The sequence below is a fragment of the Triturus cristatus genome, chromosome 5_2 (genome assembly GCF_964204655.1).
Source record: "Triturus cristatus chromosome 5_2, aTriCri1.1, whole genome shotgun sequence".
NCBI classification, from domain to species: domain Eukaryota; kingdom Metazoa; phylum Chordata; class Amphibia; order Caudata; family Salamandridae; genus Triturus; species Triturus cristatus.
In genome coordinates this window covers 536,068,583-536,212,761 of record NC_140588.1, presented here as the reverse complement: position 1 = coordinate 536,212,761, position 144,179 = coordinate 536,068,583, and the positions used below count along the sequence as shown (strand labels likewise).

Below are 144,179 nucleotides of genomic sequence, written 5' to 3'. Positions count from 1 at the left end.
AAGGTTACAAGCTTACAGCATGCCACTGAGGAGGTAATGAGCCACTCCTGTGCTTTAAATTTACAACTAGCACTTTGGTAGTTGCAGATGTGGCCCAATTGGAATACACTACTAGATTACTAAGGTGTTTACAGGGAAATCAAAGGAAAAGAACACTAGTGCTTACTTGGTGGTGAAACTGAGTCACCTTTTAAAATTCATGACTCAGAGTGGAAGCTTAAAGGAGTGGGGTCACTCTGAAGGTCGATTTCTGAAAAAACATTATGTCCTATCTCTCTAAGTTTATACTTCTTCTCCTGTTGTACCTATCTTTCAAACTCCTCAGCCGTTCCGATCTCCCTGCCTTCCCTTTTGCTCTTACTCAATATGCCCTTCTATCTCCCTACCCAACCTCTACGGTTCATCGACATCCTACTCAACATATTTACAACCATACTTTGTTAAAAAATTTGTTTTCGTTTTCTGAGAATACAAATATACAGAACAAGCATGCTGATTGGCAAACCAAGAGAAGAAGAAAAGACAGTATTTGGGGGCAAGTGATTTATGTCTGCACAGCGCTCCTGCAGCACATAATCCAGAACTAGCAATAAAGGTTAATAGTCTTGCCAGAACTCTCATCTACTAAAAATCAAACTTCCATTTCACTTTCACTAAATTATAAATCTCAAACTTGTTTCAACTTGCTTACTTTTAATTGCATGTTTAGCTTTGTAGCTAGATCTGCTTTGGGCTTCAGTCTTAGTTTAATGTTTTGCTAGTATAATTTAGCTAAACGTTTTTTAATAGAAATCAATGATTGCTGTACTCTTAACTCCGTTACGCAAGGCATAATTAGGTTGGTGCTGAAAACCCCGTTACTGTTTGTTCCCTCATCGCTGTGACAGATTTGTTGCCAGTAAGTGCTTGGAGGGGCCATCTGCAAGATCTGTCAGCCTTAGGATGGTAACCCAAACATTCTGCCTTCTCCCCTCCTGTCTTACTGAGTTTTTGCTGGCCCTAGGACTCTGTTCATTTTACCACTGCTAACCTGTGCTAAAGTGCTTGTGCTCACTCCCTAGAACGTGGTGAAATTGACTTACACCTGATTGGCATATTTAATTTACTTGTAAGTCCCTAGTACAGTGGTATGCCAAATACCCAGAGCTGGTAAATTAAATGCTACTATTATGTTTGCAGCACTTATTGAGACACTCACTTAAGTAGTCCCCTTAAACCTAAGTAGCCGCCTTAAACAAGTCTCAGGCCTGCCCTTGCAGCCAATACGCAGTTTTAGACTGATAATTCGACTTGGCAAAATAAACCCCTTCCCAGGCCAAAAACTCCCTGTTTATTACATATAATTCACACCTAGGAAAAGAACAAAATTACCCATATGGCATGGTGCATTGTATTTAAAAGGTTGGACATGTACTTTCTCAGTTCTCACATGTCCTAGTAGTGAAAAACTCACACATTTGTTTCCCCCTGCTATGAGGCCTACCTCTCCCATAGGACAACATTGGGTTACCTTATTACATTTAATAAGTTTCAACTTTTGTTTGGGAGCAGGTGGAAATATAATGTTTTGTGTCTCATGAATTGTAACTTAAAATCCTCTTCAATGGCAAAGTCAGATTTTAGTCACAATTTGGAAAATGCCACTTTTGTGAAAGTTGTCATCCACTTCAAAGCTGGCATCAGTTATAAAATAGGATCTTCAGACCGACTCTTCAGTTCACTTCTGCATCTGTGAAATGGCTCTCAGAGGACTGCCTGTGGCCAACTATGTGCTTCAGAGGACAGCCCTGCTGCACCAAGAGGACTGCCCTGCTGCCAGTGAACTGTTTTCCTGCTTGTGCCCAAGACTCACAGAGTGACTCCATGGGCTTGTTGGCTGGCCTCCTGATCATAGCCTCAGGGACACAAAAAGCTCTAATTATCCTAAATCCACACCTGGACTTAGCCTGAGTGAGTCCTGACCCTCCAACAAGTGCTCCTCCAGACTGGACCCTTGTAAGTAGTGCTAAAGGTGCTGCAATAGCCCACAAATAACATTTGGGACCCAAGGTGTATCGCCGTTTAGCCTGACTTCGTGGTAGCTCTGACTCCATTCGCTTCTCCGCAGCAGTAAATCCTGTTCAACTTCTCCTCGCATAAAGGTTATCCAGCCTCTTTAGCCCTCATAGGCTACAGCCTGCAGGTTCGTCCGGCTGGAGATTTTCGTCTTTCATAAAAGAGACTAAGACCGAGTGTAGAAATCTTCACTGCAACTTCATCCAGCGGCTTCACAACGAGGACCTTTCTGCTTTGACACTGGTGAACTTTACCTTATCAGCTATTTTTCTTCACAAATTCTTCTAAGTCCAAAGGTAATCAGAGACCGGGCTCAATCCACTTTGTGTATCTGAACCGCGCTCCATCGCAGTCGGACTTAACTTTCAATTTTGCCCCGTTCTTTTACAATTAGATGTCTGTGTTTGGCGCTTTGATCTTTTAGGTGCTATTTTTCACTTTAAACTTAACAAATCAGAACTCCTGGTTTACTGATTGGATTTTTTTCAAATAATTGCTGTCAAATATTTTACTAAATTTGCTCTGTTTTTTTAAATTAGTGTGGGATTTTCTTGTGTTGTGTTTTCAATTTATTGATGTTTAAGTGCTGCATAAAAACTTTACACTTTGGCTCTAAGTAAAGCCTGATGACATTGTGCCAAACTACCAGAGGGTTAAGCACAGGTTAATTTAGTACTAGAAATATGGGGTTGTTAATTTACACAGGAATAACGGCGCCTGCCAAAGTAGCGTAGTATAAACATACAAAATGTAATTCTCACGGTAAAAAAGGTGAGGGAAAAACCCCTAAAAACCTCAAAGATGGGTCCCGAGGGTCCATCAAGTAAATAATGACAAGTCCTATGCACACGCTTCCGTATAGAATGAAAGTTCATCAAACGTAGGTAAGTAAAGGCAGGCAAGTATTGCCTCTTAACGTCTTTTCTTAAAATTGAGAAAGACTGTGACTCAATATCACACAGTTAAGTAACGTCTATGTTGCAACCATTGTGAAGAGTATGCACAAGAGTGTGTAGTCATAAGTGGGGTGTAAAACGTGTACTAAGAGTGAAGGCAAGAGTGCATCCCGTATGTCAGTAAGTTCATAATATTAAGAGTTTGTGATATTTCAGTGCTAATCCATGAAATGTGCAAGGATTCAAATATAATAGGAAACGTCTGAACAACACACAATGGCACGGAGCAAGGCCTACATGTAACATTTTAGATAAGGAATTCAACACCTAAAATGTTAATATAGAGGAGGAGCCTAGCGCGCAACCAAGATGGCCGCGTAGGTGCGAGGCTCCCGAGGACCTCCGCGACCTCCTGCATAAATCCTGACTATATCCTGTCCTAGACGAGGGGACTGTGTTCGTGAGACCGAGCTGAGGTGCCACCCGTTTTCCGTTTCCAAATCGGACCTCGGACACCGGCGGGAGCATCGATTGAGGTTTGCGGCCTTCTCCACGCCGGCCCCCCGGATTGGAGTTGTGGGGCGATCCGGAGACAAAGTGAACAACAGCGGCGGGCGAGGCTGGGCGATTCGCGTACCCCGCACTTTCACTTTCGCTTTCGCGCCCTCCTTGCTGCCAAGCGAGGTAGGGTCGCGAGGCGGCGTGCGGTGGTGTGACTTCATCGGGGTGCCCTGCCGGCCCGCCAGCTGTGATCCGCCCTTCGGAGCTGTGGTCGCCCTCCCCCGGAGCCCGTGAACCGGTCTGTCAGCCCCTTTCAAGGAGATTGGCACGATTTGGGGACTGGAGCCATGTCCACGAAACAAGATGGCGACCGGGCAAAGGTGAAATCGACCCGCCGTGGCGCAGCCCCTCAGTCTAACAGCATGGACCGCTACACCCTCCAGAAGGGATCTCCAGAGGTGCCGCGTAGGTCCCCTGTTGGCCCGACTGATGCCCCTGCTTTGCCCGCGGATCTGACCCTCCGGGACGTCATGGGCGCCATCGCCGAGATGAAGGCCTCAGTGGACCAGCGCTTTGACACTCTGGCGCAAAAGATTGACTCGGTCCTCGTGGATGTGGGCCTGGTGAGGGCCGATCTGTCCAAGACGAATGACCGGGTCGACTCTTTGGCCCACACCACCTCGGGCCTCACAACGGACGTGGCGGCCCTCCAAAAGGAGGTGCGCCGACTGGGCCAGGCGAGCGCCCTGATGGATCGTCGACTGGAAGATTCCGAGGGTCGGGCCCGGAGGAACAATGTTCGCATTGTCGGGGTGCCGGAGGGACGTGAGGAGGAGGCGGCGGATCTGTTTGTGGAGGACCTGATCCTCACCCGTCTCCAGCCCCGGGGGCTGAGTAAACTCTTCGCAGTGGAACGTGCCCACAGGGTCCCCGGAGGGAGACCTAAGATCGGAGCCCCTCCGAGGCCTCTCATTGCCCGGATCTTCAACTTTCGGGACAGAGACGCTATCCTGCAGACTTCTAGGCAACAAGGACCGGTCAGACTCGACAATATGGACGTAAACTTCTATCCTGATTTTACTCCGGCGGTCCAGAAGCAGAGACTGAGTTTTCTCGGAGTCAAACGTCGCCTACGGGACCTGAACCTCAAGTATGCGATGCTTTTTCCAGCGAAGTTGAGGGTAGAGGTGGATGGCCGCACGCACTTTTTTGATCGTCCCGAGGCGGCCGGGGACTGGTTGGACACTTTGCCCGGGGATCGGGGCCGGGGGGGTGGGGGGGGCGCGGTTGGTGGGGAGGGCTTGCCGGATCAGGACTGAGGGACTAATAGTAGGCCTTGCTCTGGACAACATTATTGTCATCATTGACTGATTGTGTAAGTTCCCCTCCCGTGGAGGTCGTACGGGGTCTCTTGGGGGCTTTCCCTCCTCCTCTGGGGGACTAGTTAGTGTTTTCATCTATGGGGCGACAGGCACACTGCACTTTGGGGGGGCTGTTCGGGCTCATGCAGGGGTGCAGGGAGGGGGGAGTTCTGTTGGGACGGGTGGGTTGGGGTGGGGTGTTGTTCGTTTTTACCGCAAGGCAAACCCTTTACTGTATTGGTGTTTTTGAGGTGCTCTCGGGGGGACGAGTGATGGCTTCTGTATGTGATGGGGGGTAGGGACTTGACTTTGTTGTCTTGGAACGTTAATGGACTGGGGGATAGGATTAAGCGAGGTGTGGTCCTGCAGTATCTGAAACGAATTTCGCCAGATGTGGTCTTTCTGCAGGAGACACACCTTATTTGTAATTCCTTCTTTGCCATGAATCGGCGTGGCTATCGTTTGGTGGCCCACTCGGGCTTCACGTCTGGCTCGCGGGGGGTGGGCATCATGGTTAAGAACTCGCTCCCGCTGGAAATAGATGAGGTGCGCCATGATGAGAGGGGACGCTACACTGCCTTGGTGGGGAGAATGGAGGGCAAAGTGGTTGTCTTTGTTTCAGTGTATGTCCCACCGGGGCTACAGTCTACCACTTTTGCGGACCTGGGGCGCCTCCTCCTTGACCTTCCGGGGGGGCTTCTGGTGGTTGGGGGGGATTTCAATGCGGTGGTTTCTGGGACTATGGATCGTCACCCCCCTAGGGACCTCCCCCGGGCGCAGGCGTGGCTGTCCGGCCTTTTAGATACATTGGGATTGGTGGACTGCTGGCGCTTAAAACATCCCACGCAGCTGCAATACACCTTCCATTCGGGTGCCCATGGTAGCCTCTCGCGGCTTGATCATATCCTTGTCCCTGCGGCCTATGCTGGGAGGGTGGGAGAGGTGCGCCATCTGGCGCGGGGTATTTCAGATCACTCCCCGCTCCTGTTGCACTTTGGTGTCCTCCCGAGGGGGGAGGGCAGGGTAGCTCCAATCAATGCCTGGTATCTGCGCGACCCCACTATTCGCGCTGACCTGATTAAATCCTTGCAGCGGTATTTCGAGGAGAATGTGGGGTCTGTCCCTTCGGCTATCTCCCTTTGGGAGGCCTTCAAGACAGTTATTAGGGGGGAGGCCCTCTCCTTCATATCCCATGCCCGGAGGCGCGAGCAGGAGGAGGTGACCCGAGTGGAGGCCGAAATTACTGAACTAGAGGGTGATTTGGGGAGTGGGGTGACGGATGCTGCACTGCATGTTCTACACCTTAAGCAAGCGGCCTATAGGGCCCTCGTCACGGAGGCAGCCAGGGGCCTCAGTAGAGAGCAACAGGGGCGACTGTATGATGTGGGTGATAAGGCTGGTAAATTGATTGCGTGGTTGGATAAAAAGGAGAGAGCGAGTCGTGTGGTTCCGCTGATTGAGAGGATGGATGGTGTACGTGTCACCGAGCCAGAAGACATTGTCTCTTGCTTCGCGGATTATTTCCGCGAGGTGTATTCCCCGGTCTCTCCCTGCTCGGAGGCGGATTCTCATGCCCTGCTTCGAGATATCGCGCTGCCCTCCCTTTCGGTGGAGGACAGGGAGTCGTTGGATGCTGCTCCTACCTCGGACGAAATTGCCCTCGCTATACGCTCGGTTGCATCTGGCAAGGCCATGGCCCCGAACGGCATCCCTATCGAGTTGTATAAGCTGCGACCGGACGTACTGGCACCCCACCTCCGCGCGATGTTCCTTGCGGCCCACTCGCGGGGCTCCCTCCCGCCGGACCAACGTCTGGCTACAATTGTGGTGATCCACAAGGAGGGGAAACCCCGAGACCGGGTTACCTCCTATCGGCCTATCTCGCTCTTGAATGCGGAGCCCAAAATCCTTGCCAAGGTGCTTGCCAACCGGCTGGTCAATAAAGACCAGTCTGGCTTTATCCCCCATCGCAACACGGCCCTCAATCTGCGGCGCTTGCACGGGGTGCTCGCGCGTGTTCCGTTTGTGCGGGAGCCGGCCATCTTGGCGTCCTTAGACGCCACCATGGCGTTTGACACGCTCGAATGGCCATACATTTGGGCGATGCTGGCGAAATTTGGATTTGGACCGGGATTCATCAGCTGGGTCAAATTGTTGTACTCGGGCCCGTTAGCGCAGGTGGTAGTGAATGGGCGAGTCTCGGCCCCGTTCGCGCTGGGACGGGGCACGCGACAGGGTTGCCCCTTGTCGCCGCTCCTGTTTGCATTGGCCTTGGAACCCCTGGCGGAGTGGCTGCGGTGGCACCCTTCCATCCGTGGTCTCCGTTGGACCCCCGAGTATGAGGACCGCGTGTCCCTCTACGCTGACAATATCCTTTTGTACCTAGCCTCCCCGCGCAAATCACTGATTGTCCTGGTTGATGTCCTGCGCTCCTTTGGCCGTAACTCAGGCCTTGTCATCAACTGGGCTAAATCATGTGTCTATGTGCTTTCCGGGGAGGCTCCCGTCCTCCCGCGGGGATGTCCGATCCAGATTGCCTCGCAGGGGTTTCGGTACCTGGGTGTCTATATCACGCTGGACCCGGCGGCCCGCTACGAGCGAAACTTGCTTCCCCCCCTCCAGCGTTTGAAGGAGGACGTCGCGCGCTGGCGGCACCTGCCGCTTTCGCCGCTCGGCCGGGCGGCATTGTTTAAGATGATGTCGTTGCCGCGCTTCCTGTACGCTCTCCAGAACACTATGGACCTAGTCCCGGCGCGCTACTTCCGTGAGGTGGAGAGTCTACAGCGCCGCCTGTTCTGGGACGGGAGGCCGCGTATAGCCCTGGCGAAGTTGACGCTCCCGTGGTATGACGGGGGGATTGCCCTCCCGGACATTAAGCGGTATTACTGGGCCTCCCAGCTAGCTGCAATTAATCACGGCCTCTATGGGCCCGCCTTGAACCCGGCATTTGAAATGGACAAGATGCTCCTGCCCGGTGGCGACTACAATCGAGCACTCTACTCTGGCGCGCCGGATCCCCGCTTGACGGGGCCCACGCGTGTCATGGTGCGGGTGTGGCACGCGGCCAATGCAGCTATGGGGTGGAAGGACCGTTTGACCCGGGCGTCGCCGTTGTATGCGCCTCAGCGGTTGGGCTCCCTGTGGACCTCGAAGGGCTTCGAGAAGTGGGACACGATTGGCATCAGTAAAGTGGGGGACCTCTGGACGAGAGGGGGATTTAAAACATTCGAGACGCTGCAGACGGAGTTTCAGCTGCAGGGCAGTGAATACTTTCGGTACTTGCAGGTCCGTCATGCGCTGGGCTCCATCTTCCCAGACGCCGCCTCCATCCCGGAGTCTTCCCCCCTGGAGGATAGAGTGCTGGATGGCCACGTTCCGGATAGCACGATCTCCCTCATTTACAAAAAATTGATTAATGACCGCTCGGGCCTGCTGACCGGCCTCCGTGAGGCTTGGGTTGCCGACGGGCTGGAGTTGGACGACGAAGACTGGATTTCCGCGGTGGCCTCTCCGAAGGAGGTGGCCATACCGGCTCGCCTTCGCTTCGTCCAGCTTAAGATACTCCACCGGGTTTACATGACGGGGCCAAGGCTTCTGCGTATGGGTTATGCTGAGGATGGGTTGTGTAAGCGTGGGTGTGGTGCTTTGGCGACTTTTTTGCATATTTTGTGGGAATGCCCGAAGGTGGAGCGATTCTGGCGTGGTGTGCATGAGGTCCTGCGTCTGGTTACGCATGTCGCACTGTTGCCTGAAGCGAGGAGATGCTTGCTGAATGTGTGGGAACCAACTGATTACTCGGTTCCGCAGACGCGATGGGTGACTCTGGGATATATGATAGCTAAGCGTGACATCGCTCAACTGTGGGGATCCCAGCGGCCCCCGGCGGTGTCGGCCTGGAAAGAACATATGGATTGGTGCATGTTCCGAGAAAAGGTGGTGTATGTGGCGAGGGGCAAGCCTGGGGCGTGGGTGAAAATATGGGGCCCCTGGAACGCCTACCGCGGGGGTATTTGCGAGCCACCACTGCTGCCTGCTGCCTCACCGGCTCCGTCCCCCTAGTTGACCCTCTCCCCCAGCCCCGGGCACAGAGTTCCCCCAGTCCTGGACTTGTTTCCCTTCCCCCTCTTCAGATTCCTGTGGATGGTCGGGGTCCCTCATTCGAGGAGCACGTGTGGTTACCTTCGATTGCGGGTTGCCTTGCGGGTGTGTTTTTCTATGTTGTTGCGTGTGTATAAAATGAAACCGTATTGTGGGCTTAGAGTCATGTGGCCCACGTCGTTGATGTCTCCTGATTTGCTTCTCTGCAATGCCAAGTGCCCTTTTGTAAGTTTGTCAGGTGCTCCTGTCACTCTAGCGGCCGGCCGGAAGGTTGTAGGCCCATACTTGTATATACTTGAGATTGCAATAAACGGTTTAAAAAAAAAAAAAAAAAATGTTAATATAAATGTATCATAGTAAATAAAGAGCTAAAGTGATATCCACAGAAAAGACTTCCAATGTATTCAAATTATACACTAATAGCTGAATTTCACCTTACTACCGGTTATAATTCCGACCAGCTGGTCATTAATCATTCCAGTAAAAGCCAAGAGTGCAGTCTCAAGAAAATTACATGTATCTGATTCCTACCTGAAGCGAGTACGCTGTCAAATTCACACACTGCCGGAAACGCGTTCTGAACCAGAGGCAGTCAGATATGCGACCCGGAAGTGTTTAAATATGTAAAAGGTATGTAACCATTAGAATGTAAACCTAAACACCAAATGAAAGAATATACTCATCCATGGTCTCCAGAGCTACATGCCGTGTTCGCGTGTAGTGAAAGAAAGATTTATAAAGTTATATCGTAGTGCGTTGAAGGTGAATCTGCACCGTACCAGTTTCCGTGCTAAGGAATCTGTCGATCTTGTTTGTGATATGTGAAATCAACATATGGTAATGTGCCACAACATCTAATCCATGCACATAGTCACTTCAATACTAAAGCCGTGAGTGATACACGGCTCAAGGTACAGTCTACACAAAGAGTGTTGAGTCTGTCATATTAGAAACATGACCATGGGGTAAATTGTGAAAATAAACTGCTTATGTAATTACATCACATATCGTCAATATAAACTGTACTATTCGGATCACTGTCAAAGTATAAGTCTATGTTCAAGGTGGCTGTACTTAACGCCAAGTCATTCATTAAATTAAAAATTGATAATAAGTGAGCTAAAGGTTAACACATGCATGATCAGACAATGCAAGACAATCAATACATTTAAGTAGAAACAAGGCATAAATCAGTGCATAGAACATCAAACATATATAGGATGCATCCCCTCAATGGTGATTGATTATTGTTAAAATCCCAAGTTTGAACATTTGTAGAACTCTGATATTTAAGCTCATACAGTTACTATGGTCCTAGTACAAAGTGGCTTACGGTAAGAATCACACAGGTGTAATACAGATGTAACAGAAGAAACCCATCTGGGATTGGATGGGCACAAGTTACCTTAATGTTGGATCTCATCATTTGTCCGTCACCTAGAAAGTATTGCATCTCATGGTCGCTGTTCAGACCGTGCTCTACCGTTCTCAGGCGCATGATCCAAGTCACCAGTCGAAATTCTCTATTCCCACCTCTGGGGCTAGGTTCAATTGTGTCGATCCCGTGGAAAGTGAAACGTTTATGTGGATCCTGAGAGGGACAATCAACTGCGTGCAATGCCATTGAGTACCTAGGGTCCTGCTGTTTGAGAGCCCTTGCATGTTCCCCAATTCTCTCTCTAAGGGTTCTTATGGTGCTACCCTCATACTGAAGTTTGCAATCTCATTCCAAGACATAAACAACAAATTTTGTTGTAATTGATGTTGGATCTGATAACATAGCTTCTATTGTTCGGGCCAGTAAACCCTTTTTATTATCAATGGCCCATCTGCACATACCACAGGAGCCACATTTATGAAAACCAGCTGAGTATTGGGTGAGCCAAGTCATATTACCCTGCGCACGTGGACACCTGGGGCTAAGTCTGATCCTCATGGTTCTTCCCCTCATATAAGTGATTTGCGGTCGCCTGGTGATGTGATCATCCAGGGATCTGTCCGCTCTCAGTATCTTCCAGTGTCTATTCAAACTCCTGACTAGGACGCCACTTAGATCTTTTTTTTTAAAATTTGTTTATTGAATCGAACAGTATATAGACATACACATATATGCAGTGTGAATAAGTATATCAACAAGAGAAAAGAAATGTACCAACCCCAAACCCATCCCCCCCAACAGTGTGGACTGCAGTACATTGTACATTGATGGCACAGTGGTGAGCAAATAGAAACATGAGTAGATGGTCAGCAAACACTTATAACAGATTTTGCAGCATGAGGAGTAACTTCCCATTGAATGGTAGGATTACAGTATAAATCATTCATGTCAAGTTCGGCTGGGTGCATAGATACGCCGTGAGAGGCGCCCGGAAATCTTTGGGGCGTGAGATTTCAGGTAGCTCCTCAGCATATGTCTCCAATGTGTCTCTAGAATAAAGCAAATATCGAATCCAGTTTCTAACAGTGGGTGTAGTTTTCACCCCCCAACAAAGTGCTTTTTATATAAATACAATGGTTCTGTCGGGAATTTCTAATTTCTTTTAGAAAGTTCAAAAAATATTCATAACCGCTGTGCCAACGAGCAACTGGGACGTCCTCCCTCACCATAATAATGAGCCTTCATTCGACGAGAGCAGGGGCGTAACACAGGTCCTCGAAGCCCCTGCGTTGTGGGGGGTGGGCTCCACTCTCCAGGGGCCCCCTCAGCGGAGCCAGCAAGCACTACAGGTATTTGGTCATTAAAAGGCTACACGCACCAGCACCTCGCCGTGGCCTCTTCATTTTGGTGCACGGCACGCAGATGTCTCCGCATCCGCGGCTGCACGGAGTTCAGGTTGGGCCTGGTCTGGTGACCATTGTCAGGTGCATCGCGATTCATAAAATTTTAACTTGGGCGTGACTGGTGAGCTGGCGAGGCATCATAGAGGCCATAGATGACTGAGAGAGAGCGTGCGGCCGCAGGCCATAATTTAAATATTTCTAGCCCCCGGCTAGCCTTGCAGACAGTCTTGCCCTGTCTTCTGTTGCAGAACAGGTGAGTCTGTCCGTCCACATCCGAGGAGCAAGCAGTCCATGTCAGAGGGTGTGGTGGGAATGGGATGCATCGTGGGACGGACGGGAGGCCGGGATTAAAAGTAAAAGCTACACCAATACCTATTCATTCCTTTTACACACCGGAAGATTAAGTGGTTTGACCCGACTCACAGGATACTAGGCTATGAAAATCTCTGTTTACATTTTTTTGTGTGTGTGCGTGTAACATTACCTCCAATGGATAGGAGGATTTCACAGCTTTATATAGCACAGACTAGGCCCGTCGGTATCAGAGCGCTTTAAATAGCACTGGCCGCGTTATACAAGGACCCATTAGTCCCGGGGAGATTACGTGATTTGCCCCGATTCAATGGGTACTGAGCCGGCGCCATGGATCAAGTCTGGTTCCCCCACTCCCAAAGGCAGCTCTGACATTAGCCCCATCCTCTCCCACTGTCCAAACAACCCCTTTCTTTCTTTTTACTGACGGGTGGTTTGCCGGAAGACAAAAGAGGTGTCTTGCTACTGCACTGTGCCACTGATTGCTGCTAGCCTGCGGCCAGGCAGCCTTCCCCGCACTCCCGCCATGTTCCTAATAATCAGCCTGACCCGCATCATCAGCTCAGTTGTAGAGTTTTCCTCTGGCTGATAGATATTAGAATAGAAAAGCAACACTGTCCCAATAATATTAATTTAAACCTGTTTGCAGTACAGGAGTTTCCGAGTCATTAAGGCTCTGGCGCTGCTTATACGTCAGAGCGACTCAAGTTTGACAATTTTTAAATCAATAACTGCATGGATCTATAGCAACAAGCAGTATTCTTTTGTGGCAAATATTTGGAACAAACAGCCAAGGTGAGCTTCAACAGTCGTTCTTATCCCTGGATGTGGCGCGTTCTCAGTTTGTTGTAAAATGGTTGGTATGACAAGCCTCCATACATTGACTTCAGTTACACGCAACCAATCTGTGACGGATCTGGTGCCTGAAGTACCAAGTGCTTTTTTTCCTCTGGAGAAATCCAACTCCAAAGGATGCAGAATTTATCTGGTGCGATAAACCGTGCCTAGGCTGAATATTTGGGGAATAACATCCGGAGATCTGCATATCACGATAAAGAAGTGCTTTTTTTACATGTTAAATTGTGGGTGTTTTGAACAGCTGAAATTTAACTGTGAAGACTTTATTGCACTCGGTATGTGATATTTAGCAGAACTGGAATGACAACATCCTACGCAAATAGGTTTGCGCAGGATATTGGAAAACTGCGGCCGCTCATAATATGAGCCTTGGTGAATGGAAATTACAGTGTATCAAAATACACTGCAAGTTACAAATATTATAGTGATTTGCATACATTGTGTCTTGTGAATTGAAAGGAAATGATGGTGACAAAGTGAGGTCCCCCCATACCTTTCAACAGGAGAGAAGTGGAATTGACAGGTTATCGACCACTTCTCAGTCACGGAGTAAGGAATCAGAGTGGAAGCTTCCTTGGAGGACAGCTGTCTCTGTACTATTGGCAGCTGTGGGCATCTGGGTGAGTAGAGCGAGGCCCCAAAGACGGCATCATGCTCCCACAAATATCAAAATGCGACACTCATTGTGGATATTGCGACTTCTGCCTCTTTAACGCATAGGGTTGAAATTCCACCAGATTGTGAGAGAGTGTTCAGGGACAGAGGTCTGCTGTCATTTGCACTGTCTCTGTACTTGTAGCGCATAGCAAACCTTTGCAGAAGGAATACTGCCTCATGAATATTATAACCATGTCTCCTGTTCTTGTCCTTACAAAGAAGGCCATGCTGTCTTCCTGAAGGACCTATTAAGAACCCCGTCTTTGTTCACACAACCTTTTTTCATTTACTTTCATCTTCAATCCACTTGCCTGCGCTCATTTGAGCACCCCTTGAACCCCATAACAGGAGTGCGGGCCTTCATTTTATTTGTTTGTTCTTGGACGGATCTCGCAGTAGTAGGAACGGCTTGGTGCTCAGGAGTGGGCAACAAGTCGTTCATAGGTAAAACATTGCTAGGAGGCTTTGGGCCATCTCTTTCCCTGGGCTCATTAATGTGCTTCCTTCCAGGTGCCTATTCTAATGTTTCGTCTGGTGTAGCTGTCAACTTCATATGGCCTATATCTGTATACTTTAGGGGTTGTCTTGCTCTTAACTTTGCTACTCTTTGGCCTGCCTGTGGTAGTAAGTTCCCTAAGGTTGGTGCACAGCTATTTTATGTTTCGTTCATTTTTGTTGTGTGAGTACGCGTGTCCTTTTTCTATGCTCCAGAGGGCCAGGGTGGTTTCCAATTTGCTGCTGGTGTCTTGTATGGCTCATGGAGTGGTTCTGACCTCTGTTTAGCTGGCATCTGGGATTAATCTTTGGATCTGTCACACTTCTATGACATCGGTTAACCCTAGATGGCTTGTCAGTTTTCTTGATGTATGATGTTGCTGCCTGGCAAATGCGAGATTGTTTTCCTCATTCTACCCAGTGGTTGCTAATGGTGTTCCTGTTGATGTCCACAACACGGATTAGTTGGCATAATGGCAGTAATGTCCAACTTACTGGGGTAATACTTATTAAGCCTGTTCCCCTCTTCATTGTTCCATTCCTGGCTTCCCATCCTATCTACAGGGCAGGTAGGCAATTAGTTGGGATGTTCCATTGAATATCTCCTTAGATGTTCCAAAATGAGAGTGGAGACTCGCCCAGTGATTGGAAGGCTGGAGGAGCGAAGAGGAGAAGTAAACCAGAAAAAAGACTTCTCTTTATCTTTCCCTGGGTCTTCAATAGGTCTGTCAAGGAGTTAGCATTCCTCTTTTCGTACGAAAGAGAACAAGGAAGAGGAGACAAGGTATAATGAGGATTACCCCAAGTAATCCAGACATAAAACATGATTCCTGCATATCATTGTCCAAAGTATATTTGTGCCACACTTGATTGATTCACCTCGCCCATAGCAAAGAGTTGGCCAGGTGAGTATTAAACCGTTCCCCTAAGTTTGATAACATGAGCAAAGGGTGAAAAGTGTCCCCTCAAACAAGTCTATGGGGAGCCTGATGGTTAGTGGGAGTCATTAAGGATTATAGGGGTAGAGGCATTCTCCTCTATTACACTTGATTGAGGTTCCTATTGGACCTCGGGCACTGGACTTACCCAAACTACAACGGTAGCAGAAGTGACATCATATGCCCTTTGGTTATCAAGTGACATCACAGCACGTGCATTTATATTATCTTTGACCCTGATGATATCACATGAAGTGATGTAAATTGGGTGTTGGGTGGAATTGCTGTTGGTTAGGTTGCTGCAAGTATAAAAGGATGAGAATATAATGCATATGAGGTTTACACAAAACCCAGCTTCTGCTTAACCTAAGCAGTAGTTTCTCAGAGTGCTGAAACCACATATAAGTGCTTTTCCTCCAAACACTAGAAAAATGGAGCATTTGTGTGAAATCTTAAGTGCTTCACTCTTCTTTACTGTCTTCAAAGGGGCTCCCAAATTTGTCCTCGCACCGCTTCCACCTGGATTCCCCAGAAAGAGCTGATGCAACCTCAGCAAGCCACGCTCCAGGAGTTTGCCACTTTAATGCCACCTCCCACTCCTTACTCCTGATGCCCCGGCACCGACCTACTATGGAGTTAATCATCTCAAGGGTGGAAACTTGAAGTGGGATGAATCCATTTCTCCTCAAACAAAAAACTTCAGTTACTGATGTCTAACTAGGGGGCACATGAGAACGTTTTTCTATTTTTGTGCTGTAGTCAAAATAGAATAAGCTTACTATGGACTAATTATTGTTGCTATGTCAGTGCAAAATGAATTTGTTCTGTTTTTTACCTGGTGTAAAAGTGTATGTCTTATGTTCCGAAGTTGTAGGCATGTTGTTTTTCTTTTGTGATAGCCCCATAACTGAAATAAGAGGCATTTCTGGCATCTTCACAGTGGTGTAAGATAAGCTCACACAGCCCCCTTGGTGCAGGCTGGGCCCTCAAGCTCCAGGGGGCCTCCTCTGCAAAAGTTGTAGGTGGTGGCCCGGGGAGGGGGCCCCCTCTGTGTACTTTGCAGGGGGGCCCCCTCAACTTTAGTTACGCCACTGGACGAAAGCGGTGCTGCAACTCCTGGTCAACAGTGTCATTATGATCCGATACCTGGTCTCTAATCTTGGCTAACAAATGCAGGAAATTCACCGGATAGTCACGTTCAAGTGTAGATATGTCAGATGCCAATCTATTGATCCTGCACCGGATATCCTTCAAAACTCCAGATTGCGCTCCAATACAGGCACCCCTTACCGTCACTTTAAAAGCTTCCCAAAGCAAACCAGCGCTATCAACGGACCCCTCATTTTCAAGGAAAAAATGACGAATATCCTCACCAATAGTCTGCTTGAACGCCGGGTCTGCAAGTTCAGTGGGCTGCAATCTCCATGTAAAGGGTGGCCTCTCGCATAATGGTAACCCGCAAATCCAGAACCACTGGAGAGTGGTCCGATAGTGTGCGAGGCGCGTGACTAACACAGACGGTCCAGGCCTCAACCGCCTCAGAGACAAGCCAGTAATCAAGACGGGACTAGGTCCCATGAACCGAGGAGACAAATGTGCTTTCTCGGTTTCTTGGATACTGAAGTCCCCAAACATCTAGCAATGGGCCCGCATCCAGGATCCCAAGAAGAGTCTCCGCAGCTTGCTTGCTTCTGCCTGTAGTGCTACCCATTCTATCCAGAGATACATCCAAACACACATTGAAGTCTCCCCCCCAGATGATTTCCGCCGATGGGAATCCCAATATGCGACGCCACACATCAGAGAAATATGAAGGGTCATCTATATTGGGTAATTCGTTTATTTATCCATCCGGCACTCTTATTAACGTTTTCTGGTAATTTCGTCTTATTTATGGTGTGCTGCTCCCTCTTTTAGTGTTTTGTCTAGGAACACTATTTATGAAACATGAAATCAGGGGAAAGTGACGTCTCTCACTTCCAAGTAGCAGGTGCGCACAATTATCCTTAGACCCGTTAAGGTCTAGTCATATTTAATCTGTTTTATAAAGAAATCCATTTAATCCATTGTGTTTATGTTCATTTCATTTATTATTCTTATTCTTCAAATTGTCACGTTTACTCATTTCTTTAGTAAAGCAACTAAATCTTTTTACATATTCACATGTTCACACTACCCAATGCATTTCGGGTCAATGAAAAAGACCCTTCTTCAGGGGTCTGTAACAGAAAAATAAAGGAAATATAATGAGCAATTCAGTCGTCTAATCATACTCTTTCAGTATTTGACTCTATATAATATACAAAAATTGTCAATGTATCTCGTTTATAATAAGGTTTTCATTATTCTGTCAGTTGGCGAAGTCTAAAAATCTTTACAACTCTATACCTTGAAAATCCAGTGCCTGTATTACCCCTGTCAATGTTTAAATAAAACACCTGAAAAGATAATCCTAATGAAATAAAGTTCGTGCTAACTACAATTCATTAACATTCAAATTGCAAAAAATATATCTGAAAAATGAAGACTAAAAGCTAACATATCTAAAAGATGAAGGCTGAAAGCTAGCGTAACTATTCTTTGCAAGTCTGCCGGTTACTTACTTCCATGTGCAACACGAAGTTCCCAACTCTCCTTCAATGCGAGTTCAGTTTACAAAACAGCCCTAGTGTGTGATATTTATACATGACTTAATTGGTTGAAAGCATGATGACACATCGTGCCTACAGCCAATCATATGTAGTGGTTACCAGAACCTATCAGATTCTCTTATTCGTGTAGGTGAAGCTCCCGCCTAATTTCAACCTATCAAGAATCACTTGTCAATTACACAAATGTTGTTGTAACTCGGTAGAGGCGCGCTCATTGGTCGCTCCTTTACGAAGTCAAAAACAAATTATACCTATAGTAATGGTGATTCTACATAAAGAATAAATAAATAAATGTTGTGGAAAACGAACCATTATTATAAAAATTAGAATTTAAACATTCTTCAACAGATAATAATAAATTCGAACTACTGATATCTATAGTAAATGACCAGTTTTGTCAAACATCTTCAAAGGTGTTCTCTATGCAGGATGGCAAACAATATATCATTACAGGTTTTACAAAAAACACGATAGTTCAATTCTGTCATTAATTCCTTCCGGTTGCATGCTCGCCATTTTTCTGATCCAAAAATATTCTGCTCTTAATCTCTGTTTGTGAGTGTCCATCGATGAGTTTGGTTTGATCACTTCTAATATGGTGAATTGTAATTGCGCAATGTTGTGTCCAGCCTCTATCCAATGCATAGCCAATGTGGACTTGCGGTTTTTATTTCTTATATTGCTTTTATGTTCTGTGATCCTGATTTTTATTTTTCGTTCCGTCTGCCCCACGTATAATTTACCACAGGGGCATTTTATTCCATAAATCACTCCTTTTGTGTCACACGTGCTTGAATGTAAGAGTGGAATCATTTGTCCAGTCATCGGATGTCTGAATTGTTGACCAGTTATCACATTATTGCAATGTGTACAGTTCTCGCATCTTTTCATGCCTTTGTGAATCGTCTTAACATCTTGATTTAATTGTTTCTTGATTAATTCTTTTAGATTTTTTGATCTCTTATATGCAAAAGTGATTTGATTGGCTACTATGGGTTGTAAGTCAGGTTCTTCAGTGATGAGTGACCAGTGTTTTCTCATGATGGTGGTGATCTGTTTTGATTGAGCTGAATATTTAAGTACACATACTGTAAGTTTTTTCTCCAATCTTTCTTTTTGATGAAGTAGCAATTCTCTGTCCATGGACTGAACTTTGTTTTTGGTGTGTTGTAATATACTTTCAGGATATCCTCGTTTTAAGTATTTCATGATCTGATTGTCGATGGTGGAGGATAAGTCATTCGGATCTGATGTTATTCTTTTAAATCGAATGAATTGGGATAGTGGTAGGTGTGTCTTTAATGAGTAGTGATGAAAGCTGTTGAAATGTAAACTACTGTTCCTGTCAGTTTCCTTTATGTGAACATTGGTTGTTATTTTGCCGTCTCTAATTGTTATCTTCACATCCAAAAATGCCAATTCATTGGAGTCAATTTGATAAGTGAACTTGATTCTGTCATGTACCTGGTTTAGTGTGTGAATGTTTTCAATAAGTTGATCTTTGGTGCCTTTCCAGATTACAAAGATGTCATCTATGTAACGTTTGAATATCATGATGCCATCCTTCCATTGTGAATTATTCAGTATGTGATCATGTTCAAATTTTGCCATGAAGGTATTAGCGTAGGACGGTGCCCCCGCAAAACCCATGGAAGTTCCGCTACATTGCTCATAGAAACCATTCTCCCATTCTAGATAGCTGTGGAATAACGCAAAATGTAATAGTTCCATCAAAAAGATTTTATCTGTTCCTATGATGTCATTTTCCAGTAATCTCCATTCCATTGCTTCTAAACCCTCATGATGGGGGATAGAGGTGTAAAGTGATGTCACATCAATAGAACATAACCATATTTGCTCATCTTTTGGGATTGTTATTTCATTTAGAAGGTTTAAGAAAGCAGTGGTGTCTTTGATATAGGTGCTCCAATTTTGAACCAATGGTTGTATGAACCAGTCTAAGTATTGACCTAGTGGTTCTGAGATTGATCCACAGGCTGACACAATGGGTCTAAAAGGTGGTATGGTGGCATGTTTATGGATTTTCGGGAGCATATAAAATTGAGGCCTCCGTGGATATTTGATGTTTAAAAAATGAAAAGTCTTTTCGGTTATCCACTTCAACTCTAGTGCTTTTTCCAAAATTGATTTTAATGTTTCTGCGAAGATATCAGTGGGATCCTGTTCAATTTTTCGGTACGTGTTGATGTCTTGTAGATGTGTACGTACACTTTCCATGTAAAAATCAGTGTTCATCACTACTATAGCTCCACCTTTGTCTGCTTTCTGTATTGTGATGTTTGTCATCTCTTTTAAAGATCTCAGAGTGTTCCAATCTTTTTTGGAGAAGTTGCTTTTGTTTCCACTCGAATAGTTAATTTTTTTCATTTCAGTGGTAATTACTCTTTCAAACGCATCAATGGTCTTATGTGATGTAGGTGCACAAAATGTACTCTTGACTTTAAATTCTTTCATCTCGCTTTCAGGCTTATCAATCGATTGAAAATTTGAAAAGAAATTCTTTAATCGCAGATTGCGTAAGAATTTAAAGATTGCAATTTCTGTTTCTTGGGCGTTTGATCTGTAGTGAGGTACGTAAGTGAAACCTTTATTTAGCAGTTTGGTTTGAGCATCTGTTAATTGAATTCCTGAGATATTTATGACAAGGTTGTCTTCTTTTTGGTCGACCGGAGTGCTCTTTCTGTCTCTGTTTCTTTTGTTTTTTCCCATCGGAGCACCATCAAAAATGAATCTTGAAGAAATAGCGCAAATCACAAAAAACAAGGCAGAGACATTGGCTTATAGCACAGAGGAAGCTGAACAGATTTATGGATTAATAAAGGAAACAAGAGCATTCAGCCCACAGTTGAACACCATCAGTCAATTACTGAAACAATTGGAATATGTCAGTAAACGAGAGATCAACCAGCGTTTACATGCTACAACCCTAATTCATTACCATAAAAATCAACGTATCCCCAGAGGTCTAAGAATCGCTCTAAAACCTATGCTATGCAGGAGCAACAAAACTTTCCTCAATAAATGGTATCAAATACTTAACAAATGCAGTCTAGATCTGATTTTACTGATCGTGGAGGAATTGTCAAAAGAGTTAAAGACTTTGGAAGAAGAATTGGAAACAATCAAACGCGAATTAAACACTCATGAAGATTTGACAAAAACACTGGAAGACATCAATACAAAACTTGAGAAATATGCTAAAGAAATAGAAGAAAGGAAAATCAAAAAATATAAAAGAGACACTATAGATTATAAGTTGGAAGAAGTCTATAGTTGGGCAGAGGTTTATCATCAGAGAAATTGGAAGAGACCACAAACAGAAATGAGCTCATCACAAGAGAGTGTTATTTCAGAATCCGAAATTGCACAAAGCAGGAAACCTTTAGGAAGCAATTTACAAACAACTCGTAGAGATCAACAAAATAAGGTGACTTTTTTAGAGACCAGCCCGGCCGCCAACAATGCTCCTTCAGGCTCAACAACAACGGGAGAACCCCAAAAACAAGGAGGGGAAAAAGAAAAAACAAAAGAAACAGAGACAGAAAGAGCACTCCGGTCGACCAAAAAGAAGACAACCTTGTCATAAATATCTCAGGAATTCAATTAACAGATGCTCAAACCAAACTGCTAAATAAAGGTTTCACTTACGTACCTCACTACAGATCAAACGCCCAAGAAACAGAAATTGCAATCTTTAAATTCTTACGCAATCTGCGATTAAAGAATTTCTTTTCAAATTTTCAATCGATTGATAAGCCTGAAAGCGAGATGAAAGAATTTAAAGTCAAGAGTACATTTTGTGCACCTACATCACATAAGACCATTGATGCGTTTGAAAGAGTAATTACCACTGAAATGAAAAAAATTAACTATTCGAGTGGAAACAAAAGCAACTTCTCCAAAAAAGATTGGAACACTCTGAGATCTTTAAAAGAGATGACAAACATCACAATACAGAAAGCAGACAAAGGTGGAGCTATAGTAGTGATGAACACTGATTTTTACATGGAAAGTGTACGTACACATCTACAAGACATCAACACGTACCGAAAAATTGAACAGGATCCCACTGATATCTTCGCAGAAACATTAAAATCAATTTTGGAAAAAGCACTAGAGTTGAAGTGGATAACCGAAAAGACTTTTCATTTTTTAAACATCAAATATCCACGGAGGCCTCAATTTTATATGCTCCCGAAAATCCATAAACATGCCACCATACCACCTTTTAGACCCATTGTGTCAGCCTGTGGATCAATCTCAGAACCACTAGGTCAATACTTAGACTGGTTCATACAACCATTGGTTCAAAATTGGAGCACCTATATCAAAGACACCACTGCTTTCTTAAACCTTCTAAATGAAATAACAATCCCAAAAGATGAGCAAATATGGTTATGTTCTATTGATGTGACATCACTTTACACCTCTATCCCCCATCATGAGGGTTTAGAAGCAATGGAATGGAGATTACTGGAAAATGACATCATAGGAACAGATAAAATCTTTTTGATGGAACTATTACATTTTGCGTTATTCCACAGCTATCTAGAATGGGAGAATGGTTTCTATGAGCAATGTAGCGGAACTTCCATGGGTTTTGCGGGGGCACCGTCCTACGCTAATACCTTCATGGCAAAATTTGAACATGATCACATACTGAATAATTCACAATGGAAGGATGGCATCATGATATTCAAACGTTACATAGATGACATCTTTGTAATCTGGAAAGGCACCAAAGATCAACTTATTGAAAACATTCACACACTAAACCAGGTACATGACAGAATCAAGTTCACTTATCAAATTGACTCCAATGAATTGGCATTTTTGGATGTGAAGATAACAATTAGAGACGGCAAAATAACAACCAATGTTCACATAAAGGAAACTGACAGGAACAGTAGTTTACATTTCAACAGCTTTCATCACTACTCATTAAAGACACACCTACCACTATCCCAATTCATTCGATTTAAAAGAATAACATCAGATCCGAATGACTTATCCTCCACCATCGACAATCAGATCATGAAATACTTAAAACGAGGATATCCTGAAAGTATATTACAACACACCAAAAACAAAGTTCAGTCCATGGACAGAGAATTGCTACTTCATCAAAAAGAAAGATTGGAGAAAAAACTTACAGTATGTGTACTTAAATATTCAGCTCAATCAAAACAGATCACCACCATCATGAGAAAACACTGGTCACTCATCACTGAAGAACCTGACTTACAACCCATAGTAGCCAATCAAATCACTTTTGCATATAAGAGATCAAAAAATCTAAAAGAATTAATCAAGAAACAATTAAATCAAGATGTTAAGACGATTCACAAAGGCATGAAAAGATGCGAGAACTGTACACATTGCAATAATGTGATAACTGGTCAACAATTCAGACATCCGATGACTGGACAAATGATTCCACTCTTACATTCAAGCACGTGTGACACAAAAGGAGTGATTTATGGAATAAAATGCCCCTGTGGTAAATTATACGTGGGGCAGACGGAACGAAAAATAAAAATCAGGATCACAGAACATAAAAGCAATATAAGAAATAAAAACCGCAAGTCCACATTGGCTATGCATTGGATAGAGGCTGGACACAACATTGCGCAATTACAATTCACCATATTAGAAGTGATCAAACCAAACTCATCGATGGACACTCACAAACAGAGATTAAGAGCAGAATATTTTTGGATCAGAAAAATGGCGAGCATGCAACCGGAAGGAATTAATGACAGAATTGAACTATCGTGTTTTTTGTAAAACCTGTAATGATATATTGTTTGCCATCCTGCATAGAGAACACCTTTGAAGATGTTTGACAAAACTGGTCATTTACTATAGATATCAGTAGTTCGAATTTATTATTATCTGTTGAAGAATGTTTAAATTCTAATTTTTATAATAATGGTTCGTTTTCCACAACATTTATTTATTTATTCTTTATGTAGAATCACCATTACTATAGGTATAATTTGTTTTTGACTTCGTAAAGGAGCGACCAATGAGCGCGCCTCTACCGAGTTACAACAACATTTGTGTAATTGACAAGTGATTCTTGATAGGTTGAAATTAGGCGGGAGCTTCACCTACACGAATAAGAGAATCTGATAGGTTCTGGTAACCACTACATATGATTGGCTGTAGGCACGATGTGTCATCATGCTTTCAACCAATTAAGTCATGTATAAATATCACACACTAGGGCTGTTTTGTAAACTGAACTCGCATTGAAGGAGAGTTGGGAACTTCGTGTTGCACATGGAAGTAAGTAACCGGCAGACTTGCAAAGAATAGTTACGCTAGCTTTCAGCCTTCATCTTTTAGATATGTTAGCTTTTAGTCTTCATTTTTCAGATATATTTTTTGCAATTTGAATGTTAATGAATTGTAGTTAGCACGAACTTTATTTCATTAGGATTATCTTTTCAGGTGTTTTATTTAAACATTGACAGGGGTAATACAGGCACTGGATTTTCAAGGTATAGAGTTGTAAAGATTTTTAGACTTCGCCAACTGACAGAATAATGAAAACCTTATTATAAACGAGATACATTGACAATTTTTGTATATTATATAGAGTCAAATACTGAAAGAGTATGATTAGACGACTGAATTGCTCATTATATTTCCTTTATTTTTCTGTTACAGACCCCTGAAGAAGGGTCTTTTTCATTGACCCGAAATGCATTGGGTAGTGTGAACATGTGAATATGTAAAAAGATTTAGTTGCTTTACTAAAGAAATGAGTAAACGTGACAATTTGAAGAATAAGAATAATAAATGAAATGAACATAAACACAATGGATTAAATGGATTTCTTTATAAAACAGATTAAATATGACTAGACCTTAACGGGTCTAAGGATAATTGTGCGCACCTGCTACTTGGAAGTGAGAGACGTCACTTTCCCCTGATTTCATGTTTCATCTATATTGGGCCCATAAACATTGACCAGTAAAACATGTTTACCCCCCAGCTGACCATATAAAATCACCACACATCCCTGGTCATCTGCATCAGACTTGAGCAGGGTAAAGGCTACTCCTTTTTTTATCAAGGTCATCACTCCCCGCGAATAGGTCGATTATGAGGACTCAAGTTTCACAGCAGCCCACCTCGTACCTACGTGTTGCGCCGAGGACTTAGTTAAATGCGTCTCCTGAAGGAGGGCTACATTCGCTCCCAACCTGTCGAGCTGAGCAAAAACTGAGCAAATTTTTTTGTTTTGGGTGAGTTGAGACCACGCACTTTCCAAGTGACAAACTTCATCACACCACTCAGACCATGCATTGACCAGGCAATATAGATTCAATCATAGTGCCACCAATGAACATATGCACAAAAGCATGAATGAGTACTACATTAGTCCACCTAATCCACCCCATCAAACCCAACCCCCACCCACTTCAGCGTCCCCAACAGTGCGAAAGCCATCCCCATGTTTAAACACCCCTTCCCAATAAGAACAGATGCCATAACTACTCATTCGGGGTACACCCATGTGGGGGGTCGCAGAGTGCAACTAGCCTCTCAGTTAGCGAGAGGTGGCCGAGCAGGACCTACATCTCACCCAGAGAACATAACTGCATCGTAACAGTCTGTGACGAACCAATGGTAGAAGAACTAACAGAAATGGAATAAATCGTGAAATAAATCCGTCTGAATACCATATCCGCTACAGTGCATACCGGACCAATCAGCAGTGCTTAACATAAAAATAATGAACATCGTAAGTTACAGTTCCATGGTTCAATCATTGTCATCTAGGGATGCGTGCGCCGCCCTCCGCCCGCGTTTCATCCGCGTCACATGGTCCATCGCAGCTTTGGGATTGGAAAAAATGTTGCAGTCACCATCCTGCCCTACCCGCAAACGTGCAGGATACAACATGGCATAGGGTACATTTTCTGACTGTAGAAGTTTCTTAACAGCGCTAAACTCCCTCCTAGCAGATTGTACTGCAGCAGTAAAGTCTGGAAAGAATGACAAGGTATTGCCCTGATACTCAATGGTCCCTTTGTCTCTAGCAAGCCGTGAAATAATGTCACGATCCCTATAGTTTAAAACTCTAACTATGACAGGACGAGGAGTAGCTCCAGGAGGCGGTCGTGCTGGGAGCGAGCGATGTGCACGCTCGACAACAAACAGATGGGATAGATGCTTAGTTCCAAAAATTTCCTTAATGAGGGTCTCCATGTATTGCTCCATTCTCCCCACATTGGTGGATTCCTGCAGCCCCGTCAGGCAGATGTTATTGCGCCGGGACCGCTCCTCTAAATCCTATTTTTTAGCTTGGATAAGGGACAGTACCTTCTCCAGGTTAAGCGTTTTGCCAGCAACTTCACCTACCCCATCCTCTGTAGCTGAAACTCGCTGTTTCACCACCCCCACGTGAACATTTTGTTTTTCAAGTTACGCAGAGAGGTGATCTAGGCGATGATTCACGGCCTCCATGGTGCCCTGTGTAGCTTGAAGGCTGCGCTGCATCGCCAGCATGGTGACTTCAGTGTAGGAGGATTATCACCTAGGGCATCCGCCTCCGAGTCCAAGGCAGCTTTTTGCGTGGATTTGGATGTCTTCCTCGCCTCAAACGTGAGGTGGGATTGCGATTTGTCAGTCCTCCCCATGCTGACTATATTTACCATGCAGCGTCACGTAAAGCCGAAGTGCAGTACAGTGTATGGATGTCACAGGGAGTCTTTCGATAGGTCGGTATTACTATAACTAGAAGACCCTACGCCTGCACTGATAAGAACAAGCGTATAAGCAAAAGCTCGAGACAGCAGGATCAGAGGGCACCCCTACTCCTAGATCCGGACCTCAGCACAGGCAGCAAGTCTCAACAGGTGCGTGAGTTAAATGAAAGGTGATGCCCAACTCCAGCAGAAGGAAGCAAGATAGGATGCCAGCACACACTATATCAGATCACCAGCGGGAGAAAGATGCCACACTCACAACGCCTCTGAGCCTCATGCAGTGGAAACAGCGCCTCTGTGCGTCCAGACGATCTGTGCAACCACAACAGGCCGCAAATCACACCGACTCCACCGCTAAATGGTCCCACTGTGCATAATCACTAATCCCCCAGGCCTCGTCGGCCCACCGACACCAGAAGCAGCACACAGGGCCCAGCACCGACACCGGGCCCAGCACCGACACCGGGCCCACCCGCCTTCGCAGTCACGGGCCCCGCCAGGCGCCGCACCCCACTCATCACCACCAGCCGTGCGGAGCCTACGGACCGTACTTGGAGACAGGAGGGACCTCAGGATACCAGGGAGTCATCAGCAGCGCCTACTCCCGTATAGCCATACACCGGATCACAGCCTCCTGACAAAAGGGGACAGTCCAGCCGATATCCCCGCAGGCCAAATCTCACCGCTTCCCAGGCTGCGGAAACCAGACACGGCAGCGGACTCCAGCCACTGCAACGGCACTCAGATGAGGGGAAACGCTGCGGGCGCCATTTTGCAGACACGTGACGGGCAGCGTATTTCACCCCGTTCCGGACTTCAACAGCAGCAAAGGTCTTCACAGCGGCACTCGGCACCGCAGAACGGTCGCACCTCGCCCCCAGTGCGGTTTTGGAAGACGAGCGTGGAGTTTCTGGGGCAGATATTAGTCGGATTTGAGCCCGGCCCGGCCGGGCAGAGCAACGCTAGGGTTCGGCCATTTTGTCGTGCACCCTCTAGCACCCCCTCTTAGATCATTAAAATCCGTAATAAGTCTCAACGGTTGCTTCTGTTCTATTGTATGTTCCCTGTTCTCAGTGTGTCTTCTCGTCTTATTTTTTTTATTCTGTTTTCCGCTTAAACAAGATCAAGCGATGTATATCCCCTATTCTTAAATCTGGATTTCATTTCTGACAGACAGACCTCAAAATCCTCCTCACTGCTACGATTTCTTCTGGCCCTCGTGAATACCCCATACGGGATAGCTGGTGTGGAGGATGTGCACTGGTGGCATGTAGGATTGCGTTGCATGCAGTGTCTTTACGAAAAAGCGACAGTGTAGTGAATTGTATTTGATGTATAACTCAACATCTAAAAATTTGATGTTAACATCACTGACTTGTTGTGTGAATTTGATCACATAGGTGTTAGTGTTAAGATAAGCACAGAACTATTCTAATTTGTCCCGGGTGCCAAACCAGAGTAATAGGCAGTCATCAATATACCAACCTCAAAATATAATGGAGTCATTGAATTGGCTACCTTTCCGGCCCCAAATCCACTCTTCCTCTAGGCTGCCCAAAGGTTCGCAAAAGATGGTGAACACTTCGAGCCCATAGCAAAACCCAATCTCTGCCTGTACCATTGTTTTTTCAAAAATGAAAACATTATTGTCAAGAATTAGTTCCATCATAGTTATGAGCATATTAGTATGCTGCCACCGGGTTGCTGATCTTTTGTGTAGATGACGTTGTACTGCTCTTAATCAAAAATCTGGTTTGAAACTCATGTATAAGGACACTACATCCAATGTAGCAAGTATCATGCCTTTTTCCCAGTTCAGGTCTGTTAGAATACTCAAAATATGCTTGGTATTCCTGATGTAAGAAGGGAGATTCTGGACAAGAGGTCCAAGAAAAAGATCCACATACTCAGGAAGTCTTTCAGTGGTTCCCCTATCTCCGAGACTATTAGTCTACCTGGGGGAAAAGGTAAATGTTTATGGACTTTGGGCAGAGTGTAAAGACACGTGAAAATCTGTGTCATGATCGCTTGATTGTAGTCTATTCTATTCATGATAACAACATTGCCCCTTTGTCTGCCTCTCTGATTATGATTTCATTGTCTGTGGTTAGTATTTTTAGGGTTGTACGTTCTCCTTTTACAAGATTGTCATGGTGCCTAGTTTTTTTATTGTCTCTCCTGTCGTTAAATGTGTCCAGGTCATCCAAGACGGTTTTGTAAAAAGTGTCAATGGAGTTACCGTCCAGAAGAATGGGCGTCCATTTGGATTTGTTCTTCAAACCACTGGTTATTATGTGATCTGTACTCACATTCAGTTATTCTAAGAGTCTCTCCATATGCTGTGGTGTCTGTTCAGTGTCTGTGAGGGATAAAAGCAAATGTGTATCATCCACATCTTGTATACTCAATACATCTGATAAAAAAACTGTTGGGATGTTTGTATTGCTTTTATTGGGAACGGGGTTATTCCTGAAGGATTATTTCAACTTAAGGCCTCTCACAAATTAAAAAATATCAATTTTACAACCACACATGTCAGCCTCTTCCTTGGGGTTGTAGCTTCAACCTTTCTCCAAAAGGGAGATCATGTCATTAGTGAGAGAAAAAGATTGATTACCTCCACACCCCTTTCTGCACTGTTTACATGTTTCTCTTGTTTCCCGATCTCAGTTTCTTCTTGCAGTCCTCTTTGCCCTGCTCTTTTGCCTCTACGGGTCTTGTGTCCTGATCTCCCCGACTGGGTAGTCATCTGTTGCCTTTCAGAATCCTCTGCACCTCCCTTAACGACCAGCCGGGTCGGAATTATAACCCGCAGTAAGGTGAGATTCAGCTATTAGTGTATGATTTGAATACATTGGATGTCTTTTCTGCAGATATCACTTTAGCTTTTTATTTACTATGATACTTTTATATTAAAATTTTAGGTGTTGAATTCCTTATCCAAAACGTTGCAGGTAGGCCGTGCCATTGTGTGTTGTTCAGACGTGTCTTATTATTTTTTAATCCTTGCACATTTCACGGATTAGCACTAAATTATCACAAACTCTTATTATTATGAATTTATTGACATACGGGATGCACTCTTGCCTTCACTCTTAGTACACATTTTACACCTCACTTATGAATACACACTCTTGTGTATCCTCTTCACAATGGTTGCAACATAGAAGTTACCTTACTGTGTGATATTGAGTCACAGTCTTTCTCAATTTTAATGGTGTATGTTTTAGGGTTCCCACTAAAAGGTGATTACTTTTCACCTTTTATCAATTTGTCCAAATGTTTTCAGACTAAGAGGTGTTAATGTCACACCTCTGGTCAATGTGGGATTTGTGTTTACCATTCCTGCTCGTGTGAAGGTATTACATTAATAATGATATGAGCCCCGTTTTGTGTAATTTCCAGCCCTGAAGACGTCAAGGGTTAATTCCCTAACGACAAAACACGTGTTGGCTGGACTTTGTGTTGTTTTCTTGAATAAAGCGGTACAAAAGGGGGTGGTGATGGACGGTGCGTCAGAACCAATCAAACACTCACACCCAGTCAACAGATCTGGGTTTGATCCATCACCGTTCTTTAGCCCACTCTGCCACCCCAGTTCAGACATGGCCATATGCAAATCAGTCTGACCCTGTGCCTCATGGGAACAGTCCAGCCCTAACTGCCAAGCCATGCCTTCCCTGGACCGGAAACAAGCTTCCTAGGACCGGTTTCTGGCATTTCAGCCGTCTTCAGCCAGGCTTGCTTGAATCCAGTGGCAAACTGAGCAAGGGACTCACGTCTGAGCATACCCTGCCAACTTATGGCAAACAAAGCGGTACAAAAGGGGGTGGTGATGGACGGTGCGTCAGAACCAATCAAACACTCACACCCAGTCAACAGATCTGGGTTTGATCCATCACCGTTCTTTAGCCCACTCTGCCACCCCAGTTCAGACATGGCCATATGCAAATCAGTCTGACCCTGTGCCTCATGGGAACAGTCCAGCCCTAACTGCCAAGCCATGCCTTCCCTGGACCGGAAACAAGCTTCCTAGGACCGGTTTCTGGCATTTCAGCCGTCTTCAGCCAGGCTTGCTTGAATCCAGTGGCAAAGTGAGCAAGGGACTCACGTCTGAGCATACCCTGCCAACTTATGGCAAACAAAGCGGTACAAAAGGGGGTGGTGATGGACGGTGCGTCAGAACCAATCAAACACTCACACCCAGTCAACAGATCTGGGTTTGATCCATCACTGTTCTTTAGCCCACTCTGCCACCCCAGTTCAGACATGGCCATATGCAAATCAGTCTGACCCTGTGCCTCATGGGAACAGTCCAGCCCTAACTGCCAAGGCATGCCTTCCCTGGACCGGAAACAAGCTTCCTAGGACCGGTTTCTGGCCTCAAGCTATCCTGGCTGAAGAGGGGTGAAACCCCGAAACCGGTCCTAGGATGCTTGTTACCAGTCCAGGGAGGACCTGGCTTGGCAGTTCGGGCTGGACTGTTCCCATGAGGCACAGGGTCAAGACTGATTTGCATATGGCTGGGTTCAAACTGGAATGGCATGGTGAGCAAAAAAACGATGGATTTAGGCCCAGATCTCTGTACTGGGGTGAATGTATGACATTGTTCTGCATTCTGTCCATCAATTGTTGTTTTTGCATTTGTCACCCCGAGTGGGACGGGTATGCTCAGACGTGAGTCCCGTGCTCTCCATGCCACTGGAATCAAGCTATCCTGGCTGAAGAGAGGTGAAACCCCGAAACCGGTCCTAGGATGCTTGTTTCCAGTCCAGGGAGGACCTGGCTTGGCAGTTCGGGCTGGACTGTTCCCATGAGGCACAGGGTCAAGACTGATTTGCATATGGCTGGGTTCAAATGGCATGGTGAGCAAAAAAACGATGGATTTAGGCCCAGATCTCTGTACTGGGGTGAATGTATGACATTGTTCTGCATTCTGTCCATCAATTGTTATTTTTGCATTTGTCACCCCGAGTGGGACGGGTATGCTCAGACGTGAGTCCCGTGCTCTCCATGCCACTGGAATCAAGCTATCCTGGCTGAAGAGGGGTGAAACCCCGAAACCGGTCCTAGGATGCTTGTTTCCAGTCCAGGGAGGACCTGGCTTGGCAGTTTGGGCTGGACTGTTCCCATGAGGCACAGGGTCAAGACTGATTTGCATATGGCTGGGTTCAAACTAGAATGGCATGGTGAGCAAAAAAACGATGGATTTAGGCCCAGATCTCTGTACTGGGGTGAATGTATGACATTGTTCTGCATTCTGTCCATCAATTGTTGTTTTTGCATTTGTCACCCCGAGTGGGACGGGTATGCTCAGACGTGAGTTCCGTGCTCTCCATGCCACTGGAATCAAGCTATCCTGGCTGAAGAGGGGTGAAACCCCGAAACCAGTCCTAGGATGCTTGTTTCCAGTCCAGGGAGGACCTGGCTTGGCAGTTCGGGCTGGACTGTTCCCATGAGGCACAGGGTCAAGACTGATTTGCATATGGCTGGGTTCAAACTGGAATGGCATGGTGAGCAAAAAAACGATGGATTTAGGCCCAGATCTCTGTACTGGGGTGAATGTATGACATTGTTCTGCATTCTGTCCATCAATTGTTGTTTTTGCATTTGTCACCCCGAGTTGGACGGGTATGCTCAGACGTGAGTCCCGTGCTCTCCATGCCACTGGAATCAAGCTATCCTGGCTGAAGAGGGGTAAAACCCCGAAACCGGTCCTAGGATGCTTGTTTCCAGTCCAGGGAGGACCTGGCTTGGCAGTTCGGGCTGGACTGTTCCCATGAGGCACAGGGTCAAGACTGATTTGCATATGGCTGGGTTCAAACTGGAATGGCATGGTGAGCAAAAAAACTATGGATTTAGGCCCAGATCTCTGTACTGGGGTGAATGTATGACATTGTTCTGCATTCTGTCCATCAATTGTTGTTTTTGCATTTGTCACCCCGAGTGGGACGGGTATGCTCAGACGTGAGTCCCGTGCTCTCCATGCCACTGGAATCAAGCTATCCTGGCTGAAGAGGGGTGAAACCCCGAAACCGGTCCTAGGATGCTTGTTTCCAGTCTAGGGAGGACCTGGCTTGGCAGTTCGGGCTGGACTGTTCCCATGAGGCACAGGGTCAAGACTGATTTGCATATGGCTGGGTTCAAACTGGAATGGCATGGTGAGCAAAAAAATGATGGATTTAGGCCCAGATCTCTGTACTGGGGTGAATGTATGACATTGTTCTGCATTCTGTCCATCAATTGTTGTTTTTTCATTTGTCACCCCGAGTGAGACGGGTATGCTCAGACGTGAGTCCCGTGCTCTCCATGCCACTGGAATCAAGCTATCCTGGCTGAAGAGGGGTGAAACCCCGAAACCGGTCCTAGGATGCTTGTTTCCAGTCCAGGGAGGACCTGGCTTGGCAGTTCGGGCTGGACTGTTCCCATGAGGCACAGGGTCAAGACTGATTTGCATATGGCTGGGTTCAAACTGGAATGGCATGGTGAGCAAAAAAACGATGGATTTAGGCCCAGATCTCTGTACTGGGGTGAATGTATGACATTGTTCTGCATTCTGTCCATCAATTGTTGTTTTTGCCGTTTTCTTGAATAAAGACAAAGAAAAGACGATAAGAGACATTACTTGCCTCCCTCTACTCACCTACGTTTGATGAACTTTCATTCTATACGGAAGCGTGGGCATAGGACTTGACATTACAGGTTAATTTAGTGACTTTTGTGGTTCACCCTGACAAGGATTGTGTCTGTTGATTGAGTAAGGTTTCGCCCCATCAACCAACAACCCAATTTCTCACACCAACTATTGATGGTAATGCGCTATATCCAGCAGGGAGTTGATGTTATTGTGAAAAGTAAGTTTCACTGTCCTAATACAGTTAGAAGCAAGCATACTAAATATTGAATTGAGCTTTGTAAAATTATATCATAGATTATGAATTAAGGATGTATTAATTGTTCTTAATAAAACTATTATTTCTTTTGTTGTTCTTGCCACTCACAGACCATCTGAAATGCCTGTGCTACTTAATTTTCCATCACTAGTGATTCTGCTAGTTGACATATTTTATCCACACATACAGAAGGGAGCAGCTGTAACTTTGTTTTCGCCTTTATCTTTATCAAATGAAATGTGGTTTAATCAACTTGACAAATGCTTCTAGGGGCTTTAAGTGATGTAGTAATTTGTTTGAATGGTAAAATCTTGTTATTCTTGTTTATCTGCCCCAGCATGTGGATTTCACATGCTGGACACCATTTGTAGTTTATACCATCTAATGATGCAGAATAAATTGATTATACTTAATTTAGCAATATCTAACAACATGGATTTTATTGGGTTTAGATACTGTTACACACAACATGTCTTGCTATATGATAACATGGACATGATTTGTGTGTTGCATGATAGAGGTTTAGTGCCTCAAAAACAGGTCTGTTCATTACTATGGTAAGCCTTGCAGCTTTATGCAGATTTACAAATTACATGTGCTCAATTGTCACATTTAGGTGTAGCCAAGTGATCGATTTAGCTGTCTCAACAGCCTCATGGATTCAGAAAACAATATATCTAAAATATACATACATGTATACATACAGAGAGAAGTTTTGGGTCCAACTTCTTTATCTATTGGGCTGTTTAACTGGCATTCATAGTGTGCTCCAGTCCACATCAGCCTACTGCATAGGGCTGTTACTCAACTCACTTCAGCTGTTGGATGTCTTTGCAGTGTGAGTGATGACATTTTGCCTGTTTACATGAGTCCCTTTCTGGCTGCCTTACTACCTGTTCTCCATGCAGCAGATCTAAGGGCACACTCGAATTGTTGCTTACCGCACAAGTCACCATCAAGGGTGAATAGATACACCCCTCAATGATTGTTGTCAAGTACTTGGTATGGGGGATTTTGGCACTTCTAGGTAGAAGGCCTTCATACATTGTTAATGCTTGTTTGCAATGAATCTTTGTTAAGTAAATACATATGTGTAGGCCCTCCTACAGCCATAGGAGCTGTGAATTGTGGCAGGCAAGAGGCATATCTCCAGCTCTATCATTACAGTATACAAATCTTGCATCCAGTCTTGGTGTTTGGGAAGAGGGCTTCGTCCCATGCCTATGGCTACCCTCCTCTTAGCCAACAGAGTTTTCACCATGTATTTGCTGATGTTCTTTTACGTAAAACAAAGGCACTATCAGTGGAATTTGTTGAATCAGCTACCCCGTCGTAAGAGATAGTGCTAAACACCATAAACAGGTTGTTGGCTACACCTCAGCAGTGCCAGTCTAAGTTTAAACATCCTGTTTTTTTCCAGTGTTAGATCACTGGCTTGTTAAATCATGGCTCTGCCACTTTTACTCTATGCTCCTAGGTGAGTTGTAGAACCTAATGCAGAAATTTGTAGTGAAGGAGCCTGTTGTTGTATGATACTTCTTTATGCAGTAAAATACCCATTGCTCATCAGTAATCCCCACACTCAGTTCATCGTTCAATTTACCTCTACTAGCTACTGCACCACATCATCTCATTATGTATGGAAAAGTAAAAGTTGAGACAATAGGTGCTGCCTATTGTGGGTGATGATCATACAATCACGAGTATCAAAAGTAAGTATCAAAGCATCAAATGTAGAAGGTTCATCAGAGAACATTGTGAGCATAGCCTGAATAATGGCCCACAATCAGGAATGGAGAAAGGTATCTAATTGTGCCCTCTGTGTGTTCTCTGGTATTGTATGTAGTATTGGGCTGGAATGCCATCTTCTAGAGTCCTAGGGTGATATTGCAGCAGACTGGGTTTTGCTTTGGTTTCTAGAGTGAAAGTAATTGTTGCGCTATCCTAGCATGGCATTGCTAGCAAGTACAGCATTAATCCTCTTGCTACTCACCTTGTGTTGTCCACTGTGACAAATCTGTATAGGGTGCCTTTTACTCAGGTGTGTCAACATCATGGTGTGGAGGTGTGAATATATAATGTCCTGTTCAATTGCTAATTGTGCCAAGAAAGATGAAGAGGGGAACCAGTATTAAGCATAGTGTGCTTGTGCTAATATGTAGTATAACTCAAAGTTAGGTGCGCCCTCCCCCCACTTTTAACGGCACTGTATCCCACTTGAGACATAGCTGTTTACCTGAGGGATTTCATGAGGGATTTCAGGGTGGCAACATTTTAATTAGATGTTTCATCATAGTTGTTGTGCCCAAATGGTATTTAGACCATTACTACACTTTAGCAAGTCATATATATTGCTAGCAACATATTCCACCATTGACATTCAACATTAGTGCACTTCTTGAAATGCAGCAATATTCAGGAGTTCTGGGGTCCTCTTCTTCCAGCTGAGGTGATACGAATCTTGTTTGGAAAGCCGTCTTTCACCCGTAACCTTCTCAGAGCACACAGGATGATATGTGCCCCGCAGATCCAGTTTTGCCGGATCTAAAAATTTGGAAATTAGAGGCAGAGGATACCTGTTCTTAACTGTGATTTGATTCAGTGTCCAGTAACCGACGCATGATCTAAGCTTCCCCCTCTTTAGGGAACAAAAAATAACAGGTAGGAGGCTGGGTATTCAAGAAGGTCGATTAAACTTTATTTCTACCCTTTTATCAAGATACTGTGTTAGATGCCCGTTTTCTTTTTCTGTAAGCATGTAACTCTGACTACACAGAATTTGAGCCCCAGGTTCTCAATCTATTCTACAATTAAATAATCTATTCATTGGTAAAGTACTGTCCTTGATTTCGTCAAAAATGTCAATATAAATTTGATGAAGTTCAGGAATTGAGGTTCCACCCCTTCCAGTTATACATAGGATGCGGAAGAGTTTTTTAGGATTTCCTAAAATGACCTTGAACTGGGGTCCATTAATTAACTCAAGTTAGATCACTTCCATGTGAAATTCCTGAATTGTCCGTTTTTACAAATCACTGGACCAAAAGACAATTCGCTACCATCAATGGTGTGCAGACTTTCCATTTTTTATTTTTAACATTTGGTATTCTCAAGGTTTTGGCAAAGATGACATCAAGAAAATTCCCTATAGCCACAGAATCTAATGCCTCTCCACAGGTAATCTTTGATTCACAACCCAAGACAAAAATACTGTTAGATTAAGATGTTTGCAGAAAGAAAAAAGGCATTGATTTGTGAGATAAATGGCATTTTTTAGTTTTGCAAAGGAGTCAAACACAAGAGATACAAACAAAAAATACCCTGTTACATCCTTTTTTGTATACATTTCATTTTCAAGTGGGATAATAATAAATAAGAAAAGGAAAAAGGATAATGAGAGAGATCAATAAATAATAGACAGTGAAAGTAAATAGAGGAATAATGAATGAATGGCCTTCCATCTGACTCGGTCACGTCAGCATAAACCCTCCTCTAAGACATAGAACTACGTATGTGTATATCTGTATATGGGGTGCCGCTCGCAGGCTTTGGTCTTTGCCGCTGGTGTTTGTTCACTGATTGCGAGGTTGCGGAGCAGCAGGACCTTCGTCGCACCGTCGTGTGCTACAGACTTTGGGGTTTCTCTAATCAGGACTGCGAGGCCCAGGGAGCATAGCGTGGTCATCATCCTCTCCACCTGGCGTCCTCTTCCTGACCCCTCCCCCCAATTATTTAAGATACTCCAACACCCGCGTGAGCGGGACGCGAGCGGGGCGCAGGCCGGGGCGAAGACCGGGCAAAGAGCGGGCCGTTTGAGGCCGTTCGAGTACGGGCGTGGTAGGGCCAGGGCCAATCCCTCTGGTCTGGCATCGCTCGGCAGTGACTGAACTGAGGTTTGTAGCCCAGATTATGACTGCCAGAGAAACCCGAAGGAAATCCGCGCTGGCCGCTGGTACGGCCACCGGCACTTGGACATGTACTTCGCTAAGGCAGGTTCTTTGCTGATCGATGAAATAACCACCTTAGAGAGGCTCATCTCACAGGAAATTGATTGGGTCAGGAGATCGTCTCTGGGACCCCTCGCACAGGTCACCTCCCCAGTACAAGTGCCAGAATGTATTGCAACTGATGTGGGGGGGAACCTGGCATCTCTGAGTCTATTACTTCGATCACATCCATCGCAGACTGTGATATTCCTGCCCCTGTAGAGCTCAGCATACTACCCTTCCCACCATCCAGGATCCCCCCTGCCCAAGCTACCTTTAAAGCAAGTACCACCGCTAAGGTCCCCACCTTGGATAGAAACCATCCATCTACACAGTCAAGGCAGGGGGAACGGGAGGGAGCAATTCCCAAAAGAAAAAGAAGTGCGCAAACTACGGGCGGGCGCATACCAAATCCGCCGATTCCATCTTGTACTGCAAATTCTGGGCCTCATGGGATGAAATCGCCTCCTATTAAAAAGGGAGTGCCCTCCGGAATTTCATTGAGGGCAAGCACAAGCTCCGCAATTGTAGGCGACTCCTGTGTGATGTTAACTGGCCTAGAATAGACGTTTATCAACAGGAGGCTTTGGGAGTTAGGCAATTCCAACAGTACAACTAGGATAACTTCCGTATTCGACGGGAGGATAGCAGCCCTGCATCCCAGGTCGGTAGCCACCCATATTGCAAGGCAACCTGAGGGGCGCCCTCTTCCCCCCCAGGTTGCATGTGTTGAGAATGTTGCAAAGCCCGTATAGGTAATATCTTCCCTTGCCCAGGTCTCTTGGAGCAGACATATATCTTTGTCTTCAATAAAGGAACTCCAGGTCGGGTTATTCAATTTATTAGCTAAGCCCGCGACATTCCAGGATAGGATCTTGAGGGGGGTAGAGTTACCTGGCGCGGATTGTGGGATTGGGTGCGGAACCGCACCAAAGTTCGTCCCCGGCCATGGGTTAGAAGCAGACTTGTTTTCTTGGGCAACCCGCTCCATGGCCATGTTGGGTAGGGGACTGATAATCCCTAGGCATCCTTCTTCGTTAGCTTGAGTGTACTCAAGATAATCATTCTCCTTAGGAATATCTGAGTGTTTATTAGATATTTTGATCTTATTTTGATTCAGGTCACTACCTCCCCCCAGCACTCTCGGTCAATTCACCATATCTAGAGTACTAAACCTATTGTGGGTGGGGAGATAATCAAATCGAGGAAAACCTATAGAGGGGTGCTCCCTTCTTTCCCCTAGGCCCCTTCTACCCCCTCTCCTGCCTACTAATTCCCATCCTTCCTCATCCTGTTCAATGGTTATGGACGGGTAGATGAATGAGAGGGGAAGGGATTGGATAGAGGACCCCAGGGCATTGTAAGGCCAGCTGCATATATGGGAGACTGTGCGGGGGTCCCTGAAATTAATCAGTACACAGTCTCCATGGATAGTTTTTCTGGTATTTCCTAGCCACGGAACCCTCCTCACCATGAGGACCTCACTATAGATGCCCGCGGGGAGAGGTCTATTTGTGGAGAGCCAGTGGATAACCTTATTTTTTGGTTCCGCACCCAATCCCACAATCCGCGCCAGGTAACTCTACCCCCCTCAAGATCCTATCCTGGAATGTCGCGGGCTTAGCTAATAAATTGAATAACCCGACCTGGAGTTCCTTTATTGAAGACAAAGATATATGTCTGCTCCAAGAGACCTGGGCAAGGGAAGATATTACCTATACGGGCTTTGCAACATTCTCAACACATGCAACCTGGGGGGGAAGAGGGCGCCCCTCAGGTTGCCTTGCAATATGGGTGGCTACCGACCTGGGATGCAGGGCTGCTATCCTCCCGTCGAATACGGAAGTTATCCTAGTTGTACTGTTGGAATTGCCTAACTCCCAAAGCCTCCTGTTGATAAACGTCTATTCTAGGCCAGTTAACATCACACAGGAGTCGCCTACAATTGCGGAGCTTGTGCTTGCCCTCAATGAAATTCCGGAGGGCACTCCCTTTTTAATAGGAGGCGATTTCAACTGCCACTATGAGCCCCTCTCAGGTACTTTGGAAGGGCTGGCTTCGGAGGAGGACCTCTTGTGGTCTATACCGCCCTCGCAGGCTCCGGCCCCAAGAACATGGTCCCCTCTGGCCCTACAAATCACCTCCCTAACCTTGAAATATGGCCTTCGGGCCTGCAATGGAAGGTTTAAATCCGACATCCCCTCTAGATGCACCTTCAATAGAGTGGGCAGAGAATCACGACTTGATTATGTCCTGGTTCCCCTAACCTCATGGTCGCATATTAGAGACTTTTGGGTAACAGTTAGGGATGATAGTGATCATAATGCCCTTGAACTAGTTTATGACCATCCTGGGTCTGAGGCCAGGGGGAAACAAAGGGTGTCTCCTGAGGAGAGCCTGGTCCTTGAGAACAATAGGCGTAGAGTGAAGTGGAAGCAAATAGTTTCCCACCCCGGGAAGATACCTAAGCTATATGTACACATGCAACTGGGGCAGATACACGATGACCTTGTCAAATCGCTCTCCGAATGTTTAACCAACAAACCAAATAGGTTTAATGGAAAAACCATCGGCCCCCTCTGGTATAACAGTGCCTGCCGTAAGGCAAAAACCGATCTTATGATTTCAATCAAAGAAGGAAAGGGCAACGTGGAAATTAGGGCAAGGAGATCAGCTTATAAGTCTTAGATTTCTAATGCTAAAAGAGAATGGGAGCACGAAAAATGGGTAAAACTTACTACTTCCCTGGCCAGCGGGGACTCGTGCAAATTTTGGCGCTGTGTCAATACAGGTTCGGAGGAGCTGGCCTCCGCCATTCAACCTAATATTTCAGCTAAGGTATGGCAAGATCACTTCCAGTCCCTTTACAAATCACCGGAGGATGACAGGGTAAGCTCCACCCAACCGTCTTGTCCCATTGGGAACGGGGAGTTGTTCACAATAAAGGAGGTACGAGCAGCTGTCGCTGGGCTGGCATCTGGAAAGGCACCAGGCTTGGATGGTATGCCAGGCGTCTTATTTAAGCAAGAACCGGATGTTTGGGCGCCCTACCTTATGATTCTCTTTAATGCCATCCTGGGAGGCATGGCTATGCCGGGTACTTGGCTGGGCGCAGAGATTGTCCCAATTTTTTAAAAGGGTTCCCCTCTGCTCCCAGCCAACTACAGACCTATTAGCCTTATTGACGTGCCACAGAAGATCTTTGGCAGACTCATGTTAAATCGCCTTCAGGATTGGATTGAAGAGAGTGCGATTATGAGCCCATATCAAGCAGGGTTCCGAAGAGGTATTTCCACTATCGACCAAATCTTCAGTTTGAATCTTTTACATTGGAAGACTGTGTTGATTGAGGGCGGCAGCTTATACACAGTTTTCGTGGATTTGCGTGCCGCCTTCGACCTAGTGCCCAGGGACAAATTATGGGCTGTTTTGTTGGACCTCAAGGTTCCCGCTGACATCCTATCAGTCTTGAAGAGATTACACCAGCGAAACTTTGCCAGGGTAAGATGTGGAAGAGGAGGCACTCTCTCGGACACCTTCCCCGTTGACAGGGGGGTTAGACAGGGCTGTGTCCTTGCATCGACCCTTTTCTGCCTCTTTGTCAACGGGGTTATAAACCATCTTAACGAGGTGAGCAATACTGACGCCCCCAAGCTGGATGGCAGCAGGGTCCCCGCTATTATGTTCGCAGACGATACCCTGCTGCTTTCCAAATCCCCCATGGGCTTACAACGGGTCCTGGACAGGTTCACGTGTTTTTGTGTGGACCGCGGATTGGAGATTAATGCCGCAAAAACCAAGTATATTATCTTCAACCCGCCCTCCACAACGCGTGCGTCCCCCTCTATAGGGTCCTCCAGACTAGAGCGGGTTTACACGTTTGAATATCTGGGGGTAGTAATTAACCAGTCCATGACGTGGGATTCGCATAAAACTAAGGCAAACATGAAGTTGACTCAGCTGGTGGGTGGCATTGCCAGGATGACCAAAGGATTGACTTATAAGCCATTCGGCCCCCGCCTACAAATTTATAAAATCCAGGCTAGAGGGGCAGTGACCTATGGAGCTGAAATATGGGGGCATACGCCTGGGCAGAAGCTGCAGGTAACGGAGAACAACTTCCTCAGGCAATTGGCAGCTTTACCAACTAGTACCCCACTTTTGCCACTTAGATTGGATCTGGGCCTAAGACCGATTGCAGAGGAGCTGGGTCTTAAACCCTAAACTTTCTGGAGCAAAATATGGTCTTCGCCGGATCTTTCCAAATACAGAGCTGAGTTGCTAGAGATTCTGCGTCTTTCCAAAAATATACAAATCCCATGGCTAAGATATATCAAGCATACTTGCGAGTCATTGGGTAGACCAGAATTGTGGTACGACCCAGCGTCTGCATGTCCCAGGGTCTCACGAAAATTCATCTCGAAGGCTTATTATGAGTATAATTTACTTGCTGCTATCACGAGTCCACGGGAGGGGTCTCAAACTGGTCATTTCCTGGGTTTTAAAGACTCATACCATCTCGAGCTTATATTTGACGACATGGGCCCACCACTAACAAGGAAGCTATATATGCAATGGCGTTACAGCACTCTCCCCCTTAGGGCGCACACGGTTCTTTGGGCACATTTACATCACACAGCCCAATGTCCCGCTTGGGCACATTCGCGTGAGACGGATTTGCATGTTTATTTTTTTGCCCAGCCTACCAAAGAGTAAGGAATTATTGGCTTCGCCCTCTCCTCAGAAATTTGGGTTTTAGACAGCATGCCCCAGCTTTCAGAATACTGAAAACAGATCTTTCTGCCCCAACTGTATTTGCTGTTGCAAAATTTTTAACATCAATGTGGATTACCCGTATGCATTGTCTTAAGTCATTTCAATTGAATGAATCATCGTGACGATTTTAGTCTAATAGTGTCTCGTCTATCATCAATTGAATTATGCTTGTATATTTTATTGTGTACTATTCTTATTGTACTTATTTTGTATTCTTTTATGGTCCTAGTGACCGAAATAAAGACAAATGATATGATATGAATACATCAAACCTGATTCATACCGTGCCAGATAGCATTGAATTTCTGTAGTGCCTTAAGACCTCTAACCTTAGCCAAAGCTTTATCTCGTTCAAAAATTTCAATAAAGATACTCCACCACTCCATTACATTACAAGGCTTTGGAGAAATCCATGCCTGGACTATAGCCAGTCTAGCAGTAACTATCACTATAGCTATTAATGTCCCCTTCGCTCAATTAGAATTATCGCTGTAACCCATCATTATCGCTGTGCTGGTGAGGGCCACATCTAATCCAAGCCGGTTTCTTAAAACAGACATGACCTCCCGCCAAAAGGCCACTAACATAGGGCACATAGCAAACATATGGGCAATATTAACACCATATTCCCCACATGTAGGACCGTTCGTCCTGTTACTTAAATACTGGGTCGTTGTTTGTCCCCTCTAATAACCTTGTCAGGTGTATAGTATAACATACATATAGTTTTAAATTGTTGAAGTCCTAAATAAATGGACCATATTGCGTCTTTTACTGTAGAGAGTGCAGCCTCTAAGGTGGTAACAGATATTTCCTCAGCAAGAGTTACACTCCATTTTCCAGCTAAAAGACAAAGAGGATCTAATCTTTCCTGACTAAATAGTCAATACACAGCGCAGATTAGTTTTCCTTGAAAAGGTTCATGAAAAAAGCCAATAGTTGATGGGGTTCCACCGCCTTGAGCCCTTGTTTTCTCACAAAATAATCCCTAAATTGAAAATAATTATAATAATACTGGTGTGGTATAAAAAAAGAACCTTTCAAATCTTGGAAAGTACGGAAGCTATCACCATCATAGAGATCCACTAGTTTATCTCCCCCAAGGCTAGCCCACTGTTTAGCGATACTATCCTGAAATATGTCTGGAAAGGACGGATTATCCCACAGCGGAAGCTTGGTAAAGTAAGTCGGTAGAGAATACGTAGTAGCTATTTCTCTCCAGACGGTAGCTAAGCCCCTCAGAGTCTTAAAGCGTACCCTCTTAAAGTAGTTAGGATCATGTATTCGGTAAAAAAAACTACAACTATCCTGGTTTAACAAACGTTTATGGCTAAAATCTTGGTCTTTATTAGAAAGAAGGCGACAAAATCTACTCGTAAGAGAGGCCCAATAGTACGATTTAAAATCAGGAAGTTCAAGGCCGCCTTGGTTAAATGGACATTTTAAAAACTTAATGGCCCGACGTGCACACCTGTAACCCCAGATGAAGCTGCCTGTTATCTCGTCTAGTTTCTTAAAAATCAGATTTGGCAGTTTCAAAGGAATGGACCTAAATAAATAAAGAAACTTAGGAAGAATTGTCATTTTAACAATATTGCATTGTCCAACAGCACTAATAGGAAGCTTGTGCCAGTTCTTGAGTTTCTTGGCAGTCTCGATCAACAGCGCGTCATAATTTAATTTAATGATATTTTGGATCTGAGGAGTAATACAAACGCCGAGATATGTGGCTTCTGAACAATGTCCCATTATAGGTATATCTGGTTTATAATTCAGTAAGATCTGAGTCTTATCAATATTCAATTTGTATCCAGAAAAGGTACCAAATCTATTAGCCTTTTGAGTAATTAATTCTAAAGACCGGGCTGGATCTATCAAACAAATTGCGATATCATCCGCATAGGTGTTAAGTTTTAGTTTGTTAGGTCTATGAGATAATGGACGAATGCCTTGATTCATCACATGTACTCGAATAAAAGGTTCAAGATATAGAGCAAACAAAATGGGAAACAGAGGGTACCCCTGTCGTGTACACCTGTTTATCCGAAATGCCCTAGATTGTAGACCTGCATACCTTAGTTTAGCCTGGGGTGAGCGATAAAGCGCCTTTACCCATATCAAAAAGTGATCAGAAACTCCCATTGCAGAAAGAGTGGGCCAAACATAGTCCCATTCCACTCGATGGAACGCTTTCTCCGCGTCCAAAAGTATCATGCTAATTTAACATTAATTTGTTCAGCCAGATCGAATGCCATGCTAGCAGTATTAATTTGGGTTGATATATCTCTTCCCTTAATAAAGCCATGCTGTTGCCCTTAAACCAATTTCCCCATTAATGGAGGTGGATGATTAGCCAAAATCTTTGCAAACAATTTGGCATCAGCATTGATATGTGAAATCGGATGGTACAATCCACAAACTGCTGGTGGCTTATTCATCTTAAAAAAAAAAAAACATAGGCCTCCCCAACGCTATTACGTTCCCGCTCACATCCAAGAGAGGCAAACAGATAGCGCTGGCACTGGGTGCAGCAGTCCAAAATCTTATGGTGCACTGGGGTACCATGACAGTTCCTACACACTTAGGCTGGCTTCATAAACTATGGTCCATTCTAGGGATGGAGAAGATTTCTGTTTCTTTGACCAACCCCGGGGCTTCCTTTCACGATTTTTGGGCACCCTTCCTCACGCTATTGACATCCGAAATTACGGAGCTCACCTGTCCCAAATATCTTAGACTTTTAAGACTGCATCCGTCACTTAGCAAGCTCTGGGAGATTGGCCGCTGGACTGAGGTGCTTTTCTTTTCTTTATTTTACCGGGGTGGTTTTCTTTTGATGAGGAGGAGGTGGGTCAAGGGGGTCTGTTGCTCTTTCCTTTATTCGTTCATGCCTGACACACATGACAGCGATATACCGGGTTGTAACCCGCTGATTGTTGAGCACACTGGCTTGTGTGTTCTTTCCTTGTGTAAAATCAATAAAAGAAATTTAAACGAAAAAAAAAACATATTTGTATTATCTCAAGAGGGTAGTACCACACCTAATTCCCCTATTTCATGACTCACTTTGACAAAGAATGGGGTTAGGATATTTTTTTAAACTTTGTAGAATTCAATCGGAATCTGGTGTTCACCTGCAGCCTTGCCCAAGGGGAGAGAAGCCAGAGCCAGCCAGATATCCTCAGCCGATAGCTCTCGTTCCAATTGGGCGACATCCTGAGCTGTTAGCAATGATATTTGAGCTTTGCCTATGTATCGAGAAACCTCCTCTAGTTCTACTGGGTTTGAAGGAGCATAAAGATCTTCATAAAAGAGTACCAATTGCTCCAAGATCACCCGAGCTCCGGTGTTTAAAACATTATCTGCTCCTTTAATCTCAGTAATCTTACTTTTAGACCTTTTATCAGCAATTTTATAGGCTAGTACTCTGCCCACTTGTTCACTGTATTCATATTGTTCAGAGCAAAATTTATTAAAAACAGCTGCCGCTCTTTCCTTGATAATCCCTAATGCCTCCTCCTTCGCTTCTATTAGTTTAAAACAAATTGATAATTGATCCTCATCCTGTCCTCTAACAGATTGTGCATGAGAAAGCTCTTGACTAGTTAAAGTCATAAGAGCCGCTTTGACAAAAGCCTCCTTAGTTTTATTTTTAGACAGTATAAATTGTTGAGTAATGCCTCTAATGAATGCCTTCATGGAATCCCATATCATATGAGGAAATGCAGTGCCAATTTTAAAATCCAGGAATTCAGCCAAGAGTTTCCCCATGTGCAAAGTATACTCATCATCAGATAACAAATAACGTGGAAAAGAAAAAGGCCGTCCTGTCTTGACAGCAGGTGTCGGCTGAATTATTAAGAAAATTGGATTGTGGTCTGAGGTGATCCTAGGACAAACCTCCATCTTAGCTGTGCTCAGGAATGTATTACTAAACCATGCCATATTCAGCCTGTATATTGCCTATGTGGACAAGAATAAAATGTAAACCCCGGGGAATCTGGATACAAAACTCGCCAGGCATCTTGTATATCAATCAACCGTGCGAGTTCCAAAATTGAGGTCCGTACTTTCGACATCCTTAAAGAAGGGCGCCAAGATGTTGATTCTAGGGTTTGATTCATAACGCAGTTGAAGTCTCCCATGACTATTAAAGTTCCCTGGAATTTGAGTAGAGTTAACATGAGCGTGTTAAAGACCAATGGGTTGTCTGTGTTAGGTCCATAAATCAAAACTAAGACATATTTAATACCATGGACCACCAGTTGAGTAATAGCCCATCTTCCCCTGACATCAACCATTACCCGATCAGTTTTAGAATCCAAGAATTTACTAGCTAGTATAGCCACACCCCTTATTGAAACCGTTTGAGATGAGCAGGCGACAGTGTTATAGCCAAGTTGATTAAGCAATATCCGATCCTTGTACGCTATGTGAGTTTCAGTTACCAAGACCAAATGAGGGCGATACATCTTTAACTCTTCGCGTACAAGTTGGCGTTTACGAGTAGCATCCAGCCCAGATACATTCCAACATAGAAATTTAATCACTGCCATAATATGACAACAAATACCTCATTTAGAACAAATTTTCCTAAAGCGTGTCCAAAAACCACTCCCCCAAGTAAAAGAAATATTATGTTTAGCTCCCTTGCTTTTACCCTGCAGCAAACTAACCCCACCCCCCACCTCTCACCCAACCCGTGTCTCAAGAAAGGAATCATGCCCTTATTACTGTCTAAAAGACAGCATTTAAGGAAGTTCAGATGCTGAGTGCCCCCAATTAGGGAAAACAATAATTTTTCAAAGGCATGTAGGAAAAAGAGAAGCAAAATAAAATAAGCAATCTCCAGTTAGCAAAACCGGAGGAAAACAAAAAGTACACAAAAGCTTTCAGATTATTTCTCAGGCTCCTTTCGCCAAGAGTTCAAAACTTCCTGAGCCTCCTGCTCCGTAAATGCTAGCTTAGTACAGCCATCTTTTATTATTTTTAAGTGCCCATGCTCCTGTAGATACACCTGCGCACCAGCAGCCTTCAGGGGCTCAATAAGTTGCCGAAGTTTCCAGCGCGGATCCATAGTGTCCTTACAGAAGTCAGATCTAACAAACATTGAAAAAGAGTCCATGTGTATTGGGGCAGTAGACCTGGCTTTAATGGAAACCGCTTGCCGTAATAAAAAATTACTTAGATAGATTAAAATAGGTCTAGGAAAGCGGCCAGGGGGTTTATTAGTAATCAATGGTAGTCTATGAGCCCGTTGGATTTGGCTGTCCCAGTCCCAGTCAGCCAGATCTGGAAAAGATTTCTGAAATAGATTAACCATGTATGTTCGGCAGTCCACTCCTTCCGATCCTTTTTGTACCCCAAACACTCGCACATTTTTGCGTCGTTGTCGATTTTCCCGATCTTTGACCTTCAGCTGCATAGATCTTATTTGAGTTTCATGTATGTCTGTACGTTTGAGTGTTCTGCTCATATGGTCTTCAGTATCAGCTACCCTCTGCTGGAGCTCAATAATATCAGAAGTAATAGAAGCTATCTGGTTTTTAACTTTTGAGGGAGTAAGCCTAATAGCAGAGGTATCAGCTCTAGCCTGATCATAGTAATCCTGAGCTTCTGCTCTCTGCGCTGTAGTACCTGGAGTATTTCTAGCAGCGATATTTGTTCAGATGGCTGACTAGAAACTGGCTGCACATCCGTTTGATCCCCTTGTATTGCCATAGTAGCCAGTGAGGGTGTTAAAAAAGGGGGCATCAAAGATCGTCTCTGACTGCTAATATCCCTAATATCGGCACTGATACAGTTGTTGCCTTGCCCCTATCTACTGCCGAAGGATCTAAAAGAGCCTGAGTAGTTTGAGAGAACGAATCAGAGCCTGAGCCAGAGAGACGCAAAATTATTCTCTTCACTTCGCCCTTCTTTGTAGCCCACTTTCGAAGCGGGCTGCTGGTTGCTACAGTTTTAGCTGAGTTAATAGAGATATCACATTGTTTATGGAGAGCCTTCTTTTTGTACTGTTTCTGACCCCTTTATTATGTTTGTTCGTCGGGGTTCCCTCCTCGCTATGCTTTATAATGCGCTCTTCACAGCTGACTGTTATCCATTCATTGCTGGCAGTGTCTATGTCATGAAAGCCTTCTTTGATCCCAGAGTTGATTTCTAGCATATCGGCTACCCCAGCAAGTATGGGGCTGATACTATGTCCAAGATTTTGCGGAACAGCTGTCTTTTTATCCATACCAATTTTAGCAGCACCGGAGTCCTCACCCTCGGTGTTTCTACATATTTCTAAGGGTCCTCACAGTTACCGTCAGCAGAGAAAGATGCTGTCACTAGCTGATTCTGTGAAGGCTGTGGAGGCTGTGACAGCTGACTAACGTAAGAGACCTCAGAGTTTGAGATGAAAAGATGTGGGGCAGGCACAGTCAGATTCTCCCTTGAGGCTACTATATCACCTATTGCTGCTATTTCTTCCGGAGAAATAGATACACTTGTGCCCTTCTGTGTCTTTTCTCCCCCATGTGGCAGCACTGCCTCAATGAGTGCACTAACCATATCAGTTTCTGGTGGAAAGGTAGTTGTCCCCCCGGGTTGATTACAGTGGAGGCTTTCCCAGATTGTAACACTTTTAAGATAGGGCGACCTGCCCATGAGGCAGAATGCTTTGAGCCAGTTTTTTCTCCTCTCTCAGTCTCTACTCCCACGATGGCGGTTTCCGCAGCTCCTGCACTAGCCAATACTGCGGCGGCACAGGCACCAGCGTGCCCTCCCTTTGAGAGGTTCACTTTCGGTGGCCCCATTGTCTGTAGCTTGCTATAGTAGGCCAGGCCAACGAGCAAGTCGCAGTACACCTGAGCAAGAAGCCGGCAAGAACGCCCGGGATATCCAGCGGCAAACAACAATACCCGGAGTAGAACACGATCAGCCAGCAGATCCACAATATCCCTCGAGTATAGAAGCGGCTTCCCCATGTTCCTGCCCCACATCCCAAATCTCGTTCTGTCATATGATGTCCTGCGATGTCCTGTAGCACGCAGCCAGCCAAGTTGGCCAAAATTCACCAAAGTCCACCAGCCCGCTGATCAGCCGAATCAGTTGGCTTCTTCCTTGGATAGCGGGAGAAGATCAGGAGCGGAGCGAGGCAAGGGAACTGGATGCAGGTAGAAAAAAGTGTCTCTTTCTTTAGGTTTTGGCAGTTTTAACAGCTACAGGCTTCTTCTTTAGTTACTCGTGTTTTCCGCTTATTGAAGCATTTTCGCTATCGCCATTACCATCGCCTACATGCCTAGAACCGATAATTATCCCAGGGGCAGCTCTGCAACGACCTCATAGCGGCGGCGTCAATCTGCCATCTTCCTTTCCAGATTATTAATCCTTAAACAAACTTTGACTAGTTTTTATAAAGTTTTCAAAATAATCTATGTCGGGCTTGATTTTTTCTTATTTGTTTAAATTCTCTTCTGAGAAGTTTGTTAAACTAATACCAAAAACAACTCTTACTTTCTTTCTTCGAACCTGTGTTGTCCATGTCTCCCAAAGGTAAGTGTGTGCAGGCATGCAGAGGGCCGGCGAGGACACAAGCCTCCGGCTGATGACAAACCTGCTTCAGGGTGAGATGGGAATTAGGGCCTGTGGGGTCAAAGGTCAAGGCCCGCTTCAGTGCATCTCAGGAGTGGTGCAAGTCCACCACAGGCACAGTTTTATGCAGCAGCACAATCTACTTGGACACCATTTGGTGATGCAGCACCATAGTCTGCATGGGCAGAGTTAGTTGATGCTGCAGTATAGTCCAAATACAGTTTGCCATGGGCATAGTTCGTCGATGCGGTGGTTCCTAACTGGAACTGCTCGTCTGGAGAAACAGCTGTCACTATCCTTTGAGCACACAGATTGATCTCCTAAGCCTTCCTGCTCGGACATACCCGCATGCCACCAGAAACTAAACTGCTTCTGGCTCTGCCTAAACTGTCACACATCCTGCAGGGTTGGCAGGATCCTTTCCTCTCTCAGTAGTCAAGTTGGCTTATAGCCATTTAAGTTGAGAGGAACAATTTTGTCTTCCAGGCAAGACTCCAGGTGATGTCCCCTGAAGTCTGGAAGTTGAATGCCAGTCAGACACCAGTTTTGGTTACACAACAGTCCTCTGAGTACAGGAATTGGAACAAGTCTGTCAGTGACTCCAACTTTTATACATTGAAAACAGACAGGGGATGTTGATTTTCTTTCTGCACTTTCCAAACTAGTTTGAGGTGGTTCTTCTTTCAAGTGTTCTCTCTGAGCTCGTTACACAGCCTTTGTGTAGAGTAATGCTGTCCACAGCAGGCTAGTCTCCAGTCTGCAGTACCCTCAACAGAGCCACAAAGGTGGTGTGAGCTCTCTGCACCTATCTATCAACAGCCACAGTGATCAGGAAAGAGACAAAAGACAGACTTTATATAAATAAGCCTTCCTACCCTGAACAACAGTGACAGTAATCGCACCCCTCACCTTCACCAAACAGCAATGCTATAGGAAGACTAATGAGCAGCCTCTCTCCACAAATAAACCTAACCAAATTTCTAAAGGACCCTTGTCTTCTCTTTCAACACTTTAATGTCTGGGTCTCCTTCCTCCAGCCTCAGGAAGGCCACCAAAACACTTCCACCGTGTTAAAGAAAATATCACCTCCATTTTGTGCACAGTAATAGAGTAGGGCCTTCAACATGGACTCCCCATTCCTCCATTACTCTGGTTAATTAATTCAGCTCAGTGCATGTAGCACACAAGACACATGCCACATACACACACTTAACATACACAAGGGAAGTTAATACTTGGATCTGGGTTAGCACATCGAGGAGTAATTTTACACAAACGGGCAAGTGACACACATAAAAAGATTGCGTTACAACTACTAATTCACAAATCATGGTATGCTGCCACCACCACTTTACATGCTAGACCACTGACAAGAATGGCAGTCCAATGTTCGCTAACTGAGAGCATGCTGGGCGCGTTCCTCCAGGTCAAAGGAAAGGTCCATGACCTCACTTATGTTAAAGACAGACCTAGGCCTTCGCTCACATTATAAATTAGCATAAGACTAGAAACAAAATCAAAAACCAGGATTCTAGATATTCGCAGTCGGGCACTTAGGGCAGAGGAACACGACTATACACCATGCAGAGAACATTCCCGTTCCCAACATGCTAATTACCGCCTGGGGCCATTTTGGGTAATTACTGCCTAGGACCATGGATGGCCATTAATGGTTGGGTGTTTTAAGTGTTCTTACTGACTGATGAAGGTGATTCACATGACTGCCTAAGGGCCATAGATGTTAATTACTGCCTTGGGTCATAGATGCTTATTGCTGCCGTAGTCAATTAATGAGCATTAATCCCTGAAGCCTTTCATGTGTATAAATGTTTGGGGATGTTTCATAACTGCTGGGCCATTGCAATTAATTTCTATCTGGGGAATATTCATGTGTATTACTGCCAGGCTGCTGAGGTTGATTCTACTGGTGGCCCTTCATGTGATATTTGATTATTGCTTGAGGCCAGTGATGAGCCATATTCAGAGGATGGGAGAGCTATTAGAAAAACCTGCCTGACCATTGATCAAGGCTTAAGGGTTATTTTATCTGAAAGGTGTAGATTTGAGGCCCAACAACCCTTCCCAGCCCATCACAAAAGTAATTTTAATGGAGTATGTACCATATCATACACTGATTGTCTTTAACAGCGCCCCATACCACCACTCTCTTTTTCCGACCACTGTATTTCCCACCACAACCCGCCACCATAGTTTTTCCACCTTTGTTTACTAAAATTTGCTGGAATATCAGTCAAATAGCATTGCAGTTTACTGAGAAGAGCTACTTATACTTAAATGATAGTTTAGGCAATTTTGGTAGGGAATATTATGTAATACCAAACCTTTAAGGACTGGAAATACACCAGTTAAGGTGGTAACCTTGCTGCAGTAATGCCTCTCTCACTTATCTACCTAGGTCTCATTACATCAGCACTCCATTTAGCAGCTCTATTAGACAATGACAAGCAGTGCTTCGATCACAGGTCTGTAACCGGGATTGCCCTGAAATGTCTCTCCAAGATGTATCTTTTGTTGTACATAAGTTTTCCTAAAAGGGTTCCCCTAATTTCCTAGCCGATAGGCTTTTCAATATTGGGAGGAAAACACTGGTGACCACGTAGAATGGAGGTAATGCAGCTTGGAACTACTACCTTCCATAAACATTCACCCTCACTTTTTCTACCTCCTTGGAACTCTGGCTGACTGCTTCACACCTTAGTTTCAAATAATAATCAGGACATTTTCTAAGTTGTATCTACTGCTATGTCATACATTTATGTTAAAAAGTCCCTTAACCTTTTTATAATTAGAAGTAGAATTCTGATATACCTAAATAGACATCTCTGCTTGATACTGCGCAGGCTTTGTTAATTCTGTTTCTATTGCGTATTTTTTCGGCTGTGACACACTGTAAGCATTAAGAATTATCACACAGGTCTGGGATATAACACATATCCTAGTGTTCATTTCATGCATGCTAGGTGAGAGGAATGCTTGAAAAATGTGTGGGTACCCTGCTATTTAGATTTAATTTTGTTATGTTTGTGGAAAAACTTTTAAAACTGGTGGCCCTGTTAAATAAAAAAAACTAAACCTGAACACTAAGCCATGGGGTTGAAGGGTGCATGGGATAGCCCTGTCGAACAAAACCTCTTAATAGTGGAAATAGAGAAATGGCTGAATGGGCTCCACAAGATAAGGTTACGAAACTGAGGCATGAGCGGGTGAGGGAACATAGCCTGGAGAAACAAAGGGCTGAAGAACATAAGGGTGGTGCACTGAATGGGGTCATTGGATAGGAGATTTCAGGAGGTTTAACTAGCAGGTGTTAAAATCCACAAAGACCAAAACAGAAGCAAGGGGTAACCAAGGACAGCCTAGGGTTCTAAGTTGAGCCCAGGTGATTGTGGGGTTCAGTATGAGCAGGAAAGTGGAAGCCAAGAAGGCTAGCTATGTTAGATGCTGCTGGCAAACTACGAGGAGCAGTTTGACCCTAAATTAGATTAGGTCTCTTAAGTAGCAGATTTTGGAGAACCGATTGATACATCAAACCTGGGCCTCAAATGAGATTTACTGATCTACCTAGTTTTTACTCAGTAGTGAAGGTGTGTCCACATTTGTGGGTGTGTTTGCAAGCAAGAGAGAGACGCACTAAGAGAAACTGAGGGCAATATGTACAAATACATTTTTATGGCCACAAATGGCCCAATTCCAAGAGTCAATCCATTTCTGACCGCAGAAATGCTTTTTTATATGTACAAAGCATCAAATTGAGATGTGGTAACATGTTACCGAATCGCAATTTGTGTTTAGTGATTCAGTAGTTGGAAGGGGCGTTCCTTCCAAACATAGAATCGCTGTGGAATGTATGTATATCTTGTAACAAAAAATACGGTTGCAAAACATTTATATTTTACAAACACCTTAAAGGAGGTGGTAACCATTCGCAAATGGGAAGGCCCCTTCCCCTTTGTGAATGTCGAAACAAATATTTTTTAAGAAGACATAAGCAAAAAACTTCGAGCACTCCAAAATAAATCAACATTGAGTTCTGTAGTACGTTTTCACCCACAGCCTTTATTTCTCTCAGAGCGTCCTTCAATTCTATGCCAACAAATGTTTTGACTTTGCTGCTAATTTTACAGAAGACTTCATCAAGGCTACAGTGATAAACATACATGCCTTAGAAGTCATCCCATGACATTAAGTGGCCAGAGAACCGTCACCCGGGTCACACTGACCCACTCACCACATGTACAAGAGGTTATATTGTGAACTATCAAGAAAGATAGTTCTTGCTATATGTTATATTTATAGTAGGTCAAACCAGTCAAGTATCCCAGAGGACAGAAGATAAGTATACCATAGAAGGGTCAAGGTTGAAAATGAGGTGATCCATATAGATCCCCACCATTGAACAAATGACTCTCTCTATAACTGCTCATCTAGTCAGGTATAAATCAAGGCTTCATCAGTTATTCCAAGGTCTCCAAATATCTAGCTCTTCAGTCGTAGAATATATATCATACTCTTTCTTACTGCCAGGGAACTAGTCAATCAACATCATACATATCTACCTCAGCTCACCTTCAGCGCTTCCAAGATGTGTAGGCACAAGGTTGCTCCTCTAAAATCAATTGTCCAGTCCCTGTAAGCATAACGTTGTGAGTCCCTCTTTCCTTTCCTTCTCTGGTAGTATAAATAAGTAATATCAATGTAAGTGGTTATTCCCCAGCATGTGTTTGAGTGTGCATCCTCTCACAATGCACTTCCCAAGTGTGCAACATGCATTCACGAGTTATTAGTGCCTAATATTTTCTGCTGTGACAACTTCTCCAAATTGTGGCAATACGTATTTGAGCAGGATAATTAACTTTTCACATATGCAGCATCGATTCAGTGTTTTAAAATATTGTAATTCACGTACATGTCATTGTCAGCGTAATAACAGAACAGAGTGCATTATTAGTGCCCAAGTATAAACAAGCCTTCTATGCGTAGCATGTATCAGTATGTGCTGCTGTGATTCAGTGTTTTAAATTCTTGTAATTCATCTGCATGTCATCATCAGCGTAATTACAGGTCAAAGTGTATAGATAGTGCCAAAGTGTAAACAAACCATGTATGTGTCGTAAATGTCAACAATAAAAGTGCACAATTATGAACAAACTGTATATACATATGCGGTAGCCGTAACGCGGTGCGTGCAACATTAGTATATCTGTATTCGCATCGCATACTTCATCAATCTATATGCCAAAGTTTAAATATGCTGTATATGCTTGCATCTGGATCTGCATAAATCTGGGTAATGCGGTACGTGTCACATATAGAATTAAAACAAAACAATGCAGTCCCGTACCTGGGAAGAGTACTCCTGATGTGCCCTTGCATCGTGGAGTATCACAGGGTTCTGACTGGCGTGTAGTGCGGCCACAATGTCGGTGCTCTTATTTATACCAGTATCCAAGTACTACACAGCTGTGTTTAGAGGATGGACTTGCAAGTGAGCATAATCACTATGGTCGCCATATTGAAATGGGGATCTGACCCATTATAATGATAATAATCACCTAATCTGTTATTCAATGAGTTTTTGCAGCTGGATGAATATCATGCTGGCGCACTGCAGCCACCATGTTTGTAATCTGCTGCTAGCTATCCATAAGTGGGAACTAATTACTGTCAAAGTCACACTCACGCTCCACGTGTTCCCATATTTTCTTATTGTGTAAAATACATTTCTAGTCATCATTTTGCCACTAATGAAACATCACAATTTAACCAGTAGACTACAGATTAGTCAACTACACAGGTCCGCGGTCATCATTTTGGCATCATATTATCTCAACAAACCCCTTGAGACCTTGTATCCTATTAAGCATTCATCATTATTGTCAAGATTGCCACATTAGTCCTTGATGGTGGTAGCACTCAAATTCCACTACCAAGACTGCAATCTTGTAACAAAAGGGGTAAGCTACCAAATTGGAAGTGATTTATCATACCTGAATATGTTTTCACCTACCTATTTGCCACATTGCAACAGTCTCGCTATTGTGAATGTACCACAAAAGTTGATCTCATGTTTTACAGTTATATTTCTGCATACCTCTAGTCAAATAAAATATCTTTCTCTAGTGTAGTGAGAGGTTAGATGTAAAGTATATGTAAGATGTAGAATATATTTATAAAGACTTGCATAGGACATGGAAGGAATATAAGTACAGGTCAACTCAGATTCCTTAATCATATGTAGCATTACACAAATTATTTTGGGTGCACAATGTAGTTGTATGTTGCCAACCATATTACCACATACTGTTATAAATTTGACATGTACACGAAAGAGGATAATTCAATACTACAGTGTATTGGGAAATATGGTGGATTGTTACAGATTAAAGTTGTCATTTCCCCAGAAAGTAATGGAGTTCATGATCAATGTTGAGACCCGCCTTCAATGCTTTAAATCTCATTATCCATAGTGCTTCCTGTTTTCTGAGTCGTAATTCCCAGTTGCCAGCCCTTCTATCTTGGTGTACTATCTCTATGCCATGGAACTGAAAGTTCCAATGATGATCTTGCTGTTCACATGTCAAGGTATATAGTGCAAATGGATATTTTGGATCCCCCTGTTTTACTGACCTAAAATGTTCCACTATCCTCTCTCTTGCTAGTCGCATTGTGCTGCCCACATAAATCTTTTTGCATTTGCATATCAGAACATATACCACAAATCGTGATTTATGTTTAATATTGTCCTTAATGCAATATCTGGGGCTGCTGTAGCAAAATGAAGTGACATCTTTGGTAATACTGCACATTGTGCGGTGTCCACATTTATAGAATCCATTTGTGTCGGACCGACCAAGATGCTTTCTGTTTTGAGCTTGAATAACTAGGGCTAATGTGGTTTCTGATTGTCCTTCCCTGATATTGGGGCTATCTGTTGAGACGATACGTATTTGAGCAGGAAATTTAACTTATTACACGTTCAGCACGATGCAGTGTTTTAAAATATTGTAATTCCTCGACATGTCAGCGTAATGACAGGACAGAGTGCGATATTAGTGCTAAAATATAAACAAGCCTTTTATGCGTCGCATATATCCATACGTGCAGCAGTGCCCAAGTATAGACAAACCGTATATACATATGTGGTAGCCATAATGTGGTGTGTGCGACATTAGTATATCCGCATTTGCATTCCATCTGGATCGGCATATATCTGAAAGGCGGTACGTGTCACATAAAAAAAGAAAATTGAACAATTCGGCCCTATACCTGGGGAGAGTACTCCCAATGGGTGCATCCCTCATGGAGTATCACGGGGTTCTGGCTGGCGTGCAACACAGCTGCCATCTTGGTGCTCATATTTAGACCAATATCCAAGTACTTCATGGCTGTGTTTAGAGGACGGACTTGCAAGTGAACATAATCACTGTGGTCACCATATTGAAATGGGGCTCTGGCCCATTATAATTGTAATAATCACCTAATATGTTATTCAGTGAGTTTGTGCAGCTGGACGAATATCATGCGGCAACACTGTGGCTGCCATTTTTGCAATCTGCTTTAGCTATCAATAAGTGGGAACTAATTACTGCCAAAGTCATGCTCGCGCTCCATGTATCCCCACATGTCCTTCTTGTGTGAAATACATTTCTTGCCACCAATGAAACATCACATTTATCCAGTAGACCAGGGGTACTCACAAACTTTCTCTCGGGGGCCAAATTTACAGTGTGGTTTGTGGCTGAGGGCCGCACCGGTGGAGGCGGGGTCAGAGGGGGAGGGGCGGGGCTAAAGCAAAAATAAATTGTGACCATGAGGTTGAACACAGGTCCCTGCAGCAGACGCCTTCGTCCACTGAGCCACCAGACCCGGCATACACACATCTCTCTCCCTCTCCCCCTTCCTACCCTCTCCCTTCCCCTCCCCTCTCACTTCCCCTCCATCCCCCTCTCCCTACCTCTCTCCACCTCCCTCTCCCTCCCTCTCCCTCTCTCCCCTTCCCTCTCCCTCCCTCCCCCTCCCTCTCTCCCCCGTCTCTCTCCCTGTCTCTCTCCCTGTCTCCCTCCCTCCGTCGCCCTCCCTCCATCGCCCTCCTCCCTCTGTCTCCCTCCTCCCTCTGTCTCCCTCCTCCCTCTCTGTCTCCCTCCTCCCCCTCTGTTGCCCTCCCTCTGTCGCCCTCCCTCTGTCGCCCTCCTTCTGTCGCCCTCCCTCTGTCGCCTCCTCCCTCTGTCTCCCTCCCTGTCTGTCTCCCTCCCTCTCCCTCCATCTCCCTCCGTCTCCCTCTATCTCCCTCCCTCCATCTTCCTCCCTCCCTCCCTCTCCCTCCCTTCCTCCATCTCCCTCCCTCTCCCTCCCTCCCTCCCTCCCTCCCTCCATCTGTCTCCCTCCATCTGTCTCCCTCCATCTACCTCCCTTTGTCTCTCTCCCTCTGTCTCCCTCTCCCTCCATCTCCCTCCCTCCGTCTCTCTCCCTTCGTCTCTCTCCCTCCCTCTTCCTCTCTCTCCTTCCGTCTCTCTCTGTCTCCCTCCCTCTGTCTCCCTCCATCTCCCTCTCCCTCCCTCCGTCTCCCTCCATCTCCCTCCCAAAGAAAGAAGGGGTCTGGGAGTTATTAGACCTCAGTTTATAATAAATGTGAGATAACGTGTGCCTTGGTGCTTTCACTGTATCCGGGCAGACTTGAAATGGTGTCTGCATAAAGCAGACGATGTGAACGTGAAATCGAGCGCAGTTAACAGCGGTGTGTTCCAGGGTGACCAAGGGCGGTACACTTTTAACATCCTGGGCTCCTCGCCCAGTTGACCGGGGGCGAGCGGTCCGTGTGACTACAATTGAATTGATGGACACGGAGACAAAGGCTGACCGAAGCGCGGGCTTCGGCTCCAACGTAGATCATCCAACCGGAGGGTTCCCTTTTCTCCACAGCTCATTGGAGAGTCAGCCTGCAGCCTCCGGTTGAGTAGCCAATCGTTGCACACTGCGGGCTATTTTCGAACGTAGGGCGGGAGCTTCAGCCAACCAGAGCAGCCCTCCGTCTTCGAGTGCATAATAGGGCTCTTGCCTGCCTGAATTCCATTCTTCCTCGCTCGTACACAGGTACGATGTCTGAAAGGTCCGCGGGCCGCCAAGGAAGGCTTGCCGGGCCGCTGGCGGTCCGCGGGCCGTACTATGAGTAACCCTGCAGTAGACTATGGATTAGTCAACTACACAGATCCGCAGTGCCATTTCAGCAGTATATTTTCTCAACAAACCCCTCGTTTCCTTGTCTCCTCTTAAGTAGTCATCATTATTGCCAGGGAGCCCAATATTTCCCACAGACCACTGCCTGTTCTTAAAAAATGAAACTTAAACATTTCATTTCTGTTTTTGAAATGCATCCTATTTTTCTTTAAGGTAAATTCCTGCCTTTCAAAAAACAAAAAAAAAGATTGCTGTATAAAAAGCAATCACAGACTTGGTGGTCTGCTGATTCCAGCAGGCCACCATCCCTTTGATGGTTCCTAATTCCTAATGGGTCGCAAACTGCAACCTGCCTCATTATTATTCATGAGGCAGGTCGATATGTGATCCACTAGGAATTCCTACCTACAAGATGTATGTTTTCTTACATTAGAAATTGCAGTTTCGTAATTGTGGTTTAGTAAGAATCGCAATTGAGAAACCACTGTCTCTAAATTCCATTCATATGGCCCAGGCCCTTAATATGCTGCTCTGTACATGATTTACGTACCAAATGTAAGTACAAAGTTGAAGACATATGAACTCTGAATTTGTTCTTCTATAACGTTCTTACGTTGGTGCTTATGCATTTATGAAAGTAATTTCCGATTGTTATTTCAGTCGCTTTGTGTCATCCATGTCTGAAGTAGGAAATGGAATTAAGTCAATAGCTTACTTGGTTTAGACAGTCTAAATTCTTAGAATAGAGAACAGATACTTTTCAGCCACAAAGACTAGGAAGTCATTGCAAAATAGAGGAAATTCACACTTGCAAAACAAAAAGCTACAAGGTGCATATGAGAATATTAAGCACTTAAAACAACACTTAACCTTACTTCCTGTCATTGTCTTGGATCTGAAAATTGCATTGGTAGCATACCGGTTGCATCAGTAAATGTAAAATAATCATCAGAATCAAGTTGTTTTTGTGGATGTTTACCTTGATGCAACACAATCTAAACCAATTTCAGTACAAATCATGAGTATTTAGAGGCTTCAAATATAGCCAGTGGAATAATTTAAATTAAGGAAGACCACTCAGTTGTGGTCTTGTGCATTTGCAAACAATGGTGCTGCTGCAGGAAACAATTGGGGCCATATCAAGCTTTAAACAAGTAAACTGGGCTCTTACAATGGATTTCCACTTATTAACTACCCATATTTACACCGGTGGCCCAATTAAATCTGAACTAAGAAGAAATACGACTACCTGACTTTATTCAATGTTCATGCTTGCTTCACCTTTTCCCTAAGTCAGTGTTTTCCAAACTTTTCATGTTGGTGACATACTTTTTAGACATGCATAATTTCACGACACAGTAATTCAGTTTTACTAGCAAACTGGAGGCTAAACTGATGTATGAGGACGCAACATATCTCCCGAAAACCTTTCATTGATATTTGTAAAAATATATGATTTGTAAGATGAGAACACTTTGGTGTCTTTGGTATCCCAGACAACTCTGTTTGGTCTTTAATCTAAAGTTCTGACATCTTAGTTAGTGCCAGCTCTTCTCCTATCAGGTGCCCTTTTTTTCTCGGCATACAGCGCCAAGATACTCCTTGGAGTGAACGTTGCGCTATATAAAAGCTTTTTCATTCATTCATTCATTCACATACATTTGAAAAACATGTTGTCCTTTATGATTAACAATATGTAAATATGTGCAAGAATTAAAAAATGTGAATAAAACCAACAACACTTACTATTTTAATGAGATGTATGAGGTTGACAGGATGAGTACAGCTGGTCAATATTTGGCGGAATATTAGACAAAGACACTCGCATTTCATCATCAAGCATTTTCAAGATTCCACGTTTCAGTGTCTTTAAGTTTGTCATCGTTGAAAGGGACACTTCACAAATGTATGTAGTTGAAAACTGCAGGAGAAATTTTAACGCTTTTTGACCTATGTTTGGATGCATTTTTGAAACATGAATCTAAAAGCTGTCTAAGTCATCCTCTTCATGCATCATTAACAGACTTCAATCATTTTTTATTTCTGCTAATTATTCTTCAATAAGTGAAAAGTTTCCAGTTGCAGTTGAAAGAAATGGATTTCTGATCCAATATAGTCTTGGATTTCAACATTTGGGAACTAATGATGAACTTTCTCTCCAAGCAATGTTAAATGTCAACAATCAGCGGACTGATATCGCATTTCAGCTCACATTCAGCAGTTTTGGAAAGCATTTCTAAATTGCCTTCTTTCACTTTCCTTTTGAAAATTGCAATTTTTTGGTCTCTCATAGAACAAATTTTATCTACCGCTGTTTAGATATTTTCTCCTATCAGGTGCCCTTTTTTTCTCGGCATACAGCGCCAAGATACTCCTTGGAGTGAACGTTGCGCTATATAAAAGCTTTTTCATTCATTCATTTATTCACATACATTTGAAAAACATGTTGTCCTTTATGATTAACAATATGTAAATATGTGCAAGAATTAAAAAATGTGGATAAAACCAACAACACTTACTATTTTAATGAGATGTATGAGGTTGACAGGATGAGTACAGCTGGTCAATATTTGGCGGAATATTAGACAAAGACACTCGCATTTCATCATCAAGCATTTTCAAGATTCCACGTTTCAGTGTCTTTAAGTTTGTCATCGTTGAAAGGGACACTTCACAAATGTATGTAGTTGAAAACTGCAGGAGAAATTTTAACGCTTTTTGACCTATGTTTGGATGCATTTTTGAAACATGAATCCAAAAGCTGTCTAAGTCATCCTCTTCATGCATCATTAACAGACTTCAATCATTTTTTATTTCTGCTAATTATTCTTCAATAAGTGAAAAGTTTCCAGTTGCAGTTGAAAGAAATGGATTTCTGATCCAATTATAGTCTTGGATTTCAACATTTGGGAACTAATGATGAACTTTCTCTCCAAGCAATGTTAAATGTCAACAATCAGCGGACTGATATCACATTTCAGCTCACATTCAGCAGTTTTGGAAAGCATTTCTAAATTGCCTTCTTTCACTTTCCTTTTGAAAATTGCAATTTTTTTGTCTCTCATAGAACAAATTTTATCTACCGCTGTTTAGATATTTTCTCCTATCAGGTGCCCTTTTTTTCTCGGCATTCAACGCCAAGATACTCCTTGGAGTGAACGTTGCGCTATATAAAAGCTTTTTCATTCATTCATTTATTCACATACATTTGAAAAACATGTTGTCCTTTATGATTAACAATATGTAAATATGTGCAAGAATTAAAAAATGTGAATAAAACCAACAACACTTACTATTTTAATGAGATGTATGAGGTTGGCATTTGGCTCACTGCTTCCCCCGCCACCTTCTTCCACAGGGGCAGGCACCAACTCAACGGCATGCTCCTTATGCGGGACCCGCGAAAAAATTGCCGGCACGAGTGCAGATACACTGCGCATCCCCGTCTGCTTCGCGACTGAGCCTCTGAGTAAAGCTGAGTTGGAATCAGCCCCCGGAGATGGCGGAGCCGATGTCAGTGAACCCCTTCAAGTACCAGGAGTGGTGGTACTTTTGGAGCTCAATTTGCTCGATGCCTTGGTTCCCGCCAAAGCCGTGGCATTCCTTGTTTTGACCGGGTTCCCCGCAGGCAATGTAGAGCACTTCACCCGTTGAGCTCGCGAAGCAGCCTTCGACGCCATCATCGGCCAAATAGATGCGCACCACGGCTGGCTACCAACGAGAAGCCGAAGAGGTAAGCCTCCGTGGTCTCTCCAGCCTCTCAATGAAAAGACTCTCCAACGCATTCGTAGTGCAGGGATTCACATATGTCTTAGGCCCTAACGCTGCATCATCGGGGGAGAGAAGAAAGTCGACTCACTCGGCCGACTTGTCGGACGCCATCTTGCATACGGGTGTTAAGTTTATTCAAATATTTCAGCAAGATATGCCAATTTTGTGAACCAAAGTTTGTTTTCAATTAGATCGCAGAATTCGTGTTGCTGATTTTCCTCAAAAAGTTCAAGCATCATTTTCCGCAATTCGTATACAAGACAAAGCATGTGACCTCTTGAGAGCCGACAAACCTCTGTGTGCAGTAGAAGCTCTTTAAACCTTGACCCCATATGTTCACAAATATGAGAAAATAATCTTGATTTAAGAGGTCTGCTTTTAATGTAATTGACCATTTGAACCACTTTGTCCATAACTTTTCTTAATTCATTTCCAATGGTTTGCGCGACTATTATTATTATTATTATTATTATTTATTTTTGTAGAGCGCATAGTCACCCTGAGGTATCCCAGCGCTAACGAGAACCCTAACTCTCCAGTTCGGTGGGCCAGGGGCAAAACAGAGGTGAGGAGAAGGGGGGGGGAGGGGACAAAGACTCAGTGTAGGGGAAGGCATGAGTTATTTGGGAAAAAGATGAGTTTTTAGTTGCTTCCTGAAGCGAAGGTATTGTGGTTCGAGTCGCAAGTCGCGGGGGAGCGAATTCCAAAGACGTGCGGTTTGAACTGAGAAGCGTCTTCCTCCGGCTCGGGCTTTCTTGAATCTGGGGGAAGTAATGAAATTTTCTGTGTCAGACCGGAGGGATCTTGTGGCTTTATAGGGAGTGATGAGTTTACTAAGGACAGGGGGGCCTTGTTTTTGCAGAAGTTTGTGGGCTAGGCATAGAGCCTTGAATTTGACTCGCTCCCTTATGGGAAGCCAATGGAGGTTTTTTAGAGCAGGTTTAGCGGAAGTTCTGGCAGGGGTATTTGTGATAATCCGGGCTGCGGTATTCTGGATTCTCTGAAGCTTGTTGAGAGTCGCTTCAGGAGCGCCCAGATAAATCACGTTGCTGTAGTCAAGCCTTGATAGTATAAGGCCTTGAATTAGCAATTTTTGTGAGTTGAAGGGTAAGAGGGGCAGGACTTTTCTCAGGGATTTTAAGAGGCCGAAACAAGTCCCAGCTACTTTCTTAGCCTGAACTGTGAATGAGAGGTCAGTGTCGATCCAGACCCCCAGACTCTTAACCTCTTCTTTTGGGTCGGGGGGAGGGCCCAGGCAAGCGGGCCAGATGTTAGGGGAGAGTGAGAGGCCTTTCGGGCCGAGGAGCAGGACTTCGGTTTTTGTCCCATTTAATTTTAGAGCTGACTTATTCATCCAGCAATGGACCTGCGTAAGTCAGTTGAATAGGTCTGCTGATTGTTGTCTGGGGTGAGACAGAGATACTACTAATTGTGTGTCGTCAGCATAGCTGACGACGCTCACTCCGAATGGGGTGATGACCTCCTCCAATGTGGACATATAGATATTAAATAATGTGGGGCTCAGGGAGGAGCCCTGAGGCACACCACATTGGAGGGGCATTTCGGAGGAGCGGGCGTTCTTCTCCCAGATCTGGTAGGTCCGTTGAGCTAGGAAGGATGAAAGCCAGGATAAGGCCGAGCCTTCCACGCCAACTCTTTTAAGTCTTTTAATAAGGAGATGGTGGTTGACTACTGCTTTGCGATGTAAAAAGCAATGAGTAATTATAATATTTTCATTTTCTTCGCTAAAGCTATAAAACCTTGTGTTGAGCCAACCATTGTGGGTTCGCCATCCATGCATGTTCCTTCAAAATTTAACCATTGCAAATTATTTTCCTTCATGAAGCAATCTAAAGTTTTAAATATATCCTTACCTCTAGTTCTCAGTGGAAGTTCTAAGCAACACAAGAATTGCTCAATAATTCTGTTAGCATGAATGAAACGTATGTATAAAAACCAATAATTGAGCTAACCCACTGGCATCTGTTGATTCGTCTACTTGCAATGTATAGATCATATGATCGTCTTGAAAAATATCCTTCATTTGCATCTTAATGTTATCAGACATATCTTGAAAATGTCCTCCAATTGTGTTATCTCCCAAAGGGATTTTATTAACTTCTATCTCAAATTCAGGCCCAAACATAGTTCGAACAATAGCACAGCAAGATTTCTTTATGGTGGTTTTGGCAATAGTGTGTGGTTCCTTGTTTTTGGCAATTATTTGAACAACCAAGTAATTTGCTTTTTGAGCTTTCAGTGATGTCTTCATTCTCTTTGTGAATGATGCAGACTGCTTCTTTATAGATTTTGAAAGCTCAATAAAGTATTCTCCTGGTTTTTCTAACAGATGGCTGTGGTTTGAGGTAAAATGCAGTTTTAATTTATTTGGTACCATACTTTGATTTGCAAGTATATACCCACAAACTAAACACTGGGGACAAGGATTGTTTTCATTACCAGAAAATGTGAACCCCAGTTTCAAATAAGCATTATTATATAAACGAGGATTGGATATTTTTCCTTTACGCTTCTTACGTACTGAGACAGAATGTTCAGTAGATTCTTGCGTACGTTCCTCAATAGCTGCTACATTTTGTTCATTCCAAACGTCATCTTCATCAGCTTTTCGCTTCTTAATTATAAACTTATCCATGTTGTGTTTTTGTTTGCCTTATCTTGCCCATGCCTAGTGACAAGATCTCTGGAATGTCCCACAACAAATCCTGAACTTCAAAAGTGTCTCCTTTAGGCTTTCACGAAATTGGTTCAACCAGTTCTAGGTTCAACTATAAGTAGATTGTTATTATATTGTACTGTTGGTTATCCTTTTATTTTCAAAGATTTCTAATGAGTTCCTTAAAGCAATTTTTTTGTGGCTTGTAGACAAACTTATTCATAATTATGATTTATCAAAACTGGATGCACTGTTCCTTGGCTCAACTGATGTTATTTGGACAAAGGGCTCATTGATTGACATTTCATTGGTGAAAACATCTAGTGAATTTGTGTTTTATTTTAAAATGCTGCTGGCGTTTTTCCCAGGACTAATTCTGTGGGTCTATTTGTTGACCGTTTCAATTCATGGCAGAATTATAGATAATCAGAGTGGCTGTTGCCACACTTCATACTGTGGTAAGGGTGTTAAGACATGCGAGCACTGTCTTTAGTCACCGCCACTAGCAGATGCTTCCATGGGACTGCGGGAGCGCCGCAGCAGCGATCGCCAACAATGCTAATGGGGCCGTTGGCCTCCCCCTGCTGGTAACATAAACAAATCTAAAACTTTATAGCCATGGCCAAGGTTTAAGTCCAAATTTTGCAGTGCAAATTTGATTGACAATTCCATTTAGATAAATTGGTTCATATCTCTGTCAAGTGCTGTCTCTGTTGCCTATAACTCTGATACCATTATCTCAAGTTTCTTGTGCCTCTGTGTGACTGATGCCTGCTACCTCTGGTGCTATTGTCTCTGGTGCCTGTACCTTAGCCCTACACTTTTTAATGCCTACGTATCGTCCTTGGCCGCCTCGATTAGATCCTTCAGCTTTTGTCTCACTTCTTATGTGGATGACACGCACATTGTTGTGTCTCTGATTCCAGGACAGGAACCAGGTAAGAGTATGAGGTTTCATGACTGTATGGAAGCAGTCAAGATGTGGATGACACTGAATTGCCTGAAGCTTAACTTAGGCAAAACTGAGATCATCATGTTTAGAAACAATGCCAACATTTGGACCCCCGATTGGTGGCCAGAAGAATTGGGCAGTCTCCCTAAACCTACTAGGAAGGCTAAAAACCTGGGAGCCATAGTTGATGTTAAATAACATTTTGGAGATCAGATAAATGCCGTTGCCTCAGCCAGCTTTCATTCTCTTAGGATTAAGAAAATAATGTTGTTCTTGCCGGTGGACAGTCAACGTACAGTTACATCTCTTATCTTATCAAGGCTGGACTATTGCAAAGGCCTTTACCTAAACATTCAAGAACGACATCTAAAGAAACTTCAACTTCTGCAAGACTGCTTACCAGTTTCCAAAGAAATCAAAAGACTTCATTGGCTAGCAGTCAGAAAGCAGGTGCATTTTAAATCCCTATGCACCATTTTCAAGGCCCTACAGGGATTAGGACCTGAATATCTGAAGCAGCGGTTTCAATGGTATACCCCTAAAAGAACCCTTTGCTCCCTAGGAGCTAAGATGGTGACAGTACCGCCAATTAAAAAAGCAACGTGGGGAGAGAGAAGCTTTAGCAGTTGTGCCGCAAAGGCCTGGAATGACCTTCCCTTCCATCTTAGAAATGCCACTGACTTTATGGCATTTAGGAAGGGACTGAAAACCTGGCTTTTTAACGTGTAGTCTCCCCGAATTAATCTGTGCTCAGTAGGTAGTAGCCAGCGCCAGGACACCTCCGGGTAACTGTTGCACTTTAGAAATATCTGTAGTGTGGCTGTTTCTGTGGCTGCAGTGTCTAGTGCTGCTGCATCCGCTTCTTGCAGCCTAAGGTGCTGCTTTGTCCAGCGTGGCTGTTTCTGAGGCTGCCGTGTCTGATCCCGGGACTGCGGGGGGTGGCTCAGCGAGTGCTGCACTGCAGAAGAAGCCAGCTGGAGACGCTGCAGTCTTTACTTACTGCTGCTACATACGTCCTGTGAGAGAACAGCAGCGCAATGCTCCGATAAGGATCGCAGCTATAGGAGACTCCTCCCCTTCTGCAGGAAGCAGCAGCGAGCACCGGATGGCGACCGCAACACTGCTGGTGATTCTAATGGGGCTGCCGGCTTTCCTGTACCCTTGCCGGTAGGCTGAGCGGGACTGCGGGGGGTGACGCAGTGAGCGCTGCACTGCAGGAGCGGCTAGCTGGAGATGCCACAGTCTTTACTCACTGCTGCTGCAGCTTCAACGGGCCAGCGGGAGAACGGCAGCATGATGCTCCTTCTTGCAGGAATAAGTACTGCATCAGTAACATGCGCAGTACCGTTCTGCATGATGCGTACACTGTGTCTCACGCCATACACCCACACACAGCAGCTGACACAGTAACGTTTTGGGACACACAGTTTGGAAAGCACTGTCCTAAGTCCACTTGCATTTCCATTGCATTTGGTGCTTGTTTGCTTTTCAATTTAAAATGTTCTTTTTGAATTGCAAAATATGTGTATTTGAATAACAAATAGATACATAGTCTACAGTTATTCTAAAAAGAACTATTAGTTAAGAAAATAGTGTATGAAGTGTATACAGAAAATAAGATATTTGTTGAGTTTAGGATTTTTCTGTTAGTACTTTAAAATGATCTTACAAATGGTCAGTGAAATGCCAAGGACCAAACACCAAAAACATTGCCAAAATAAAACAAAAAATAAAAAGAATTATTCAATCAACTTACACACATGGTTTGCTCAAAATATACAGATGGACATAAGATAAAGGTTAATTTAAGGAAGTTCCTAAAGTATACTATTGACAACTATATCGACGGCTTGTGTGGGTATTCTAAAATCGTCCCTTAGAAGCAGGGCAGTTCTCGCTCAAGAGGAAATTAAAGCCAGAATGCAGTAGTCCACAAACCACAGTAAATCCAATCAAAAGGAGGGAAAGTTAGAACGAAATATAAAGACAACATTTCTCAAATATTGTCATCAAAATAAACCAGTAGTGTGCAGACATAAGGTGGAGTGGGAAAAGAGACAAATATGTCAGAAATGACTACCTGCAATTAAAATGGGTTGAGTTTCTTTGCCAAGCACAAGATAGAAGACAACAAGAAGACAAGTGAAAGAGTTTTGATGTGATGATCAGTCCATCTCCAGAGAAGATGGGGAGTGTCTGTAAATAAATGCGATTACTCCACCCAACATGTGTTCTGATTTGCTAGTTTGATCATCGGTCAAACAGTTGAACATAATGGAAGTATGTTCCGTAGCCAGTGTGTGTACACGTTTGCGCAAATCTCTTGGGTGCCATTTTAAAGACATCTTGCAGGCGTTACATCTCTGTTACAGCACAGTTATATACTGGGGCTCTCTTATTTACAATTATAGAATAAGAAATAAGTATACTCACCAGCTCCTTATAGCAGTAATCAAACTCCAAATGCTTTGCTGATACCTGACATTGATTTAAAAGCAACAACAAGTTTCGTAATAAACGTTCTCAGTATTTATGGGATAAAATAAGCCCTGCTATACATTATAGAGATATTACAAGTCACCAAGGAGCTCCATGACCATATAGAGGAAAGCAGCTGACGGGCAAATTCCTTTATAAGCATATGGAACTTCGAGGTGGCTTGCAATTTCCTTATCATGTTCGACAGGGGATATTTATCCCATATAATACAGGCTCACACCATCGCCTTACCCACAGACCACTTAAATCATTGTTGAGTAATCCTTTCATATGAAAGAGGATGTTTTCAAATATGAAAAATAAAAATAGAATCTCTTGTGAAAAATTAAACATCAAAAAAGGTGTTGGATATTAGTTGCAAATAGATATTAGAATCAGTTTAGTACAAGTCAGTTAAAACCAAAAGCAGCAGTACCTCGGAATTTGTAAAAAAAAATGCTGATTCTAGCTTTTTTATAATGACCTAAGGAGTGCAAAAACTAAACATGATGCCATAAATATCTCTTTTCTGCTGCTAATCACTGTGTTAAAAGGCAAATGTAACACATCTTTCCCCTTTAATAAACAATAAAAAAACTATTTAGTTTACAAATTTGTTTCTGATAAATGAGACAAAATCAGACATCCAACCTGGTTTCTTTCTTTGACGTTTACCAAGTTCTTCAGTATTAATAATGGGATCAGAAGCATTGGTAAAACCAGGACCATGAACAGGGCATTCACTTGAGTCTTCATCATCAAAACTGTCAACAGTTTTTTGTTCAATCTCCGAATTAGAATAAACATTTTTGTCACCTTTGAGAACAGCAATTCTGTTCAAATTCCAAACCTTGTTATCATTAATTCTGACTGAGATCTTAAGAACTTCTTTAATTTCAAAAGGACCCATGAATTGGCTCTCACCTTTTTTTACTTTCCAAGGTTTTTTAACTGTAACTAGCATGCCAACTTTGACAATGGGATCATGTTTTGAACCTTTTTTCTTGTCAAACCGTTATATTGATAGCATGATTTTGAACAAGTCTTTCCTTAACAGCCATAAAATCAATATTAGACACCGTAGAAGGAGCTAACCATACAGGATTACATTTGGTTCTGGGAATTCTACCTCTCATAATCTCAAAAGGAGAATACCCAGTCATGACATTAGTCGAGGTCCTGTACATCCAAACTGTTTTGAAAATCTGTAATTTCCATTTATCATTGTCATTCCCAACCATTTGAACTGCACTCTTGAGAACCCTATTAAATCTCTCAATGACACCATTTCCACTGGGATTGTATAGAGAGGTAATACAATGAATGATACCAACTCTTTTAAAGTACGCTTTAGCCTTGTTAGAGAGAAATTGTGCGCCATTATCAGTAATAAGACAAACAGGTAAGCCCTCCTCAGTGAAAGTTTCATCAAAAAAAGATAAAACAGCATCAGTAACTACTTTCTCTACAATTTTGATGACAGGCCATTTAGAGAATACATCAATTTGGACCAACAGGTCCCGTGATATCCATAGCAATGGTATGCCACGGATCATCAGGAATCACATGATCTCCCAAATTAGGTTTAAGAGTGACCAAAGTATTGTCTGCATTAGCACATGTGATGCAATTCCTAACAATGTGTTCAATAAGAATGTCCATACCTGGCCACCAGAAACCATTATTTACTTTTTGCTTGGTCCTAACAATACCACCATGGCCTTCATGACCATGGGAAACAATACTGTGTCTGAGCTTGCATGGGGGAATAGCTTGGTCACCTCTCTTGAGCAAACCATCTACACACGAGAGCTCATTTCTTATTTCCCAAAAACATCTAAGATCAGAATTGATGTTCTTTTTATGTGGCCATCCCTTAGAAATGTATTTTTCCACTTCCTTTAATAAAAGATCATTTTCAAATTCTTCACGCCATACATTTTGGCAATCTGGAAGTCATCCCACTCATTGTGAGTACTTTCTTTGAGCGGTAAAGGCATTCTAGACAGAAAATCAGCAGTTACATTTTCTTTGCCAGGCACATAAACAACAGTGTAAATAAGAATAAAATCTTGAAGACGCATGGACATGCGAGCAATACGTGCAGAAGCTTTCAACATGCCCTCTGTGGTTAATAACTGCACTAAAGGTTTATGGTCACTTCTAATTAAACATTCTTTGCCCCATACAAACACTCTAAAGTGCTCAAGAGCCCGCACGCATGCCAATGTCTCTCTATTGTAGAATATTTTTCTTCTGCAGGTGTGAGTGCTCTTGATGCATGAGCAATGATGCATTCCTTGCCAGAACTGGACTTTTGTGCCAGAACTGCCCCTAAACCTTTTGAACTGGCATCGGTGGTAACAATGCATGAAAGTGATGGGTCAAAGCCTGAAAGAGTAGTAGTTGCACAAATTGCTTTCTTGACATCCACAAATTCAGTTTCATAATCTTTAGACCAACAGAATTTGTTCTTGTTCTTAATTAATTGTCTAATATTGAAAACACGACAAGAGAAATTTGGTACATACCTTGAATATAACTCAGTAAGACCTAAAAAGGACCTTACATCATCCTTAGATTTAGGATGGGGAGCAGATTGTATAGCCTCAACCAAATCAGTTTTGGGTTTGATTCCTTCTTCAAACAGTTCATGTCCTAGATAGGTTACAGATTTCACACTAAATTTGCATTTGGAGTGTTTTATTGTCAAACCGTGATCCGACAGTACCTTAAGAACATTTTCTAATACTGACTAATGTTCTTGTGCATCACCTCCAAAAACTAGGATATCAACCTGATAACAGATTGCGTTATTGCAATTTTTCAAAATGTCTTGCATGACACGTTGAAAAATAGCTGCGGCGGAGGCTAATTCAAAAGGCATTCTATTATACCTGAAGCACCCAAAAGGGGTGATAAATGCAGTGTAATCTTTGCTGTTTTCATGTAGCTCAATCTGGTGATAAGCTGCAGATAAATCAATAGTTGAAATGATTTAGCTCCACTAATACTAGTTAACATTTCAGAAATGCGTGGTAACGGGAATTGATCAATGATGATATTATTATTCAAATGGCGTAAATCAATGCATAACCTAATTTTGCCATTGGCACGTTTGGCTACTACAATGTGTGAAACCCATTCTGAGGATTCAATCCTCCCACTGATGCCTTCCTTAACTAAAGAATCAAGTTCTTTTTTGACCTCATCACGCACAGCTAATGGGATATTACGAGCTTTGTAAATCTTAGAACGTATTTCATGCTTGAAACCAATTATTTTACCAATTTCAGTTCTGAAAACACTGGGACATTTCTGTAACAAAAGATTACCAAGGCCATTAGACTCATCAATGACCATAACCGGATCTGGGCTGTTGGGCTTGAAAATAATATCTAACTTACCTTGTTCAAACCAGCTTAGAACAGAAGGCCCTTTTTTTGAGACATAAAGTTTAGCAGTACACTCTCGATTCTTGAACCTAAAAATTAGAGTTCTAAACCCAATAATATCAATCGTTCTCCAGAATAACCCTCTGGGCTGATGTCAGGCAGTCCCATCTCACTACCTAATTTTTGTACAAACTGAGAATTCCACACCATCTCATTCACAATGGAGTAAGGTGATCCTGAATCAGCATACATTTTGGTGTTTACACCACCAATACCATACCACATACAGGTTTCTTTTTAACGACAGAGTTGTCAATGTTCAGAATGGGAAGCTTAATGTTAAGAACAAAGGAACTACCATCACCACAATCTGTGTTAAATTCATCACTATCTTCACTTTGATCAATACATTTTACTTTGTTATTTTTACTCTTTTTGTTGCAAGCTTTAGAAAAATGGCCAACCACACCACAATTAGAACACCTTTGCTTAATAGCTGGGCATAATTTATAATTGGCAAGGTGAGACTTGCTGTTGCACCTATAACATCTCAAATTTTTAAATCATCCTCCATGGAATAATTTTTTGAGTTAATTTTTGCAACAATATCATTGTTACTACTGTTTGTTTCACCTTTGACTTGTTTGGCACTTCTACATGACACCTCAGATTTTCTTACAATGGCTAAAATGCTTTCAAGATCAGAATCGCCATTGACCCACAACCTCTCTTGGATTATAGTATTGTTAGCATGCATTACAACTTGATCTCTGATAAGATCTTACTGTAAAATACCAAATTTACAATCTAAAGATGAAGTTTTCAATGCTAAACATGACTGTCAACAGATTCATTACTAAGTTGTTTCCTTTGGAAAAAAATTGTACCTTGAGATACCTATGCACACTTTAGGTGAACAGTAGCGATCAAAATCCAAAATAGCTTTATCAAAAACATTACCATCTCCACTACTTTCAGTTCTAGGTAACTGATTAAACGCCTTGAGACCTTCTGGACCTAAAGAATGTAGAAAAATGCCTTTTTTTCAGGTGGTTTCATCTTTCCATTAGAGTCTAGTGTTTCGATATAATTCAAGAAATAGGCTTTCCATTCAACCCAAGGAATGCAAGGCGAACTACCAGCGGACCAAAAAGGTTGTGGAGGAGAAAGAGTATAACCTTGTGCACACATACTGAGAAGAAGAGAAAAAAATTAAAAGTGAAATATTTTTTTAAAAAACTTAATACGTATAAAGTATAAAGGAATGAATCTCTTAAACAATGGTATATCACTGTTTTAAAAAAAAAAAAATTAAAGTAGTCACCGTTGTCTGAAAGAGGCATTGAAGTGGGAATGGCCGAATGATGGTCAGGATGAGATGAAGCACGAAGATTCAGTAGATTGAATCTAAAGTAGAATATACACATGTAAACCAGTAGATGGCGCTGTTGAACTGCACTTGGTTCACGATCCTTAATGCTGCGGTATGTGAAGTAAAAGGATCAAACTGTTCTTAAAAAAAAATTCGTTAAAAATAGTCTTATCTCAGTTAGGAATTGAAGAAGAAAAAGAAATAAATGTACCTTACTTTTCTTCAGTGAATCGCTACTCAACACAGCAAGTAGAAATGATGAACAAAAAAAAACGAGCGTTTCAGAGTGAGGTGACGTTACTAATGAATAGACAGCACGTTGAATGAAGACTCCACAACGTAATACGTAGTGCGTAGGAGCCGGAAGACAACGTCTGAAAGGTTGCTAGAACGAACGTTCCTGTTGGGAAGTCTTGTGGAGAGGTTGGAACGGCGTCGAAGGATCGAAGAAGAATCAGGTGGGTGAGGCATTGGTTATGTTCGAAACATAACAAGATGAAAGATGCTTGCAACGATATGTGCTCTGCACCTCTGAAGTAGAGAATCACCAACACACCACATTGAACACCTTCTTCTCCGTAATGGGACATCTTGTTCTGACTTTCCACGCAGCAGGGCAATTCCCAAACAGCAAAACTAGAGTTGACTTCCAAAGTAGTTATGTAATGTACATAAACGATAAAGGACTGCATGAAAGTGAATCCGACACCAGTTAAAATCGTAATGTCGATTCTAGAGTAAGAAAATATTCAGTCTTGTAAAATCACGATGGAAGACAAACATTAGTAGTAGAAGGCAAGGAAGAAAAAAATATTTCCTTTAAAAATAATTCCAAGTAACGGGTTTGAGGAAAAGGTGCTTTCTTAATCGTCGCCAATTGTTAAGATGGATTTGAAGACACAGAAGTGTATAAATTGAAGTTTAGTCCAAATAAGAGGAAGCACCACCGGGTACAGGACTTCAGGCTCCGGCAGGCTCCAAACAACTGCCAGTCTTGATTCGCAGGACCGATCATATGTTCTATTCTAGAACATACTGATCGTGCCACGAATCAAGACTTTATAACATAACAAGCAACCAAGCTCCTGCATGCAAGCACGAGAAGAACATGTAAAAGGCTTTTAAGCTAGAAAAAGAGAGCAAAGGAAAGAAAAGCAACATTTTGTTTTTCTTTAAACAGCTGGTATAATTGTGTTCCATGACCTGGCCTGCTTTCCCCATAGCTGCTGGCTCTGGCATCAGGCATTGTGACATCAGAAATGAATTATAGTAAATTAGTACAGTTGAGTTCTAACATAATTTCTTTATAAACAGTGACTGGATGCATCACACGTTGCCAGTTATTAAGAAACTAGAGATGGGCTTTTATACAGGGTTTGCAGAATCCCATGTGTTGTAAGTTATTCCAGTAACCCCCCCTCCTTTACCAGAGATCCAATCAGCCCTGAACTCAGAAAGTCATGTAGCTTTGGATTAAGCACAGAACAAAAAAACACTAAGCGTACATGCTTACTCTGCCATGATTGCTATTCTTGCAATCCTAGTCCTAAAACAGTTCCTTGTTCCCTTAGATGACATTGTTTCACTTTTACGGTTTCATAGATATGCTAATTAAAGAGAAGTTCAGTTGGAGAAGTAAAACAAAAACACTTAGAAGACACACTTTCTTTATTACTTAACATATCTGCCTGCCATTCTGAGGAGATCACCTCTCTCTTTATTTCTGAAGTTTAAATAATGCACAAGTTCGCGTATGGAGGGTTTCCTGAACAAGAGAGCTATCGGAAGTGAACATGTTGCAGTGTGATCCAAAACAGCTCCAACTTTCTTTATGGTAAGCATTATTCTTGTGTTTAAAATGTGTATTGGTGATTATTATTGCCTTATGCAACATGGCACATAATATTGTCTAGATTATATGTCATAATATTGTTGACATAAATACTGTGCTCCAAAAACGTCATGGTCAAGATATTGACAACCAAAATATTGTCAAGCTGTATAGATGTGGAGTTAAGTATAGTGAAATTTTATTTACCTACATATACTTACCTTTAAAATATTTTGGTAGCAGATATTTGTTTCTGCAATATTTGTGTAACACAATATTTTTACATGATTGTATGGTGTAATTGTGTGTTTTTTTGTGATTTTTCTTGCTTTAGAATATTTTGAGTTTGGCTATTACACTTTATTTATTTATTTATAGAGTTTATAAAGTGTGATCATGACCCAATGAGGGTATCAATGCACTGTACAGATGGCAGTACAATCAGCACAATCTATTCTATTCAAAAGGAGCATTTTTACTTATTTTTCAAAGGAGCTCATTGAGGGGTTTGTCCTGATTTGGGACGGAAGACCAGAGCGATTGTAGGTTCTTTTTTTTGTTGAATTTCTTAGGTTTCAGAACTAGAGAATTGACACTACTACCAGATAGTTCGATGTTTTGGGCTAGGTATCTAGGAGTGTTAAGGTGGAGGGCCTTATGAGTCATGCAGGATATCTTCAGCAGTATCCTTGCTTCGAACAGGAGCCATTTGAGCTGTTTTAAGTCTGGAGTGATGTGGTTGGATTTTCTTAATCCCGTGATGAGTCTAGCCGCTGAGTTCAGAGTAACACTTAGTGGCACCAGTTTTGCTTTAAGGAGGTCTGCAATAGTAGCACCCCCATAAACTAATCAGAAGATTACTAGGGCTTGGACTACACAATGAAAGACCGCTTGAGGCAAGAATGGTTTAATTATTTTTAACGTGTTCAGTTGATAGTTGGCTCCCTTGGTGGTTGCACTGATATAGTCTTCCATAGTTAGATGTTTGTCCAATGTACTACCATGTGATTTATTAGAGTCAATAACGTAGAGGGTGCAGTTAAGAGCTGTGAGTTGTATAAGCCATTCTTTTATGGAGGAAGATTGGTTATGAGGGACCATCAAAAGGAATTTATTTTTGAGAGCAAGAGGCGATTATGGGTTAACCGACTTTGGGTTTTGAGTAGAGTGCAGTTGAGAATTTTGGTATTGTTGGATGAGGAGATTTTCAGGCACAATTGTGTGTCATCCGCATACATGTGCTAAAGGATGTGGGATTGTTTCAGAATCTCAGTCAGGGGTTCCATGTATAAGTGAATAATGTAGGTGAGAGTGTTGAACCTCACGTCATCCAATGGAGACCAGGGAGATGTATGAAAGATTTTGATTAACATTTGATTTTTTTGGCCCGGTTGTGAAGAAATTACACAACCCAGTCTAAAAGAAGACCAGATAACCCCATCCTGTTTTCAAGAAGGCAATTTGTTTGCAATGTTTCACTGTGTTGCCTACATAGGAGAGATCAAGCAGTATAAGCAAGCATGGTACATTCTCATCAAGCGGTCTCTGGGCATTCTAAACAATGTGGGTTATAGCCAATTCGGTGCAATGACCCGTTCTGAAGCCTGTATTGTTCAATGTGGTTGCTGAGTTGTAGGTATACGCATTTGTCATGTAACTTTGCTAGAGTCGGATGTTAGTGATTGGATGAAAATAGTTGCATTATTTTTGGGGGGATTGGTGAGATTTGGCCTATCATTAAGCAGTCAAGAATCGTGGCTTGTGAGAGGGATGCATTGAGAATCTTGGACCAAAGCGGTAGTATGGAAGCACTAATCTCTTTAATGAGTTTGGCAGACAGAGGATTGTGGAAATGGTTGGAGGGTTTTATTGATGTAATTGCTTTAAGTAAATCGGCTTCATCCAGAAGTTTGAAGGTATTCCAGGTAGCATTATTTTTAACACAATGGCCAATGTGAGGGGCTTGCAGTAGGTGTGTGACTGGGAGGAAACTGGGTTAGTCCAGGGAAGGTAGACATTAGGAGGCTAGTTGCAATTCTCATTTAATCCTCTTTTTCTTTTCCATGAAATAAGCCGAGAATTCATCACCACTTGGCAATGACCTTTTATCAACCGATTGGAGGTTAACTTGGCAACTAACTTGCTGTTTGAGGATTTGAAATAGTTTTTTGGGTCTGTTTTTGGCATTGTCTAATGGTACCCTAAAGTATTCTGCTTTTGATCTACTAATGTGTTTGTTGTAGGAGGTTCATGTTGACTTGAGGTGTGCTAAGGAGGGAGAGCCTCTCCAAGAACTCTCAGCGAGCCTTAGATTACGTCTTTCCTCAATTAAGGGTGCCGCTAAACCAGGGTTTGGAGAGTTTGATATATGTTTTTTTTTAGATGCTTCAGAGCAATGTTGTCAAGTATGTTTTTCATGAAATGGATGTATTGAACAGTAAGGTCATTCACATCAGTCATATTAGTGGGAGGAGGTAGAATGTTGTTACTAATGGAGGTTAGGTCTGTTAGATTCATATTTTGCAAGTCTCTCAGCCACTGTCACTTTCAGATGTTATCCCTGTCTAATCAGCTCCTTTTCCAAGATGAGGAAGAAGATTAGGTAGTGATCTGACCAGCCACATGGGGATATGGATTCAAATGGTATTATATCATTCTTAGCAATGATTAGATCAAGAGTAGAACCTTTGTTGTGAGTTGGGCAATTATAAAATAGGATGAGGTTGAGGTCTGAAAGGAAAGCCTTGAAGGGGGTCATTTGAGTAATTCCAGTGAATTTTAAAATCCCTAAGGAACATCTGTTTGGTGTGTTGGTCTGAGTTAGAGGAGATGGTCTCCATTAGTTGTTCAATGAAATGTAAATTGCCCGCAGGAGGGTGGTAGATTGTATAGAGTTTGCACACAATCTTATCCTTGTTCCATATTTCAGTGCCTAGGTATTCACAGGCTGGTATTGGAATAGTTTGTGTTCCTCTCAAGGAGAGCACATATCGGTAAATGCATGCTATGCCACCCCCAACCCTTCCAGATCTGTCCAGTCCAGTGATGTCATAATTGGGAGGAACTAAGATTTCCAAAATGTGTAAGGAGGTGTCATTGAGCCATGTTTCGGTAAAGATTAGGAGGTCTAGGTCTTGTACTAGGATGAGATCAGCAGTGTCAGCTGTGTGTCTGACCGCAGCCCTGCAGTTAAGAAGCAAAGACTCGATATGAGATTTAGGGCCAGATGCAACAATACACCGTTTTGCGATTCCCTAATTGCGAATCATTGCGATTCACAATTAGGAAATTGCAAAACATCATGAATGAAAGTGTGTTGAACACTCTCTGGGATTCCTAGGGGATCGCAAATTACCTACCTCATGAATAATAATGAGGTAGGTCACAATTTGCGACACCCTAGGGATCGCAAAAATCACAGGGATGGTGGTCAGCAGATCACCATGTCTGTGATTGCTTTTAAATAAAGCAATCTTTTTTTTGGAAAGCAGCCCATTTTAGAGTCTGTTGGACTTGGGGGTCTCTAGTTGGCACAGATATGCACTTGTGACAAATAGGGACCCTCTCTTCTAGTCAGGGTAAGGGGGTACACTCCTAAAACAACCCCTGCTCACCCCCTTGGTAGCTTGGCACGAGCAGACAGGCTTATCTCAGAGGCAGTGTGTAAAGCATTTGTGAACACATACAACAACCAAGTGACAACACTACAGGTTTTATTTAAAAAATAAGTATTCTTTATATAGATTTACCACAAGACTATTAACCGACAAAAACACACAATACTGTTACTTTAGATGGTAGGATCTTGCTTAGTTCTCTTAAGTTCTTAAATGCGACACTTTAAGTCAATGAACCTTTTAGATGCGACACGCAGGGCAACGAAAGTGTTGCAACGATGTTGATGCGATGAAGTTTTTTGTGGCAAGAAATAAAGACGTGAAGATCTTCCAGATGCGTTACGCTTCTACGATGTTGCAAGAAGACTCGACTCGATGCGTCAGCTGCAGCGGCGACTCCCTTTACGCGATGCGACGACAGCGGCCTTGGCAGCGGCACTCTTCTCCAACGTTTGCGAGACGCTTCCGCTCGATGCGACATTGCAGCGGCAACACCCCTTTATGCGATGTGACGACAGCAGCTCCGACGGCGGCACACTTCTCCGTGGATGCGAGGCGCTTTTCTTGATGCGGTGCAATGCGACAACTACGATGGCGGCGATGGCGACACGCTTCTTCCTCGATATGAGACTCTTCTCTTGATGCGGTGCAATTGGCTTCGATGGCGACACACTTCTTCGGCGTTGCGAGACACTTCCTGGATGATGCGAGACGCTTCCGCTTGATGCGATGCTGCAACGGCGACACACTTTACGAGATGCGACGACAACAGCTCCGACGGCGGCACGCTTCTCCTTCTTGAGTCGCGCTTCCGGTTGCTTGCGACACGCAGTCCCTCAGAAGGCCCAACAACAGCAGCAGGCACTTCCAAAAAACTCTGGGGAGCTGGGGGGTGAAGTCTCTTGTTCCTGAGACTTTTCCAAGCCCTTGGAGATTCTTCACAAGTTGAGCAAAAGTACACACAAAGTTCCTTTCTCCTCTCTTTGGCAGTAAGGTAACCACTGCAGGCCAATCCCCCAGGTTCAGGGATAGTTTCCTCCTCAGCTTCTTCTGGTTCCTCCCTCAGCAGAGGTTCTTCTTGTTTTCCCAAAGTGATCTAAATTCTTGGGATCAGGGTCCTAATATTTATACCCAGAAATCCTTTGTCCTCTGAAGGCAGAGGGGCCTTTGCCCAGTCCAAACCAGTTCCTGAGCACTCTGTTTACCAGACTTCTCCTTTCCTTTCACAGTGCAGGGCAGAAACATTAGACGCCCCACAGGAGGTGGAGTCAGCATTGTGGAAGGCAAGTAACGCACTGGAGCACTTTGTTGACAGGATTCCTTCTCTTCATTCACTGTGCAGGGCAGAGACATCAGTCGCTCCCCAGGAGGTGGAAGGCACAGCCCTATTCAGGTCCCAGGTGCAGCTCCTCCCACCCATCTGGATGCAGATCTCTCTATTCACCACTGGAACACCTCACCCTGTCTCCTGGAATTCCCCAGCCCTGTCACTCAAACTCCAGACAAAGGAATACACACAGCCTAGCAGAGGCAGGTTTGAATGGTTACACAAGAAAATGCCTACTTTCTAAAAGTGGCATTTTCAAACACAGAATGTTAAAACCAACTTCACTAAAAGATGTATTTTATCATCCTGAGTTCAGGCATACTAAATTCGAATCTCTACCATGTTCTCTGAGTCAGTTAGGATTATAAAATGTAATAACCAAACTGCCCATTCTGGCCTATGGAGAACTACGAGATAAACGAAAATGGCTGTAATTCACTATTAGGACATGCCACACACACCAGGGCATGTCCTACCTTATACTTACAATGCACCCTGCCCTTGGGCCTACCATAGGGGTGTCTGATATGAAGAAAAGGGAAGGTGGTTTAGGGACTGGCAAGTGGGTGCACTTGCCAGTCAGCATGACAGTACCAGACTGCACGCAGGCTCTGCAATGGCAGGCCTTAGACACACTTTTACAGGCTGCTTCTGTGGGTGGCACAACCAGTGCTGCAAGCCCACCAGCAGCATTTGGATTTACAAGCCCTGGGCACTCCTGGTGCACTGTACTAAGGTCTAAACCAAACCAACCAATCATGGAATCACTAATTCATACAATAATTTACAAAAGGGAGCACTTGCACTGTGACACTGAACAGCAGTGGCACAGTGCCCTGAGCAACTAACACCAGCAAAAAATACATGAGGCACAATGAAAAAATGGAAGGGAGACTCACGGCAATGTGCCAGGTCTAACAGATTCCATCATTACTCTTTAGTTCACTTCGCCACCTCAGTTCAGACCCAGCTATATGCAAATCAGTCTTGACCCTGTGCCTCATGGGAACAGTCCAGCCCGAACTGCCAAGCCAGGTCTTCCCTAAACAGGAAACAAGCATCCTGGGACCGGTTTCTGGGTAACACCCTTCATCAGCCAGGCTAGCTTGAATTCAGTGGCAAAGTGAGCAAGGGACCCACGTCTGGGCATACCCTGCAAATTTAGGGCGAACAAAGCAAACACAAGGAGATAATGGACGGTGAACTGAAACTTTTCAGTCACAGATCTGGGTTGAATCCATCATCATTCTTTAGATCACTTCGCCACCTCAGTTCAGACCCAGCTATATGCAAATCAGTCTTGATCCCATGCCTCATGGTAACAGTCCAGCCCGAACTGCCAAGCCAGGTCTTTACTGATCCGGAAACAAGCATTCTGGGACCGGTTTCTGGGTAACACCCTTCATCAGCCAGGCTAGCTTGAATCCAGGGGCCATTATTTGACACAATATTTTTGATGCTCAGGAAAATTGCATTTGTGAAATGCCTTAGAAGCTTTGTTCCATTGTTGTGTAATCAGAGTCTTAGAAAGGGATGAAACTGTCCACGCTATACCGTTAAACGTAACCATTGAGTATCAGAGCAGAACCTAAGAATTCTTTCATGTTGCAGTTGATGTAGGTGCATTAAAGCAATAAGACATCAACTATACAATTGTTGTGTTAAATGTTTTTTGTCGACGTCTGAATTTGTGGACGGAATGTTTAAATTTGAAATTCATTTTTAAAAATAATATATTCTTTTGTATAGGCAGTCAGTACATTACAAACATTGTACTTGAAACACATTTAAACATTTTAGCTATCATCCCATTTATGTCATAAAAACAGCTTTGATTCCTCATAGAGGGACCATTTGTGTACTGAACATCACAGCAGGAAAAATCACCTTTTATTCCTTCCCCCAGATATTTGCCCCCCACCCCACAGTTGCTCTCAGAGGTTAATCATCTCATTCCTGTCTTTCTTGTGCAGAGCTCTCCTTGATCTCCCCAAAATTAGCATGGGTCTCTGACCATGTTTGCAAATCCTCCCATGCAAGGTCATCTCTCCTACACTGATGGAGTAGCACCTCTTAGGCCACTGCCCATTCTATGACATCCTTGATCCACTTCTGTTCCCTGGGTCCTAACGGGTTCATCCATGAGATGGCAACACACTGTTTTGCTAGTAGCAGGGCCAGTTGCATGAATTTCCATTCTATTTTCCTGCCCTTGCGTTTCTTGACCATGCCCAAGAGACAAGTGGCCGGGACCAATTTCACATCTATACCCTCAATGCCTTCTAATCGTCTGACCATCAACTCCCAGTAAACATGTACCGGGGGACAGTACCAGGCTAAGAGAAGAAAGGTTGCAGGTCTACCTTGACACCGGTGGCATCTGTCAGTTCTGGTGGGGTCTATTCTATGTAGGAACACTGGAGTAACATATGTGCGGTGTATATCATTGAAATGTACTAGTTTGAACTGCGCATTGCTCGTTCCTTGCTTAACAAGTGCGCAAGCAGCTTTCCATTATGAGCCTTTTAGATGTGCACCCAATTCCTCTTTCCACATCTCCCTAGCCCAAAATATGATCCTTGGTTTGTCAGCAGTCATGGCTCTGCATAAATGAGAAACCAAGTGTCTAACTCCAACATATTCTAGAAAGATTCGAAACAGTACAGGGGAGGCATCTGCATATGTGGGCCAGACCTCTCACACTATGTCAAAAATGCTTGCACTGGTTAAAAACCTGCGCTGTCCCACTCCAAAGGTCTCTAGTGCCACCTCAAATGTGATAAACGTGTCATTGGGATAAAGCTCACTCAGAGTCAAGCATCCCCTAGGACTCCAGGTGCTAGTAACAACTGCGCTAGAGAACACGTGTAACACTAGAAGATCCCACAAACCAAACTCACATGCAAAGGGGGCACCTTTGAGTACCACCTTCATTGCTCACTCCCATAACTATTATGTATGCGTAATTAGATATGGTAGCGTGGGGTCAGGCCGCCGACCATGGTAAAGCAACTGTGACAAGGTATCTCTGCGTAATAGCTTACCAAGTTTTCCCCATCAGACAACCAGTGTGCTGCATGGTTTAACTGAGATGCTAGATAATACATTTACATATTGGGCAGTGCCAATTCCCCATCCTCCAATGAGAGGTGCAGAACCTCATGGGCAACCCTGCTCCAACCACCCGTCCACACTAACGTTGTTAGCAAGGAGTTTAGACACTTTAAAACTGCCCTAGGTAGTGTGTTTCAAGAGTGCTGTAGTAATTTGGAACTAATTTGGTAAATCTGGACTAAATAACATAAAGGGTTAATAGAATACTGGGATAACTCTAGGTTAATTAACTGATGTGTGAAGATCCAATTTGTGATTGCTGCAGTTGTCTAACTCTCTAACATTTTTCATTCTGATTTTTATGTTGCCATGTCTTTGCTTGACCTCTTTCAAACAGCAATTTCAAAGCATAAAGATTTTCTAAGAACAGTGTAGGGTACAAAACATGACAGACTAGAACATTTCTCAAGAGTAGGGCTTTCCCTGTCCAATGGTTTTCGTATCTGTTAATCAGATGGGGTCTCTTGCGGATATGAAACTGTACCCCAGAGTTTCACAATCAAAACAGAAAAATATTAGTTTTCCAAAATAAAAATGCTAATCAATCTTGGCATGAAATAAAAAATATATGTGATTATTATGGTAAATTGTGATGGATTTTCAAGCTCCTAAAATGCAGCTTTTTGCTTCCCTATTTTGAAAGTGCAATCTATGCAGCCTGCAGTAATTACTGCCAGTCGTGCACCTGAAATGCTTTAATACTCTCAGTGATAGTGTATCTCCCTGTTAGAAGGCGGACCGCTGGGGAGTCGGCGGGACCACCCAGTGGGCCTCCTTACTGCAAGGAAGTAGCCGAGCGCCGCTGAGAAGCCTCCAAGGAGAGGTCCTTCCCCTATAATCGTACTAGCCCAGTAACACCACCACACAGGACTCGACACAAGTATCAGTTCTCATATACCTTTATCAGTAATTATCGTAGGTTTCTTTGGCAATATGTACAGGTGGATCGAGGGATCCGCAAGAGAGTCTCAATGTCTTTGTGGGGAAGGGGTAGCAGGACAGTCGCAGTTTCAGCCTGGTACGGGGGTACCCTGCGCCCAGGTATTAAGCCTCAAGCTGGGAGGGGCTCCGGGAGTTGGAACGTCGGGTGCCGGTCACAAGGGCAGCCCGAAGAGGTTGATCCGTGATGAAGTCAGCAGGGCTCGGTGGGTCAGTTCCGCTAGCTCGAGCCGCGACGAAGTCAGCAGGGCTCCGATGGTCGTTCAGCGAGGATGGGCCGCGACGGCGTCAGCAGGGCTCCGATGGTCGTTCAGCGAGGTTGGGCCGCGACGGTGTCAGCAGGGCTCCGATGTTTTCCGTGAGTGTCTTGTTCTCAGCAAGGTGGAGCCGCGACGCAGTCAGCAGGGCTCGAGGTACAGGTCCAGATAAGAGTCTTTTTCTCCGTAGGGTCAGCCGCGATCCGATCAGCAGGGCTCTCGACTCCAGGATACAACTACTGTCTTGGTGCGGGTTCGCCCCAGATATAGGTCTGGAGCCCTTTGATGTCCGGACCCTTGCGTCCGGAGGGGGCGGAGAGGCTGGGCTGGGGGAGGCCAGACGCCCAGCGGGAGAGGCGCCAGTGCCCAGGGAGGCCGGAGAGCGGTTGCACCCAGGCGTTGGGGGACGGTAGGGGGTCCCATCGACACTCCCCTCCTCCGGGATTGGGGGATTGGTCACGTGGTGCCCCCTGGCCGGATCTTGGTGCCTCGATGTCGGGGTTTCGCTGGGGCCGTGGCCGGGGGGAGGCCGGGTCACGTTGGCTGGTGTGGGTAGATGTGTACAATCCAGGGGGGACCCCGAAGGGTGAAGGGGTCCCCGGTCGGCCTGAAAAGGGGGCCAGGACCACGCCACGAGGCTGGGTCCAACAGGCGTCCCCCCCAGCCGAAGGCAGGGAGAGTCACCCATCTCCTTGGGGGTTCTCCTCGCCAAGGCGGAAGAAACGGGACAGGCCGTCGGCATTGGGGTGGTCGTTGCCGGGCCGGTGTTCTACTGTAAAGTCCATCCCTTGCAGAGAGATGGACCATGGCAACAACTTTGGGTTTTCTCCTCTCATTTGCATTAGCCACCGCAAGGGCCGGTGGTCGGTTTGGACCCGAAAGTGGGTGCCGAAAAGGTAGGGCCGGAGCTTTTTGAGGGCCCATACCACGGCGAAGGCCTCTCGCTCGATGGTGCTCCATCTCTGCTCCCGGGGCAGCAGTCGCCGGCTGATGAAGGCCACTGGTCTGTCAAGGCCTTCCGAATTTACTTGGGACAGGACCGCCCCCACCCCGTACTCTGACGCACCGGTCTGTACTATGAATTCCCTGCTGTAGTCGGGGGCTTGCAGCACAGGAGCGGTACAAATTGCTGTCTTGAGGGTCTCGAAGGCCGCCTGGCAGAGGGGTGTCCAGTTCACCTTTTTGGGTTGCTTCTTGGACGTAAGCTCCGTGAGGGGTCCCACAATGCTCCCATAGTTTTGGATGAACCGCCGGTAATAGCCCGTGAGGCCCAGGAAGGCCCGGACAGCGGTTTGGGTGGCGGGGGGCTCCCAGGCCTTGATGGCATCAATATTCGGCTGGAGGGGAGCCACCTGGCCGCTCCCCACTTGATGGCCCAGATAGGTCACGGATCCCTGGCCTAACTGGCATTTGCTGCCCTTTATCGTGAGTCCGGCTCTCTGGAGGGCGGCGAGCACTTCCCCGAGGTGCTCCAGGTGCTCGGCCCAGTGGCTGCTGAATACGGCAATATCGTCCAGGTAGGCGGCGCTGAACGCTCCCAGTCCGGCCAGGACCTTGTTCACTAGACTTTGGAAGGTCGCCGGGGCATTTTTCATGCCAAAGGGCATCACCCGAAAGTGGTAGTGCCCATCGGGAGTGGAGAAGGCGGATCGCTCACGGGCACCGGGGGTGAGCCTGATCTGCCAGTATCCGGCAGTGAGGTCGAAGGTGCTTAGGTAGCGGGCGGCTCCTAGGCGGTCAATGAGTTCGTCGGCCCGAGGGATGGGATGGGCATCGGTCTTGGTGACGGCATTCAACCCTCGGTAGTCCACGCAAAATCTGAGTTCTGGGGTGGTGCCTGGGGCGGCGGGCTTCGGCACCAGGACCACCGGGCTGGCCCAGGGACTGTCGGAAGGTTCGATGACCCCGAGGGCTAGCATCTTGGCGACCTCGGCTTGGATGCAGGCACGCACTCGGTCGGGCACCCTGTAGGCCCGGTGTCGCACGGGGGGCTGTCCCCGGTGTCGACGTCGTGGACGCACCAGGGAGTGACCCCGGGAGTGAGTGAGAAGAGGGCTGCGAAGGGTTGCAGCAGCTGTTGACAGTCGTGGCGCTGTTCCGAGGTCAGGGTGGTGGAGAGGTTGACGCCTTCTATGGAGCCGTCTTGGTCGGAGGTTCTCAGGAGGTCGGGTAGGGGCTCGGAGTCGCCCTCGCCCCCATCGTCGGTAGCCAGCAGCAGGCTTAGTTCCATTCGGGCAAAGTGGGGTTTGAGCCGGTTTGCTTGTAGAACCCGGAGGGGGTTCCTGGGGGACTCCAGGTCGACTAGGTAGGTGACGGGGTTCTTCTTCTCCACCACCTTGAAGGGCCCGGTCCATTTGTCCTGGAGGGCACAGGGGTCCATGGGTGACATGACCCAGACTTGCTGGCCCGGCTCGAACTCAATGGAGGAGGCGTTCTGGTCATACCAGCGTTTCATGTCCTCTTGGCTGGCCTCGAGGTTGGCCTCGGCCAGTGCCCGGAACCTCCGGGTTTGGTTCCGCAGAGTCAGGAGGTACCGGTAGACGTCGGGAGGGGCATTTCGGATGTTCGTCTCCCAGCCTTCCATGACCAGGCTGAGGGGACCTCGGACAGGGTGTCCGTATAAGAGTTCGAAGGGGCTGAACCCTAGAGACTTCTGTGGGACCTCCCGATAGGCAAATAGGAGGCAGGGCAGCAGGACGTCCCATTTCCGCCTCAGGGGCTCTTCCAGGCCCTTGATCATCCCTTTCAGTGTTCTGTTGAAACGTTCGACTAGTCCGTTCCCCTGGGGGTGGTACGGGGTGGTGAACCTGTAGGTGACCCCGCATTGTTGCCATAGGGACCGCATGTATTTTGATATAAAGTTTGTACCTCGGTCGCTCACCACTTCCCGGGGGAATCCCACTCTCGAGAAGATTCCCATCAAGGCCCGGCCCACCACTAGGGCTGTCACAGTTCGGAGAGGGATGGCCTCAGGGTATCGGGTGGCGTGGTCAACTAGGACGAGGATGAAGCGGTGACCCAGGGCGGTTCGGGGGTCCAGGGGCCCCACTATGTCGATTCCCACTCGCTCGAACGGATCTTCTCTTGATGCGGTGCAATTGGCTTCGATGGCGACACACTTCTTCGGCGTTGCAAGACACTTCCTGGATGATGCGAGACGCTTCCGCTTGATGCGATGCTGCAGCGGCGACACACTTTACGAGATGCGACGACAACAGCTCCGACGGCGGCACGCTTCTCCTTCTTGAGTCGCGCTTCCGGCTGCTTGCGACACGCAGTCCCTCAGAAGGCCCAACAACAGCAGCAGGCACTTCCAAAGAACTCTGGGGAGCAGGGGGGTGAAGTCTGTTGTTCCTGAGACTTTTCCAAGCCCTTGGAGATCCTTCACAAGTTGAGCAAAAGTACACAAAAAGTTCCTTTCTCCTCTCTTTGGCAGTAAGGTAACCACTGCAGGCCAATCCCCCAGGTTCAGGGATAGTTTGCTCCTCAGCTTCTTCTGGTTCCTCCCTCAGCAGAGGTTCTTCTTGTTTTCCCAAAGTGATCTAAATTCTTGGGATCAGGGTCCTAATATTTATACCCCGAAATCCTTTGTCCTCTGAAGGCAGAGGGGCCTTTGCCCAGTCCAAACCAGTTCCTGAGCACTCTGTTTACCAGACTTCTCCTTTCCTTTCACAGTGCAGGGCAGAAACATTAGACGCCCCACAGGAGGTGGAGCCAGCATTGTGGAAGGCAAGTAACGCACTGGAGCACTTTGTTGACAGGATTCCTTCTCTTCATTCACTGTGCAGGGCAGAGACATCAGTCGCTCCCCAGGAGGTGGAGCCAGCATTGTGGAAGGCAGGCACAGCCCTACTCAGGTCCCAGGTGCAGCTCCTCCCACCCATCTGGATGCAGATCTCTCTATTCACCACTGGAACACCTCACCCTGTCTCCTGGAATTCCCCAGCCCTGTCACTCAAACTCCAGACAAAGGAATACACACAGCCTAGCAGAGGCAGGTTTGAATGGTTACACAAGAAAATGCCTACTTTCTAAAAGTGGCATTTTCAAACACAGAATGTTAAAACCAACTTCACTAAAAGATGTATTTTATCATCCTGAGTTCAGGCATACTAAATTCGAATCTCTACCATGTTCTCTGAGTCAGCTAGGATTATAAAATGTAATAACCAAACTGCCCATTCTGGCCTATGGAGAACTACGAGATAAACGAAAATGGCTGTAATTCACTATTAGGACATGCCACACACACCAGGGCATGTCCTACCTTATACTTACAATGCACCCTGCCCTTGGGCCTACCATAGGGGTGTCTGATATGAAGAAAAGGGAAGGTGGTTTAGGGACTGGCAAGTGGGTGCACTTGCCAGTCAGCATGACAGTACCAGACTGCACGCAGGCTCTGCAATGGCAGGCCTTAGACACACTTTTACAGGCTGCTTCTGTGGGTGGCACAACCAGTGCTGCAAGCCCACCAGCAGCATTTGGATTTACAAGCCCTGGGCACTCCTGGTGCACTGTACTAAGGTCTAAACCAAACCAACCAATCATGGAATCACTAATTCATAAAATAATTTACAAAAGGGAGCACTTGCACTGTGACACTGAACAGCAGTGGCACAGTGCCCTGAGCAACTAACACCAGCAAAAAATACATGAGGCACAACGAAAAAATGGAAGGGAGACTCACGGCAATGTGCCAGGTCTAACAGATTCCATCATTACTCTTTAGTTCACTTCGCCACCTCAGTTCAGACCCAGCTATATGCAAATCAGTCTTGACCCTGTGCCTCATGGGAACAGTCCAGCCCGAACTGCCAAGCCAGGTCTTCCCTGAACAGGAAACAAGCATCCTGGGACCGGTTTCTGGGTAACACCCTTCATCAGCCAGGCTAGCTTGAATTCAGTGGCAAAGTGAGCAAGGGACCCACGTCTGGGCATACCCTGCCAATTTAGGGCGAACAAAGCAAACACAAGGAGATAATGGACGGAGAACTGAAACTTTTCAGTCACAGATCTGGGTTGAATCCATCATCATTCTTTAGATCACTTCGCCACCTCAGTTCAGACCCAGCTATATGCAAATCAGTCTTGATCCCATGCCTCATGGTAACAGTCCAGCCCGAACTGCCAAGCCAGGTCTTTACTGATCCGGAAACAAGCATTCTGGGACCGGTTTCTGGGTAACACCCTTCATCAGCCAGGCTAGCTTGAATCCAGGGGCCATTATTTGACACAATATTTTTGATGCTCAGGAAAATTGCATTTGTGAAATGCCTTAGAAGCTTTGTTCCATTGTTGTGTAATCAGAGTCTTAGAAAGGGATGAAACTGTCCACGCTATACCGTTAAACGTAACCATTGAGTATCAGTGCAGAACCTAAGAATTCTTTCATGTTGCAGTTGATGTAGGTGCATTAAAGCAATAAGACATCAACTATACAATTGTTGTGTTAAATGTTTTTTGTCGACGTCTGAATTTGTGGATGGAATGTTTAAATTTGAAATTCATTTTTAAAAATAATATATTCTTTTGTATAGGCAGTCAGTACATTACAAACATTGTACTTGAAACACATTTAAACAGTTTAGCTATCATCCCATTTATGTCATAAAAACAGCTTTGATTCCTCATAGAGGGACCATTTGTGTACTGAACATCACAGCAGGAAAAATCACCTTTTATTCCTTCCCCCAGATATTTGCCCCCCACCCCACAGTTGCTCTCAGAGGTTAATCCTCTCATTCCTGTCTTTCTTGTGCAGAGCTCTCCTTGATCTCCCCAAAATTAGCATGGGTCTCTGACCATGTTTGCAAATCCTCCCATGCAAGGTCATCTCTCCTACACTGATGGAGTAGCACCTCTTAGGCCACTGCCCATTCTATGACATCCTTGATCCACTTCTGTTCCCTGGGTCCTAACGGGTTCATCCATGAGATGGCAACACACTGTTTTGCTAGTAGCAGGGCCAGTTGCATGAATTTCCATTCTATTTACCTGCCCTTGCGTTTCTTGACCATGCCCAAGAGACAAGTGGCCGGGACCAATTTCACATCTATACCCTCAATGCCTTCTAATCGTCTGACCATCAACTCCCAGTAAACATGTACCGGGGACAGTACCAGGCTAAGAGAAGAAAGGTTGCAGGTCTACCTTCACACCAGTGGCATCTGTCAGTTCTGGTGGGGTCTATTCTATGTAGGAACACTGGAGTAACATATGTGCGGTGTATATCATTGAAATGTACTAGTTTGAACTGCGCATTGCTCGTTCCTTGCTTAACAAGTGCGCAAGCAGCTTTCCATTATGAGCCTTTTAGATGTGCACCCAATTCCTCTTTCCACATCTCCCTAGCCCAAAATATGATCCTTGGTTTGTCAGCAGTCATGGCTCTGCATAAATGAGAAACCAAGTGTCTAACTCCACCATATTCTAGAAAGATTCGAAACAGTACAGGGGAGGCATCTGCATATGTGGGCCAGACCTCTCACACTATGTCAAAAATGCTTGCATAGGTTAAAAACCTGCCCTGTCCCACTCCAAAGGTCTCTAGTGCCACCTCAAATGTGATAAACGTGTCATTGGGATAAAGCTCACTCAGAGTCAAGCATCCCCTAGGACTCCAGGTGCTAGTAACAACTGCGCTAGAGAACACGTGTAACACTAGAAGATCCCACAAACCAAACTCACATGCAAAGGGGGCACCTTTGAGTACCACCTTCATTGCTCACTCCCATAACTATTATGTATGCGTAATTAGATATGGTAGCGTGGGGTCAGGCCGCCGACCATGGTAAAGCAACTGTGACAAGGTATCTCTGCGTAATAGCTTACCAAGTTTTCCCCATCAGACAACCAGTGTGCTGCATGGTTTAACTGAGATGCTACATAATACATTTACATATTGGGCAGTGCCAATTCCCCATCCTCCAATGAGAGGTGCAGAACCTCATGGGCAACCCTGCTCCGACCACCCGTCCACACTAACGTTGTTAGCAAGGAGTTTAGACACTTTAAAACTGCCCTAGGTAGTGTGTTTCAATAGTGCTGTAGTAATTTGGAACTAATTTGGTAAATCTGGACTAAATAACATAAAGGGTTAATAGAATACTGGGATAACTCTAGGTTAATTAACTGATGTGTGAAGATCCAATTTGTGATTGCTGCAGTTGTCTAACTCTCTAACATTTTTCATTCTGATTTTTATGTTGCCATGTCTTTGCTTGACCTCTTTCAAACAGCAATTTCAAAGCATAAAGATTTTCTAAGAACAGTGTAGGGTACAAAACATTACAGACTAGAACATTTCTCATGAGTAGGGCTTTCCCTGTCCAATGGTTTTCGTATCTGTTAATCAGATGGGGTCTCTTGCGGATATGAAACTGTACCCCAGAGTTTCACAATCAAAACAGAAAAATATTAGTTTTCCAAAATAAAAATGCTAATCAATCTTGGCATGAAATAAAAAATATATGTGATTATTATGGTAAATTGTGATGGATTTTCAAGCTCCTAAAATGCAGCTTTTTGCTTCCCTATTTTGAAAGTGCAATCTATGCAGCCTGCAGTAATTACTGCCAGTCGTGCACCTGAAATGCTTTAATTCTCTCAGTGATAGTGTATCTCCCTGTTAGAAGGCGGACCGCTGGGGAGTCGGCGGGACCACCCAGTGGGCCTCCTTACTGCAAGGAAGTAGCCGAGCGCCGCTGAGAAGCCTCCAAGGAGAGGTCCTTCCCCTATAATCGTACTAGCCCAGTAACACCACCACACAGGACTCGACACAAGTATCAGTTCTCATATACCTTTATCAGTAATTATCGTAGGTTTCTTTGGCAATATGTACAGGTGGATCGAGGGATCCGCAAGAGAGTCTCAATGTCTTTGTGGGGAAGGGGTATCGGGACAGTCGCAGTTTCAGCCTGGTACGGGGGTACCCTGCGCCCAGGTATTAAGCCTCAAGCTGGGAGGGGCTCCGGGAGTTGGAACGTCGGGTGCCGGTCACAAGGGCAGCCCGAAGAGGTTGAGCCGTGATGAAGTCAGCAGGGCTCGGTGGGTCAGTTCCGCTAGCTCGAGCCGCGACGAAGTCAGCAGGGCTCCGATGGTCGTTCAGCGAGGTTGGGCCGCGACGGCGTCAGCAGGGCTCCGATGGTCGTTCAGCGAGGTTGGGCCGTGACGGCGTCAGCAGGGCTCCGATGTTTTCCGTGAGTGTCTTGTTCTCAGCAAGGTAGAGCCGCGACGCAGTCAGCAGGGCTCGAGGTACAGGTCCAGATAAGAGTCTTTTTCTCCGTAGGGTCAGCCGCGATCCGATCAGCAGGGCTCTCGACTCCAGGATACAACTACTGTCTTGGTGCGGGTTCGCCCCAGATATAGGTCTGGAGCCCTTTGATGTCCGGACCCTTGCGTCCGGAGGGGGCGGAGAGGCTGGGCTGGGGGAGGCCAGACGCCCAGCGGGAGAGGCACCAGTGCCCAGGGAGGCCGGAGAGCGGTTGCACCCAGGCGTTGGGGGACGGTAGGGGGTCCCATCGACACTCCCCTCCTCCGGGATCGGGGGATTGGTCACGTGGTGCCCCCTGGCCGGATCTTGGTGCCTCGATGTCGGGGTTTCGCTGGGGCCGTGGCCGGGGGGAGGCCGGGTCACGTTGGCTGGTGTGGGTAGATGTGTACAATCCAGGGGGGACCCCCGAAGGGTGAAGGGGTCCCCGGTCGGCCTGAAAAGGGGGCCAGGACCACGCCACGAGGCTGGGTCCAACAGGCGTCCCCCCCAGCCGAAGGCAGGGAGAGTCACCCATCTCCTTGGGGGTTCTCCTCGCCAAGGCGGAAGAAACGGGACAGGCCGTCGGCATTGGCGTGGTCGTTGCCGGGCCGGTGTTCTACTGTAAAGTCCATCCCTTGCAGAGAGATGGACCATGGCAACAACTTTGGGTTTTCTCCTCTCATTTGCATTAGCCACCGCAAGGGCCGGTGGTCGGTTTGGACCCGAAAGTGGGTGCCGAAGAGGTAGGGCCGGAGCTTTTTGAGGGCCCATACCACGGCGAAGGCATCTCGCTCGATGGTGCTCCATCTCTGCTCCCGGGGCAGCAGTCGCCGGCTGATGAAGGCCACTGGTCTGTCAAGGCCTTCCGAATTTACTTGGGACAGGACCGCCCCCACCCCGTTCTCTGAGGCATCGGTCTGTACTATGAATTCCCTGCTGTAGTCGGGGGCTTGCAGCACAGGAGCGGTACAAATTGCTGTCTTGAGGGTCTCGAAGGCCGCCTGGCAGAGGGGTGTCCAGTTCACCTTTTTGGGTTGCTTCTTGGACGTAAGCTCCGTGAGGGGTCCCACAATGCTCCCATAGTTTTGGATGAACCGCCGGTAATAGCCCGTGAGGCCCAGGAAGGCCCGGACAGCGGTTTGGGTGGCGGGGGGCTCCCAGGCCTTGATGGCATCAATTTTCGGCTGGAGGGGAGCCACCTGGCCGCTCCCCACTTGATGGCCCAGATAGGTCACGGATCCCTGGCCTAACTGGCATTTGCTGGCCTTTATCGTGAGTCCGGCTCTCTGGAGGGCGGCGAGCACTTCCCCGAGGTGCTCCAGGTGCTCGGCCCAGTGGCTGCTGAATGCGGCAATATCGTCCAGGTAGGCGGCGCTGAACGCTCCCAGTCCGGCCAGGACCTTGTTCACTAGTCTTTGGAAGGTCGCCGGGGCATTTTTCATGCCAAAGGGCATCACCCGAAAGTGGTAGTGCCCATCGGGAGTGGAGAAGGCGGATCGCTCACGGGCGCCGGGGGTGAGCCTGATCTGCCAGTATCCGGCAGTGAGGTCGAAGGTGCTTAGGTAGCGGGCGGCTCCTAGGCGGTCGATGAGTTCGTCGGCCCGAGGGATGGGATGGGCATCGGTCTTGGTGACAGCATTCAACCCTCGGTAGTCCACGCAAAATCTGAGTTCTGGGGTGGTGCCTGGGGCGGCGGCCTTCGGCACCAGGACCACCGGGCTGGCCCAGGGACTGTCGGAAGGTTCGATGACCCCGAGGGCTAGCATCTTGGCGACCTCGGCTTGGATGCAGGCACGCACTCGGTCGGGCACCCTGTAGGCCCGGTGTCGCACGGGGGGGGCTGTCCCCGGTGTCGACGTCGTGGACGCACCAGGGAGTGACCCCGGGAGTGAGTGAGAAGAGGGCAGCGAAGGGTTGCAGCAGCTGTTGACAGTCGTGGCGCTGTTCCGAGGTCAGGGTGGTGGAGAGGTTGACGCCCTCTATGGAGCCGTCTTGGTCGGAGGTTCTCAGGAGGTCGGGTAGGGGCTCGGAGTCGCCCTCGCCCCCATCGTCGGTAGCCAGCAGCAGGCTTAGTTCCATTCGGGCAAAGTGCGGTTTGAGCCGGTTTGCGTGTAGAACCCGAAGGGGGTTCCTGGGGGACTCCAGGTCGACTAGGTAGGTGACGGGGTTCTTCTTCTCCACCACCTTGAAGGGCCCGGTCCATTTGTCCTGGAGGGCACAGGGGTCCACGGGTGACATGACCCAGAATTGCTGGCCCGGCTCGAACTCAATGGAGGAGGCGTTCTGGTCATACCAGCGTTCCATGTCCTCTTGGCTGACCTCGAGGTTGGCCTCGGCCAGTGCCCGGAACCTCCGGGTTTGGTTCCGCAGAGTCAGGAGGAACCGGTAGACGTCGGGAGGGGCATTTCGGATGTTCGTCTCCCAGCCTTCCTTGACCAGGCTGAGGGGACCTCGGACAGGGTGTCCGTATAAGAGTTCGAAGGGGCTGAACCCTAGAGACTTCTGTGGGACCTCCCGATAGGCAAATAGGAGGCAGGGCAGCAGGACGTCCCATTTCCGCCTCAGGGGCTCTTCCAGGCCCTTGATCATCCCTTTCAGTGTTCTGTTGAAACGTTCGACTAGTCCGTTCCCCTGGGGGTGGTACGGGGTGGTGAACCTGTAGGTGACCCCGCATTGTTGCCATAGGGACCGCATGTATTTTGATATAAAGTTTGTACCTCGGTCGCTCACTTCCCGGGGGAATCCCACTCTCGAGAAGATTCCCATCAAGGCCCGGCCCACCACTGGGGCTGTCACAGTTCGGAGAGGGATGGCCTCAGGGTATCGGGTGGCGTGGTCAACTAGGACGAGGATGAAGCGGTGACCCAGGGCGGTTCGGGGGTCCAGGGGCCCCACTATGTCGATTCCCACTCGCTCGAACGGGGTGTTGACGGCCGGGAAAGGCTGGAGAGGAGCTTTGACCCGTCCCCCAGTCTTCCCGCTGGCTTGGCAGGTCGGGCAGGTCCGGCAGTGATTATCCACGTCCTTACGCATTCGGGGCCAGTAGAAGTGGGTCACCAGGTGGCTGTATGTTTTGTCTTGCCCCAGGTGCCCGGCGAGGGGCACATCATGTGCCAAATTGAGGAGGAATCCTCGGAATCGGAGGGGGACCACCAGCACTCGACCGGCCCCTAGTTCTGCGGTCTTCTGCTCGCTGTAGAGCAGGTCATTGTCCCAATAGACCCAGTGCGCTCCTGTTTGGTCACCGGCGGCCTGGGCGGCCGCCTGCTGTTGGGTCCCCTCGAGGGAGGGGCAGGTTCTCTGTTCTTGCTGGAACTGTTCCCTGGTGGGGCCCCCGTCGTGGTGCCATTGTGCAAGTTCAGGGAGTTCGCCGAGGGAGGCGATCTCGTTCTGGGGAAGTTCGGATGGCCCGGCATCCGCGTCGGGTTCCTCCTTGACCGAAGGAGGTGGGTGTTCGGGCCCCTCGGGCTCGTCGGGGGCCGCCGCTACGGTTGGTCGGTGGGCCTGGGCGGTCATGGACCGGGTGGTGGCACAGGCCCATTCAGGCAGTCCCAGCATCCATATGTGCTCCCGGCGCTCAACCTGGGCCCAGGGGGAACTTTCCAGGTCGTTCCCCAGGAGGCAGTCCACCGGGGCGTCGTCGCGGACGGTCACTTTCAGCAGGCCTGACACTCCTCCCCACTCAAATGGAATCCGGGCCATCCGGCACATGCTCTCGGTGTTGTCGGCCGTCCGGACGGGGCATAGTACATGAGGCAGGATCTGTTCGGGGGTCACCAGGTGGCAGCGGACAGCGGTTACGCTGGCTCCAGTGTCACGGAGGGCTTCGGCCCGGCGTCCATTAATGGTGACCCACTGCTGGTATTTCTGGGTGTTGCTCGGGATGGGGGCTTGGGGCACCATTTCTCGGCTTCCCAGGCATACGAGGGACATAGCGGCCGGCTCCCACTCGGTGGACCCGGCGTCGGTGTTTTCTTCCTCCTCTTCCCCTTCCCCTTCCCCCAGGGCGGCGGCCGCCAGCTGTCGGGGCGGGGGCCCGGTGGCCCCGCTTCGTCGGTTCATGGGGCAGGATGGGTCACTGGCATAGTGTCCTGGTTGTTGGCAGCTGTAGCAGGTTACCGTTGTCCGAGGTCCTGGTCGGGCTGGGGTTGTCCCCCTTCGTGCTAGGGTCGGTGACGTGCGGTTCGAGGGCGGACCCCGAGGAGGACTCCGGGGCGGCCCTGCTGTAAAGTCTCGGTTCCGGTTTGATCCCCCTCCTCCGCCGCGCTGGCGGGGGGGTCCTGTGGCGCTCCGCTGGTACTCCCCCATTGAGTTCCGGGGGACCCGGGTGTTCACCCACCGATCGGCCTCGACGGCGAGCTTCTGTGGCTCGGTCAGTTTGCTGTCGAGGAGGTGCTGTCTTAGCTCGATGAAATAGTTGTTGGAGAGATGCTCCCAGACAATGAGGTTGAACAGCTGCTCGTAGAAGGTGACTTTGCTGCCCTTGACCCACCCTTCCAGGGCTCTGCTAAAAAAGTCGACGTACTCCACCAACGTGGTACCGGGGAGTTTCTTGCAGTCTCGGAAGCGCTGTCGGTACATTTCGGCGGTGAGGCCATAGCGGGTGAGCAGGGCCTCCTTCATGTGATCGTATGAGGTCATTACGTCGTCCGGAAGCTGTAGCAGGGTGTCTCGACCCTCGCTGAGGAATCGTCCCCATAGGCCGGCACCCCAATCCTTCCGGGGTACCCGATAGGAGGTCATGGCCACTTCGTAGGCTTTGAACCATTGTTGGATGTCGTCGTTTTTGTAGTATTCTTTGACGACATCCTTGTGGATATGTACCTTTGCCTCTGTCGGCGGAGGAGTGTCCTTGTGTCCGGGGGTGCCGGTCTCCCCCTTTTTGGACTTAAGTTCAAGTTCCTTGAGGCTCCGCTCGTGCTCGAGGGTTAGCTTTTTCTCCTCCAGTTCTCTGTGCCGTTTTTTTTCCTCAATCTCTTCTTGCAACCGTAGTTGCTCTAGGGCCAACTTCTTTTCCGCCAGCAGGAGTTCTCCGTCCAGCCGGAGTCGTGCGAGTTCTAATTCATGGGTCCGGACCCTCTCCCACTCCCGTATCTCTTCTGGGGATAGGCCGGCTTCCACGCGGTTTCTCCCCCCATTTGCCGGGGCCGTGGTTGGCTGCAAGGCTACGTTTAGTTCTGACGTTCCTTTGTTTTGGGGCGATGCTGCTTCGGACTCTACCCAGGCTCTTAGGGCTTTCTGCATGTCCTCTTTTGAGCCTAATCCGGTGGTCGAAATACCTTTGTCTTTGCAGAACTGTTTGAGTTCTTTGTGGGTATATTCCTCCAACCGTTCTTGTTGGAACCCCGCGGTCGTGGTGGTCTCCTGGCTGCTCATGGTTATTCTGCGTCTGGTTAGGTAGCGGGTGAGTTACTTGCTGTGCGATTTGCGTCCGGCTCGGATCCCGTCGCTGGCCACCAAATGTTAGAAGGCGGACCGCTGGGGAGTCGGCAGGACCACCCAGTGGGCCTCCTTACTGCAAGGAAGTAGCCGAGCGCCGCTGAGAAGCCTCCGAGGAGAGGTCCTTCCCCTATAATCGTACTAGCCCAGTAACACCACCACACAGGACTCGACACAAGTATCAGTTCTCATATACCTTTATCAGTAATTATCATAGGTTTCTTTGGCAATATGTACAGGTGGATCGAGGGATCCGCAAGAGAGTCTCAATGTCTTTGTGGGGAAGGGGTAGCGGGACAGTCTCAGTTTCAGCCTGGTACGGGTGTACCCTGCGCCCAGGTATTAAGCCTCAAGCTGGGAGGGGCTCCGGGAGTTGGAACGTCGGGTGCCGGTCACAAGGGCAGCCCGAAGAGGTTGTGCCGCGATGAAGTCAGCAGGGCTCGGTGGGTCAGTTCCTCTAGCTCGAGCCGCGACGAAGTCAGCAGGGCTCCGATGGTGGTTCAGCGAGGTTGGGCCGCGACGGCGTCAGCAGGGCTCCGATGGTCGTTCAGCGAGGTTGGGCCGCGACGGCGTCAGCAGGGCTCCGATGGTCGTTCAGCGAGGTTGGGCCGCGACGGCGTCAGCAGGGCTCCGATGTTTTCCGTGAGGGTCTTGTTCTCAGCAAGGTGGAGCCGCGACGCAGTCAGCAGGGCTCGAGGTACAGGTCCAGATAAGAGTCTTTTTCTCCGTAGGGTCAGCCGCGATCCGATCAGCAGGGCTCTCGACTCCAGGATACAACTACTGTCTTGGTGCGGGTTCGCCCCAGATATAGGTCTGGAGCCCTTTGATGTCCGGACCCTTGCGTCCGGAGGGGGCGGAGAGGCCGGGCTGGGAGAGGCCAGACGCCCAGCGGGAGAGGCGCCAGTGCCCAGGGAGGCCGGAGAGCGGTTGCACCCAGGCGTTGGGGGACGGTAGGGGGTCCCATCGACACTTCCCTCCTCCGGGATCGGGGGATTGGTCACGTGGTGCCCCCTGGCCGGATCTTGGTGCCTCGATGTCGGGGTTTCGCTGGGGCCGCGGCCGGGGAGAGGCCGGGTCACGTTGGCTGGTGTAGGTAGATGTGTACAATCCAGGGGGGACCCCGAAGGGTGAAGGGGACCCCGGTCGGCCTGAAAAGGGGGCCAGGACCACGCCACGAGGCCGGGTCCAACACTGCCATACAGCAGAGATTCCTGAATCAGGTCATTTGTGCATTGATCTTTCAAAAATAATTCCTAGACAAAATCAACACTATCCATTGGAATCTTTGTTTTTATTTTTTATTTTTTTTTATATATGTAAGCTCATTGAATTGCTAAAATGCCAAATGTGAAATGTCTAATTATTGTTCCCTTTGACAAATAAAACACATGGGAATCTTTGTACTCTTACCCCCACCTTCTTGATATCCATTGAAACTCCCCTTCTAGAGACTGATCCCCGGCATACTCTTGAGAACTGCTCCTTCTTGACAGCAGATGTGATGGCTAGCATTCTTTCAAAACAATATGTATCTCCCACAAACAAGTGTCCTTAATCAGAAGCACAAGGTGATGGAAGTTACCACTCATGCATTTGTTCATGTAACTAGTGCATCTTTTTGTTCAGTATCTGTTCCCTGAAAATGGGGACCAGTGCCACCCTTCAAATAAAGCCAGAGCTGTAGTTACATTTGTTCTGGCTACTGTTCGGCCCATCTCTATTTCTGTTACTCTAGCTAAGACCATTAGCGAAAGCTGTCAAAATATAACTAGTTGACTTTTTAGAAACCCATGAGATCTTAGATTCAACTCAGTTAGGGTTCATCCCATAGAACTGAAGCAGTTCTTATGGCAACTGTTGAGAAGTACTACATGGTTTAGAATCAGGTTGGCACAAAGGCCATGAACCTTTCAGAACAGTCTTAGGCCTTAGATAAGGTAAACGAAAATATTCTAATCTAGTGGATTGAAAAATTAGGTATAGAATTGTGCATTTTGGAGTGGATTAAGTAATTCTTAACCGATAGTTATCAAGTAGTTTCGCTCTCTCATTTTCTAATCATCATGTCATCATTGCACTGTGGTGTTCAGAGGGCCATGTCACAATTTGTCCAACATTTGTGTTGCTCCCCTGGCTTTTTTCATTAGACTTTTTGGTCGCTAATTGTTGCAGCCAAGCAAACAATACATAATCATTGATCCAGCTGCCTGAACCAAAATATACACCCTCAATTGCACTTCATAACCTTTATTTATTGTGGTATCCAACTGAATAACCACCAGTGTGCTGAAATTTGTTTCAGACAAGACCAATGTATTAATTTTACATAATCACCCTTCAGTATGGTCACCCAGTTGGTGTCACTCTATTTATTTCTGAGGAGTAAGTTCAAAGCCTGAGATTTAAATTTGTTGTCAAGTTGTCCTTTATCCCACACGGAAATAAGCTTATCGCTGACTGCTCTCTGGAGGAGTGTGATAAAATACTTACTTTGTTACCCACAGAGGGCAAGGAGCTGTGATTTAAGAGGTAATTTTGTCAGACCTCGACTATGGAAAGACAACTCCTTTTCTGAAAATATCTGATTGCCACATGGCAGGTGATTCAGAACTTAGCAGTTCGCTTGCTTCTCAATTTATTGCCTTGTGCATCCATCAAATCTCACTTAGGGGAATTACATTGGCTGCTTATCAGTAAGAGAATTGCCTTTAAATAGCTAAGTACAGTTTGTAAAACCTTAACTGGCATATCCATTTGCTCCCTTATATCTAGATACCTAGCATATGTGCCATTGGATGGTCGAAGATCAGTTTTTCTTGCACTACTCAAGGCTACTCCATCCATCTTATTAGGATGAGAGGAAGAACCTTTTCTGGGCAGGCACCCTCTTTGGAATTTCCTGCAAATGGTCCTGAAATTGATCACAAGCCATCAGGTCTTCGGTATACTCTAAAAAGCCCACCAATTTAAGACTGCGCTGTTGTTATTTCCTGTGGATCTTTCAGGTTCACAATGATGGATTCAACCCAGATCTGTGACAGGGGGTGAGTGTCTGAAAAGTTTCTGCGCACCGTCAATTATCTTCTTGTGTTTGCTTTGTTCGACCAAAGTTGGCAGGGTATGCCCAGACTTGAGTCCCTTGCTCACTCTGCCACTGGATTCAAGCTACCCTGGCTGATGAGGGGTGTTACCCCGAAACCGGTCCCAGGATGCTTGTTTCCAGTCCAGGGAAGATATGGCTTGGCAGTTTGGGCTGGAGTGTTCCCATGAGGCACAGGGTCAAGACTGATTTGCATATAGCTGGGTCCGAAATGGGGTGGCGAAGTGAGCTAAAGATCGATGATGGATTCAACCCAGATATGTGACTGGGGGTGAGTGTCTGAAAAGTTTCAGCTCTCTGTCCATCATCTCCTTGTGTTTGCTTCTTTCAGGTTCAGTGACAGAAAGTATTTGTGGCAGCTGTTGCACTTTATACATTTTCAATTCCTTCTATACTTGATCATCTTATTACACTTTCATAGTCCTTTTATCTCCAGGAATAAAGGCATGGGAAATACAAGGCAACATTTATGTTGGCATTGGCTGCAGGGAAACATTCAGTAGGATCAACTGTCTCTTTCTGGAAGACAGTCTCAACAGAATGCAAATAGTGTTGGGGTATCCAGTACTGAAGATAAGCTATTACAAATGCCTGAGAGCTAGAGGACCACTTTTTAGTGATAAATCTGAGATGCTGCACCGAAAGTAAGAAAGTAGTGTCAACTGTCCCATTTCATTTGCCCACAAAACAGAAACCTTACCTATAAATATTCACAATTAGTAAAATATAGTTGGCACACCCTATGATAAGTCTGTTCGCTGATGACATATTGTGTACACTGGAGGAACTAAAAGCATCTGTTCCTTTGCTCTTACAGGAATTTGTTTCAAGCTCCCACAATAAATCATAACAAATTTGAGATCATTATTCTAAAATTGGATCTTGAAGAGGTCGCATAGCATGTATATCAGGCACTATTCACATGGGGCAAAATCAATTAATTTTCTTTTATATATTTATCCTACAAATTCACTCAGCCCTGTGCTAAATGCAAACATGATTATACTTAGGGTAGACATTGTTAATGAAATTGGAAGAAAATAGATTTCATGGCGAAGAAGGATTAATGTAGTCGAAATTAGTGTTTTAGTATTATTTGCTATACCTTTTCCAAGCTGTTGCTATTCCTAACAAGAGCCTGAATTTCTGTATCGTTAAATAGTGAGTTAAGTAAGGCAAAGTGGCACTCCTGCTACTGCACGAATGGTTCCTATTTCTCATAAAACAGAAAGAAGAAAGGAAGGCTTTCATGCCTAAATATTATTCCGTATTAGGTCTAGGGGGGAATCAGATGAAAAGGGGGGCCAGGCTGACAAGCTGTGTTGGACCAACCACTGTGGGATCTGATGGGGTAACCAGTCCCTTACGGTCGGCCGGAACTTGTGACTTTACCCGGGTCTAGTGCGACCAGATAATTGCAAGTTGCGCTTTCTGCTATATGGGGTTATTTTCACTGAAAACCTTCACATTCAATATCTCATTTCTACTGATTGGATTTTTGTTGTTCTGGTATCATTTTATTTATTAAATGTACTCTGTCCTAAATTGATTTGGGGATTTTCTTGTGTTGTGTCTTCACTTTATCACTTACTGTGTGCTACAAAAATACTTTACACTTTGCCTCTTAAGTAAACGGAATAAATATTTTACACATTGGCCTCTAAATTAAGCCTGACTGCTATGTGCCAAGCTACCAGAGGTTAAGTACAGGTTAATTTAGAGACTTTTCCTGACAAGGGTTGGGTTTGTTGCTGAGTGGGGCTTCCTCCCCTCTCAGCCAATAACCCAATTTCTTACACAGTGCATTTAACTTTTGTAAGGCCCCACACCTCTGCTCCATTTATAGTCAACCAGGGCACCTCCCATACCCAAGATCAAACTAAATTTCTGAGAGTCAGTCTGTTTAAATAAATACACCATTTCAGACTTTTCAGCTGATCTTTGACACCTCCCTCACTATTACATCAAATCTATACGCAACAATAAAGCTTGACTCTTTCCTTTGGAGCCCCATCAAGCAACAACTGGCAATTCACCACTTTTCTTTTATTAATTGCCATGTGAATGCTCTTTTTCATGTTAACTACTAGCTGTGAAAAATCTTATTTGTGCCAGACCTGCAGGTTTAGATACCTGCGTTATCTACTGAACCCCAAGAGTTAAGCACTCAACCAAAGAACCACACTCAAGCGTTTTTACAATGTCTACTAGCCCAGTTAAATTTTTATCTTAATCATTGTGTGTCATACTACAACAAACCTCATTATTAAAGAGTAACAAATCACATTTTATTATCACATAGTTTCTAATTTCGAAGCATATTTCTGCAAACCCTCGCTGAGGAATCAGTCAAACACGAAACAGTATGCAAAACTCTTAAACATTTGGTTTATTTTAACTGGACTTCTGGGAGCAAGGACATTTTGTCTGATGAAATTGGAAAATGAAATCCTGAAGTAGCACTGCATTACTTCTTGAAACTGTAAATATATGGCCCTTGATATGTCTTTTCCTGGGCTTTGCTGACAATGCAAGACTGCCGGGGTTGGATGAAAATTGTCAATTTCCAATCAATCTATTTAAATCCTCATTAACACTGATATGGGATGATTTGATTTGATTTTGATATTCTAAAGCATGCGAAAGCCCGTGGGCCTCTTGGTGCTAGCATCATCCTGACATTCAGCCCTAAAAACCAGAAAAGGAAAGAAATAAAACTATAAAGACCATGAGAATAACTACATTTTTAAGAGCTTCCGAAAAATAAAAAGATTAGACTGACTTTTAAGATGCAAGGCCAGTCTCTTCCAAATTTGATTTGACAGGTGGAATGGGTAAAACGCGGCTGCCCCACGAAGCCTTCCTAATTTGTTTTTTGCTCAAGTTCTGTTTTTCTAAATTTCAAAAAAGAAACCCTTACAATACAATTACAAAAAGGCAGACCTTCAATAAACAGTTAAAGTGTGTTAATAAGACATAGGAAACTAAATGCCAATGCATCAGTATCTCCGCAAAGGCCATCTACAAATATTGGCACCAAAGGAGAGGAACTACTCCTATGAAGGAGCTTAGTGAGGCCGGAGCTAAGGATTGCATTGTGCGAGGTCTTGATGAGATGTGTCTATGTGAAAGGTCAAATGAAGAAGAAAGAACAATAACTGTGATAGGGGTAGGAGGAAAAAAGGGAGGGTTGGGAGATCCAATCTGTCTCTCAAACGTGCGAGTCTTCTGGGATGGGATATCCTAAAGTGCCCTTAATTAGACTCGGTATTCCCTTCCAGAAGATTTTTAACAAAGGGCCTGTCCACTATATGTTTTGAAGTCGCCCACTGGTGCAGCACTGTGTCAGCATGAGGCAGAGGTCGTTGGTAATATGGTGTGGAGATGGGCCAGAGTGTTGTGCCATTGGAGCATGACTTTGTAGGCTGCTTCCTGTTGGGGAATGCTTCTGTGAGTGTGTGGAATTTCCCACCAGAGAAGTTCCCACTGTTTCTGGGTGGTGATGGTGGTAGTGTCAGGGGATCATTTTCATTGGTAGTGATGATAAGGCAGGAGGTGTGACTGGTGCACGACTGCATATGTCTTAGAGATTAAACCTCGGGTGCCTTCAAAGTTGCGGACATGCTATTCAAAGAGAGGAAGTGGATGAGTGGTGGCTTCTGCTTTGGAAGGGTAAAGAGCCCAATGTCTGAGTTGGAAATATTAGTGACAGGCAAACTCTGGGAGGTGAAAATCCTTCTTACACTGATCAAAAGACTAAAATGTCTGGACCTGAATGAGGACTTGTAGAGCCTACACTCACCCTTAACTCACGCCGGGAAGGAGTCCCTGAAAAAGACAGGGGAGAAGTCAGAATTGCAAGCAATTGGAGTATCTGGAGATGGGAATGTGGTGAGGCCCCTTTTGATCACTAGTCTATCCGAAATCTCTAATGCTGTGCGTGTCGGGGTCGTAATATAAGCGCAGCGTGGGTGGGAGTGTCTGGGCAGCCAAGCGAGGTCCCAGAGCAGCCGGAAAGCGACCCCCTGTCCATGTGTAGCCAATGTTTCCTGCTCTCATGCACTACCCATTCAGAAAGATAGCGTAGGTGCGCTGCCCAGTAATAATCCTGGAGATTGGGACAAGCCAGTCCTCCTCGGTTCCACAGGAGCATGAAAAGCACAGCAGAAATTAGGGGGCGCATCCCTTTCCATATGAAAGTGCTCAGATTTGCCTGTAACCGGGTGATGGCCTCTGAGGTAATAGTGTGGGCAATGATTGAAAGATACAAAAGCCGGGGCAGGATGTTCATTTTCACTATGTTGATACAGCCTGACCGGGAGATGTGAGCTGGCTTCCATCTCCGAAGATCTTCCTGAATCGGTTTACGATGTTGCGACCAGTTTGCGCTCGACGAGGTAGTCAGGGAATTTGTGATTGTGAGGCCTAGATTAGGTTGATCTTATAACCAGACACTTGCTTGTAAGCTTGGAGGATCTGAACTAATGCAGGGAGGGAGGTGCCTGGTTCAGTTAGTGCGTGTAGCAAAACCTTATGGTCTTGGCCTCCTAAAAGAATCCCCCTAACGTCTGCCAAAAGTCATAGATGGATGGCAAGAGGTTTGAGGACATATAGAAGGGGAGATAGAGAGCAACCCTATTGGGTACCCCAGGATCGTGGGAAGGAGCTAGTAGTCTGGCCAATGATGCGGATAGAGGCGGGAGGGGCCGAGTATGAGGCCATGACTTTACTGATCATAACCGGGTCTAGTCCTATTTTCTGGAGGACCTATTCCAGGAAGGACCAGCTAACCCGATCAAAAGCCTTTTCAGCATCTAAGGAAAGGAGAAGGGTGGTTATGGAGTGTCTCTGGGCCTTTTCTACTAGGTGTGCCAGGCGTCAAATGTTGTCGGATCCCTGTCGATGTCGTATGAAACCCACCTGATCTAGGTCGATCAGTCCAGGAAAGATGAGCAAAGCTTTGGGTACTTGCCTGGTTTAAGAACTAGTGTGATTTCAGAGTTGGACATGGACGCTATGAGGCCTGTGACATGGGTGAAGGAATTGTAAAGTACTAACAAGTGGGGTTGCAGCTGGGGAAGGAAAATCATGTAAAAAATCGAGGGGAGGCTATCTGGACCGGGACATTTAACCCTTGGAAAGCAGGTGCTCAGTAGTCGAGTAAGGCTCCACTAGGTTGCGAGCCAGGCAAGGGTCTAGTGACTGCCATGGACAGCTCTGGAGGTACGTGCCAATCTCAGTGGGGTAATCTCCCCCAAAGTATACAGATTTTTATAATAAGCTTAGCTCTGTCCACCTCTCTAACAGCCCAACCTTATCCCCTCCCTCGTAGTACTTTTGCTTGAGAGTGAGTATGGAGCTCCCAGCCTTATTAACTCGATGTGCCAGAAGTTTGCCCTGCAGAATAGCCAATTGACGCTTGGCCCGTAGTGTTGGATGTTGCTTATCAGTGCGCTCTAGTGTGAGGATATCATCAGTGAGTTTTGCTTCAAAGAGATGCGCATCCCGAATCCTAGCTATTGAGATGGACGTCAATACTCCATGTAGGTGGCTTTAAAGCCGTCCCATAGAACATGGGAGGTATTTGGCTAGGAATTGATCGCAAAGTGTTCTGTAATGGCGTCTTGTACAGCGCAGTGGTGTATGTAAGTGGCCAGCATGGGGCGTTCATGCGAGCTCAACTGTGCTGAGGGTATTTAATAAGAAAGAGGAGACAAATAAGTGATCAATGCGGGAGTAAGATAGGTGCACTTGTGAATAAAAGAAGTAATCTTTTGTGTCTGGATGTAAATTACGCCAGGCATTCACCAGGCCCATGTAGCAGGATTCTTTCTTAAGCACCCCAGACATTGCCTATGTGCCCTGCATGTGTGATTTATTTCTATCAAGCGATGGGTAATAGTTAGCAAATGTCACTGATATGGAGACACATGGTCTACACTTTTCTTGGAACAACGTGCTTCAGGAATATCCTTGTAATTATTGGAGCAAGGTAAGTCTCCCAATCTTGTTGACTGATATCAAATACAGTTGCCCACCAGGTATTTTAGTCACTTGCCAGAGTCATTGAACCAATCCTTCTGGCACATCATCATCTTGGCCTTCTTAAAGGCCAGCGTGCCCTAGCTCGACAATATGAAGGATCTTGGTTGTATAGATTATGATCTGGTTCTCTAGTGGGACCAAGCCCTTGGGTGTCACTGACAGTTTGTGGTGCACATTATGGAGTGCTCTTCTGTACAATGTGAAATTCCCTGGAGAATGTTAAACCATTCATTACATTCTGTGAAAGTCTTTGCAGTGGAAATGCATTCAGTATCTAAAATAGCAGCAATCATGCCTTCAAGAAGTATCACCCTTGCTTTAGAATTATCGCGTATCAATCACACACATTGTTCATGTTCAGTGGCTTCTGCTGCATTAACATGAGTGACTTCTCTTGGATGAAGGGACTAGTAGTCAGTTGGCCAAATGCATCAGGTTAACATAGAACCTTGAATGAATATTCTTGCAGAAGCAACATCTATGTTTGTTGGAGCTCGAGGCTTGGACAAAAAACTTTGAAACATAGAAAGATTGGTTTGCAATCTGTGCACACCTTGAACCGTTTGCCATATAAATAAAAATAGAAATTGTGGCATTCCCTGAGGATTGCTAGGGCACTTTTAGTAATGTGAGAGTAACACTGTTCTGCAGCTCACACTTGGTACTGGAGTCCAGTTCTCCTGGGTTTGTATATGCAGGAGCACAGTTCCTAGACCCAGGGGTCTAGCAAACCACAACCAATGTCATGGACCTTTAAGACACTTTTGGTATAATATATCATGCTTTTTTTACCACTCCCATAAGGCCTCTACCTTTTGCAAATCTGTTAGGAACTTTGTCAGGTCAGTAAGATTCTTGATGAGCCTCAACATGTGACAATCCCCAGGAATTAGCATACTTCAGGCACAGATTATGGTGCTGCATACATTTTGATGTCATGAACTTTCTCTGCATTTGGAGCTACACCATAGATGGCTAAAAAGTGATACCCAGAGGACTCTAAGGAGGATTTCAAAAACTCAAATTTGTTGACGTAAAGTGTTGGGCCACTGTCATAATTTTGCCTCAGAGCAGACCTGGGTACAGCAGGGAATGTGATGTCAAAGATGCGGTATGGATCAACATGTCCCTGTAACAGTAATTATTCCTGTCAACCTAGACAGCACTTCATTGATGCAGTTTTGAAAAATCTTAGCCACCCCACAGATGCCAAAAATGGTTTTATCTTTGGGAATCTAAATGACTAGAAAGGTTTGCGATGAACATGCATGATATTTCAAGGTGTAGCAAGTGGTAACCAACATTAATGTATATTTTTGAGAACTAGCAGGAATTCATTTGCTTCTTCCACTAGATCATTTGCAGTGAGGGTATTTTGCGCCTCACAATTTATTGTCTTGCCGAGCATCCTGGTGTCCTCCATGGACCTCACCTGGTTTCCGGAGTTAATGAGCAACCACAATGGGGGAGATTGATACTTTATAGCTATCCACAAGTTCTGCCTTCACTTCACTTTATATATATATATATATATATATATATATATATCAACAATTTTTCCCTCAGTTTGAAAGAAAGGACAGGGTCGCACTCCAGCGAGTTGTGATAATCCTTGATATTTTATTCACAAATCATCCACAGGTTCCGTGATGCACAAGAGAAACCAACGCGTTTCGTCAGCGTCCGCTGACTTGCTCACGGTTAATTCACTCATTCAAATCAAGTATTTTTAAACAAAAAAAGACAGGAAATTGACAAACCCTCCTTTCCTGTCATGCGCGGGGTGGTTAAGATTCCCCGGATTTCTGGGAAATGTAGTCCCGTTAATTAACCAATGTATACTTGTGTATTCATCTGGATTTTAAAACGAAGGGCTAGATATCAACATAATAATAATTGCAATGCCAATTGTGTTGATTCATAATTAAACAATTTTCATGGTTCGTCAAAGACCCGTGTTTCGAAGTCACAATCGTATTATTAATGAATACCCTCTAGTGGGTCGACATTGCGGTGTGCCCTCTAGTGGGCCTACATCTTGAGACCAGGGCTATAGATTTAAACCATCATATTCATTGTAAATTTCAAAAATTAGTTACACAAAATAACCATGTGTTCAAGTAGGTAACAATGTTATTACTTTCTTGAAAACCCGAAAAAACCGAGGATTGGCCACATGGCGGAAACTCCCACGTCAACCTTATTGGCAAAAGAGGCCGATGATTATCTCACACTACTCAACCAAAACGCGGAAGAAGGGGGAGAGATACCCCTGCAGTCAGCAATTCCACAATTAGGGGCCAGTCTCAGTAACAAACGCTCAAAATCTAAATTCTACCCCCAACTGCCACCGGGTAACAAAATTGATGTATTTCAGGAGGCTGTCATTCACGATCTGTTTAAAATCAACAAAGTGAACCGCAAGGAGAACTTGACAAAAGCGGAAAAGGAGGCCTTGGAAAAATTATCGAATGATAAGGAAATCAAAATCAAAATGGCGGACAAAGGGGGTAATGTGGTAATATGGGACCGCCAACTATATATCTCTGAGGCACTACGCCAGTTGCAAAATGAAAGATACTATGAGAAATTAAGCACAAACTCCACCATGTCATACCAGTTGGAAATGGAAAACAATTTAAATCTGTGGACAGCAAAACACTTGATAGATGAAGAAGAACGGAAATATCTATCTGTGGATTTCCCCAAACTTGCGACAATGTATTTTCTCCCGAAGATACACAAAGACTATAAGACACCACCTGGTAGACCAATTTTATCAGCAAAAGGATCCCTTTTTGAACCCATGGCTAATTACATTGACCATTTTTTAATCCCACATGTAGTGAAATTAAAGTCTTACATCCGAGACACTACTGATCTCTTAAACAATCTACGTGATGTGACCTGGCAAAACAATTTCCTGTTAATAACAATGGACGTAATTGCCTTGTATACGAACATTGACAATGACTTAGGTTTGAAAGCTATTAAATTCTTCCTACAAGAAAGAAATATCCATTTTAAAGACCATAACGATATGCTATGTGACATGATTCTGTCCTGCCTCACTTGCAACATTTTTCTCTTTGGAGATGACCTTTATCGTCAAAAGAATGGGGCAGCTATGGGTTTTTCTTTTAGCCCAAGCTATGCTTGCCTAGTAATGGGCTGGTGGGAGCGAGAGGTGGCATGGAACAAACAACATGAGCGACACACAAACAAAATCATCAAATGGGCAAGATTTATCGATGATTTATTGATAATCTGGAACGGAAATGAGAAAGAATTCAGTGAATATTTTGAAATCCTCAACAATAGTGTCGCGAGTTTGAAATTCACATATGAAACCAATAAGAACAAGATCAATTTCTTGGATGCCACAATATATGTGAAAAATGGCTGTTTGGAATCAACATTGTACCGTAAAAGTACAGCAACAAATGCCACCCTTGAAGCAACGAGCTTCCACCAACCCTCTCTGGTGTCAAGCATACCCTACGGAGAATTTCTCCGGCTTCGCAGACTGTGCAGTGAGGAGGAAGAATGGAAGAAACAAAGCGCAGGCACAATCAACAGATTTCTTAAGAGAAAATACAACAAAAACACTGTCAAACAATGCTGGAACAAAGCTAATCAGAAAACCCGGGAGGAGTGTTTGACACAAACCAAAGATCCAGAAACCACGGATGAACCAATAAGACTAATCTTGGATTACACCTTGGAATCTAAAGAAATCGTGAATGTTATTCAAAAAAATTGGAAAATACTACAATTGGATGGGACTGTGGGAAAAATAATGGGACCTCACCCTGTAATAACTTACAGAAGAGCTCCAAACTTAAAAGACAGATTGGTGCACAGTCATTTTAAATCGAATAAAGCACAAATAACGTGGTTAAAAAAGACTGGCTTCATTAAATGTCAAAACTGTAAGGTGTGCCAAATTGCTAAACCCTTAAGTGAGATCACAATGGCAAACAAAAAAACTTGGAAAATCAAACAACTAATATCTTGCAAGAGCCAATACACTGTTTACATCGTTGAATGCCCCTGCAAATTAAAATATGTGGGAAGCACCATTTGTGAGCTAAAGAAAAGAATTTTGGAACATACGAGGGCTACCAAAAACAAGGACAAAAACAACGCGGTAGCGAGGCATATGGAGACACACCACAACAGCAATTGGAAGTCTTTAAAGTTTTTCGGAATTGAAACAGTACCAATTAACACACGAGGAGGAAATTGGGAGAGATTATTAAGACAAAAGGAATCACGACATATCATCAACTTTAGAATCATGACACCGTTTGGTCTGAACCAGTCGGAAGAATTATATATACATCTTTAGACAGCAACATAAATATATTGACTTTTCCAATAACATTGTTACCTACTTGAACACATGGTTATTTTGTGTAACTAATTTTTGAAATTTACAATGAATATGATGGTTTAAATCTATAGCCCTGGTCTCAAGATGTAGGCCCACTAGAGGGCACACCGCAATGTCGACCCACTAGAGGGTATTCATTTATAATGCGATTGTGACTTCGAAACACGGGTCTTTGACGAACCATGAAAATTGTTTAATTATGAATCAACACAATTGGCATTGCAATTATTATTATGTTGATATCTAGCCCTTCGTTTTAAAATCCAGATGAATACACAAGTATACATTGGTTAATTAACGGGACTACATTTCCCAGAAATCCGGGGAATCTTAACCACCCAGCGCATGACAGGAAAGGAGGGTTTGTCAATTTCCTGTCTTTTTTTGTTTAAAAATACTTGATTTGAATGAGTGAATTAACCGTGAGCAAGTCAGCGGACGCTGACGAAACGCGTTGGTTTCTCTTGTGCATCTCGGAACCTGTGGATGATTTGTGAATAAAATATCAAGGATTATCACAACTCGCTGGAGTGCGACCCTGTCCTTTCTTTCAAACTGAGGGAAAAATTGTTGGCATAATAGCGGCGGTCCAAGCCGCAAGGGCGCCGCACCTTCAATTTGAGCGCCATTTAATCCGGAACCGTTGGACGCCTTTGGACATCATTAATCACCGGATGGTGCTCGCCGATCACTAATAATAACGCGCTGAATCAAACGAACACGCCACTCGAAGCCGGGATGTCAGGTAAGAGTGGATATATATATATATATATATTATCTACTGGCGGTCGCCAGTAGATAGTTATAGTTACAACCTAGTTTCCATAGGAAATCTCAAAATTCTATTTTGAATAACTTTGGCGCCGGTTGACGAATCCTCGCGAAATTTTCAAAACTAATGGGGCGCTCCGTTCAGCTCCTACCCTGAAAGTCTCGGGGTGATTCGTCAAGCAGGGGCTGAGAAAAAAGGGGGGTCCCAAAACGCGTTTTCCCCATGCATTTTTCCATAGGACCTTTAGACACAGCTATAGCCCGAACGGCTGAACAGAATTACTTGAAATTTGGCAGAGAGGTAGCCATAAGGTCAAGAAAGTGCCTTTTGCAGGTCTGGTGTAAATCTGTTCAGTATTTCCTGAGAAAATAGCATTTAAAAGCATATCAATATCTATACGTGCGCACCGTGCGCGCACTGTGCACGCACCCTGCCGTGCGCGAGCGCAATTCTGATTGGTTGTTAGATGTCGTTAAACATTCGAATCGGTCGAAACCAGGAAGTGTCGGCCGCCATTTTGTCTCTCGCAGTCTGAGCGGGTGAAAAACAAAGGTGGAGAACGTGAAAAGGAGGCAGAGTGGACAGTTCCTGACCCCCTAGCCTTGGTCAGGGGGTCACAGAAGGACCCCCAAGGGAGAAAAAAACATTTTTTTTTTTTTTTTAAATCGCGAGGTGCGCACGGTGTAAAACCTGGAAAAAAAACCCATAACTTACCATTTAAAAAAACGTACAAATTCACTGACAAAACCATAGGTTTCACACACGTTATAGTTACGAATTAACATTTAAAAAAACCTTGCAAATTCACCTAAAAAAACATAGGTTTCACACATGTTATAGTTAGCTGGACATTTCACTCGTAAAAAACCAATGAAATTCCCCCGTTATAGTTACTGCAGGCAACTATAACTCACGCGACCGCAATCCTCTGCTGATGACGGGGGAATTTCATTGGTTTTTTACGAGTGAAATGTCCAGCTAACTATAACATGTGTGAAACCTATGTTTTTTTTAAGTGAATATATATGTATATATGTATATAAAATATTTTCTTTATTGACTTTTTGCACAATATATCGACCATTTTCATTCACATCCATACAGTAGGATGTATTACATCATATCCTTTTCATTTCCCATTTCCCATTTTGATACATTAGATCAGTGTATTTTTATATCTACTATGCCAAACTGTGGTATTTAACGAAGGATACCATCAAAACCCCTTTACTATTCGAAACCCCCCCACCCTCTCAACACTGTGTCACATTTCCAGCATCACCTTCTATCTGGTTTCTCCATCTGTCAATTCCCTAACAATATCTCTTATGTCTACCTGGTGTCTAGTTTGTCTTATTGTGTATGTATCTGTGCTAAGGGGGAGCATTCATGGTCGGTGTTGCTGTCGGTGTTTGCAAGTCCTTTACATATAGTCGTCCATGCCCGCAGATCGTCCTCTAGTTTGTCGTCCCGCCTGACCCTTTTCATGCATATTGTTTCTCCCGCTGGCCATTCGCCTATATCTTTTAGCCACATCTTTATCTGCGGGGGATTTGGTCTCATCCAAGAAATGGTAATACTTAGCTAACACAAGCCCCAGCATTACAAATTTCCTACTCAATTTTTTATTTTTGGGGGTAGGTAGTAGACCCAGCAGCACCTCTTGTATTCCTTTAGGCACGTTCCATCCTGTGGCCTCCTTTATTTTATCCAATATTTCCATCCAGAATGGGGATATGATTGGACATGACCATATCATATGCAAAAAGGCCGCTGCAGTGGTTCTACATCGGGGACACCTATCCGACCGAGTCGGGAAGATCCTACTTAATGTTTTATGGGAGAGGTAGGTTTGGTGTATATAATTATACTGGTTCAGTTTAAACTGTATGCTTGAATTTATCGATTTAACCCCTTCATGGACTTTGGTCCAATCCTTTTCAGTCAAGGGCTCCCCGGGGCTTCCTCCCACTAGGCCTGGACTGGTAGGTGTGCCGCTGTTAAATCTTCATGCAGTGCCCTATATAGATGTGTAATGAAGCGCCCCCCCCTGCGCCATGTATAGCATGACCTGCAGCACCTTTGTTACTGTCTGCTCCTCCCTTATAGATGCCCGTAATTCTCTAGTAACCTGCTATATCCTTCCGTATTGCAAAAATCGCCCAGTTCCTAATTCGAACATGGACTTATCTGGTATTGAAAAGTTTGTTGTGAAAAAGATCTCCCATCGTCGTACATCCACCCTCCTTCCACTTACGGACAGACATCAAGGCCGCTATTTTTGCAAAGGGTTGTATCACCCATAATGGCATATATGGGGCATGCCCCCACACCTTCTTTACAGAGCGTTCTCATATTCGTGCCACATGTTTGATCATGTATGGGCAAGTGTGAGGAATACTCGCCCCCAGCAACAGGAGAGTCGCTAGTGAGTCTCCTCCATATGTGCCCGCGAGAAATCTTTTCTCCCATTTTAAATTTTCGTCCAACCAGTGTATGGCATGCTGAAGTTGGGATACCATGTAATACAGCTCCAGATGTGGAACCTCTAACCCGCCATTCTGCCATGTTCTCTGCAGTGTCACAAGCCTCACCCTCTTCCGATTTGATCCTCACAGTAATTCTATTATTAGTGTATTCAGTGTTAAGAAGAAATGGGCTGGGACCTCATACAGCGAAAGTTGAAAACATATTCAAACATCGGGGGAGTATAATAATTTTTATAATAGCAATTTTGTCCTTTAGAGATAGAGGCAGCTTTTACCAAAAGCGTATCGAGCCTCTTATACCTTCAACCACTTTTCCTATATTAAGTTCCAAATGCCTTGCTAGGGTCAGCGTCCACCCATTGTAGCCCCACATCTGGAAGTGTCTCCTGTGGTCTCTGTGCCAATGGGGAGTTCCCTGGATTTATTGGGGTTTATTTTCAAGCCTGATACCTCCCTGAATTTATATAATATATCCAGTAATTTAGGGACTGCTTGAGCTGGTTGGCGAATATATACTAATATATCGTCTGCGTACATTGAAACCACATGATTAGTGTCGCCTAACCCGATCCCCTATACCTCCAATTGGTGGCGCAGGGCCTCCGCTAATGGTTCCATGACCGCCGCAAATAATAGTGTCTGGTGCCCCTTTGGAGTTTAAAGGCCCTAGAAATTAATCTCCCCAGATGTATCCTAGCCTGTGGGGGCATATATATATTAGTTTGAGCCAGTTAAGAAATCCTTACCCCATCCTCATCACACTCAGTGTCACCCAGATATACTCCCAGTTTACCGAGTCGAAAGCTTGTTCTATATCAAGCAACGCCATAGCATGATCCTCCTTCTCAATGCATGGGGAGTGCCATACATGGGCCAATTGCCGGAGATTATGCGCTGTGCTGTGCTTAGGTATAAACCCCGATTGGTCAGGGTGGACCAAGTAAGCCATATGAGGTAGAAGGCATTGTTCCAGCCCTCCAATCAGGATTTTAATGTCCAAATTTAAAAGAAAAATCGATATGTAAGATTTCGCTGTTTGTGGTTTCCTGTCAGGTTTGGGAATTATAATCACCAGGGCTTCCCTCATAGAATCTGGCACGGTCTGGAGCTGTAGAGCCTCATTATATACTTCTAAGAGGCGGTCAACCAGCAATGGTGCAAACGTCTTATAAAATTCTGCTGGCAAGCAGTCAGTGCCTGGACTCTTGGCGGGCTTTAATCTTTGGATAGTGCCCATTATTTCTTCTCTGGTAAACAGGTTATCAAGCCCATCACCTATTTTTCTCCCTCCAGACATAGCAGGTCCAATTTAGACCGAAACTCTCGCACCATCTCCTGAGGAGGAGACGTTTTAGTGGTGTATACCTCTTCCATGTGTGCTATTAAAATATCTAGGATCGACGTTTGGTTATACACCATATTCCCATATACATCGTTCATCTGCACTATAGAAGGTGTAGGTTTCTAATTTCTTATCAACTTGACATGCATAGCCCCTGATTTATCCCCCTCCATATGGAGCCATTACGGGCATTACTCCATTCTAATATGCGTTGTGGGTGTGTATGCAGGAGTGGTTCTGATCTCTGTAATTTCTTTTCCTGGGTTGCCACTTTCCTTTCCAGTTGCTGCCGTCCCCCATATGAGGTTTTTATGCATATTCCCTTGACCACCACCTTAATTTCCTCCCACTCCGTCACCTTTCTAGATGTCGTCCCCCAGATGTCCTTAAAATAATGGGTAAGTTCCTCATCAATCGTCTTTGCAAATGGTGGATCAGATAATGCCTCAGCCTGCTGTCCCCATGTAGGTATTGCCGGTCTGGGACGTCTGAAATCTAGTGTAAGGAGTCCCGGGGAGTGATCTGATATATATCTAGGTAGGTATGATTTGCCCTACACTTCGGGTATCAATTCCTCACTCAAGAAACACTGATCCAGTCGACTAAATGTATTCGTTTCAGGCGTGTGACAGGAGAAGGCTCTTATACCTGGGTACCTTATTCTCCTTATATCCTCTAGACCCATTCCAGCCAGAGTATCTCCTAATGTCCCCGTTAGTCTTGGTTTAGGGTTTTGTCTGGGAGGTTCCCTATCCAATTCCCCATCTAATACACAATGAATGTTCCCCCATCAGTATTACCCCCGCCCCTACATAATGAGTCGCCGCAGCAACCACGGCAGGGAAGACCTCAAGGCAATCAGAGTTTGGAGCGTATACATTGATAAGGCAAATCTCTTGCCCGTCCAGACTGTCATACAGAATAACATATCACCCCTCCGGATCCACTACATGATGGAGGTGCTGAAATGGGACTCCTGGGGCGATGCAAATGAGGGCTCCTCGAGCAAACCCATAGTAGGAAGTAGCGTAAATCTGTCCCACTCCATCTGCGTCTTATGCATGGTAACGTATCTCCCCAGACATGCGTTTCTTGCAAACATGCAACAGAGATCCTATACCTCTTTAAATAAGAAAACACCTGTCTCCGCTTTATGAACATTGCTAAACCCCGCACAATCCAGGTAAGTAGTTTGATCACGGGTAACCCTACTTGCCATTCTAAAAACTATTTCCCCGTGTCCATCGTTCCCACTTCATTATCAAGATGTACTGTGATGCTGGTACGACCTTCCAGTTTGGGATTTCTACACCCCCACCCAACCAAGTGAAGTCCCAAGCATTCCAAAACCACCCCTCTTCCCCCCACCCCCTGGTCCGTGATGCGTGTCCCATTCCCCCATGACAGAGTTCTAGGAACCACCCCCCGCCCCACACCCTTCCTCCCAGTTTCTTCCAACACAATAACCACCCAAACTATTGATATCTATCAGATTATAATCATTGTCCTTCGACATTTTAAATTGTAATATTGATACCTCGGGACTTGATTGCATTGCCAGTGCTCAGACGTTGGCGTGCGAGGTAGAGACCTCTAGTTCACCGTGCATGCCTCAACCTCTGTGGGGGGATGGATCCTTCCCGCCGGCCACATGGGATAAGTATAATGAACAGTTCCCCATCATATTACCACCATAATATCAATCCCACTCAAAACTTATCTGAGTGCGTTAGGAGTTATTCTTATTTCAATGTCCTGATCATGACATATTCTTTTAAGAAGCAATAGGAGGCACCGGTAAGTCCTGCGTGGAGGTATCTAATTCTGAAGAGGGGCCAGCTAACTGTAATGTTCCATCCGTGCACACCCGGATTTGACCCGTATTATCCATCTCTGTCCACTGTGTCTTAGTAGGGGGTCTATTCTGTTTCCCTGCTCTCTCTGATATTTTCAAGGGTTCTGATCTTTGCGAGCCTTCGCCCCGCTGTGCTCTGTGTTGCCCCACAGAATACAACCATTCAGATGCCTCCATCGCAGAGAAGAAAAACAGTGCTTTTCCATTATGTTCAATTCCTAATTTAGCTGGAAATAACAGGCTATACTTCATCACATAGTCTTCTTTTAACAGCCATGATTGTTCGCCTTTGATCTTGCACACAGTGGGTGTCGTCCGGAAAAATAGCAATGCGATGCCCTTCATAAGATGGCGCTTACCTGTGACGAGTGGTCTGCAGTATCACATCCCGGTCACGATAGTTGAAAAAGTGTGCTATAATAGCTAATGGCGGTGTCCCGGGTCGCGGGGGAGGAACCAGTGCCCTTTCAATATTGAAATATTTTGATAATCTCAGGACCTTAGTAATCCAATCTTCCAAGAACAGTTCTGAGGAGGGCCACTCCGCGCATTTTAGGAAGCTCACAAATCTCAAGTTGTTTCTCCTTGACCGTACCTCTTGGTTTTCGACTCTGTCATCGAGTATAGACACACGCTTTGAAAAATCCGTAACAGTTTCCTTCAGTAGCTTAACTTCTGAATGTAGGGCCTCCACACTTTGTTCATTTGCAGTGACCCTGCTTGTGACTTTACGTAGGTCGCACCTTAGTAAGTTAACTTCAATGACCACCGCGTGCATTTTGTTGACCATGTTGTTTTTAGTAGACTGTATTGTTGCCATGATATCTGCCATTGATGGGTTTGAACAGTTTGGGCTCACCGAGTGTATGGCCTCCTCTCCTTGCACCTCTGCGTCCGCCGCCTGTTGCGCCAATTCTGGCAGACATGGTTGCGCATAATTGGATGTCTTGTTTGACTGTACGCGGGTGCCTTGGCCTTTCACCATATTGATGTATTAGGTCCTGCGTGGGCCAGGTCCCTGCAAAGGCTGCAGGCTGGGGATCACTGTCTCTTCTCCTAGTCAAGCGGGCCCCCCGGATGTGTCACAGTATCCTCGTCCCACAGGAACTTGCTGTAAATCTTCCTCAGGCACTGCCTCGACCATAGACACCTCCATCAATGAACCCAGCGTGCTCTTGACCCAAAGAACCCGACCATGGAAATCCCCGTCCCAGCCGGTATAAGTATTACTTAGTTTGTCTTGAGGATCACTCACTGTGAGCCCCCACTCCCTCCAGCTTCAGTGTTTCCGGTGCATGCCGAGTACCCCACATCAGCAGTTCAGGCAGTACTTCTGTGTATTATCCTTTCACCACTTAACTGTGTTTACAGCTCCCGGGATAATTTCCAGTTGTCCCGGAGACCTTTTCGGTTTGCCTCTTGTCCACACCACTTCGCTTCACCACTGAGTCTCTTCACTCCATATGGCTGGTTACGGCCTATCGTGTATCCAATTGCTACCCTCGGCCTGACCTTTCAAGTGTATGAAGGACTCTCAATCCGCCGCTCACTCAGTCCTCCAGAACTCCTTGTTTCCCACAACTGGAGTCAGGGCGACCCACCCGGTTTCAGGCGGGCCTGTCACACAGTCTCTTGTTTGTTTCCCGCCGGCTCTAGCAGGGCGGTGTTCACAAGTATAATCCCCCTGTCACTGAACTGTGATTCCCCTTACCGGGGTGAGCTCCATGTATGTCAGGCCCCCACTGCGTTGGCCACGATACTCCAGCAGTGCGTCTCAAGGCCCACTAACTTCACAGGGGTAGGCTCGACTGCGGCCCAAGCCCAATTTCCTCCCTCCACTTGCCTTTACAAAGAGTTCGGTGACTCACCCTGCCTCTGTCTTCCACTGGATCTCCCCGCCTGTCTTGGAATTGCAGTCGGGACTTCCCTTTCGGCAGGTCAGCCCCCCGTTCAGCCATTCAGCGAGGCCCGCTGGGACCGCCATCCGAGTTCCAAGGCTGCCTCGACATCGCGGTCACGAGCCCCGTCGTGCCTCCAGGTATCGCCAGCTCTGCTGCTCGGTCTACCTCCTGTACACCACCGGAGTCGAAGCGGCCAGGCACGGTGTTCTTCAGCTTGGCAGCTGGGCCTCCGTTTCTCGCCATCCTGTCTCCTCACTGAACCAAGGTGGCGTCAGAGCTACAGGATCAATCGTCGGGCCAGATTTTTGTGGTCGGGCTCAAGAACAGCATTCTTTCCGAATTTGTTTCTTCCGGATAACCGTCCTTAAGTAGCTAGAGTTACATCTGTTCAGCCATCTTGTTTGGCCACGCTCCTCCTTCACATTACATAATTTACAATCTGAACGGGGTCAACGAACTACAGGGGAAACAATGACTCGCTTGTTTACCATATTACACAGTATTAGTCCTTGGTGAACATACCAACAAAGTCATGAGTTTGACTTGCATGATCTTTGATGTAATTTCCATTTTCCAATCCGGGTGTCTGTTCTTCTGGAGTTCGTAGAGTTTTGGTAAATTAAGAAAGACCTGTCTTTTTGCAACATTGTGGATTGTATTAAAGTGCATGTTTAAATTCTCAAACGGTTTCTTTTACTTTCAGTGTAGATTGGGATATGCCTGTGCGCTTGAACTTTTGGATTGTAGTTTCATGAGTTATGCATTTGCTTTTGTTGAGCGATTCCAGTGTCCCTTTTTCATTTTATAGTGAATTTAAAAACGAGATAAGACTTATACATTAGAAAAACTTTCTTCAAACTACACAGTTAAAAAACGTGAGACTTTTTAAAATTAATCTCCATCTTGTCTATCTGAATTTCCTGTTCTTTAAAAACAACCTACTTAAAATCATGAAGTAATTTATTTTTCTTTGAAAGTAGACTCTCTGCATTGGTACATTTCTTCTAATGGCTTTGTTTTCCTTAGTGCAGAACTCTCATTTGGATTATTTGGGGGGATTTTTATCTCCAGCTATTTTTTTCCAAGCACAGTCTAAGGTCTGCCATGGCTACTCCACTGTCAACCTTGTACTTTGTAACAACTGTATATGTGAGCACTATGTAACACATTAAAAGTGGATCGAACACTTTATTATTCAACATCTCTCAGGTTCCCAATTTTGAGTACCACCCACCTTATTCCTATCTAAAAATACTTTCATATACCTCAGGATTACCGATGATGCAAACATCGCCCGCCCAAAAAAATGGTTTTCCGCCATTGACCTCTTTGGGTTGCACTCAACCTGAATGACTTCAGTTGCCCCGACTCTCAGGTTGAGAGAGATATTTTATTATTCTAGTTTTCAAGCTTCTGAAATTAAAATGATTTGACTTAAATTAATTATGCTTTCTACTATTTTGAAAACTTGGGGGCAGTGTTTAATATCTATTTTCAGTGACTAGACTGAAATGACGATTCATGGCTAGGAAAGAATTGAAAGAGTTTTCTGTATCTGTCCACTTGGGAGTGTATTTATTGTTGATTATATGCATGATTTGATGTAAATGCATGAGTGATAGCAAGGGGTGCCCATCTATAGAATACTTAAAAAATATATATTTTTAAAGATAGAAAACGCAAACATGAAAAATATTTCCTGGCAGTTTTTACGTCCACGGACCATTCACATGACAGCATAAGAGTGTTAATTATTCATGCAAGTATTTACATTGATTGAAAAGTTCAGCATGCATTCAGAAATGTTTTTAAATTGGAAAGTTAAAAATGTTTGTGTTGACTAAAGAAAATGTAATTTTATACTTACATATTACCATTTCCGTTCTGAAGACAGCCATTTCTTTCTAATTTCTAAAGGTCCAATAAAAAAAACATTGTTTTACCTACTGAGAGTCTTTTACAACTAAGGATTTCTTCCTACTGTTAAAGGTATAATTAATAGGAAGCTGAAGGTTAAAAGCCTTCTAGTCTGGTTGTGCATGATTAATAGAGCAAGAAAATATTACCCACCATAATTCCACATTCTCAATTTTAAAAAAAAATTCTGCTCTTTTACTATGATTTGAAGAGCCAACTGGTTTGATGTACCATTGAAGAGACATGCCTGTATTATTATGTTTGTGCACATAGCTTTTTTTTAACTTGTATATAATTTTTTTCTACTTTAAATCATTTGTCTCTTTGGCTTATAGAATACATCACACAGGATGATCTGAGCAGAGAACACAGAACCTCATCTTGGACATTTTGACCATCTTTTACCCAGAGAGCTCTAAAGTAATGGAAACAGAAACACCAAGTTACTATGAGTCTTTTACGTATGATGACTATAACAGTACCGATGATCCCCTTATTTTCCTTTGTGAGAAAGAGGAGCTCATGAAATTTGGATCTATTTTTGTTCCTGTTTCCTATTGCCTTGTGTTCATTTTGAGTCTCACTGGCAATGGTTTGATTCTGATTGTCATGGCAAAATGTGAAAAGATGGCAAGCATCACTAACATTTTCATTCTGAACTTGATCCTTTCAGACATGCTCATCTCTCTTTCATTGCCTTTCTGGGCAGTCTACCACTTCTCACACTGGATCTTTGGGGAAATCATGTGTAAAATCATCAGCTGGGTCTTCTTTTTGGGATTTTACAGCTCTGTCATGTTCTTGACTCTGATGACAATCGATCGGTACCTGGCTATTGTGCATGCCCTGTCCACTGCCAGGCATCACCGGCTCCGATATGCCACGGGTGCAAGCCTTGTCATCTGGTTCCTCAGCCTGGCAGCCAGTATCCCAGAATTTATTTTTTCAGGAGAAAGACGGAACTCCAACAATGAAATATTATGCGAAGAAATATCATTCATGGAACAACATTACCATACTTGGAAACAAGTGTCATTTTTTCAGCATTCTATAATGTTCTATCTGGTTCCCCTGGTCATTATTATCTTCTGCTACAGCCGAATAGTTATAACAATTACAAAAAGCAGCCTACACAAAAAGTGTAGAGTAGTGAAGCTTGTTTTCTTTATCGTCCTGCTATTTTTCCTTTGTTGGACGCCCTATTATCTCATCACCTTTATATTGTACTGGCAAAATATACTTTCTGATTCTACTTGTGACACCAGTGTGGATTATGCATACTATATTTGCCGAAGTATTGCCTATTTTCACTGTTGTGTTAACCCCTTGTTGTACACATTTGTAGGTACCAAATACAGAAAACATTTGTCTTACCTAATTAAAAAAAACTGTTTTCCTGTCAAGACTATACAGCAGCAAGTTCTAAGCACTAGGATGAGTGCTTGAGTACCTTCAATGCTTTTCACATAAAAAAAGACTACATGCAGAAGAGACTGGATACTACACAATGTATTTCAGAAGAACATCTAGAAATGCAGCTGTGAAGTAGTAGCTACAGCAGAACATTGATTCATATCTAAAACTATGAATTCAAAGTTTAATTTACTGCTTGTTCTTGACTTCCAGGACTTTATGGTGTGCTTGTATTATGACGTGAAAGACTTGCATGTTATATATATTATTTAAAGTTAAAGATTTGGGGAGCCTTGTGAGGTACTATTGCAAAACATTCTTTGTATGCTTTGTTTTTTGTCTGTTACTTATTTTCGTTTGTGATGTAAAATATTAAGACTGCATTTGCACTGCAATGTTATGGTCTGTGTGCTCTTTATCACCACAATTTAGACTTCATTTGACCATGACCAGGCACTGTGGTATTTTTTTAGGATTTGGATTTAAATCAGTTCTCAGCTTTGTTTCTCTTTGCATTGTACACATGAGAAATCCGAGCTCAGGCTTGTTCCTCCTTTCCTTTCTTCTGTTATTCATAATATTTCCTCGCTTAGAACCTTCAGTACAATGTGATTCATTATTTTTCTCCCTGGCCATCCTGGCTCTGCTTTATGTGTTTGTTATTGCCTTTTTTTCCAATCACTATTTTTTAAAATTCTATCCGTCTCTTTTTCTGAGATGCTCCTACACTGACTGCTTTTGTTCATTCTCCAGTGACAATCTTGTAACCTTGGCATTATGAGGCACTCTTAGCACTTTGTTGGTTATTCATATTTGTCCACTTAATGTTTGTATTAGCATACGTTTTGTTCTGCATTTTGTACTGCATTTATGGTATGAAAACCAACAAATAAATATGAGACTTGACCACCAAAGGTAGAGTAACACCATACATTTTGCAAGATGGTTGTGCTTACAGGATACTCGTGGTGCACCACCAGTTATTGCAACTGACCGTTGTCTTCTGCTGATTTGGAACTTGGCATGGGGACACCAAGTCATACGGGGCTGGTCTCTGCCAATTTCATAAACTGGCAAACTGGGTTGAACAGCGGCATGAAAAGAAGCAGATCTACGGTTGCCACTCAGCTCTCCTCTGCATGCCTCGAAATGAAACTGGCTCAGTAGCGAGGTAGTAGTAGGATGAGGCACCACCCATCAATCTATAAAGGAAATGAGTATCAACAATCTAAATAGAACTCAGTGGTATTTCTGGAGGTACCTGTGTACAAGATCAGTTCCTCTACTGCTGTTTCTGATGAATAAAGAAAAGAGATCAGATACACAATTTTCTAACCTTGACTTTTGAAAAAGTTTAATTTAGTCTGGGAATGTAGTTAGTTACCACTGTTCATATTTATAGGTGTTAGAAATCAGAAAACAAATAAAGTAGGCAGAAAACTAGGTAAACAATATTGTACAATTTGGGATAAAAATATATTTTGCTCCTTGTTAAAAAAACTTATGAATTAGCAAGTGAATACACTTGATTTTTCTACTTGAATTGTAAATGTGCAATGGGTGCTTTAAGGGGAAACAGCAAAACATACAAGATGATGGACGGAAAGTTGCACATTGGCAAAATATTCACCCCCAGTCACAGATCTGGGTTTAATCCATCGTTATTTTGCACACCACGCCAACCCAGTTCAGACATGGCCATGTGCAAATCAGTCTTGTCCCTGTGCCTCATGGGAACATTCCAGCCCCAACTGCCAAGCCATGTCTTCCCTGGACCGGAATCAAGCATCCTAGGACCGGTTTTGGAGTTTCACCCCTCTTCAGCCAGGATAGCTTGACTCCAGTGGCGTAGTGAGCACGGGTCCCACGTCTGGGCATACCCTTCCCACATAGGGTAAACAGCAAAACATATAAGATAATGGACGGAACGTTGCACATTGGCAAAACATTCACCCCCAGTCACAGAGCTGGGTTTAATCCATCGTTATTTTGCTCACCACGCCACCCCAGTTCAGACATGGCCATATGCAAATCAGTCTTGACCCTGTGCCTCATGGGAATAGCCCAGCCCGAACTGCCAAGCCATGTCTTCCCTGGACCAGAATCAAGCATCCTAGGACCGGTTTCGGGGTTTCACCCCTCTTCAGCCAGGATAGCTTGACTCCAGTGGCGTAGTGAGCACGGGACCCACGTCTGGGCATACCCTTCCCACATAGCGCAAACAGCAAAACATACAAGATGATGGACGGAACGTTGCACATTGGCAAAACATTCACCCCCAGTCACAGATCTGCGTTTAATCCATCGTTATTTTGCTCACCACGCCACCCCAGTTCAGACATGGCCATATGCAAATCAGTCTTGACCCTGTGCCTCATGGGAACAGTCCAGCCCGAACTGCCAAGCCATGTCTTCCCTGGACCGGAATCAAGCATCCTAGGACCGGTTTTGGGGTTTCACCCCTCTTCAGCCAGGATAGCTTGACTCCAGTGGCGTAGTGAGCACGGACCCATGTCTGGGCATACCCTTTTCCACATAGGGCAAACAGCAAAACATACAAGATGATGGACGGAACGTTGCACATTGGCAAAACATTCACCCCCAGTCACACATCTGGGTTTAATCCATCGTTATTTTGCTCACCACGCCACCCCAGTTCAGACATGGCCATATGCATATCAGTCTTGACCCTGTGCCTCATGAGAACAGTCCAGCCCAAACTGCCAAGCCATGTCTTCCCTGGACCGGAATCAAGCATCCTAGGACCGGTTTCGGGGTTTCACCTCTCTTCAGCCAGGATAGCTTGACTCCAGTGGCGTAGTGAGCACGGGACCCACGTCTGGGCATACCCTTCCCACATAGGGCAAACAGCAAAACATACAAGATGATGGACGGAACGTTGCACATTGGCAAAACATTCACCCCAGTCACAGATCTGGGTTTAATCCATCGTTATTTTGCTCACCACGCCACCCCAGTTCAGACATGGCCATATGCAAATCAGTCTTGACCCTGTGCCTCATGGGAACAGTCCAGCCCGAACTGCCAAGCCATGTCTTACCTGGACCGGAATAAAGCATCCTAGGACCGGTTTTAGGGTTTCACCCCTCTTCAGCCAGGATAGCTTGACTCCAGTGGCGTAGTGAGCACGGGACCCATGTCTGGGCATACCCTTTTCCACATAGGGCAAACAGCAAAACATACAAGATGATGGATGGAACGTTGCACATTGGCAAAACATTCACCCCCAATCACAAATCTGGGTTTAATCCATCGTTATTTTGCTCACCACGCCACCCCAGTTCAGACATGGCCATATAAAAATCAGTCTTGACCCTGTGCCTCATGAGAACAGTCCAGCCCGAACTGCCAAGCCATGTCTTCCCTGGACAGGAATCAAGAATCCTAGGACCGGTTTCGGGGTTTCACCCCTCTTCAGCCAGGATAGCTTGACTCCAGTGGCGTAGTGAGCACGGGACCCACGTCTGGGCATACCCTTCCCACATAGCGCAAACAGCAAAACATACAAGATGATGGACGGAACGTTGCACATTGGCAAAACATTCACCCCCAGTCACAGATCTGCGTTTAATCCATCGTTATTTTGCTCACCACGCCACCCCAGTTCAGACATGGCCATATGCAAATCAGTCTTGACCCTGTGCCTCATGGGAACAGTCCAGCCCGAACTGCCAAGCCATGTCTTCCCTGGACCGGAATCAAGCATCCTAGGACCGGTTTTGGGGTTTCACCCCTCTTCAGCCAGGATAGCTTGACTCCAGTGGCGTAGTGAGCACGGACCCATGTCTGGGCATACCCTTTTCCACATAGGGCAAACAGCAAAACATACAAGATGATGGACGGAACGTTGCACATTGGCAAAACATTCACCCCCAGTCACACATCTGGGTTTAATCCATCGTTATTTTGCTCACCACGCCACCCCAGTTCAGACATGGCCATATGCATATCAGTCTTGACCCTGTGCCTCATGAGAACAGTCCAGCCCAAACTGCCAAGCCATGTCTTCCCTGGACCGGAATCAAGCATCCTAGGACCGGTTTCGGGGTTTCACCCCTCTTCAGCCAGGATAGCTTGACTCCAGTGGCGTAGTGAGCACGGGACCCACGTCTGGGCATACCCTTCCCACATAGGGCAAACAGCAAAACATACAAGATGATGGACGGAACGTTGCACATTGGCAAAACATTCACCCCAGTCACAGATCTGGGTTTAATCCATCGTTATTTTGCTCACCACGCCACCCCAGTTCAGACATGGCCATATGCAAATCAGTCTTGACCCTGTGCCTCATGGGAACAGTCCAGCCCGAACTGCCAAGCCATGTCTTACCTGGACCGGAATAAAGCATCCTAGGACCGGTTTTAGGGTTTCACCCCTCTTCAGCCAGGATAGCTTGACTCCAGTGGCGTAGTGAGCACGGGACCCATGTCTGGGCATACCCTTTTCCACATAGGGCAAACAGCAAAACATACAAGATGATGGATGGAACGTTGCACATTGGCAAAACATTCACCCCCAATCACAAATCTGGGTTTAATCCATCGTTATTTTGCTCACCACGCCACCCCAGTTCAGACATGGCCATATAAAAATCAGTCTTGACCCTGTGCCTCATGAGAACAGTCCAGCCCGAACTGCCAAGCCATGTCTTCCCTGGACAGGAATCAAGAATCCTAGGACCGGTTTCGGGGTTTCACCCCTCTTCAGCCAGGATAGCTTGACTCCAGTGGCGTAGTGAGCACGGGACCCACGTCTGGGCATACCTTTCCCACATAGGGCAAACAGCAAAACATACAAGATGATGGACGGAACGTTGCACATTGGCAAAACATTCACCCCCAGTCACAGATCTGGGTTTAATCCATCGTTATTTTGCTCACCACGCCACCCCAGTTCAGACATGGCCATATGCAAATCAGTCGTGAGCTTGTGCCTCATGGGAACAGTCCAGCCCGAACTGCCAAGCCATGTCTTCCCTGGACCGGAATCAAGCATCCTATGACCAGTTTCGGGGTTTCACCCCTCTTCAGCCAGGATAGCTTGACTCCAGTGGCGTAGTGAGCACGGGACCCACGTCTGGGCATACCCTTCCCACATAGGGCAAACAGCAAACATACAAGATGATGGACAGAACGTTGCATATTGGCAAAACATTCACCCGCAGTCACAGATCTGATTTTAATCCATCGATATTTTGCTCACAACACCACCCCAGTTCAGACATGGCCATATGCAAATCAGTCTTGACCCTGTGCCTCATGGGAACAGTCCAGCCCGAACTACCAAGCCATGTCTTCCCTGGACCGGAATCAAGCATCCTAGGACCGGTTTCGGGGTTTCACCCCTCTTCAGCCAGGATAGCTTGACTCCAGTGGCGTAGTGAGCAGGGGACCCACGTGTGGCATACCCTTCCCACAAAGGGCAAACAGCAAAACATACAAGATGATGGATGGAACGTTGCACATTGGCAAAACATTCCCCCCCAGTCACAGATCTGGGTTTAATCCATTGTTATTTGTGGGAAGGGTATGCCCAGACGTGGGTCCCGTGCTCACTACGCCATTGGAGTCAAGCTATCCTGGCTGAAGAGGGGTGAAACCCCGAAACCGGTCCTAGGATGCTTGATTCCGGTCCAGGGAAGACATGGCTTGGCAGTTCGGGCTGGACTGTTCCCATGAGGCACAGGGTCAAGACTGATTTGCATATGGCCATGTCTGAACTGGGGTGGCGTGGTGAGCAAAATAACGATGGATTAAACCCAGATCTGTGACTGGGGGTGAATGTTTTGCCAATGTGCAACATTCCGTCCATCATCTTGTGAGTTTTGCTTTAAGGGGAAAGCCTGTTTGAAATTTGGTGGAGATGGGTGGAACCTGAGAGCAAGTCTTGTGGTTTCCTTGGAAATTAAAGTGCAAGTATACAGTATGAGTCATCCTATAGGGCCTTTTTACCTAGATTGACAGGCACATGTGTGGTATAGTTCATTCTGGACCTCCAGTGCATTAAAGATATCTGAACACATGCAACACTAAGCACAACCAAAACATGAAAAGGCACTTGTAGATATCTTTGTTGGGGATGGCACTGATAAGGCAACTGCTAACTGTCATTCTGGATGCAGGGTTCTTCCAACAAGTTCCTCATACTGGGAGAAGAGCACTTATCCCACCCAATCTATTTCTAAATCACTCCTTCCTTTGACAGAGCCAGTTCTAAATGTTATTTTGAAAAACATTGTTGAGCTTTTTTTTCAGATTTTGGCATAACCATTGTAACTGGAGATTGGCAATCTTTCTAAAGTTGAATATGGTGGTAATCAAAAACTAGCGACAATGTGTGGACATATTAGAATTCATGAAGTGTTATAAGCATAATCATTTTGGTGGTGCTTCTAACGAGACAGTAACTTCAATTCTCAGTTGTTCATTGTGTCCATTTATTATTTAATGCATGTTTTTCTCAAGTGAATCATATTTATTTAACTATGCTATTATGGTTTTTCAGGATCAGAAAAGGTCAAAAATGAAATTGTTCATAGACAATTACTTAGGCGAGAATGAACTTCAACCACAACTCCAGCACACCTATTTCTTATAGTCATTATCATATGGAATGCATGTATCCCCTGTTGCCAATAGGGTCCACCCATTTAGTACACCAGGACTATTTGCTTTTTGATCACACGGTTTTTGGACCTTTGCTGTTGGTGAGTGTTAGACCTGGCACCGTTGGCGTGGGTCACCCTTCCATTTTTGTTTGTGCCTCAATGTATTTTTGTGCTGGTGTTAGCTGCTCAGGGCACTGTGCCACTGCCATCCAGTGCCACAGTGCAAGTGCTCCCTATGGTAGAATGTATTATGTGAATTGACTTCCATGTTTGGCTTATTTGGTTTACTATCAGTCCCTAGTAGAGTGCACCAGGGGTGCCAAGGGCTTGTATATCCAAATGCTGCTAGTGGGCTTGCAGCACTGGTTGTGCCACCCACAGAAGCAGCAGGGTAAAATGTGTCTAAGGTCTGCCATTGCAGAACCTGCATGCAGTCTGGTACTGTCATGCTGACTGGGCAAGTGTCCCCACTTGCCAGTCCCTAAACCTTCCCTTACCTTCATCTTAGTCACCCCTATGGTAGGCCCTAGGACAGGGTGCATTGTAAGGATAAGGTAGGACATGCCCTGAGGTGTGTGGCATGTCCTAATAGTGAATTACAGCCATTTTCGTTTTTCACTATTGTAAGGCTACCTGCTCTCCATAGGCCAGAATGGGCTGCTAGATTATAACACTCTATAATCCTAGCAGGCTCAGGAAGCATGGTAGAAATTCGTGTTTAGTATGCCTGGACTCAGAATAATAAAATACATCTTTTAGTAAAGTTTATTTTAATATCCTGTGTTTGCAAATGCTACTTTTAGAAAGTTAGCATTTGCTTCCTTAACCAATTTAGTCCGCCTCTGGAGGGGAGGGCTATCTTCTTTGTGTGTAGCTTGAGTGACAGGGCTGGGAAGTTCCAGGAGACAGGCTGGGGCTGCCAGGTGGTGAATAGAAAGATTACACCAGGATGGGTGGGAGGAGTGCACCTTGACTCTGAATAGGACAGTGCTCTGCCTCCACAATGCTGGCTCCACCCCCTGGGGAGCGTCTGATGTCTCTGCCCTGCCTGCTGAAAGAAGAAGCCAGAGTCTCAACAACAAAGTGCTCCTCACTGAAAAGAACTGGACTGGGATTATGCAAAGGCCCTCCTGGCCTGTAAAGACAAAAGAAACTGAGTATAAATGTAGAAGCCTTGCTCCTAAGAATTCAGATCCTGATTGAACCACGAAGGAACTCTGCCTGACTAGAAGGACCTGGAAGAAGCTGAAGGAGGAGTAACTTTCCCTGACCTGGGGGATTGGCCTGCAGTTGGTGCCTTGCTGAGAAAGGAGAGGAAAAGACTGAAAGAGACTTTGTACTTTGTTTTTCAACTATCTCCAAGGGCTTGGAAGACGAGCTTGCCCCCTGAACTGAGTCCCAGGACCATTGGACTCATCTGCCTTCAAAAACTGAGTTGCCTGGACAATTCTTGCTTGTTTCCCGCTGGATTTGGCCCCAGTACGCCTCGTACTACATCCGCCGCGAAGCCGTGTCTTTGCCGCCCGGCACCGTGTGTCCACGCTGAACCAAAAGCGTTAGTAAGCACCGTATCCCTCCCGGCTGCATTGCACCTAACCTTCCCCGCCGATTCGAGACGTACATCCCTGGCTGCCGAACCCTGTACGCCGGACTCAAGCTTCGCTGTCCCGCAGGTACGGTCCGTACGCTGCTAACGTACTGCACCGTGCCGTACTCAGAGCCGAGAAGCCGCAGTACGCTGATCATCCCCGTACGCTGTACGGCGCCGAGAAGTGTCGCCGCTGATCCGCACCGAAGGTACGGCCCGAACGCCGACGCCACGGACTCTGCAAGCTGATCCGGCTCATCCGCCCGTACCCCTGAAGGTCCCGTACCAACGCCGCATCCCGACGCCGCGACCGGACCAGACCGAGTACGCTGCCGAACTACGACCCGGACCCATCAACTTGTCCCGCACTGTCCGTCGCGGACCCCACGAACTTAAGGTACTTTGTCCTGTTCGCACCGCAGTGCGCACGTCCCGGACCCCGGAGTCCGCACTGATTGTTTGACTCGTACTTTCTTTGTTTTTTATGCGGACGAGTCGTACGCCCAGGTACGAACCGTACAAAGCCTGAAAAGAAGCAGAATTGAGTAAGAGAAGCCTATTTTTGCATTTTAAGCCTTTTTGCAAAAACATTGAACTTTTAAATAATACTGTGGTCATTTCTAAACGTTATTCTGGTCTTCTGCTAAGCCTTATATAAAGAGAACTATTTTTGATATAACCTTGACTGGTGTCCATTTGTGGTGTGTCATTGCATTACTGTATGTGTTCTCAAATGCTTAACCTACAGCGCCCTGAGAATAGTCTTGACTGCTTGCGCCACACTACCTGAAGGGTGAGCAGGGGTTATTTGAAAGGGTGATCCCCTTATCCTGACTTAGAATTGAGAGTCCCTGCTTGTCAAAATTGCATACCTGTGCCAACTAGAGATCCCCATTTCTAACAGTGAGGCTCACTACTCGAGTTTCATCGTAATTGGACTACTGTTCTTACCACCAGTGTCTGTCTTTAAGATGCGGCAGCTGGGACACTAGCCTGGTTACACATGAACATGTGCGCACACGTGTGTGCCATGGGGCAGGTCTAACATGAGAGACTACAGTAGTGCACAGCCTGGTAGCTACACACAGATGACCAGCCTGTAGCAGTTTTAAATTGAAAATTTGACCTGTAACATAAAACCTTCTGACAGACCTTATCCTTATTTTTAGATATTAATCAGTCACCCATATGTAGGTTATTTTGCCCAGAAAGGCAGTGTGCATGATATTTAAAAGTAGGTCATGTAGAAATTAATGTAGAACATGTCTTCAGAGTGAAAAACTATTTTTAATGTAGGAAGACTGGCTGCTTCCAGAAGGAGTCATTGGGCTACGATGCTACATGTATTAAATGCAAAATTCGGATGGGTGGCACCTAGAGAAATCCTTCTTCCACTCATTTTGATTAGAATTTGAGGCCATATCTTTGAGTGGCCAGCTGCCTGGGCTGGTGATGGCTCTCCCAGTACAAAGTTAGGGCCAAACAGGAGACAAGGAGGCCTGAGTGTAGAGGAGAGTAGGCCATTACATGAAAGGATGGTTGGGGAGGAACCAATTCCCTGGACTGATTACACTTCTACCAACACACGTAATGGAACCTGATATCAGGCCTGCCCCTGCTTTTGTTTCACTAGCCAGACTGAAGCAAAACCAAGGGATGAGGGAGGAACATACCAGAACCAATTTTAGGGTTAGAAAAATATGCCCCCCCCTCCCACATGGTAGTACTGGGCAAAAACATGGCATCCCCAGAACCTGAAAGGTAGACGAGACCTTGGACAGTGACAGCAGCAACACCATAGGTGCTGGAAGGACAAACCACCTGATGCCCCGATGGATTAAGGACGCTGGGCTGGATGTATTTGTTGGTAGAAAGGGTGCTCCATCGCAGTTGCAGCAGAGTATCCTTTCTGCCAACCTGAAGGTCTACCTGCCTCATTTACAGTCGAGTAGACCTTTAGTGTATAGAGTAAACAGCAAAGACTACTCCATCTCATCCTATACACACCTCTGATGGCCTGACGGAGTAAGGGCCATTGGACATTTGGCCATGTGTCAACTCAACATATTTAGATTTGGCGGGCACATGGTCAGTTTTCACTGCCCGTCCCACCATTAAAAACGTGGCAGTAAGGAGCAGTAAAATTTTTCTTAATAAGCCCTTGCTGTGGGAAAGGGTGATTTTTATTTGTATTTTCAAAAAGAGAATCCCGCAATGGGATTTATTAATTTTTGTAAATAAAAAAATATACTTTTGATGAGTGACTCCGTCACGTTGACAATGCTGTCCATCAAACTTACAATGCATTTCCAGGAACTGCTGTGTTGGTGGTTCCAGGAAATGCTAGAAATGTCCGCAGGCGGAGTACTCTCACCATGGCAGGAGTAATGTACTCCACCATAGCGACTTTAATTACTCCGTCTGCCAAGAATTAAATCAGCCCCTTTGTCTGCATCTGTCCCCAGTAGTAGATGAGTCTCTCCAGGGCCAGTATCGCTGGCCCCATTACACCACCCGATGGGGAGGGTCAAATCAGGAGCTGAGTATAAAACCTGGGAAGTTGGATATAACTAACATTGTTTATATTATAGCAGAGACCAGAAGCTGCACTATAAAATATCAGGCATAGTTGTTCTTTTTCTTCTACTTTCCCACACTGAGCCAAGTCTTCCCACACGAAAGTACAACAGGGTTGAGAGAGGAACGGGACCAGCCCTGATGAAAACCCCTGACTGTTTGGTTCAGTTATTTGGGATAGAATCTTGTCAATAGCACTAGGAGTTTGCAACACACAAACTCAATCGGACATTGTTTTTAAGAATGTGGTATGGCTGTTTGGGGATAAACTGGATAACAACTTAACATCACATTTACATACTTAACCAATGGTGGTCCCACACACAATCCTTACCAAGAGGGAGGTATCTGAGAAATCCTTTGACACGTTTATGATGACCACTAACAATCCCCATTATTGTGGCTGAAAAAAACACAGACAAAAAAACACAAGTATGCCTTACTTTGCTACTAACAGCTTCCAATGAAGCCCACCATGTTCCTACAAGAAGGTCCCAGGTCTCGGCGAGCAAGATGCAATGATGAAGCATGCAACTATAGTGGGTGAGAGTCACCATGCTTTTTAGGAAATACCTCAGTGAGCAGGGTAATTAATTAATACCAATTCTACTCATATCTCTAAATCAGAGGACTCAATAATTTAGTCTTAGTATTCTGTTTCTGAATACACTTGGACCAAGAGAGTACTTTTAGCACCATCCAATGATAATGAAACTTTTCCTCCTCCCTTAGTTGTTACTAGCTACTGTTTCTAGAAAGCCTGCAATTTGTTGAATTAGTTTCCATAGAATACCTTATAGTGTTATGGATTGGCACCATTAGAATGCAGTGCTGTCTCTAATGGATTATGGTTCTTAGGGTGCAGTGTAGTGTGATGTGTCATGCCTAGGATGAATTTCAATGTGACTAGTTTTGCATTTCAGATACACTGTAGTGGGGTGCCTTATTGTGTGTAATATGCTTTACAGTATGTTTGATTTTTGGCCTTGTTGTGCAGTGCACTGATGGGTTGTGTGTCATAGGGTGAAGTATTGTGTAGTAGATTAATTACTCTGGTATGAACCATTTTGTGTTAATATTCATTGGGTGAACTGAGATGTGGAGGGTTAGTTTTTACAGGATGCAGTAGAGTCCTAAGGTGCAATGTGGTTTTGTATTGTCCTTGGATGACTAGCTGTGTCCATAACATGCGGTATCATGTGTCAGCGTATAAAGGATGCAAATGTGTAGATTAGAGCCTCAAGGGTTGCAGTTTTGTAGATGTATTAGTGTCTGTCGATTGCTATAGCTATGAAGGCTCACACATCGTTTGGACATCTGTGCCATCTCATTCTCCTTTGGCGTTTACGGCTACGATCTGCTTTCCCCCAATTGATTGGACATCTCAAGTTCCCTGAAACTGCTGCATGTTTTTTTGGTATGGTCTACAGCATAGCATGCATATGGAATACACTCAAAGAGAACTCCCGCTCAAAAAGAATGGTGGCAGCTCTACTTTACTCAAACTGTGGTAACACTTGTGGTTGTTGGCAGTGGGTTTTTAATGTAGGGTCATAGTCCATTTTTACCTGTAGCCCTGAAAGTTGGTCTATCCATTATTTCCATATAACTTCAGTCCTTTACTCCCACCACATGTGTGTTGTGATTGTGTGTATGTATTCATAGTCCATGTGATCAAGGAATGATGGCCTGTTCTTGGACAAGAAGATTTCAGCACAAGATGGAATCACCTTCAATATGCCTTTGTCCTGGCAGATGTGATGCCATCCTTGTAGCTGCACTTTTAGCATGCTCCTCAAAATCCATGTGTTCTCACCTGGAAGGATTGCCGTACTTGAAAATCTGGTCTAGCGCAATGCCTGGTTGAAAAAAGTTTGGATGCCGGGGCAGATCAGTCCCATTCACCGCCCTGCAATTCTTGATCTTTGATTGAGATGCCTGCTGTGTGACTTCCCAAGCCACATCTCATTTAGCATTTTCCACACTCCAGCTCTCTGATGTAGTAAGCCCAAGGTGTAGAGTTGCTTTGTGCTCTGATTGGCACAAGAGTAGAAACCTAGAGGTAGCACATATTTTAGTTGGGGCCTGATTTCTCGTCAGTGCACACAGTTTGCCAGAACTGGGTCTCAAGTGTATTTCTTGTGACTTCATCTTGATGCTGTACTGAAACTTTTGAATAAACTGTAACCTACCAGAACACAGCATGTTGCTGATTACATAACTCCCCCAACACCAGGAGGCTAGGAAGCCGTTCTTTTTTGCCCTGCTCGAGGATGAAGAGATAAACTTAGTGGAAAGTGGGAGTATATGCCATGACCTCTTGGACAGACCTGCAAACTGTAGGGATGATAGTTAAAGAAGAGACTGTGTGGGAGAATCCTTCTGAGGATGACCTACGTCTACATTCCAAGACAGTGAAAGTGTGCCCCAAACACTGAAAAATTATACCTGCTGCAGAATCTCTAGTGCACACCGAGTAGCTCCCAACCCGCACACTGGATTTGCATCTTCTTGTCCTGTATGTTACCTTTTCATTTACATGGGCTATGTTTGAGATAAACTGAGTTAAAAATACCCTAACAGGTTGTAATACAACAACGTACCATTTATCATGTCATTGGGTCTATAGTAAGAAAAAGATGGATTTTCTTTTCTTCTTAGTCAAGGGGCCCGTTAAAACCAATCGATTAAGTTGATTCCATAGAATAAAGTGTCCATAAAACCCTGCCATTGCTCTAACTACTCATTACCCACAGGCTACTCCATTGCATTTTGGTCAAATAAAGGTGATATCTACTCATCTGTTTAACCTTAAATTGGGTCAAGATGCTATGATTATGTATCAAAGTATTACCTTGAAAATACTCGTGAGATGCCTGAAGGAAAGCAGGAGATTCTGGTGCAACAACCACCTGTGGTAAGATACTTTTGGTAGAAATGAGTACCTGAATCCCAAAGAACAGAGCTTGCAAAAATTGATCCACCTTCAAGCATCATTAAAAAGACAATAGTCCAGCTGGAGGCTGATGCACCCTTCCTTGCTGTCTCAATTTGACTTTGGTAGTGCTGTATAATCCAAATTCCTCAGCACAAAACATGTTGGCAGTCGTAGTCCCCACTGGCACAATTACAGTACTAAGATTATTGACAGCTACTAATGACCGAAAAGCTGGAACCTGCACTAAGTTCAACATGTTCATAATTATGGTTTTCCTGTTCATTGTCACAGAATCTAGAAGATTGATAAGAGCATATTCTGGTCATAAAAGTATATCTTTGACCTCCTTTTCTCTTCTCCTGGTGGATAAGTGACTAGATGTAATATACTGGAGTGATTTCCTTTAAAGCAACAAATGGTGTGTTGTCTTGGAGCCAGGTTTCGGGTCATGAAGAGTAGGTCTGGTTGATTCTGACATGAAGTTGAAAATGTTTTCCAGGTTCCTGCAGCACTTATTTCTGTCCAACACTTTATGGGATTTCACACACCTGTGGCTGTCCCATACTCACGTAGCACCTCTTACTAAAGTAAGAAAATCATTGTTCATTATTTTAAGAGTATCCTTTGCCAATAGTACCTCAAAATGGGCAAGTGTAATACCTGGAAAAGAAAACAGCAATTCCCGTTAAATGGCCAGCTCTCTTTTACAAACTTTGGTCATCTTTCTTTAGAAATGCAAATTGTTGAAAAATGTTACTTTTCATAATACAGATTGGAAGACTGTCTGTTATTTAATTTTTACTTATATAATGTTTCTAACGCATCCGCCCCAAGTCGGGATTGGCACGCTTTATAGAGAAAATAGAGGTTTAATGCAGTTGAGAAGCAACAATGAATTTGACAGAAGAATTTTAGAGACAGAAGGATATATTGAAGAATATCAACAAATTATATTAATTTAAGGTAGTGAAAAGAAAAATATTTAATGCTTGCTGAAAGAAAGATTGGGTTGAGTTCAAGTCAGCTATTCTATCAATTGTGTTGATTTGATTTTAGGGCAATTAAATCCAAGAAGGTAAAAATAGGGTCAATGAATTTTTGTGGATGGAGACTATAAACATTCCAGTTTAGCTAATGCCCACTGACCTAGACCTATCGTGCAGTGCAAAGCAATCCTCCACCATCGCAATGACTTCTGCAAAATGCACCGGCTATTTCAGTTTATCTCTTTGACCTATAGCTTCATAAGTTTTGGCATTTTAAAACATATTATATTCATCAGTCTGTCAGATCTAATAATATGTCTTAACACCATATAAATGTAAAGATGATTAGCAAAGCCATTCCTTTGTGTGCATGCCTTCATGGCATGTATTAACGCAGAGAATGCAAGAAAAGCGTGGTAGTGTGAATAAAGGAAGTGGCAGCATCAGGCAAAAAACCCTCCCCATCATCATCCCTTTTATTCACAGGAGGAGCAGGATGCAGTGACTGCACAGGTATATAAAGAGGCATTTAGTGATGGCAGGCCACGAAATTGGCAAGGATAGGATAGGGACAAAACACATTTAATAGAAGACTGTTACACAGAACATGAGGAGGATGGGAGCACTTGATGGACTCTAACTTAGGACCTCATTTGGAGTTCAGTGGATGGTTTATTCTATCACAAACTTGACAGTTATCCCATCCGCCATATTATTATTATTAGTAGGTTTTGTAAAGCGCGTAGTAACCCGTAAGTATCCCAGCGCTAAGATCCGGACAGCCAGCGGAAAACAGGGGGGGAACGCAGAGGAAAAGAAAATCAGGGAAACAGGTAAGTTTTTAGTCGTTTCCTGAATCGGAGATATTCTGGTTCTGTCCTAAGGTCACGGGGGAGGGAGTTCCAGAGGCGGGCTGTGTTAACAGAGAAGCGCCGTCCGCCAGTGCATGCTCTCTTCACTCTGGGGATAGTGATAAGGTATTCATGGTCAGACCGGAGAGATCTAGAAGCTTTGTAGGGTCTGATGAATTTTTTTAGGATAGGGGGGCCTTTGTCCTGTAGGAGTTTGTGTGACAGGCAGAGAGCTTTAAACTTAACTCGCTCTCTCACTGGGAACCAGTGGAGATGTTTCAGGGCTGGTTTGGCCGAGGATCTAGCCGGGGTATTGGTGAGAATCCGGGCCGCGGCGTTCTGGATCATTTGTAGTTTATTAAGGGTGGCCTCGGGAGCGCCCAAATATATGGTATTGCTGTAATCCAGCCTTGATAGAATAAGGCCTTGGATTAACAGTTTCTGGGAGACAGGAGGGAGTAGGGGCAAAATCTTCCTGATGGATTTAAGTAGCCCACGCATATCCCAGCGATTTGTTTGGCTTGGGTCTTAAAAGACAAGTCTTTTTCAAGCCAAATTCCCAGGCTCTTGATCTCAGACTTGGGGGCTGGGGGTTCACCTAAGCAGGGGGGCCAGATGGTCTGAAGGAGGGGAAACCCCTTCTGACCAAGGAGGAGAATATCTGTCTTTGAACCGTTAAGTTTCAATGACGAAATATTCATCCATCCTTGAATTTCTGCAAGACAATTGTAGAGGTCCGAAGGTTCCTGATTTGGGTGAGATAGGGACACCACTAATTGAGTGTCATCAGCATAGCTGATGATTTTTACTCCGAACGGTGTGACAACCTCCTCCAATGGGGACATGTAGACATTAAATAATGTCTGGCTTAAAGATGAACCCTGGGGTACACCACATTGGAGGGGGGTTACGGGGGAGCGGGTGTCATTCTCCCAGACCTGAAAGGAGCGGTGGTCAAGGAAAGATTTGAACCAAGTCAGCGCAGTACCCTCGACACCGATGTTCTTGAGTCGTTGGATTAAGACCCGATGGTTGACGGTGTCGAAGGCCGCACTGAGGTCCAGGAGGATCACTGCCACTGATCCTCCTGCGTCCAAAAGGGCTCTGGCCTCCTCCACTGCTGCAAGTAGGGCGATGTCGGTGCCCTGCCCTGGGCGGAATCCAGTTTGCGAGCTTCTGAGCAGATTGTTAGTCTCCAGATACAGCGAGAGCTTTTTATTAACTAGTTTTTCAGCAATTTTACTGGTTCCAGGGAGGAGAGAGATTGGCCTGTAGTTGGTCATATCCGAAGGGTCCATAGAAGGTTTTTTAAGGAGCGCCTTGATGACAGCCGCCTTCCAGCTGTGGGGAACTTTACCCTGGAGCAGTGAGGAGTTGATGAGGTGAGTGAGTGGAGGGGCGATGGTGGAGGCCACTTTCTTAAGAATGCGTAGGGGGACCGGGTCCCTGGGTGATCCGCTTTTGATAGTGTCTAGCGTGGTTGAGACCTCTTCAACAGTGACTGGTCCAAGAGAGTTTAGATGGGGAGTGGTAGGGTTTGAGTTAAAACAGTCTTCCTCAGAAATACTGAGGTCGACAGGAGGAAGAGAGACAAGAAATTTCTGGATCTTCTCCTCAAAGAATTTGGCCAATTTAAGGCATTTCTCTTCAGCTTCCTTGAGGTCTGGCAGGTTCTTTGGTGCAGGGTCTGGGACTTTAAGTAAATCTTTTAAAATAATAAAAGTTTCCTTGGCAGAACAGGAGGAGTTTTCTATCCTTTCCTGGAAGAATGTACTTTTAGTATTACGAAGAGCGATCTTATAGTTTTTTAAGGAGGTCCGGAAGACGTCTTTATTGGCTATGGACTTATCCTTCCTCCAGGAGCGCTCCGTTCTTTTACATTCCTTCCTTAGGAGGTTAAGATCAGGAGTGTACCAAGGAGCAGGGCTCACTCTTTTGATTCGCTTAAGGGTGGTAGTTTTAGGGAGGAGTTTGTCCAAAGATGTGGTGAGCCAAGAGTTGAACTGATTGTCAGCAATGGCTGGGTCAGAGACCGGGGGGGGAGGAAAAGTCCTGAGAATGGAAGCCCATTCGTCTGGCGAGAGTTTGTGCCAGCGACGGTCAGTGACCCAGATTTTGGCCTGTTGGGTGGGTGAGATGAAGAGATGCCAAAAGATAGATATTAAAAAATGATCTGTCCAAGGAAGGGGGAGAGGGGTGCAGGTGGTAAGATCCGTGATGTTGGTGAAAACGGGGTCCAGAAGGTGTCCTTTGTCATGGGTGGGTTCTGAGTTGACTAATCGGATGTCAAATGACCTAAGGTCGAGAAGAAGTTCGGACGCGGTTAGGTCCTTGGAGTCTGATAGATGGAGGTTAAGGTCTCCTAAGATGAGAAAGTTGGGAGAGGTAGTCGCTGTCTGGGTGACAGTATCGACGAGAGCACTAGAAAATTTCCCTGGGGTTCCCGGCGGTCGGTATATCAGCAGCCCCGAAAGGGAGTTCACGGGGGATATTTGTAAAGCAAAATGGCAGCTTTCGCAGTCGTCAATATTGGCATCGCTAGATCTACATGAGAATTGTTCTCTGAAGATTATCGCGAGGCCACCTCCTCTGCCAAGGAGTCTGTTTTGGGATTGGATTTGATAGCCCGGAGGTAAAGCGTTGATGATGTCGGAGTCCGACCAGGAAGTGAGCCAAGTTTCCGTAAGGAACAAGACGTCAAACTCGTGATCCTGTACCAGAAGGTTGATTTCATGGGAGTGTTTAGGGAGGGACCGACAGTTGAGGAGGCCCAGCTTTAGGCCGTGATTTCCTGAGGTGGTAGTGGCCGGATTACATAGGCCGCAGTTGATAAATGGTTTTCCTCCCTAATGGATGTAGTTGCACTCAAGTTTTTTCGACGGATTGAGTGCTTGGAGCCTATCTTTTGTGTAAACAAGTCGGCCATCGGGAGAAATGGGCAGAGTAACTGGGCCTGGGTCCGGCTGGGCCCGGACGGGCCCAGACGGGCTTGCCTTAGGTGCGCCTTCGGCGCGCTGAAGGCGCGCCCGCTACGCCCGTCCGCTGCGCATACGTGGAGAGCACATGTTTTTATAGGGGGGTTCGGGGTGTGGCCTCGTGAAAGTGGGCGTGGCCTAAAGAGAGGCTCGCTCGCTGATGGCGGCAGAGTAGATTGCATTCCCGCGGCAGCTTTCATCTCAGCTGCACGGGTGTCACAGAGTGAAAACCAGTGCCCCAACAGAGTACAATCAAGGGAACAGCAGTGAGTAATTAAAACAGTTCAACAAACGATGTTTTAAAAATATTAGCGACGAACAGAGCTCCCGGCTGTGCCTCAGGAGTGTGGGATCAGTTTTGAGCTCGTAGTCAGCTCGGTTAAGTAGGCGGGGGCGTGGCCTACGTGAAAGTGGGCGTGGCCTAAAGAGAGGCTCGCTCGCTGATGGCGGCAGAGTAGATTGCAATCCCGCGGCAGCGTTTATCTCGGCTGCGCGGGTGTCACGGAGTGAAAACCAGTGCCCCAACAGAGTACAATCAAGGGAACAGCAGTGAGTAATTAAAACAGTTCAACAAACGATGTTTTAAAAATATTAGCGACGAACAGAGCTCCCGGCTGTGCCTCAGGAGTGTGGGATCAGTTTTGAGCTCGTAGTCAGCTCGGTTAAGTAGGCGGGGGGCGTGGCCTACGTGAAAGTGGGCGTGGCCTAAAGAGAGGCTCGCTCGCTGATGGCGGCAGAGTAGATTGCAATCCCGCGGCAGCGTTTATCTCGGCTGCGCGGATGTCACGGAGTGAAAACCAGTGCCCCAACAGAGTACAATCAAGGGAACAGCAGTGAGTAATTAAAACAGTTCAACGAACGATGTTTTAAAAATATTAGCGACGAACAGAGCTCCCGGCTGTGCCTCAGGAGTGTGGGATCAGTTTTGAGCTCGTAGTCAGCTCGGTTAAGTAGGCGGGGGCGTGGCCTACGTGAAAGTGTGCGTGGCCTAAAGAGAGGCTCGCTCGCTGATGGCGGCAGAGTAGATTGCAATCCCGCGGCAGCGTTTATCTCGGCTGCGCGGGTGTCACGGAGTGAAAACCAGTGCCCCAACAGAGTACAATCAAGGGAACAGCAGTGAGTAATTAAAACAGTTCAACAAACGATGTTTTAAAAATATTAGCGACGAACAGAGCTCCCGGCTGTGCATCAGGAGTGTGGGATCAGTATTACAATTTAATTATATCCAACGGCACTTGTAATACCGCGAACAGGATGTCCATCACGTTTGGAGTAACCCTTCAGCCGAACTCTAAGGGCTTTGATTTATAGACTGGTGGACAACTCGTTTCTCTGCCCGGGTGACGGAGTAACTGACTGCCGCACTGGCGGAGCTACCGTCCACCAGATTTAGAAATTACTGCCCAGCACGCATTCTTTTCCTAAAGCATTGGAAGGAGCTGGTTTTACTGCAGTTCTTGTCAATGCCTTTTGCAGTTTGCTGCAGGGCTCTAGAAACATGACTGAGCCCTGCACCAAACTCTTTTTCTTTTTTCTTTTCCAAAAAATCGTGAAGCAGGTTTTTTTTCTAAAAACGCAAAAAAGAAATGCTCCTCTTGCCATGGGAGTCCTCTCCAATGGCAAGGAGAACAGTTAGCAGTTTTCACTGCCCTTTACTGCCAGAGTTTTCCTGGGGATAACAGGCCTCGAAAACTGACCTCTAATTCCACCCTTCTTTATCAGGTGGGTGGAATTAGAGGTCTGCCTTCAATGGCCCTTACTCCTCAGGGCCCTGTGAAGGGGGAGGTTTAATCACGTTGGAGATAGAGTAATATCCTCCTTGATTAAATCAAAGGTTGGCCCGCATCAAAATAATGTGACTAGACCATAAAGTTTGCGGTAAGCATACTCTATTGCCATTGCATTTGAGTATTATTTCCTCCAACATATAAATTGGGCCCTAAATCAGGCCCAGAGTCACACAATGATTGTGCCAGCGCACAAAGGGGAACCCAATGGATCGACCCTTGACCTTGTTGGTAGGTCGCTCCCCCACCACACAGCTCCGCCTGTGTGTCCTGGCCCTGCCCCAGCTGCCGCTGCTGTAGAAGTTGCGGCCCTCCTCCACCCGCAGGCTACCACCTGCGCCTCATCCCTGGTGGTCAGTGGTAGGCCTTAGGTTTGTATCTCTGTCGCTGTCTGTCTTCCCTGTACTGCCTGCATTCT

The 144,179-nt window shown here is 45.2% G+C and overlaps 1 protein-coding gene across 1 annotated transcript; it reads left to right on the top strand.

Annotated features, from left to right (window-relative positions):
* Positions 1-75,119: 75,119 nt before the first annotated feature.
* LOC146823261 (C-C chemokine receptor type 4-like) lies at positions 75,120-124,357 on the top strand. The gene is made up of 2 exons (XM_085606636.1): positions 75,120-75,254; positions 122,351-124,357. The coding sequence occupies exon 2, from the start codon at positions 122,439-122,441 to the stop codon at positions 123,459-123,461; it is 1,023 nt and encodes a 340-aa protein (XP_085462762.1). The 5' UTR covers positions 75,120-75,254; positions 122,351-122,438; the 3' UTR covers positions 123,462-124,357.
* The last annotated feature ends 19,822 nt before the right edge of the window (positions 124,358-144,179 follow it).

Coding starts and splice junctions, on each gene's coding strand:
- LOC146823261 (XM_085606636.1), top strand. CDS start 122,439: ATGGAAACAGAAACACCAAGTTACTATGAGTCTTTTACGTATGATGAC.